The sequence below is a fragment of the Bemisia tabaci genome, chromosome 5 (genome assembly GCF_918797505.1).
Source record: "Bemisia tabaci chromosome 5, PGI_BMITA_v3".
NCBI classification, from domain to species: domain Eukaryota; kingdom Metazoa; phylum Arthropoda; class Insecta; order Hemiptera; family Aleyrodidae; genus Bemisia; species Bemisia tabaci.
Window position 1 is genome coordinate 34,269,052 of NC_092797.1, and position 144,179 is coordinate 34,413,230.

Genomic DNA, 144,179 nt, shown 5'->3' on the forward strand with positions numbered 1-144,179 from the left:
AAGATCATCCTTATCGGTCCGGTAGTTCGTCAGAAATAGTGCTTCCAAGATTTTGCTTGTAGCTGTGTAATATAGATATTTCGAATAATCACCTAATGTGAAAATTCAGATTTTTAGGGACCAATTTTTAGGGGCCACGTTGGCGCAGAGCCTTCATTTTTTAGGCGCCATGGTCGATTTTTCAGGCGCATTTGGCGCGTTGGCGCCTGTGAGTTTCGAGCACTGTCCGAGGCTCTCCTAAGTCCACCCTTTGTGCGTACGCATCTATCGGCAAGCCATGCGCGTGTGTTACGTATCTACCTCGAAAAGAGGAGTAGGTTGAGGTTAAGTTTGAGGACACTTGATAGTCTTCCTCGCGCATCGGTCTCCAGTTTCAATCCAGTTGGTTTTCTGTTCAGTTTCATCTTTTCTTCTAATGTTTACACCACCACTCATAAAAGCCACCTCCTTAGTGCCCTCGTGGATGCGGTCCCAGAGCCTGCTTTTAAGTGCTGAGGAGATCCTTTGAGATGGAAGGGAAAACTCAAGTTGCAGTAGTTGGCGGTGGACTAGTAAGTTACCATTCTAATCGTTCTTGTTTATACGAGTCAGATTTTCAAGATGATATATGTATTTATAGTCACATTCTGTCGTGCTAAGCAAGAACGCCGTAAACCTATCAAGATTTTTCCTCGTTTTTTGAAACTTAACACTTTATAAAATAAAAACCGTTTTAACCCATGCACCTCAAATTTTCAGGTTAAGTTCTTGATAGTTTTTGTGAGAGAATTCTGAAAAAAATATTTGCCCAAGGTACAAAAGTTTTTCTCCTATGATACATTGCTTTCAAAAAATTTGAAATGGCGTTTACGGCGTTTTCGCGTTGCACGCCAGCATTACGCGTAGCTCTGGTGCATCATACTGACGTGCTGACGAAAACCGTCGTATGTGGCTTTAGGCGTTGCCGAAGCTTTTTCGATACAACACGATTCTAGGAAACTAGAGGATATTTTCTCCTATGTTTTACAGATTTTAATTCGCAATTCGATCTGAAGTATCTGACAATTTAGAGAAAAAATATTCATAAAACTCCTGGAGGCTAAATATTTTACTGGGGATATTTGGGAACATTCAAATGTTCATTCGGTAATTTCTTTTATAGCGCAACGGTAAAGCCGTGCAATTGTACTTAGAGGCTTTTCTAGAAGTCCTTCATTGAGTGAGAGAGAAGGAGCAATTTGACCGAATATAGTTTCAATACTAGGAAACTCGAATGGTGAAGAATTCTTTGAAAATTGCGCAAAAGATAACTTTCCGATGGGTAAATTTCTGTAAAATGCTATATGGGTGTTTTAAAAAGACTTCTTTGCTCATATTTCTAAAAATGCATTATTTTGGAGGTCAACGTCTGATGATTAAACTACCGTGCACCTACAAATATTTTACATCCAAGTTATGTGAACTCAACACTAAAACATCATAGTACCTTTTTGGACGCTATTTTATACATTTTGGACGCCTAAGATATCGAGTTAACGTAGTATTGATTTCGATTTTGAGCCCCGGTAAAAAACTGCCTCAGGGCTTGCCTAGGATTTTAAGAGGGAAAAAGTATAAACTTGTATACCGGCAAGGGGAGGGGGGTTGCTTTCATTTCCTGAAACAACTAGTACTAGAAATTCCAGACGGGTTTCAGCATCAGAGGTGCGGGCCTAAGACTCTTAGATTACCGCAAAAAAAGAAGAAAATACTGTAATATTAAATTAAATTTTCCATTTTCAAAATTTAATGTTTATTTTCCTGTCGTGAGAATCCGCCCAAGGGCTTCAAGAACGTTTGAAACTTTCTAAAATACTGATGGCACCATTCGAATGAGAACAGATTTTTTTGAAATATTCCACAGAATGTTCAATGAGTTACTCGTTCAGCTTCTCCATCAAACGACGGTATTCTATAATATTCCTTTAAAACTGAGGCTTAAATCAAAATATATGCACTTATTTGCGGTGTCTTTATTAGAGCATACAGCGTTTTAAAGTGTGTACGACAGATCGGACGTTATTAACATCATAATCCAAAGATTCTATAGATTTCAGTGGTAGAAATATAAATAGTGAAGAGCAAAATCAATAATCGGTAATTACATAATGTAGATTGATATATTGGAGTTTCGACACTAATACTGTTACGAGGGTCGTCCAGAAAGTTAGTTGACCTATTCAATTATATCTCCTAAAATAAGGTAGATAAAGAAAATCTGTAAAAAGTGTTGACAAGCCCCTACTTTCAGCTTTTTAACGCGCTATGGATTTTTACATTTGGTTTAATAAAACTCCAGAAAAGTGGATTGTTTTGAACCCACCTCCTCTCCCCGTGGGTCCAAAATTTCACGGAGCGCCATCAGCAAATGAGTTGTTGTGTCCATCGCTTATCGCAAATAAGTGGCTTCGAGGTTGTTGAATTTGATGTAAAACACGAGGAAGCACATTTCTTCATCAGAAAATTGCAGGATTATTCGATAGTTAAAAAGTTGCAAAATTATGGAGGTCTTAAAGAATCAACGATGGGTAGTTTTCCATAATTATGAAACAAGGTATGGCAGGAGGTCTGCAACGCAACGTCGCAAACTGAGATGGGTGGTTCAGGAGCTTCACCGTCAGTATATTCATCCCTAAAAATTTGCGGCATCCTGCATAAACTGCCACAAATCGGATTTTTTGCACGATTCGGCAGCTCTAAGGAAAGCTTTCAAGACTTCAAACTTGAATTCAGCGTCGCATGAAAAACTTCCACGAGGGTTCTGTTTAAGTATGCACTGCAGCACTAATCAGACCACATTTTGCAGTAAGGAACCACTGCTTCTGGCTCATTTTAGAAACAACATATGTGCCATTGGTTTCCCTATGCAGAATGTTGCTTTTAGGGAGGAGCAAGAGATGTGGTTCCTTATGTGATCCAATTTTTCTTCGTCTAGATCGGATGCTGCCAGTGGCGTGGCGTGCTTTGCGATATATCGAGTGTTCTGCCTTTTAAACCTATGGTAAAGAATCGATTACTAAGGTGTTCGCTGCGAACACCCTGATTATCGATCCTTTACCATAGGTTTGAATGGCATAACAATCGATATATCGCAAAGCACGCCACGCCACAGGATGCTGCCAACCGGTCGCACGTACAAAATTCGCTTATATATCTATATCCTCTATACTGTTGTTTTAGGTTGGTTCCCTGTTTGCTAGTTACCTCGCCCACCATGACGTGAATGTTGATTTGTTTGATTTGCGGCCAGGTAAGCATACTTATTCAGATCCATCGCGCTTACAACGCAACAATATTCTTAATTAATCTACCATGCAATACGTAGTTGTAGCTGAAGCTTTGATAACGTGCAAAACACCGAGTCATGAGTTCATGACAGTGACATTCAATTGTCGCTGTGTGCATTTCCACTCTTTTTCTTCTTTTCTGACGTACCTATCTGCAATTTTTTTTGTTGAATTTGAAATATGAAATACAAAAAAAGATGATTGTGAAAAGATGATGATGATGTGTGTGTGCGGTGTGGTTCTAAGCGACTCCTAGCCAGAATCTAAAACTTTGCCTTAAAACTTCGCTTTGGTATTCTACATACTTAACACCCCCTTCCAATCGACAAAAAATACTGTGAAAAATTAGGGACTTATTTTAATGTTACACTCCCTTTCTTCAATGAAAATGGCGTTGAACTATGTATGCATTGTTATGTATACCATATTATTTTCTAATATACGTTTTCAGCATAAATGGACCAAAAGGTATCATTGCGTAAGAAAAAGAAAAGAAATAAAGTCGCCCAAGTTAAAAACTGCAGTACGAATGCAATGAAATGCACAAGAAGATCCGACTTTCAATACCTGCTAAATTGCATTGCTTTGTTTTTCTAGATTCGAGGCTTCAAGAGCATGTGAAAGGAAGATCCATCAATTTGGCTTTATCTTTCAGAGGCTTGAAGGCTCTTAAGATCACTGGGTCAGAAAATATTCTCGAAGAAATCAAAGGAATTCCGATGAGAGGCAGAATGATCCATAACAACGATGGATCAAAAAATATTATATTGTATGATCCAGTGCATGGTCAGGTCAGAATCCTTTTCATCCTATAAGTATTGTCCAGAATTTACACAGTAAACAGTATAGCTGATTTTCTTTTCTAGTAATACAAGTAGAATAATTGAGTAACTTCGTGAGCTTTGCGCATCCAATGTATATTTTACTTTTAACACTTAGATGCCCAAACTCAGTCAAATTGACCCAAGGCTTGCTAGAAACACTGAAAACACACGGGTTGTATGAAACCGGCACGTGCGAGGTTTAGATGTAGATTTACTCTACAAGTAAATCCTAAAAAATTAATTACACATACATCAAATTGAAAAAAGGGGGAAAAAGCTATTGCAAATGGCGGGAAATTATTTTTTGGCAAACACTCCTAGAAATTTAGAGCCGGGTCAAATTGACTTGATCATCTCTTCTGCAGGAGTTATGGGCCGGCTCCAAGTATAGATTAAATACATCCTAAAAAAAAAAGTCAGTCATCAAATTGGAAAAAAAATAGAGTGTCAACGTAGTCGAATGATTGGAGAAACGCATTCGGGCATCGTTTTTCAATTTTTCTCCCGGATCTCAGCGGCATCTAATCGGAACGGCCGGCAGGACACAGCAGAGTATTCCGAGTTCACGCCTCGCGCCACCGCGCCTTCAATTTTGCAGATACAACACGGACATCCATCAAGCACGAATAGTTGTATCTGCGCTGTCATTAACGCGCGTTGAGGTGTCTCTTAGTTTTGAGATGTGAGACGAGTTAGTCATAGGCTTTAAAAATATGCTTTTTTGTTCAAATCAGTAATCATTTTGGAGGGAAAAAATGTTTAGATGTCTCTAGGAGGGACACCCTAGAGGACGTCTCAGCACCCCTAGAGTTTTCGAACCGGACCGACGCTATGCCTTTGTGTATTGTGATTTTTGATTAAATTTCTTTCCACGTGTCAAGCAAAATACGTTGAACTCATTTCTCTGAAGATTGATATCAACATACGTATGGGTATTTTTGAGCCAACTGAACTTGAGAAAAAATTTAGTACATTATTTTATAGATGCGCCATTGGCTTTTAAGGTATCATAGTAATTAGATTATTTATTAACTTTTGAGATACGCTTAATTTCTCTCAATATTATCTCATTTCAGTGTATTTACTCAGTTGGAAGAAAAAGACTCAACGACTTTCTTTTGACCGGTAAGATATATTTACATTACTTTTTTTTGTTTCTCTATATTTCGTTTTAACCGTGCCGTACCATGATTCAACAGTAAAATACTTGAGAAAGAATAACCATTCTCGTGAGCTTGAATTGAAATGTGAATAAAAGATGCATCATATTGTTTGATTGTACATCATCTCTCTATAAATCTCTGACATACGTTTATTGTAGCGATGTAATACATAGTGACTTACAAAGATAATTTATCGGTAATTTTCAGCTGCTGAAAAGCATGACAAAGTGAACCTGCATTTCAATCATAAGCTGCGCTCTATCAATATTCATTCTGGAGAGTTAGAATTTTCAAGGTAAGTTTTGTGGTATTTTGTTGTGAAAAAAATAGTGTAGTTTCTTTGAAAAATACATCAAAAGGAGGGAAAAAGATGAGGAGGTTTGTGAGGATTTTTTTTTTTTTTTTTTTTTTTTTTTTTTTTAATTTTGACTTCTGAGGCAGCGCATTTTACCTTTTATTTGGCAAAATTCTATTCCAAATTTTGCGATACGCGATTTAAAATGAAAGAACCGGGATTAATGTTTTATTATTTATTTGTTTGTATGATTTGTTTGTAAAGATGAGCAAAGTTAACCACGTGACATACCATCTGACTCGGTTGTAATTATTCTCTCACACATCTAAGTGGCAACCGCCTTGGCAAGCAATGTTACCAAACCCTCCCTTTATGTTACTAACTTTATCTCGAAGTTTATTTCGTAAAAGATCAAACTTAATGTTGACTTTTTAAGACCCCTAAAATCCTGGAGGCGATCTCTCCACATGCCGGAAAAACGTCATATCTCGGTCAATTTTTGACCAAAACAGCTCAAAAACGCCGAGAATTTTTTTTCAGTGCATGTCAAGCATTTTGACGTATCAGAGAGCGTTCAGCTAGAAACGCCCTCGGAAAGGCGTATGCGACGCGACGCGACGCCCCTCACCCCCCTCTCCCTAATGCATGCCACCATTTTGCAAACACTGACAGGTTGCGGCATGCTATAATCAAGAAAATATTAAACTGCAAAAAAATGTTAAAACCGTTAAAAATGTAAATCAAAATTATAATTACACGTGGTGTGACAAAAAATTCGACGGCGTAAGTCTGCAATCACATATTTCGTTTGCGGTGTCTGAAAATCTCCGCCTCTGTGTTATTTGTTTAGAGGAGAACAAATTGACATCATTCCTTAAGGTTTTTGCAGAATTATCTTCGCACAAAGAAGAAAAATCACGGCAGTTTTAAAGAAAAACCTAAATCAGTTGTATGGAAAAAAATTAATAAATCTATGGTTGATTTCTTCCTTACCGATTGTATGTAAGTCGGCCAGACCCATCTCGGTGAGTCAACCCTTGGTTGAATCACATCGCGGACAATAGAAGCTGAAATTATAGCTCCTGGCCTTCCTAGTAGCTAGACGCCCAGTCACGAAAGGTGCGAGAAGGAGGGGGGGAGGGCATACCGGCTTTAGGATGAAACTGGTTGAGAATTCCTCTCAGCAGATAGCGCTAGTCTATGAAGCCAAATGATTTTTCTCCTCTCCCTCTCTCTTCCTCCCTCTCTCTCCCTCCCTAAAAAACGCAAGATATCAAAAATCTAAGTTCAGATTCGAATTCCTCGTGAAAAATCGGTGCGATTTCATATATCATACGTTATCATAACGTATCATACGTATGAGGTAAAGGATTCTAACATATCAGTCCAATCCAATATGGATTAGTAGGTCAGCTGAGGAAGAAGAAGAATTTATCATGAAGGAATTCGCCCCTTTTATCCACGCCGCCGCTAGCTTCCTGGAATCTGCCCAGACGCCGGCGCTTCGCAATCGGTTTCGTCCCGCAGAATTTCCGAGAAGATAAAATCTTCTTCTTCCTCATCAGCTGATCGACTCGCTCGGCAACACCCATGTTGCCAAGTTGCATTCATATGTTAGAATCTATATGCTTACATTACACATCATTCTATTATGCTAGCGTATAATACATGTATATATACTGATTTTTAACGAGGAATCCGAAATTGAGCATAGATTTTGGATAAAATTGAGTTAAATTTTTAAAAATCCAAAATCCAAGATGGAGGACGTGACCTGAAATGCTGCCGAGCCACGTGTTTATTCGATTTGTATGTGACTCAGTATCAGGCGGTATTACTAATTGTGAAACTGGAATTTTATGTCAAATTCTGAAAACTCATTAATCCAAGATGGTGGACGTGGCCTAAATTGCTATCGCGGCTCCAGTTCATTCATGAAACTCGAGATCAGACGGTATTTTTCAACGGGGGACTGGAATTTTAGTCCAAGTTTCATAATTCAAACTTTCAAATTTCAAATTTAATTTTTTTAACTTGCCGAAACTGCGCAACACCCACTTACCCACCCGGCGCGTCGCACACGCCTCTCCTAAGACATTTCTGCAGGGGTCGAGAGGGAATTGAAATTAATTTGATCGCCCTCCGAGTTCGCGAACGACCAAGCGTCGCTTTTCGATCGCGATACTCGATCAAGAGGCCGGAGCAGGTAAAAGAATTTGGGATACCAAATCCCGAACTCAGAGGCGAATGGGGCGATTATTGTTCTTGTTCGAAGAACGAGAGGCAGTAGCGCGGGCCAACTGTTCAGTTCCCGAGATGGGATATGATTTCTGGCCGCATTGGCATCCCCTCGTAAGACAGGAGGGAATTAAAACCCGATCTCGATTGCCCTCCTCGAAAGACGCACACGGGGCTTCCGATCGAATTTATCTGAATCGGCTGCGTTTTTGCCCGCAAAGGCTCTGGACTTTACCCACGGATTCTTTCCTACCCTGCTAGTCCGCACACGCTGGACCGCGACAGCCGGTCACTCCTCCCTTTCACTTTGGCATTGTACTCATGCGTCCTCGTCCTCCCCTCTTACTTTCGTCCTCTACCCTGGCTATTTTTCGCCTGTCATGTTTCGTGCGTAAACTGTGGGCCCATCCGTCTCTGACTTCTGCACGTCTGAAGAAACATCTATTCGTTATCGCTGATCAAATGCGCTGGTGTAGTTGGCGAGTATGTAACTGCTGTAACTAGCAATTTTTCCACCCATGCTATTGAAGCAACAAAATAATTTGTCTAGTACACATTATCATGATTCTTGTTTTTTACCTCACATACCCAGCTGGATCAGTCGTTGTTTAAACTCAAATTGTCCATTGCTTGAAGAACCCTACAATATTTTCATTCAAATTTCATAAGAATATGAATGCGCAATTTCACTCTCTAATTGCGCTGAACTTTCCGCGGAATCGGAGGCGAGATCAATGAATTTTTCGGTTAAAAAATTTTACCAGTTTCCCAACTAAAGTTCAATATGTGAGTAGGTTTACTTTTCCAGAACTACCCCTCATTTTTAGTAAGCTCTACAATAGCTTTAAATTTAGTTTTTTACAGAAAATAGACCATGGTACCATCGCGCATGAATTGGTTGCTAGTGAAAAGATAAAAAGTATGCGTGTCCGTAAATTGAAAATAAAAACATAGGTTCGGTTCTTGTGATCACATGTGCAAGAAGATACGTCATGTTCCTTCCCCTGGACAAGGCCTCTTACGTAGATTTATGCGTTTCCACTGAACCACAAGACTAGGTATACGAATTCGAGCATTCAGATTCAAGTTTCGTAGCCTAAATTTCACGTAGAATACGCTATTCGCATTGACAATTACTTGTATCGTGTTCTACGTGAAAGTTTCATTAAGAGACATTTATTCGAATGCTTAACCTCGTACCATGTGGGAATAAGTTTCCAAGTTGCAGACAAACACTTTGAAATCAAATTCAGAATAATCAATAACACTTCTCTTTTTAACTTAAAGAGTGATAAATCTCGATATTTCCCAAAAACGCAGCAATTGCGGTCACCAAAATTTTCTACCAAAAATCGCGATCGCGAAGTTTCTGGCAATGTCGCAAAATCTAACCGTGGCAGAAATATCTTCTGGCACACGCATGCTCCCAAAATTGCAGGGGAATAAATAAAGAAAAAGGGACACAGCGTGCGGCGTGCGGCTGTAGTCGGTAATTACTTCTGCCTTTCTCACTCGCGATCCCACATTTTTTCCACGCCTCAAATTAGAGATTAACTCCCGTGTGAGAAATTTTTCTTCACTTACGCGTCATTGTTTGAGGAAATGTTCGAATATTGAATTATTCCATTTTCAATTCTTCTGCTTCAAGTAAAAGTTTCCTTGTTGATAGTACTTTCAATAGTACAATGACTTAATTAAACGTGCAAAAATGCAGATCTTCAAGCTTTTTCAGGCAGGGTCGGACTCGCTCAAATCTGAGGACGTAGACCCTTGGGTGGGTAAGGGGGTGTAATATGATATTTTCCTAGAGAGCAGCCCATACGTGGAGGGAGGTACGGGAAATTTTGGCAAAGCAGCACAAGGCCACCCAATTTTCCGGTTCAAATTTGATTCATCATACAGAGTAAAAATTGTAAAATTGAACGTATTTAAGTTCATAAACTTCAACTTTTAGACTTGTAATATTAGCTTCTAGACGCATCCAAGCACCATTACTTTCCAAAGGAACCGAGCTAGAGCTGCGGTCTACACGAGCTTCAGATATGGGTCTGCAAATCCATCCTTTAAAGGAATCAGACATGAACCTGAGAAAAAAGAAGGAATCGAGTATCAAAAAGCCGGAAAAATGAGAAACGTATGTGTCCGAGCTTCTTCTTAAACTTTTCTCCCGAATCTGAGCAATTCCTCATTTACGTTTTAAGGCGGAGCACTGCTATTTGGATTACATTTTGCAATAAGGAACCACTATCTCTGACTCTTCCATAAAAGCATATTGTTGCACAGGGAAACCAATAACAAATATGTTGTCTCTAAAATGAGCCAGAAATAGTGGTTCCTTATTCCAAAATGTGGTCCAGTTTACGCTTCGCGTCATCGCGCCTTCAATTTTTCAGATGCAGCATAGACGTCCTAAAAGCACGAATAGTTGTATCTTAGCACTGTCGTCAAAGAGTATCCTTTCCCTTGCTCCATTTCCATATTGTGTTTGGCTTCGTTTGTCTTATTCGCACTGGTGCTTCGAGGGCTACGTAAGTAACACGGCCAAAGATATGTAAGCTGTACTTGGGCCTCGTTTTTTAACTTTTCTCTCAAAGCTGAGCGACACCTCATCGGCAAAATTGAGCAAATTCCTTAGCTCCTTCAATTTTGCAGATGCAGCACGGACATCCACCGAGAACAAATAGTTGTATCTCTGCACCGTCGTCAACGCGGACCCTTCCTTTGTTCGACTCGTGTACATCCAATTCGTTCTATATTGTGTTGGTTTCGTTTATTTCATTCATTGTGCTGCTTCATGGGATACGTGAGCAACACATCCGAGGATTGGAAATACGTAATCCGGCCTCGTTTTTTAACTTTTCTCCCGAATCTCACTAACGGCATGGAGCAAAGTATTGCGAGTTAACGGCTCACAACCCACGCCATCGCTCCTCATATTGACGGTGTAAGTCGGCAATCACATAACTCGGTTTGCAGACTTCCTGTCATTCTTTATTTATTAAACGAAAACTACTAAACGGGAATTCTTTGAAACTGCCGTGATTTTTCCTCGCGGCGCGAAGAAAATTCTGCAAAAACTTCAAGGAATGATGTCAATTTGTTCTCCTCTAAAAAAATAACATAGGTAGAGGCGGAGATTTTCAGACACCGCAAACGAGTTACGTGATTGGCGACTAACACCGTCGATATTCAATGTTTGCATATATCTTGCACGAATCGTTGCATCGCGTTCAGATTGCTCTTATTTTTGAATTTTGAAATAAGAAAACGTTAAGTTCAAAATATGCTATGGTGTGTCTAAATCAGCAGTAATTTTAAAAGGAACAAAATATATGTTTAAAGGTCTCTAATGCACCCTGTAAAGGGCGCACGTCTAAAAATTGAACCGACAGTAGGGGGGGGGGGGGGGATTTGAAGTGCCGAAAGAGGCTGAGTTAGCACAACGGTGACACTTTCACCAGACTTTCACAGGAAACGGTTAAGACGAAAGGGGCTCCTTCCTACAGCTTAAAAATTCGGAAATAGGTATTTGCGCAAGAAATCGATGAATTCTGTGCATATTTGTATCGGTTTCATTCAAAGTAGCCATGTAAAACAAGTCATCCGAATGTTTCCCATTTCATCTATTACATCCTCTTTTTACCCGTGTGGTTCATAACAGCTAGAATTCTTACTTTGTCTAATTTTAAAGATATGCATTTTTTTCTTCTGCATATATTCTCGGTTTCCCTCATGTTCAAATGTTTTGTATGATGCGTCAAATGTTTCATATATTAAAAAAAGAAAAAAGGGTGCAGCGGTCTATTCGAACTTTCATGTACTAACATCAGTTACGAGAATAAGGACGGCACGGCATATTTAATGAAGTTTGATATCCTCTTCAATTTTGCGGTGCGAGACCATGCTCTATGTCAAAAATACCTATCTGAAGGAGAGACAGGACTGTAGATAATTTCCGGATACCGATAATATTAAGTACAGAAAGATATTTTTTCATCAAAATACTCTAGAATTGCATTGGTAAAAAGATGTTACTTACGACTTTGAAGGAGGTTACGTATAAGAGTGGTCCCCAAATAAAAAATTCTCGGAATCTTTTGTACGTAAAGGAGTTTTTTTAGTGTTAAAATTATGAAATTTTGTTTAAATTGCATCAAGGCCTCCGAAAATACTTAAATGCAATTTGAAAAGAAGATTAAATTCATAAAAATTTAGCGCAATTTAAGCACTGTTTGGGGTTGCCACTAAAGATCTAAAACTCTTTAGTGTGGTTCAGCATGAGCAAATTTTTAAATGCGATAAGAAGGCATCCATGTGTCAAACAAGTCGCACTCTCCGGAACGCCAACTTTTCTAGGCTGCGTTAAAGTCTCTGAGGTGATCGCTGCATTTTGCCGCCTTGGCTACCTCTCGTGCGGCTCGGTTCGATCCAATTTCTAAGGCACGTAAACTTTGGAGCAACTTTCCGCAACTTTGGTTAACGGAAAATCCTACAACCGAATCTAGGGTGAGAAAACAGTTTTGGTGCTCGGCACTTAAAGCAGAGTTCGCGGATTTTTTCCGCTGCTACCTACTGCGAACGCTGCACCATGGGGGCATTAGTCAGGCAACATTTATTTTGGTTAAAAAAATTGCACTTTTCAGCAATACTTTCTTCTGCAATTGGCACTAAAATCATCGTTTCACGGCCATTTCCTTCTCTTTCCTTTCTTCCAAGAGCATTTCGACGGTTTGAGTCGGCAATCAAATAACTTTGTTTGCAACGTCGCAGACCTCCTGTCATACTTTATTTCTTAAACGTAATACTACTCGACTGCAGTTCTTTAAAACTGCTGTGACTTTTCTTCTCTGTGCGAAGAAAATTCTGCAAAAACTTCAAGGAATGATGAAAATTACTTCTCCCTTAAAAAAATTACAAATAGGCGGAGATTTCAGACAGAGTTATGTTCACAAACGAGTTATGTGATTGCCGACTTACACCGTCAATTTGTGAAAGTTTCAAAAACTCCATTACCCGCGTAAAAAGTAAAAATAGCATTGAAACAGAGCAATCGTGATTCATAACTCCTGAGCCCTGCGTTAAAGAGAGGTTTGAAGATGCAACATAGCAAAAATGTAATTAGTGACACTATGCTTTTGATACTACGGCAACTCAGAGGAAAAACCCATATTCCATAACCATTCACCCTCGCGCCTCGCCCCCTCGCTGGCGCCGCGGTCCAGCGCGATCACGGGCCTGACGTTGCCTCAGGCGGACACATGCACGCACTTTCCTCTGTAGTGATATTTCCTTCGATGAACCACGGACTATCGGGAAAATTCAACGATATTTTTCTACCGATTTTTCAGACTCTTACACGCAATTTGATCGAAAGTCTCTAAAAATTTCAAGGAAATAATTCAAAACTTTTTTCAAAACACGAATGTTTTCTGAGAGGAGATTTGGCAACATTTTAATGATTATGCGGCGTTCTTCATTGGCACGGAAGCACCAGCGATGCACTTTGATGTGAATGTTGAGAAGTGTAGGAGTGTACACTTCAACACGTCTATACACGAGTAGGAGTGTACGGAGCAAGTAATACTTATCATGTGTTAGCTTGTAACCGGGGGAATTCTCTCGAATTTGAATTTTTTTCAGCTCCTCGCTGATCGGCGTATTGTATTTCAATTGGAGAAAACATTTTTTGAGAGGAAATAATTCCTTAGGCACACTTCAGTACTACATACTGCCGCGATGAAGAGAAATGGACATTCCAAGGTTGCCAATTTTCAGGAATACTGTACTGTGAGAGTTTCAGGTGATTTAGATAAAGGCCTGGATACACACGGCGATTAATCGCCGTGAGTGAAAGACGAAAGCCAATGGAGAGCCTTGATTTCGATCCATTGAAGTCGATACATCGAAATCAAGGCTCTCCATTGGCTTTCGTCTTTCACTCGCGGCGATTAATCGCCGTGTGTATCTTGACCTTAAAAGAGAGCATTGAGTCCTCGGAAACATAGGAAAAACAATACCCACTGCCAAATTATTGTTTTTCAAGGTATATTTCGGCGGTGTGAGCCGGCAATCACATAAAATAAAAAAGAATAAATGAAATGCAAAAAATATTAAAAAATACTCAGTTGGATTAGCAGTGAATAAACGAATTAAAGATTAAGAGGAAAATAAATAGGTAATAAAAATGGAAAAAAATCAATGAAAAATATTAAAAACCGGTGGATAAAAAGTGTTTCGACATACAGCAAGGACGGAAATTTGAAGCAAGTCTGACTTATTCGAATTGCATAGTTGCGTTCAATTTTAAGAACATGAATATCATATTTCATAGCCCGATGCGTTTAATATTGGTATTGGGGGAAAGGGGTGGAGAATCAAGCAAAACCCTGAAGAGGGGGGAGGGGGCGAAGAAAAATTAATGGAAACGTGTGATAACAATATTTCAGAAGGAGAAATTGCCGCGGCTTAGGTGGACATTTAACTGAAATGATCGGTTACCGAGCGAAACATGTCAAGAAATTGACAAGACGAAAAAATTAACCGTCCGGGGTGTTTTCGTCGTTTTCACTCTCATCTTACTAGCGTGTCAATGAACTGTGCTCGGCTGGTAGTGCATTCAGACGACCTGGTGCAGCCCGCAGGAAGCGATGGAGCCGAGGGATGGACAAGGAGGATGACTCAACGGTCAACCATGGGTCAACGTGGACCGTATGCAGGATGAGCAGCCCAGCGCGGCGCGGCGCGCCCGACCAGGCGACCACTGAGCGATGAGAGGGAATAAGGAGGGAATAAACTGGCGTTCTTCATTCGCCTCTCAAGATGGGATATGAATACGAGTGTCATTGGCATCGCCTCTCTGAGGGCAATCGAATTAGCCCGCTAATCGATCGCGTTCTGGGATGGGTATCGCTTTCGCCGCAATATGCCTCAGGTATCGGGAACTAAGAGCCAGCGCCGGACAAAAAGGTTTTGGTTTGCGAACGGAGAGGGCATTCGAAACAAAAGGCCTCTCAACTCGCGAGCGAGGAGGCGATGCATATGAAATCCTGGAAATCGGCGTTCGCTCTTGAGAACCCTCTCGACCCCTGCATTTCTGGCTAAACGCTTGAAGACACGCCAAAATGCTTGAATTGTTTGGCTCTGAGAGGCAGTACCTTGTCAACCTCACATTACAGTGATAGGTGCCATTGCCGAAAAGTCGAAATTGTAACTTGCTCTTTTTTTGACGTTGCGCATCGGGTAATTTGTCAATTTGTCTTTCCTTCGGAGATAATATTTTCTTAACCCCATAGTACAAAAGCTTCCGGTTGACTCGAAAAATTCATTTTTAAAAATTAAGGTACACCATACCCAAAGGTGATTTCTTTCAGGCGCCGCATCTCGATGCCTTTTCATCTTCGTTTCCATTTTTACTTGCCAATTTTCGCCTCTTTTTTCTCTTTTCTCCTTTTTTCATTCTTTCCCCCTCCTCTCCTTTTTACTTTCTCTCGTATTTTCTGTTTTTCTTCCTCCCTTTTTCCTTTTTCTTTCATTTTAGCGCTTTCGGAAGTACGGTGCCTGGTTTCGTCGGTCCTATCGCTCCACCCTCGCGACATTACAAATCTCTTGATCTTGAAAACTTCTGTAATTTTTCTCATCTGTGTGAGGTATGTAGTGTACTATCTACATATGTTCCGAAGAATGATTTTTATACGCTCTCTACCGATCCCAGTTTGATCGATTCGAGTATTTTAAACCTGAGACTTTCTGTAATTGGATGGAATCAGGTATTGAAAGTCATACCTACAGCCATGAAGAGTTTTCAATAATCACTTATTTACGGTAAAACTCATAAACTACGTATTTCAGTTGGCAACCTTATGAACGTCCTATTATATTTTATTTTTTAAATGGAAAATTATTCAACGTCAATGCTTTAAAACTTTCGTAATTTTTCTTCTTTGTGCGAAAAATATGTCATGGAGACTCCAAGGAATAATGTTGACTAGCGTTCCTTCAATAAAATTAAATGGGAGTGGAGATTTTAAAGCACCGTAAACGAGATACATGGATTTGCAAAAGCTGAGGACCTTCTAGCATATGTCAGATGGGAACGCTTTAGAAATCAAAAAACGAAGTAGGAAACGAAAAGGAAAAAGACAAGAAAGAAGAGAAGGAAGGTAAAGGAGTGGAGGTAGATGAAGAGATAGAAGAAAAAGAGAAGGGAGAAAAAGATACAGGAGGAAAATTCTTCTCGCACATCTTTTTTAGTTTTCCTCAATCACACTTTTCCTTCTCAGCCTCTTCTTCACCCTTATTCTTTTTCACCTTCCTTTTTCTTCTCTCTTATATTTCTTTTATTCTCTTTCTCTCATATTCAACTTTAACACGTCCTCATCTGCCTATGTTACGAATATTACGATCTATGAATCTTCCAGATTTTATAATTTTAAAGCAAAATCCGTGAAAGGAGATTTTGAAACTCCTTAATAAAAATTGTGGACCGGAAAATGTATGTATTTGATAAAAGATAAGGTCGTTCCGATAGGCAGCGGCAGTATTTCGCACTAAAATCAATTTATTCTCAAATCCACGATGCAAGCAAGAGTCATTTTAGTCCATAAATAAACACATTATCCTCCTAGGTATCCCACGAGCTAGATCATACATTTAAATGACGCAGTGTATGCTCCTAACCTAGAACCCAGCACCCAGCGTTCAAGTGCACCTAGAAAGTGCATGCAAGGCAAGACCTCATGAGTGTCCTATTACGTCTCGGGTACAAATGCGGAGGTATAATCTGTGGTATTCACACAAATTGAAGGCATTTTTTTATTTTATGGCTGCAAGTGGGAAAAGATGAAGAGGGTTAATACCGTGTCGCATAATATGATGCGAATTTTTATAAACAAATTGTTTTCTGTTCAAAGAACCGCAGATGGAGACATCTTGAAAACAAAAGCTGATGTCATCATAGGAGCGGATGGGGCTTTCTCCACGGTGCGAAAAGAGTTTCTAAAACAGCCAATGTTTAATTATAGTCAACATTACATAGAACACGCCTATATTGAGCTGCACATTTCATCTGGATCTGATGGACAGGTTAGCATTTCTTTATTTTGCTTGCGGCTGATTTTATGATAACAAGATTAGTTGAAATATGCAAACCTCAAAAATTAAAGTTCACCGATTTTAACCAAATGTCATTATTTTATTCTAAAAATGTTAAAGTTCCTTTTTCCCCGCTTTGATAAACACAAGAAACTTGATTTAGAACCAAGTCAAAATGTTTAACAAACAAACCATTAAATTAGATCTCAGCTCCTTCCGCTGCCGATCCGCCGGAAATTTTACTTCTTTCATGTGGTAAATTTAGTTGTTTTTGGTGGAAAGCACGCCGATCTAACATTTTTCACATATTCGTGGGAGAGTTAACTAAAACCGTTTTATTCAGAGTTATCATTAAAATAAGAAAAAAAAATTACATATTGGATGTTACTCAGCTCCAAAATAATTGTTTCTCAAACTTGAAACACTAACCAAAGATAAAAGAAAATCCAAACTCGTTAAAACATTGGCACTTGCCTGTATTTGTGTGCTGATATAGGGTGTAAAGAGATAAGTATTTTCTGCCTAAAATGTTGCACCTATACGACGACATGACGTGACTCCTCTCTATTGACTTTGGAACGAGCAGCTTTTTTAACGATTTTTGAATTGCAAACTTCAAAGCGTCTTGGTGAAAGTTTGCTTTATTGAAGTGAGGGGAGTTGGGGCGGGTTGTGCTGAAATCCACGAGAATTCCTCCACGCAGCGGTATCTAAATTTTTGGCTTCAAGGCCCATATACCATTGGATGAGGGCGACATTTTAAAATCGATTTTTCCAATTAATTTCCTTGTTTATTTTTCCAGTTTCTAATGGATCCTAACTACTTGCATATTTGGCCTCGCCGGACGTTTATGATGATCGCGTTGCCAAACTGCGATGCTTCTTGGACTGTAACGCTGTTCATGCCCGTGAACGAGTTCGCAAAACTTGAAAGTCCAGATAAATTAATGAAATTTTTTGAAACATATTTCTTCGATGCAATTGACCTAATAGGCAAGGAGAAATTAATCATGGACTTCTTCGCGAGCAAACCCTCTCCTTTAATTTCAGTTAAGGTAAGTCGGAGAAGAAATTATCCTATTAATGTTATGTTGAACCTTCCGATTTGGGAAGAAGGAGACTCAGAACAGGTTATGACCCTCAAAAGCTTGATAAAAGGCATATCAATGGTTGAACTCAGATCTACTATGTAAAACGGACTCTGACGTTGGAGTATTTTTGTCACACTTCAACTGTATCGTTAGAAAACTGTCCGACTCAATTTCCGAAGAATCTCAAGAAACCCTCTTCTCTGTTTGAAGAATATCCTACGAACTTTTCATGTAATAAAGGTGGTCTTTCTTCCCCTCAAGTTGCCTTTTAAATATCATGTCCGAGGCTTAAGATTTGGAAATTCTAAATCAGGTTACAATCAGGATAAAAGTTTGATACATACGAGTAGTACATCAATGATCGAATTCGGTAACTACGTGTTTGGCTCATATGGCTGGAAGAACTTTTTGTCATAGGTACTTTAATTTTTCAACCGCAGAACTAACTATCTCAATTTCTTGAAAATTTTATTAATTTCGATCTTCATTTGAAAAATACCTTCCTTGTGTAGCTCGAGCAATAAACGTTTATATATAATACCCCCGAAAAATATGTAATAAAAGCAAACATCTCTATACACCACGAGCAAGGTACGCGGTTTCAAAATTTAGCCATTGATACCTACTCTAAATCAGATAAATTTGCTTTCAGTTAGAAAATAAAAGGAAAAATATTTCGCGAAACTTACTCTCAGACCGAAAAGATGTCTCTTTGCAGCTATTTTTAAAGAATATGACTATCTAACAATAATGTAAGCTGGTTCTTCGAAAAAGTAAATGTCACTTGGAAGTTTAAATGGCCAAGCCTTACTTAAGGGTGATGTATCCGCTAGTATTTCCGGGATTATGTTAAATTCACTAAAGGGCGGAATCGTCTGAAACCTCTCAGCGTATACTCAGTTTCTATTCCAACATCATCACCACTATCTCATCCTACAACCTATGTTTTAAGAAGGCTCAAAAAACATAAGTCTTTAACGCCTTTCAGCGTTTTTTGTACTTCCTGAATAAATTTCAGCGACCGATTTTGGTTGAGACTCACGTCTTCGGAGTCAAAGTAATAAGAGAACCTTTAAATTCAACACCAATTAATGACATGTGACAATTTCTTCTCGCATTGTTGCAGTGCAATCCCTATCACTCTGGAGGTAAGGTCGTCATGATTGGAGATGCTGCCCATGCAATAGTTCCTTTTTATGGCCAGGGAATGAACGCGGTGAGTCTTTGAAAGCTTTAAGTCGTTGTCTCCCCGGCGAAACAACGTAACTCCATTCTAAAGTTGCCAATTGACTCAAACAATTAACTTAATTTACAAGAATGTAACAGTACAATTTTTAGTCAAAATTTGTCTGTTTTTTTGCATGAAAGCCGAGGAAAAATCAGTGAAATTTTCAGTTAGGAATGGCCAAAATTCTCCTCGTTATTCTCCGCAATTTGCGAGGGAAAATTTGACAACATCGAAATTAAGTTACGTTCTCTCCTGAGGAAAACGATGAAGTGAATGAAAAAATCGAAAGGAAAAGAAATACACTTATGTAAAGATAATTTTAAAAACTCTCTATCTACATCGAAAAAAAAGTGAAGTCGATTCAACATTCTGGATGTAAAAAAGGTGTGCGAGAAGTTATGAAATGCTGAATTACCTGATGCAGCAGTTACTTTAGCAATGCAAAGATGTAAAACCAACTGCTGTGGCCGGTAATTCAGTATTTTATAAGTTCTCGCACACTTTTTTACATCCAGAATGTTAAATCAACTTCACTTTTTTCCAGCATAATGTAGCCCTTTAACATCAGGCAGGCGCAAAGTATACAGCAGGCTGATTATTGAAATTGAAAGACAAAGCTACAGACAAAGAAGACAAAGGGGGTGTGGAGCGATCCGATTGGTTGAAGTGGGTGGTTCCTATAGACTAAGGGAGAAAGCGATGGACTGATTCTAGGATACCTCGCGGGTTGCCGTTAGTTAGTATAATACCTAACTCCTTTGTTCATTGTAACCACCTGCTTCCACCAATAATGCCTCCATACCCCTTTTGTCTTCTTTGTCGATAGCTTTGTCTATCAATTTCAATAATCGGCCCGCTGAACTGCGTTATTGATTCGTCACGAGGTGAGGGAAAAAATTGAAAATCCGATTTCTTGAGCTACATATTTTGTGGACGACAACTAACTGTCAGCCTTTTTAATGTAGCAGGTATATCTATCAAAAACTTGATGCAAGTACGGTTTGTCACGGTTTTGATCATGACGGTTGCAATACTCTTCATAAATGATGGCTAACTATAATATATTTTGTTAACCTTCTCAGGGTTTGGAGGATTGCTTCATTTTAGATGAACTTTTGCGTATCACGGATTTCAATACGGAACAAGCATTCCTTCAATTTTCCAAATTACGATGCCTTGATGGTGAAGCAGTTTGTGATTTAGCCATGTACAACTACGTAGAAGTAAGTACTGAGTTAGTTTAAATATATATATTTTACAACCACTATCTCAGAGGTTATTGTGTGCATGAAGAATTTTTCATCCTACCCTTTACAGCAATTAAGACTAATTTTCGCTTCTTGAGAAAAAAAATTGTGAAATGCACGAATTGAATTTAAAGAAAAAAAATCCAGAATTCAGAGCAACAATTTTTAAAAGTAAATAATGTTTGTAAAAAGAGCCAGTATAATGGAAAAGGTCGTTAGGTCCTGAATGTGAGTATTTCCTCAATGAGAAAATTTATAGCGATTAACCATGGAGGGTAGACCTTTCCATAAGTTGCCGCGCAAATTACGAATATGCAATAAATCTGATTTTTATCACCTCTTTTATCGTATACGGAAGTAGTTGTGGTGACTATGCAATTTAGTTATTTTCACATAGGTAACTTTTTGACGCGTGGCATCATACATATCGACGGTGCAAGTCGGCAATCACATAACTCGTTTGCGGTGTCTGAAAATCTCCGCAACTATGCTATTTTTTTAAAGGAGAACAAATGGACATGATTCCTTGAAGTTTTTGCAGAATTTTCCTCGCACATAGAAGAAAAATCACGGCAGTTTTAAAGAATTACCGTTGAGTAGTTTTCCGTTTAAAAAATAAAGTATGACAGGAAGTCTGCGACGTCGCAAAACGAGTTATGTGATTGCCGACTTTCACCGTCGATATGTATATCAAACATTAGCGTCTAGTTGTTCTTCCCCCAAAACTCCAAACAATTAAATGAAAAATGCGAATACAACTTCAACAGTTTTAATCGAGGTTCGGGATGTTTTTCTTCATTTCCGTAGATGAGAGACCTTGTTTCTAGACGCTCATTCATTTGGCGGAAGCACATGGACGATTTACTCCACAGACTGTTCCCCAGTTTTTGGATTCCGCTGTACAGCTCTGTCACGTTTTCGGACATGAGGTACAGCAAGTGCATCGCTAATAAACAAGAACAGGATAGGGTGAGTATACTTCAAAACAGCGTGGTTCAAGTTATTTAGACCCCCCAAAAAATTATCCATACGGACCTGCCGCCTCCGATAGGCCCGATTTTTAGATTTGTTTATTCACGTTGTTTCTCATTCAGGAAAACGGAAGTAATTGGGTTGATGAATTGGTTCAAAAAGTCTGTTAAAAGAAAATCAACCCAATCGGAGGTGGCAAGTCCGTACTTTCCCCTTGTAAGAGAATAAAAATTTGTTTGAGCACCTGTGTCAACTGTCAACTAATAAGTCCTTATTGTGAAGAATATTTTACACTGCTGCCAGTTTACTGATCCTAAAAAAGGCATGCGCCAAGAATAAACAATAAGCAGTACCGCGTACCGCGCATCTCGGTTTGAGATGATGTCGCAGACCTCCTGTCATACTTCATTTTTTTAATGGTAACTACTCAACGTCAATTTTTTCAAACTTTTGTGATTTCTCCTCTCTGTGTGAGGAAAGGGTGATAGGACAAAATGTCCAAAAATAAATGTCCAGAGTAAGAAAATGGCCCATGTAAAAAAGTCCATGAGCAAAAAATGTCCAAGTGTCTGAAATGTCCAGTAGCGGTAAAATGGCCCGAATAAAAAATGCCCGGTGTTACTATAAGTCATAATTAATATTGTCATTTACCTGTTTTTATAACTTCCTCATCACTTTTGTCTTGCGGCTCGTTGCTAACTCGAACACAATACGCTGTTCCCCTAAGATATCGGAGAATATAGTCTTTATCTCTTCGTCTTTGAATTTTTGTCACCACTGGACGCGAGTGTACTTTCTACAGAAAGCCGAGTCTACTATGCCACTTTGTAAAATTATGTCACATTTGGGCATTTTTATTTTTAGCCATAATACTGCTACTAGACATTTTAGATAATTGGACATGCTTTAGATGTGGAATTTTTTGACTTAGGACATTTTTGTACTTTGGACTTTTATTTTTTGACATTTTGTCCTATTACAAAGGAAAGTTCTGTAAAAACTTACGAAAATGATGTTGATTTTTTCTCTTTCAAAAAATTAAGTTGAAAGCGAAGATTTTAAAACACCGCAAACGAGGCACGTGCTTTTGGAGTTTCGCCATTAGTACATCAATGTCCACTATCACGTAACCACGAAACCACATACCACCGTCTCGGACGCTGCAGACTTTCTGTCTTACTGGATTTTATTTTATTATTTTTTTTCTTTTGCAAAACTGTAGTCAACGTAATTTCTTTGAAACTTCTTTGATTTCTTCTTTCTTCTCTGTTAGCACAATATTCTGTTTAAAAATCAAGCTATCAAGGTGGCTTACTTCTCTTCGAAAAAATAAAATAGGTGCAGAATTTTGAAATACGCAGTGAAAATGCATGGTTTTGCACTTTGGCCATAGATATACCCAAAGGCGTAAATACACACGGCGATTAATCGCCGCGATTGAAAGACGAAAGCCAATGGAGAGCCTGGATTTCGATAGATCGACGTCAATGGATCGAAATCCAGGCTCTCCATTGGCTTCCGTCTTTCAATCGTGGCCATTAATCGCTTGCCTGTGTGTATTTACGCCTTAACAGTGCATAATGGATGTACTTACAGAACGATGCAAAACAAAAACTCCCAGAAATTATTCTTGATTTGAATTATCATACGAAAAAGGCAGCGGTGCATACCGCTTGCAAAACATCCACTATTTGGTAACGCTGTAAAGATGCTATGCTCCGTTTTACGGACAATGTTTAGGTCTCCATGACCGATGGAATGGGACACCGAATGAGAAAAAAATTCAACTACAATAACTAAAACAGGTGTCAAAAGAAAAGCAAAACTAGACTGCATTTTGCAATTAGAAACTATAATTTTTAGCTCAGTTTAGCAAAACGACGTATGGATCATCAGTTTTCCTAAGACAATAAGTGTTTCTACAGATGAACCAGAAATTATAGTTCCGTATCGCGAAGTGCCGTCTAACTTGCGTACCCTCCACCGCTGAAAATAATATACCTCAAGAGATGCAACTTGAAAGTAAGTCAACTTTTTTAGGTGCCCTTAGTACTTCCCTTCTCTCGCACAAACATGGGGATGTAGAAATGTATTGGGTCGACCTACACTTAAAAGTATCGAAACAGTAAAAATTGCAACATCTCCTAATACGGATTTTTTTTTTTTTTTTTTTTTATTTTATTTTTTTTTTTTTTCAGATGCTGAACGCCGGTCTCTTGGTCGTTTTAGTTCTCGCAGTTTCAATCTTGGCTGCTTATTTCTTTACATGAGCTTGCAAACTTACGAAACATTTATTATGAATGAACACAGCGAATGTATACTGTGCAGAAGTATAAAATAAAACTCAAAGCAGCAAATTATTTTGGAAGATTTTTATAATAAATTATCGATTCGAAATTTTTATGTACACTTCTTGTGATAAACTCGCCTCTTTGTGTAGCTCAAAGGAAACGATTTGATCGCATTTCAGATGATCTTTCAGATTTGAATCGGTATAATCATACGCGACCACCCTTAGTTCTGAAATCGAAAATACGAGTAAAATTCAAAATCTTGCTCTAATCGTAAGCGCAAATACAATGAGACCTGATTATATCAGATCTTGCTACACGTACACATATCCCATTATGTGAGCAGAGGAAGCATACGGGACGGCAGTCGCTAGTAGGAAATCAAAGTATGTTCTTCCCTTCAACTCATAAAAAAGCTACACAGTAAACCGCCGCCGAGATTCAACCGCTGAAGGGGGTTACTTAAAATTGGTTCAGCCTCACACAGGTAAATTTAAAAAAAAAAAAAAAAAAAAAAAAAAAAAAAAAAAAAAAAAACCGTTGCTTTTACAATGCTTATGCATAGTGTATTTTAGATACTGCCTACTTTTCTAGTCGTAGTTACAATATTTCGCTCATGTTAACAATGAGCTCGGTCCCCATTAAAATGCAACATTTTCATCGGGGGGGGGGGGGGGGGGTTAGAAGCATTGTTGAAGCGAAGGATTCATCAGATGAAAAAGCTGCTAGGGTCAAACAACTGAAGGAGCAGAGGGTCCATTTAAAAAAATAAATAAACAACGATATTTTCCATGAGAAATGTCAGAAGAAGTCCACTTGACCATTTGTAGAAACACATAAACCAGAACCAAAATAATAACGAACCCGTCATCAAAACAATCATCGAAACGCTTCTAAACTGGATCGGTTACGTCATAGGACTTTTCATCGGACTTCATCGGTTTCATCACTCGAAAACGGTCGCCTCACGCATAAACTGGGGCTCTCAAACTGGCACTAATTCCTCAATTTTTCAGCCATTTCTGCACAAAATTCCTTTAAAATCTCAAGATCTGATCAGCGACTTGTCCCAATCATATCGGGCACCTCCAAAGATCGACGGCCCGACGATCTTTGGAACGCAACAGTCAACAGTTCCATCGATGAGCCTCTATATCCTGCCGCACTGAGGAAGAACGCCGTATGAGCCTTTAGGCGTTGCCAAATTTCCTTTGATAAAACACGAATTTCTTGGTAAATTTATGAATATTTTCCTTCCAATTTTCAGTTGATTTGGTTCGCAATTTCACCTGAAGTCTCTAAAAATTTCATGGAAAAATATTCATATTTTTCTTCAAAAATAAAGATTTTATTCAAGGATTGCAACCCTCGAATGTTCATACGACGTTTTTCCTTAGCACGGCAGTATGGAGCCCCTATAGTCTGTGCGCGGGTGGACGTTTTATGCTCTGCTCCAAAAGAGATTAACGATGCATCGAAAAGTCGAGTCCTCCTCTGAAGCGCCACGCCGCACAGTGGATCGAGTCCATAGGAGAGGTCGGACAAAATTCGGAAACTTTAAACGCTTATAGCTCCGTTTATACAAATCTTTGAAGCTCTAAAAGTGGCTTTACTGGGTTTCCTCTGAAAATTTCCTGCTGAAAGCACACCTTGAAATTTAAAATGTGACGAAATAAACATCAAAATTTGCAGTTTTAGTAAAAAATTTCATGTCCAACCTCTCTAATCGACTCGATCCACTGTGCGCCGCACAGTGGTTTGAGTCAATAAGAGAGGTCGGACAAAAGTTTGAAACTTTAAACGCTCATAATTCCGTTTATACACAACTTTGAGGTTTTATAAGTGGTCCATATGTTTCCTCGTAAAATTTTCTTCTAAAAGCACCCCTTGAAATTGAAAATGTGACGAAATAAACATCAGAATCTGCAGTTTTAGTCAAAAATTTCATGTCCGACCTCTCTAATTGACTCGATCCAATGTGCGCCGCGCCGCGCGCCGGGTAAATTGTCAGCCGGGTTCTAACGAACTGCCTGCGTCTTTTCTCATGATGGTGCGGTGGAAGCGTGGCGTGGGTGTTAGAGTATACAAAAAAGCTTTCTCCGTTCGAAATGCTTTTCGTGCCGATTTCGTGAAAAAGTGCGTTCTCTGAACTATTCAAATCACGCGCATGATTTTGTTTCTTTTTTTTCTTTTTCTTGTCGTAAAATCCTGCGTTGTAAAGTGAATTTTTTTCTGTTTATGGCAAGATGAAAAATAAAAAAATTTAGAAGAAGGGTGCGCAGTAAAACTGTATGTTAAGTTTTTTATGTACATTTATGTTCTACCGCATGCTGTTTTGGAATACAGAACTAAGGTAAATTTTGTCACTACCTCAATTTCTTTAATTTTCATTCAATTCAATGATTTGTAGATGAGTGCCGGGTTGAGAAGCTCATTTGCCTCACTTTTGCTGGGCACCGAAAACGGGTATCTGCCTGCTCAGAGGCTTTGGTTTCAATTTTTCAGTCTCCTGATGGCATATGCTGACAATCAAACTAAAGAACCTAAATCACGATTTGGGAAAAATGAGATAGGTAGGAAAAATGACGAAAACGAAAACGTATTACGGAATGCGAAAAAAGACGTTCAACTTTACCTGTTATATTACGTCGCACAGGGAAATACATTTCAAAATAATTTTTCTCGGTTCGATTTTAATGCGTCAAACAAATGTGCCAACAATTTTTTGTCAAACTCGGTCCCATTGGGAGAAGTGCTAGAGTTAAATGATAAGTAAAAGAAATTGAGAGCTACAAAATTAACACAGAGTATGAGAAGCCGGAGGGAGAGGGTCGATAGCAATAATGTGCCACGTAAACCCCACAGGTCAAGTTTTTATCTGAGATAAGCTACAAAGTAAGTAGTCGAAAAATGATTAGTACCTAAGAAGTAACGATACCAAGTATCGTTATTTGAGCCTCTTTCCTGCACGTGCGAGAAATATTAGAGCTACACTGGAAAAAGACACATTGGATCTAGAGTCCAGACTCTTAAAAACATCGACAAGAAAAAATACTCTTGATTCAATCAGATATTTGCTTAAATCAAGAACCAAGCCTCTTAATTGGAGCGGATTTCCTTTTGATTTAAGCTTAAATCTGATTGAATCAAGAGTCCTTTTTCTTGTCAATGTTTTCAAGAGTCTGCACCCTAGAGTCTAGATCCAATGAGTTTCTTCTTTTTTTTTTTTTAGTGAAGAAGATAGAGGACGAGAAGCACGTGCCTACACGATCCTTCAATACAAACAGAGATTGAGTTAATATTTCCCAAATTCATAAAAAAACACCGAATTGACTGTTTTTTTTTGTTTGTTTACGATTAGAATCTTTTCTACAAATTTTTTGTATGCAGGGTGTCCCAGACCGCACCTGCACCAGACCTTTTTCTCGGTTGTTTTAGGTCACACGAAGTCGGGGATCGCAGGGTTGAATGGAGAATCGATCCCAAGGAATCCGAATTTCATGGACGCTCCCCCAGCCCCCCCTCGGGAGGTAAAGGGGGGATGACAATCCCAAAAGTCGTCGTTCCCGATAAAATTGCAATTCGACTGCATTGAAATTGAAAAGTACGAAAAATCACACCCCTTAATGACCCTTCTGAATCCCTCTTTGACCATGAAATTGACCCTTAAAAATCCAAATTCGGACCACTTTACCCCCAAAAATGATAACTCAAAGAGGGGACAGCGGCCCCCTCCATAATTTCTCTTTGGTCAAAAATTGACTTAGATTCTCCGGAAAAAGACGGTTTTCCAGGTAATCGACTACAAGGCATCTGAATATTATGGTCCCGAACCCCCCTAGCCTCCCTCGGGGGGGGGGGGGGGGGTAAACGGGGGAGGCACAATTTCAAAAGTTGAGGGAAATGAAAGAAAATTGAAAACAAGTCGTTGAGGGGGAAGGAAAGAACAACTCGGTGCGCGGATGATAAATTCGGTCATTTCCAAGTGCCTTGATAAATGTGAGAAATAAAAAACTAGTAAAGATACGGTATAGACTATGGACGTCATGATGTCTGTATTCAATGTGCCGCTTCGACATCTGCCCCGGCGGCTGGGCTTACATGCAGTGTTGCCAGATTCTGATCATGACATGCCTCTCCTATTCAATAGTTCATCAGAAGACACTCCAAGATGAACTGTCTGAAACATTAAAGTACCCCTCTCATCTGCTTGCGCATAATTAAGTGCGTTTCGGTCATGTTCTTCCTGAACTCATGACAAGTGAATACATATTCATACAAGTGGTGTGGTGTGGCGCGCTTTGCGATAAATCGATTGATATGCCATTTGAACCTATAAAAAGGATCGATCACAGAGTCTTCGCGAAGAGCACCTAAATAATCGATTCTTCACCACAGCTTCAAATGAGGAATTATCGATAATCGAACATTCGGCCATCATTGGTTACGGCTTAGTTTGTCCGCGTTTCGTAGGGCTCTTTATTGGTGGCACTGATTTCCTAACTAATTGATTTTTTAACTCCCAAGCCGGGTGTTTCTGAATTTTAGTTTCTGAGACGCCTGGGAACACGTTGGGGCCCTATCTCTCCTCTGCAGACTTTTAAGCCTGGCCTCTAGTTCAGCTTAAAGTACCTTCATAGGGATAGTATGGACAACTCGATTTATGTAGCTCTTAGGGCCCAAAAAGGCGACAACGTGAAAAACGGAAGTCACTAGAAAAGTGCCGCTGCCAACCTATGCATTTGAAAGATTAATCAATAGGGCCGACAGCGCATTGTAAACAAGCGTTTTTAGAGATTAAGACTTTGAAACTAAGAGAATGTATGCGAGGTCAAAATTTTATACGTTCTTTGGTAATTTTTGATCAGTTCACCTACTCTCGGAGTTTGAATTAGTATTGGATACACTGGTACACTGGTACACTGGTACACTGGTACACTGGTACACTGGATCGAGTTCATTGGTTGGCTGCCTTTTTCGGCCCTAAGAGCTACATGACCTGATCAAACCTTAGTTCCAAATTTTCGGGTTGTCCATGTACTCTCCCTGTAAAGATACTCTGTTCAGTTTCGAAAATATGCTAAAAGTTTCCCGGAAAAGTGGATTTCAACTGGGATTTCCCGGAAATGGGAGCGTTCCTCCTCAGATTACTACCCGTTTATCAAAAGCTACCGGGATAAAGGTGACCCGCGAAATCTCGGTAAAAATTCGCTCTCCGAATCGAAGCTTGTCTAGTCATTGTTAGAGTATCTATATTAAGAGAGAGTATGGCCACTGGAGTTACCACCTCTGATTGGCTCAGCCATCTTAGGCTGAATGGAGCCCTTAGGACCCAAAAATGGCGGACGCCATAAAGTTAATGTAATGCAAAATGATTCAAAATGTAGTTGTCTTTGCTTAACGTAACGAGAACTTTACCCAAATGCACTATTGCGACTTTTTTACATATGTATTTTTAAGGCTAATCGTGTGCAATTTTTGAGGAAAATGATCTTAGATGTAGTAAGGTTGGCAGCAAGTGCGGTTGGTGATAACCGTCAAAAGTTGGCAATGACCCCCCTCCCATCCACAAGAACCATAACAAAACACCGCCATTTTTGGGTCCTAAGCCTCTCCATGGGACCCAGTGGCCATACTCTCTCAATATAGGTACTCTAGTCATTGTCAGAAATCGGAACGAATGCTTTGACGTGACGTCTCATTCAACGATTCGTGGCCGCATTAACGCAGCTGAGAAATTACGCGGTAACCGAGATTCGCGGTTTGAATCCCGTAAGCAGCAGTCAGAAAGCTCAGCTCGACGCGGAAATGAACGATCTCGCCATCGAAAGCTCATCGAATTTTCATCTATACATATTTATGTCACACGCAGGTGCTACAGTGGATCGGTTTAGATTCCCTTTATATCCAGAGTAAGAACATCTCCATTATTAGCTGGCCCGGGCTGCGGGCTGGCCTTGGCTGGCCATGGTGTCACAAAAGTGTGCACCCAAACGAACGATATTGAGGGTTAGGATAAGGAATCCTGCGATGCCTGTCATCCAAAAACAACAACATCAACAAAACTGATCAAAACCTAACCAAAGAAATTACAATAAAATAAAATTAGATTGATTTGTGGATAATTTCTTTGTCTATTTTCATTTTGGTGCGATGAAAATAACAATTCACTCTTGACAAATCACAATTTGGTTACATTTTCATTATTTTTGTTCACATTCGAGCCACCACCATCTTGGTGCACTCCATAGAGTACATAGAGTCGTAATGTAAGTGGGAGAGCTGGCGCCACTTTTAAGCATTTTCCATGTCCCGAATTCCGAGACTCCTGTGTGACGCCGGGTCACTTTTTCGATACATAATCGATTGTTTGCGATGCACGGGTACCCGGCCATCCGATGACAACAACAACAACAACAACAACAACAACAAAGGAGATAGGAATTACCACGTATTCCACACCGCCATTTTGGATCGAAAATGCATCGAAAAAGCGACCCGAACTCGGCGCACACCGGGCTCGGAATTCGTCGAGCAGAACATGGCGCCAGCTCTCCCATTTACATTACGACTCTATGTACTCTATGGTGCACTCTTTTGTGACTCCATGAGCGAGAACCAATCAGAATTGGATTTCATGTTAGGCCATTTCCAGTTGTCTCTGAGCCCAACCAAGCCCGACCAGAATTGAGATGTCAGTAGTTATAAAATGCCGAAGCAGACTCAGTTTGGATCGTTTTTTTAGACTCGTTTTACATCTGAAATCTCACTCCCTAATTACGAGACCGAACTTTATAATTGTACTACAAACTAGAGAGAATCAGAGTGGCCAGCCACCTAAATAAACGCCCAGCTTCCATAACGTTTCCTGTCGTTTTCTTCCGCATTGATCTCCTCGCTCAGCACCCAAGTCAGTAAACTCAGTGACCAGTATTGATCAATGTTTTTTCCCGGCGGTTAATTTACATAATGCATCTGACTTAATTGTGTTGTAGGTACACGCCATCCGCTTTCCTTCAACCTTCCACGCAACAAGTTCAGGAACGAGGTGATTTACCCGAACCATGACCCTTCGCATAGTAAAACCCCGCCCGCCGATTATTATAAAACCGATTTTCTAAACGCCCTTACCCGCTCCCTTATTTTTCCCGGTCAATGTTTTCGCTCAAGCGCATTTTTCCGTTGTTTTCATTGGAAGAAGGTTGCGTCATTTTCGCGAGCATGGATTGGTCGAATATTGCGTCAGTCTACCGCATGTTTTGTTTTGGCTACAATACGTAGCAACGAACTTGCCGACTTTATTATATAAGCTCGACGGATCCCTACGAAAATTCTATTGTGTTTTTTCAAGTTCTGTGCTCACCCCTCTTCTGCTCCAACTGCCTCCCACCACCTTTACCAATCCTGCGACTTAGTTTTTTTTCCAGTTTCTCTTTTTTTGAGACTTAGTTTTTTCTTCCAATCGAGTTCTTTCTCAAGTGTTAGTTTTTCATCGCTTCAACCACGAGACTTTGGATTTTTCTCACTTCGAACACTTGTTTCTTCTTCTGCCACAACATATGAATGCCGACCCACCGATTCAGTTTTTTAAAGTAATTTATCTACCGGAAAAAAATGATAAGTTTTCTCTTCAAAGTTTAAGACCTGTTGTCCGTAAGTTGCATCCTCCCCAAAAATGCTATCTGTATTAACGCTCGCCTGAATAAATATATTCACAGATTGTGGAACGCCAATTATCGTAATCCTGTGCCCGAATTAATTTTAATACTGAAGAAGCACAGTAGAAAATACCCAGTTCGAACTTGATTTGTTAATAACGAAATTTTAAGAATTAACATTTGTATGGGGGCACGTTTTTTTCCACCATTTTCAATCTGTTTTTTCTTTCTATAGATTTATTTCACAATTTGAATGCTTAAGAGACTCGCATATTGTACACGAATTTGACCGTATAATATTTGGGTAATACTTTATTCCGGAAGAAAGAAGTTTCGTTCTGACTAGTGGTCCGCGAAGCGGCGTTTTTCAAAGCGAAGCGAAGCGGACAAAAAAAAACCCTTCAAATACGCTGGATGCAACCTGCGGAATTTCGTGGCGGTCATTCCAACGAGTCTTACGAGTCGCGACTTAGCGTGCGGCGGCGATAACTTTAATTGAAAATCGAGAAATACGTGAAGAATACATTAATTTAATTTTCCCCATTTTCCTCTAAATTTTAAGAATACATTTTTATTGGGTGCCAGCAGATCTAAGCTTTGTTTGTTTGTTTGTTAGTTAGTTTGTTTGTTTGTTTTTTTAATTTGTCATCGGGTTTGCTTTAATTATCACGGAATGTTAAAACATTAAAACGGTTTTTACTTTTTATTTTCCTTTTAATTTTTTTTAATTTATTTTAATTTAAAACATGGCAATACCGACAAAATACCTACAAATTACCTACGAATATACAAAAAAGAAAATCATCGATTTAAACTTTTCAAAAAAATTTATGATGATGGAATTGAGGATAGGAGAGAAGGCGCTAAATAACGCGGAGTAGAGTACCTGTATAGCGAGAGTATGGACAGATGTGAAACTCCGAAAATCCATCAGGCCTTCACCGATGCTTCTGCGAATAAAGTTAGGGCCCAGAAATGCAGCCAACCTATGAATTTCAATTATCCAGAACGATTTACGAATACTATTGTTACGAACCGTCGTTTATTAAGCACGTGTTTGACTCAGTTTTTGCATAAATTTACTCAATTTCGCGGAAGAACGCTCATTTCTGTATATTCTTTGCCATCATGGTTAGAATTGGAATCTGCAGACTGGCAGTGAAATTTTGTGCGTTAGAAGTTGGTTAGAAGGGTGGCTGCACTTTTGGGCCCTAAGCCCTCCATGAAGCGATCTGTCCATACTCTCGCTATACAGGTACTCTAACGCGGAGCGGCCGCAAGCGCATGCGCAAAGAACTGGTTTTCGCGGAGACTTATCCATCAATCATCGGTAATCGGTATCGATTCCGAAAGAGCGCGAAAATTTGAATTATCGCGAAATTTTCGCTTTGCTTCGCTTTTTCCGACCTCGCGCTTTGCAAGATACGAAGCAAATGCGAAGCTTCCCGGACCCCTAGTTCTGACCATTAGTTCTTTTTATTGTAATCTATTTCGTGAAATTATCAGCTATCATCAGTATTTAACATGTAATATTTTTAAATTTACAATGAATGCAGAAATTTTATCTTTAAAAGTCTCCATAATTTATAAATTATTAGGCCTTTGCGTTTTTTGCTTCTATGCTGCTCTTTTCTCTTAGTAATATTTTTCTTGACTAGTTTTTTTTTTTTTATTTTAAGTGAAACTCTCGAAAAAACCATTCTTTCATCGAACACTTTGGCTTGTACATTTACGTTTAGCGACCAACGAAGGAGTGCAACATCTTGATACATCGTCCCCATGCAGAGCGCGGGTCAAGTTTCTGCTTCGGACACTAATTGAAATGTATTTCAGATTGATTGGCTTCTTGTATAAATGAGATTGACACTCTATGTGTGTGTAACATTTTGGTACATCGTCCCCATGCAGAGCGCGGGTCAAGTTTCACTTCCGGAAGTCAATTAAAAACAAACCTACAAGTACCGAAAATATCCGATGGTCTCAGAGTGTGTATAGAAGCCCCAAAAGGTTCTGACCATCATTTTTTGAGTCGCTGTGCAGCCATTTCGGATAAGTTTATAAACACAATTTGATTGATAGGATCTGTGATGCGGTGCGGGGGCTGGCGGATTGGGGTATTTTATAAACGTTAGCTGTCAGGACCACGCTAACTATCAGGCGGACGTATTAAAGCTGTTGGAAAGATGTCACCCCGATAGAGGGCATCTGACTGCTTGGGAAATCGGTGTACGAGAAAATAGAATGGACAATGGTACATGCCAACTAAATGAGAAAATCAAACAGCGCTGCAAGTTTGAGGGAAACATGAATGCGAGTACCGAGTACCTCAAAATCCTCCTTGCTGATGCGGAAAGTTTGTGCAAGCAAAAAAAGTACACGGAGAGAGCGTCTGAAAAGTTGTGGAGTAAAGATAACAAAACATCGACTGTTATCATTCTAATCGCAAAAGAAAACAAGCAGGCGAGGAAAATCAAGAATGATGAAGAAACCCTGGGATTAGAATGTTTGTTACTAACTATTAAGGCGATTTTGTATATGTTGGTTGTGTTAATAATTGCAAGATCACTGCACAAAAGACATCTTCGGCTGCACGGCTCGACTATAAATGGAAGCGGTGAAGAGAGAAACGGTATCTTGATTGTTTAAAACAATTACGGGAGCGATTTCAAATCTGAAGAATTTGAAGGTTTGGACGTTTGCGTAATTATTTTAGTAGTTATAATATACGTTAGATTAAGGAAGCTTGTCAGTGATAGTTTATAAATGAAAAAATAAATAAATAAATAAATAAAATACAACAAATATCAACAAAAAAAGAGAAGTTAGGTGTTTATTTGGGTGGCTTGCCACTCTGATTCTCTCTAGTTTATAGCACAATTATAACTTTTGGTCTCGTAATTGGGGAGTGAGATTTCAGATGTAAATCGAGTCTAAAAAAAGATCTAAACTGAATCTGCTTCGGTATTTTATAACTACTGATGTCGTAACTCTGGGTATAAAGGGACTCTAGGTCAGTTTTAAACAGCGGGCCGATTATCGAAATTGATAGAAAAAGCTATAAACAAATAAGATATAGGGGGTATAAAGCAATCCTATTGGTTGAAATGGGTGGTTCTCATAGACTAAGGGGACAATGATAGACTAACTGTCGGGTCTCTCGTGGGTTGCCGTTAGTTAGTCTATTATATTACCTACCTCCTTTGTCCATTGCAACCACCCGCTTCTACCAATAGGATCCCTCCAAATCCTTTTTGTCTTCTTTGTCTATTGCTTTGTCTATCAATTTTAATAATCAGCACGCAGTAGCGTGGCGTGCTCTGAGATGGACCGATTGGTCTGCCATTTAAACGTATGGAAAAGGATCGATATACAGGGTGTTCGCAATAATCGATTCTTTACCATAGCTTCAAATGGGTAAATATCGATAATCGATCATTCACGCCTCGCCACTGATTCATACTTTTATCGCTTGAATAATTATCTTATAAAATGCAGGATCGGAAGTCGAGAGAGTTCAAATTTTCTCAGCCCAGATGGTTTCAATTATGCCATGGCACGCTCGGAATCTCAGGATCAATGTCTCTGTTTAGGAGTCTCACGAGAACGATCCTGAACTGACAACAAGCCTGGAAGTATTCCTCCTCAAAAATTTCGGATAGCTCAGTATTCTGTCGTGCTAAGAAAGGAGCATTCGAATTATGCCGAATTTCCTTTCAGAAAAAATTAAATATTAGCAAAAATTATGAACATTTTTACTTACGATTTTTAGATTTTTTAGAATGAATTACAGACGAAATCCTCTGTAAAGTTGGAAGAGAAATATTCACAAATTTTCCCGGAAAATCGCTCTAGTCCGTGCCACGTTGGAAATTTTGCTAATTAGTACCTAATTATGACTTCCACTCCAAAAGAACAACGATGGTCATAGCGCATGACTCTGGAGAATCACTTACATGAAAATTGTTACGAAATTCGAAGAAATAAATCCATCAGAAATTGGCTTCGCAATAAGCATCGCATTAGTCATAGTAATTCAGTCTTGTATCAAATTCTGTACTTTTTGTCAGCAAAATCCTGCTTTCGTTTCCCAAATTTTGCAATTTTTTTCATCACAAATGATTCCTCAGTTTTATGCGCGAGAGCTGTTGTCTTTTCTTGGCTTTATCGTCAAAATGTTCAAAAATTGTTGACGTATCGTCACAGCGCCACATCGTTATTGCACGCCAATAATTCAAACACAACCGGATTCTGAGACAAACTATGTTAAGCTCTGGTGGAGACATATTTCGGTCAAACGCCTTAACAGTCTGCTCTTACAGCCGTATTAAATCTTTTTTTTTCTTCTTCTTCTTTCTTTTTTTTTTGACAGCGCATTGAGCCAGTGATATTTCCAATTGACGCAAATTGGTAACACTATTTGTTTCCTCTGTTTAACTCTATCATTATTAATCGATCATTTTACATACATTCAAGTAGGCTGAGCCTTATCTTGCCATCTCAAGAATCGTTACTTCACTACTGTGACGAATTTGACCTTCCAGCCAACGTCATGATTTTTTTTTCTTCTTAAATAGATATAGTACAGTGAATAAATCTACATACATTCAAAAAAAGAATATGCAAGTATATAAACCAAGGAGTTAAGTGCGATATAGAATGTCACTTGTGCCATCGCTTGTTATCGTGAGACATGTACCAAAAATTCATGGCCCACGGGTCCCCATAGTTATAATCGTTGGCAAAAGTGTTGGTCGAAAACCTGACCCGCCCAACATCAGACCTATGACAGATACCATGACCACATAAAAAACTAATAAAAACAGTATATTGAAAAAGGGTATCCCGGGATAAGCATGTCAAAATGCCCTTGTGAACGGATTTTTATTTTAACCATTTTAAGTCATCAAGGGTGTCCTAAAACTTAGGTTTTGGGGAATTTTAGCCCCCCAACCCCCTCCGCCCCCCCTCAGATCCCCAAAAAACCGCTTTTTGGGGCTATTTTTGACTACGCTAACGTCTTTTCCTCATAACTTTCGTAATTTTCGATAGAATTGAACCAAAATTTGTCAGAATCTACATCAATTAGCTTAGTTTTTGTAGGAAAAAATTCATTATCATCGGATAATATTTTAGCTTCTAAAAAAATTCGTAAAATTTTAAAAAAATCATCATTTTTTTCCTTTTTTCGCGCTAGGTGACGTATGGAAACGAGGACACAAACAAAAATTGTCTCTCTTCTTAAGTTATACATCCAATAAGATACAGAAAAAATTTCGTGTTGATCGGAGTGGTGCGCCATACTTAAAAACGCAATTTTCTAACCTCAAAACGGCCAAAATGCCACCATAGCCTCCTTTGATGACTAGGCGTGGAGAAATATGTAGAGAGAAACATCCGGTTTTATCGTCTCACCTCTTAAGTGACCCACTTAAGTACCTTGAGCCAAAATTTCGAGATGATCAGAGTGGTGCGCAACACCCAAGCACGCAATTTTCTAACCTCAAAACGGGCAAATTGCCCATTTCGGCTGATTTCGGCACCCATTATCACTCCGTGTCAAAAAATAAGAAGAGGGACATCCGATATCATTGTCCTACCTCATTAATTAGACACTTAAGTACATTTAGTCGAAATTTTATGTCGATCAGAGTGGTGCGCAACACCCAAGCACGCGATTTTCTAACCTCAAAACGGGCAAATTGCCCATTTCAGTTGATTTCGGCACCCCATATCACTCCGTGTCAAAAAATAAGAAGAGGGACATCCGATATTATTGTCCTACCTCATAAATTAGACACTCGATTACATTTAGTCGAAATATCGGGTCGATCAGAGTGGTGCGCAACACCCGAACACGCCGTTTTCTTGTTCATTTATTTACTGTAATTTGCCAGTACTCAGTGCACTACTACGTATTATTGAAGTCTGGAGGAGGGAACGCTTCTACGTGAAGGATGAGCGAGCCTCCCTTTTGTCATATAATTCCTGGGAGTTCAGAGGTTTCGCTGAGTGATCGGGTTTGCTACGCGCTACGGTGCCAAAATGAAGTTTGAAATGTGCATCATGCACTTTTCAAGCGGGCTCGTCGCTGACATACAGTGATAAGGAATGCGAAAATGGGAATTTTGGGAGGTTTCAGGTTAGAAAACGGCGTGTTCCGGTGTCGCGCACCACTCTGATCGACACGAAATTTCGACTAAATGTACTTATGTGTCTAATTTATGAGGTAGGACAATAATATCGGATGTCCCTCTTCTTATTTTTTGACACGGAGTGATATGGGGTGCCGAAATCAACTGAAATGGGCAATTTGCCCGTTTTGAGGTTAGAAAATCGCGTGCTTGGGTGTTGCGCACCACTCTGATCGACATAAAATTTCGACTAAATGTACTTAAGTGTCTAATTAATGAGGTAGGACAATGATATCGGATGTCCCTCTTCTTATTTTTTGACACGGAGTGATAATGGGTGCCGAAATCAGCCGAAATGGGCAATTTGCCCGTTTTGAGGTTAGAAAATTGCGTACTTGGGTGTTGCGCACCACTCTGATCGACCCGAAATTTCGACTAAATGTACTTATGTGTCTAGTTTATGAGGTAGGACAATAATATCGGATGTTCCTTTTCTTATTTTTTGACACGGAGTGATATGGGGTGCCGAAATCAACCGAAATGGGCAATTTGGCCGTTTTAAGGTTAGAAAATCGCGTGCTTGGGTGTTGCGCACCACTCTGATCAACTCGAAATGTTGGCTCAAGGTACTTAAGTGAATCACTTAAGAGGTGAGACGATAAAACCGGATGTCCCTCTTCATATTTTTTGACACGGAGTGATAATGGGTGCCGAAATGGGCAATTTGACCGTTTTGAGGTTAGAAAATTGCGTCCTTGGGTGTTGCGCACCACTCTGATCATCTCGAAATTTTGGCTCAAGGTACTTAAGTGGGTCACTTAAGAGGTGAGACGATAAAACCGGATGTTTCTCTCTACATATTTCTCCACGCCTAGTCATCAAAGGAGGCTATGGTGGCATTTTGGCCGTTTTGAGGTTAGAAAATTGCGTTTTTAAGTATGGCGCACCACTCCGATCAACACGAAATTTTTTCTGTATCTTATTGGATGTATAACTTAAGAAGAGAGACAATTTTTGTTTGTGTCCTCGTTTCCATACGTCACCTAGCGCGAAAAAAGGAAAAAAATGATGATTTTTTTAAATTTTACGAATTTTTTTAGAAGCTAAAATATTATCCGATGATAATGAATTTTTTCCTACAAAAACTAAGCCACTTGATGTAGATTCTGACAAATTTTGGTTCAATTCTATCGAAAATTACGAAAGTTATGAGGAAAAGACGTTAGCGTAGTCAAAAATAGCCCCAAAAAGCGGTTTTTTGGGATCTGAGGGGGGGCGGAGGGGGTTGGGGGGCTAAAATCCCCCAAAACCTAAGTTTTAGGACACCCTTGATGACTTAAAATGGTTAAAATAAAAATCCGTTCACAAGGGCATTTTGACATGCTTATCCCGGGATACCCTTTTGACCTGTAATATTAATTTTAAAATAGTTGGAGATGTAAAATTGTATTTTAGTTGGCTGATTTACGACAGACGTACGCAGAATAATATATTGACCCATAATTGGACTACATTTTGCAATTCGGAACTATAATTTCTGGCTCAGTTTAGAAATAGTGCATGTACCATTCGTCTCCCTATGCACATAAGTGTTTTTACGGATGAACCAGAAATTATAGTTCCGAATTGCAAAATGTAGTCCACTTCATTAAATAGACCGAAATGAAACGTTCAACACACTTCGGGGCTACTCGTTTGAAGGCTATACTTAGATAGACAACTGGACCGTGTTTAAAAGTAAGTATATCTAAATAGTACATCTTTCTTTGTCAAAAATCACGCAGAATCGATAAAAGCATTCAAATGTTCTGGAGCCAACTATTACGCGATTATAGCGTTTCTTATGTATGTGTGTAAGTCAATTCGCTTTATCCAGTATAAGTATTCATCGTCCTTGAGTAGGCATGTCTTAAGACACACTTTTCATGGATGTCTGTTCTTATTGTTGGCAACTAGCGGCAAAATAATTATGATATTCCTATATGATTCATTATTTTTTACCGAAAAATACGTACTTATTATCCAAACGATCCTCGTGAAATCTTAGCTGTCGAAATCCACCGGGCTGACGGTATGCTGTTATAACATATCTGTGCCTTCCTAGAGCAAGAAATAGTACTAATTTTAAACCAGTATACTTCTTCTCAAATGAAACATTTTAAGTATAAAGTTAAAGCCATAGAGATCCCATAGGAAACAAAATTTCTTGACATTGCTAGCGCCGTTTAAATGAAGTTTCTCAGGTGATTATGTCCATTTTGTCTCTCATCGTGAGTAAATCACATCCACTGCCTGTGTAGGAATTATACTGCTCCCGTACAGAGAGGAGAAAAGATTAGCGATGGCAATTTTCTATCGTCAATGAGACAAGATTTTTAAAAACCTCAGTGAGAAATACCACCGTCAATTTACTTGTCCCAAGAATTGATTTTCATAGCATGAATTATTACCTACCAGTGAAGTTCTTGGTTACCGGCGCAATGTATTCGCCCAATGTCTCACCGGCTGTAATATTATCACGAGGGATATTTACAACTAACCAATGCAGCCATTCCCTTAGATATGGTTTACCAGGGGTGGGTGCGTCTAAATCTAAAACCACAAAAATTAAATGTAAAATTAGATATGTGGTTCAAACAGACTCACTTGAGCTTCTTTATGATAAGTTCACAGGTCAATCAATATTCATTCGTCCTAAAAGTCAGCCTTTCTTTTCTTTTTACAATTTTTCTCGTAGTTAAACACGTGATTCATCACACACACACTCATTACGATCCATACGATCCATCCTGTCATACTCCAGCTTGGTGTCCGCCTGAACATCCAAGATGGCATGGTAATGAAAAGCCGTCACGGAAACGACGATTATTTTTTGGGATAACGTCCTTATTTTGTCTGGAGAATAATTGTCCAACAACACAACGGCAAATGGAGCGAGGATCACATTCATGTGTTACATCCTCCGCGTGCCCTGTGCCATCTGCGACGTTCAGGATGCTACTCAGGATGCGTTCAGGGGGCTTTGACCAAGTATGACTGGCTGACATGTGCTCAAAAAAGAGCCGAACCGACGCACAGTGAATCGAGCTAGTCAGAGAGGTCGGACATGAAATTGTTGACTAAAACTGCAAATTGTAATGATAATTCCTTAAAAATTTAAATTTTAAGGGGTGAACCTTAAAGGAAATTTCATAAGGAAACCAATGGGGCCACTTTTAAAACCTAAAAGTTTTGGATAAACGGAGTTATGAGCTTTTAAAGTTTCCAAATTTTGTCCGACCTCTCCCTTTGACTCGATCCAACGTGCGACACCAGTCTTTTATTAGGACCTCAGCAAGGGATCTTCAATGAGCCTGTCTGAGCTAAACATCCTCCTACCTCAACTTTGCTCTTAAACTCATTACACACTGTTAAAAATTTTGGAGTTGAATTTTGTGCCGGAGCCTATCTTGTACCCATGAATCTGAACCGCGAGTGATATGAATGAGGAGTGAAACCTATACTCCTGATGGAGTGACTTACACTCTTACGGAGCGGCACCTTCTCTTTTTGCGGAATGCCATACGCTTTTATGGTGCTGATCTCACTTCGCAATCATATCGCTCGGGGCTTTTGGGCGCTATGTATATTGCCGTGCTAGGGAGAAACGCCGTATGAACCTTCAGGCGTTGCCAAATTTTCTTCGATAAAACACGAATTCCCTGGTAAACTTATGAATATTTTGCTTCCAATTTCTCAGAGAATATTGTTTGTATTTTGATCTAAAGTTCTTGAAAATTTCAAGGAAAAATATTCATAATTTTCCGCATAAATAAACATTTTATCAACAGAAATTTGGCAACTCTCGAATGTTCATACGGCGTTCTTCTTTAGCACGGCACAGTATATGCTTGGTGTTTCTGGCTTTGGTTTCCCTTCAGAACAGTGATAGTAGATAGAGGTAGTATGTTCTGTATTACAGATAGGATTTTTTATTCATAGTTTGCCTTCAGACTCTTGAATTACAGGACTGGAGCTCTCCTCGTACTCCAGTAGAGTATCGATGAAGCGAGAAGTCATCTGAGCGTGCCCGTGAGCTGTGAGCCGTAACAGGCAGCCTGAATTTAATCACACAAAAGCTATTTATTCTAAATTATGGTAGAGGTAGTTACTTCAAGTACTGAGTGGAGTCAATGCCGCAAGAGAGCTCCAGTACTGTAATTCAAGAGGCTGATGGCAAAATATGAATAAAAAATCCTATCTGTACACCAGAACATACTACCTCTATCTACTAGCGATAAGACTGCGCATTTTTATGACGTTTTGCCTCGTATTTCTCTACTAAGAGAAAGCACTTTGATATAGAGCTCTTGCATGGGTCAGGAATTTGTGATTTATTACTGTTGTCCATGTCCATGTAAAATTTCGCAAGAAATACGATGGCGCGACTGATTTTTTTCTGAAATTAACGCCAAAGCTCAAAAAAAGCTTTCAAAGTTGAGGCCGTAATTGAGGGGATGTCCCACGCTACCCTACGAGAGTCTACCTCTATATCAAGACAAACTCTCCGTGCAAAGATAGGGAGCAAATACATTAACAGGGTTGCCACTTCGTTGGGGGGATTCCAAAACTGGAAACACGGCAACCTTACTAATGTATTTACTCCCTATCTTTGTCTAGAGAGTTTGTCTTGATATAAAAGTGGATTCTCAGGGTAGCGTGGGCTATCTCCTCCATTACGGTCTCAACTTTGAGAGCTTTTTTGAGCTTTGAAGTTGATTTCACAAAAAACTAGAGGCATCGTGTTTTCGCGAAATTTTACAGAAGAATCAGTATTTAAATCGCAAATTCCATGACACATGTAAAAGCTCCATTATGGTTCTTAATTGCAAAATTAAGTCTGAACAGTCTCAATGTGCTCAAATTAAGTCTGAACAGCCTCAATGTGCTCATCACAGACTACAGTTATCGCCAGCAGTTTGCGAGCAAGGAATGAAAAAAGAAGGGCTTGAAATTCAGAGGTAAAGAATTACATAGAAAGAACTGTTTACCTTGTCTTTCAGCGAAGCAGACGTTCTTTTGTCTGGAATGCAAAGTAGCAACTGTCACACTTGCAAATATGGTGGCCAGACACTTTACCCAATGTTGTTTAGTACAACGTTCCTATGGTCCATTTATAAAGTTTGCCCAATGGGTTTTTTGTGCACTGCTTTTTGAACCATCAGTTTATTTAGTCAAGTTACAAGCAATGGTGAACGCGCTGAGATTTCGCCAAATTATGGAATTAACCCTTCATGCCCAAGTCGGGTCAAACTGACCCTAAGATCGCAGAAATACGCGCTCCGCGGGATTTATGGGGCCGCTACATACGAACTTTACATGTAGGTCTATAAATACATCTTAAAAAAACGAATGAGACATTAAATTGAAAAAAAAAGAAAAACATCAAATATCTACACAGCCGATGATAGGAGAGACCTTTTGGGTCTGGCTTCTTTAACTTTTCCTCAAACCACAGAACGACAATTCAGTGGCAGCCTAGAGCGGAGCATCGCGAGCTCACGCCTCACGCCATAGCGCCTTCAATTTTGCAGATGCAACACGGACATCCATCAAGCACGAATAGTTGTATCCTTGCGCCGTCATCAACGCGCACCCATCTCCTTGCTCTATTTCCATGTTGTGTTGGTTCCATCTCTCTTATTTGTAGTAGTGCTTCAAGAGATATGTGAGCAAAACAGCCGGAATAGGAGAGATGTAATCGGACCTTTTTTTTTTACCTTTTCTGTCGAATCCAAGTGCCACCTCATTGACCGCATAGAGCGGAGCATTGCAAGTTCATGTATCGCGCCTTCAATTCTGCAGATACAACACGGGCATCCATAAAGCACGAATAGTTGTGTCTCTGCGCCGTCATCAAAGCGAGTCCTTCCGAGTCCTTTCTCTTCTTGAGTTTCCATGTTGTGTTGGCTCCGTCTGTCTTATTTGGTGTAGTGCTTCAAGGGTTACGTGAGCAACACAGCGAAAGTATAACTTGGATTGAATTTGTTGGCTAAATTAGGTATATGGTAAAAAAATTGGGTAAAGTGTCTAGCCACCACGAATGTCTATAGTGAAATCTGTAACCAAAATACTGTTTAAGTCGAGAAGGAAACTATACAAACTGCATGGCGACGCGAGAAGTATTACGCGCAAATTAAGGCGCAACACGCCGACAGTCGTCCTTTAATAATGACAACTTCACTATGTCGATTCGGAACAATGAGATTTGCTGCTTGCAAATGGCTGACGATTAACAGTTGCCAGAGATATGCTCATTCTGCAAACTGAATTTTAAGAAATCTAAATTTTTTTTTATAAAAGTTGCGAAAAGAAATATGACTTATTCTTTGTTACTTCGTAGTTCACACTACTACCTGACATTATGATGGTATAGTAAGCATCATCGTCATGGCAATAACTGATGTGCGGAGGTTCTTGTGTGTCCTCTTTTGAGAGCTCGTTCCCCATTTGTGCGGACTTGCTCCCATTCATGAATTTGGTCTGTGTTGAAGAAAAATATTCAGTGAGAGCCTAGTCGCGTTGTTTCAGAGTTTTTAATGTTCAGAATTTCAATATTGAGACGATCGGAGTGAGAATCGTAAAGAAGCGTACATACTCTGAGGGAACAAGCTTTCGGATTCTGGCCAAAATTTTGAGTCAATTACCATGAGAAGAAGCTAGCAGTAACTTTTGGTACCAAATTTTTTCGGTCGAACACGACACTGGTTTGGTTCAAAGGAAAGGAGGAGAGGGATTCAAATTCAGATTGAAAGAATTATGAGTTTTATCTTGGAAAATGGCAAACCTTAAAAACCACTAGACTGTCATGGGGCGTGACGGGGATCAATTGGATTATTTCTGCCAAACGGAACTATGTGCATTAAGACATGAGCCCTGAGATCCAAAAGAATATATGTATAACGGGGCTCAATCCATGATACACATAATTCCGTTTGGCAGAAATACGTTCAATATACCTTCTAATAAAACCTATGGACAAGGGAAAAATCAGCAGGAAAAATCGCACAGAGCCTCTTATTGATCGAATTTTTACCAAATAGCTTCAAGTGGGAAAATATCGATCGTCGATTACGCATGTCTCGCCATTACACGATAGAGACTATAACGTATAGGATAGGAAGGTTCTTCTATAATTGTTGGGATGGGAACATTTATCGTTTTTCAAGCTACTTAAGCACGAGAGATTAGATAGGGCTTTACAAAATTGGCGCTGCGTTGCTTCGTTCAGGATAGCCGACATTTTAAGTACATTATTCCCACTGTCTCCGGGACATAAATGTTTGATGGTCTTTTTTGTCTCAGGATAACGCCTAGACCTAATCATCATAACTTAAGACTCTAGGAAACTGACTTACCTGAACCGTGTAAAACGTAAACAATTTATGAAGGTCCGGAATTATTTTGTGCTTTTCCATTGCTGCTTTGATGATTTTAAAGTGTGGATAGTCTTCCTCTGAGACGTACTCGTAGTCCCTATGTGGATATACTCCGATAATGAAGAGGCATAAAATAATAGCCGAAAGAATAAAAGTCAATACTTCCTGAAACAACATAATTCCTGTTATCATTCCATTATAAAATTTTGGGACATCGAGAGCTATTAAAAAAAGAAATTTCAACTTCGATGAGTCTTCTCGGGAGATTTTCATCAACTACATACCACACTGTGATGTGTCGAATAACCGCAACATAACTTACGCACAACGCGTAAACTGTTTAAGAACACCGACCTGAACATTTGTCTAATAACTTTTACTTTCATTCAAAGTATTGCTTGGTGTTCTGTGCGCACTACTCTATTATGTAATAGTCAAAATGAACGAGATAAATGAAAAAATTAAATTTCTGAGGAGACCTACCGCGCTCTAGCGGCTGAAATAGAGGAGAAATAGGAAGAGAGAGAAGGGATGAAAGGCGTAACGCGTTACGCAGTCGGCTATATTCCATATTCTGAGCTGATTCAAGATAAGCTGTTTGATAGACCGAGTTGAAAATTTCATATGCTTATTGATCTCAAACCCTGATTTTTTAAATGTATTTTTTGAAAAAACATAACTCCGAGCAAAAGTTTAGCTGTCAGAAATACATGTTAAAAAATACTGAAAATAAAGGTAAAAGATCGCATGACGTCAAAAAGTATCGATAATAGCAATTAATTTCTTAAAATTTAGCATGGATATTACAATAAAAATGATCTTGGTTAAACTCACCATTTCCCCTCAACTTAACTTTTGAGCCCAAACAGGTTAACATCAATTTTGGATTACTACCTACCTCTTAAATATTTCTTAGGTTAAAATTGCAATTTTCTTATCTATCTTAAAATCCCTCTGTCTTATCATATCTCTCTCATTTTACCTTTCATTTTTCAGGATGGAAAAAGCAGTAGGAATACATACAGCCTAAAATTCAGCGAATCTTTAAGAAGAACATTAACTGCCGAATATAGACCATGAGAAAAAAAATGAAAAAGGTAAATTTCCTCCAATGATTTTATCGGTTTAAGCGCAAAATTGACCATACAGAATTTAGCTGCAGTCAATATTTGATTCTTCGAAAAAAAAAAAAGAAAAAAAAAGAAAAAAAAAGTTTACAATATGCATATGCAAACGAATTCGTGTGTCAGCCAAAAAGTGTGCAAATTGATTTCAGCTGATAAATGAGGGGCGTGTAACCATTCGCGTTCCCCGGTAAGTATGTTTTTTGCCTAAACGGTGAAATGGGCCTGTTGCATGCAAGAGATACAGCCGTGCGAATAGACTTTTTAGAGGTTAAATGACACGAAAATTACGATGGTCACATTAAAAAAGTCTGAAATACACCCCTTACTGCGCAATTTGCGTTGTTAGGAACGCGCTTTTTCAAATTTCCCGCGTCTGGGGGCAGTTTTCTAATCACCGGAAACGAGCAAACGGCGGGCTCGGTGATTTCCGGAAGATGCCGAGTCGTTGTTGTTGTTGTTATTTTTTTCCTTCAGTTTGTTTACAAACCCAACGTGATCTCTTATAGTGGTCCATATACGCTTTATGCGGTAACAAAATCGATCAACTTTTAAATATCCAACGCAATCCTTCTACATTTCATTTCACGATATCACGAGCTCCGATTATTAGGTTATGTTGTCAGTTTTAGTTGACCGGAAATAGCCGCGAGTTGCCGTTAGAAAACTGCCCCCAGACGCGGGAAATTTGAAAAAGCGCGTTCCTAACAACGCAAATTGCGCAGTAAGGGGTGTATTTCAGACTTTTTTAATGTGACCATCGTAATTTTCGTGTCATTTAACCTCTAAAAAGTCTATTCGCACGGCTGTATCTCTTGCATGCAACAGGCCCATTGAAGGCGCACCTGAAATGGACAATATCTGCCAATATGGTTTTTCGCATTCTTCGCGCTGTATGGAGTAAGATAAATGTGTAGATTGAATAGATTGAAGAATGCCCATGTTTGATCCTACTCTGAGGAAATAATTTGGTGCAGGAGAAGGAGAAGGACTGGATGAGGGAAGGGAAGAAGGAGAAAGAGAGGAAGTTGGAGAAGAAAAAAATAGAAGTCGGAGGAGAATAAGAAGAAAACAACACGGAAATACTCCAAATATTTTATAAATGAAAGAGACGCGGGAATTATTGACGCCCTTAGGCTTCGGTTGGCATTTTACCACTGGAAACGCAGTCTTCCGGAACGTCACGTCAACCTCAATCATCAATGGCGATTTTGCACGTTGGCAACGCTGTTTTCGCTCCATTTAATTCCAGTAAAAATATCGATTTTAGGTGAGACAAGTTGCCTCCCCAGGAATCGATTGCTTTACATACATTTAAATGGAGGAAAAAAATTGCCGCCAACTTTCAAGAATCGCCAATGGGTGCAGCATCACGAAGACACGTTGGTATCGATCGAGTTCGTATTAGCTCGACTCAATACGCACCGTAAATTCAAGTGGATTATTGGAATGAGGTCGTGCGGTGCAGCGCAAACTACACTGCCGTGCTAAGGAAAAACGCCGTATGAACATTCGAGAATTGCAAGATTTCCTTCGAAAAATCGTTCATTTTTAAGGAAAGTTATGAACATTTTTCTTGAAATTTTCAGGCGCTTAAAATGAAATGGCTAACAAAATTATCTGAAAATGTGGAAGAAAAATACACATAGGTTTACCATGGAATTCGTGTTTTATCGATGGAAATTTGGCAACGCCTGAAGGTTCACACGGCGTTTTTCCTTAGCACGGCAATACAGCACCATCATGGTGTTGCCTGGTTTTAAGTTCACTATCAGTTTGATATTCAGGAAATGTCATCTTGATTTTCCTCCGCGAAATGGACGGCGTTCAATAACACAGGCAAGGGCTTGAACATGAAAGCTCTTATCTCCATGGAAACTTTAGGACGAGATCTGTTATTTTTAAAGAAAAAAAGTTCGTTCCTTCCCTAGAAACGAGCCAGTGTTCTTGCGACCAGGCAGCCGAAGTATAAGCTCCAGTAACTCTGATAAGACGGAGCCGGAGAATTATCTCTCACAAAAAAAAAGATATTTTTAGAATAATTGGTAGCGTTTTTTCGCGTTAACTTTTTTCCTTAGCTCGTTTTTTTCTTTGTAAAAGTAATGTGCGTTACAAAATCGAGCTACCTCTCGCCGAGAGGCTCTCGGTGCATGCAGTCCAGCAGAGGTGTAACCTACTCTGCCGTGCTAAGGAAGAACGCCGTATGAACATTCGAGAGTTGCCAAATTTCCTTCGATAAAATGTTTATTTTTGAGGAAAGTTATGAACATTTTTCCTTGAAATTTTCAGGAACTTTAGCTGACGCTGCAAGCAAAATTATCTGAAAAATTGGAAAGAAAATATTCATAAGTTTACCAGGAAATTCGTGTTTCATCAAAGGAAATTTGGCAATGGCTGGAGGTTCATATACGGCGTTTTTCCTTAGTGCGGCAGTACTGCTATACAGAAACGGCCAGGCATCAATGATGGGATAGAACCAACCATAAACCGGTTTGAGACGTTGTAAGTCTCTTCTCATTTACATCAATATACAAAAAATTGTCTGCGCCTGAATTTTATTATTGTATGCATTGTCTCGTGTCCAAATGTATCAAATCTTACAATCCAAGTGAAATAGATTGTTATTAATTGAAAAAAAAAAATGGTAAAATTATTGCAACTGTGTTGGAGTTACGCGCATGTGTTCTATTCTCTGGTCGAAAGGGCTCCTTTTATTGAAATGCACTACAATAAATTTGAAATAAGTTCCAAATTTGTTTACATTGCAAATTGTCTACCTTTCCAGCCCAAGTAATTAGTTTTGTGGATCCCTCAGTTCCGGTATTTAGAGACCATATGATCAAAATATTCCGATTTAATGGAAATAAATTACAATTTTATTCCATTGTAAATTGAGGCATCTGAATGTTTTTGCCTCAACGTCGGTGATGAGAGAATGTGTCGCTGCGCACGCACGAGAGTGCGATTCAAGCGGTAATCGTGATCTTTTGCCTTCAAGTCAAAACTATACTGTTGACAGGCGCTCTGAGCAACTATTCCGCCACAGAAGTACTGCACAGTATCATACGAAAATGAAGGCGCACTAACGTACGCTAATTAGCTGCAGACTCGTTTAACAAAGTGCAAGGCCCTACTGATTCTATGATATGCGGCTTCTGTTCGATCGATTTATTTGAAACTTGATACTAGGTGGCATTTTGACTGTGTCGTTTTTAGCGAAAATAATATTGACCAAGATTGGGAGAAACGAAATAGATTTTATTACCACAAAGGGACATCGTGCTCTTTCGCAAGAGACTAACAACGAACTAAACTATCATGGCCGGACGCCACTCGGACATGAGTCTCAATCCACTCGTCGAGAAGGTGAAGCTCCCGGTTCTGAGTCTCCAGCTGAAAAATACCTTTCCTTACTGATAAAAGGGTTTTATTTCATACATCTATCTTTATTCATCTTATTTAGTTCAACGTTGTTTTATTTCACTCGTGTAGGTATTTCTCAGCCAGAGCACAATTCCAGGGAGTTTCACCTTCTCTTCACATGGTTGCAAATTATTCTTAACAATTATTCTTTTTCTTATTTTTACTCTAAACAACAGACTGAAAACTTGAATTTCATCTCAAATTTCCGAAAATCCAAGATCATAAAATAATTTGATCCAGAATGCTACCTTCGCCTCTGTTCGATCGATTGGTGTGAAACTTATTTAAAGGGGGAATTTTTAACATGAAAGTCGAATTTTCATTCAAATTTTCCTAAATTTAAAAATCCAAAATGGCGGATTGGCCTAAAATGCTACCTTGGCGCCCTCGGAATTACCCAACTTTGCAATCGAGATTTATCTAATCCTCTTCGTTTTGGTTTCAAAATTGATGCACTCTAAACTCATTTTGACCGCAATATCGACGCGCCCACTCAACATTTTTGTGTTGAAACTGCTCGAATTTTTATTCATGTATTAATTTTTCTATTCCTCTCTTTTTAATTTTTTTCATTGGATCGTTCGGAGAAATATAATCAAAGTTCATAATCTTTACATCATAGACGCAAGAGCAAGCTGCATCGCTGATTGCCAGTCAGTTTGTTTTGGCTCTTTTTCAACTCTTCGGGCACGTCTACTTCGAGGGCTAAAAATATCAGAACCGTTTTTGTTCGTTCGAGGGTTCCTCCTCCTACTTTTCCCCTTTTAACGAAAGCATAAATATGTACACTTGGATAATCTTGGAAAAGTATCGGCAGATTTTAGAGTGTTCCTAGTGGTTTACCCACATTCAAAATAGTCACAGAAAAACTTGCAACGTGGCAAATGGAGGTAAGAGTATTTTTTCCCCTCAACGCCAGTAATGAGAAAATGTGTCGCTGCGCATGCGTGAGAGTGCAATACCAGCGGTAATCGTAATATTCTGCCATCAAGTCGAAACGATTCTGTTGACAGGCGCTCTGAGCAACTATTCCGCCACAGAAGTACTGCACAGTATCATACGAAAATGAAGGCGCACTGACATACGCTAATCGACTATCGTTTACCATTGAGTCCCAGTCCCACTAGTCTTGAGATACGCGGCTCTTATTCGTTCGATTTTTGAGATACTTATTGCAAGGCTTTCTTTTCTAAGTAGAATCAAATAATTGTAATTTGATCCATTTTTCGCTGAAAACAGCTAAAAATTGTCCCTGAGCTGACTATTCGGCAGAACTTTCTCGGGGTGGCCCCCGGATCTCCCTTTGGAGCTGGGAGAGTCCTACACTGCCGCGGAGCTAAGGGAGAAAGCCGTATGAACATTCGAGAGTTGCCAAATTTCCTTCGATAAAATACTTAATTTTGAGGCAAGTTATGAATATTTTTCCTTGAAATTTTCAGGGACTTTAGATGAAATTGCGGACAAAATTATCTGAAAAATTGGAGGAAAAATATTCATATGTATACCAAGAAATTTGTGTCTTAACTAAGGAAATTGGGCAACGCCTGAAGATTTATACGGCGTTTTTCCTTAGCACGGCAGTACAGACTTACTGAGGGGTGCATTTCAGTTCCCCTCGCCCCCTCGATGAGGTGCCCTTCTGGTCCTTTGCCCTTCCTGCACAGTATGTTCCTACTTAGATCAGTGAATTTTACTGCATAGTGCGAAGCAAATTCCTTACGATTTTCAAAGGAATCGGCACAAACGTTCTCTTGTAAAAAATTGAAGATCCCAGTTACTTTTGATAAAAGCTGATGTGGCTAAGTTCAGTGGCGTAGCTAGGTATTCTATATAGGGGGGGGGGGGGGGGTCCATTTTCCTATATGCCTACCCTCCAAAAGTAAAAAAAAAGGTACACTTAATGAGGCTAAGGAGGGAGAGGGGGTCCAGCCCCTCTGGACACTCCCCCCCCCCCCTGTCTACGCCACTGGCTTGGTGCCTTTCCGCTAAGTGCGGTCCTATTAGACTGCATATTGCAATATGCAACTACCAATTCCGGCTCATACAAAAAAAACAACTCTCTACACAGGAGAGCTATTGGTACATATGTTGTTTCTGGAATGAGCCACAAATTGCACTATGTCCAAATAGGAACTATTGAGACAAAGACAGACTAGTTTATTATATTTGTTATTTTAATGGACAAAGTGAACAATACTGCGGCCGTGGCAACTCATGACGTGTAATGTGTGATAAAAAATTTAAAATTGGCGGGAATGAGAAAGTAGTCCTGTAGATGGTAGGGCTATCTTGCGGCGAATTCCGCCATTTCTGAAGGCTCAGACGGGCCTTGATTGGCTTAGTTCTTAGGCATAATATTTGGCAAAAATGTCAAGGCCTCTCTCTATTGGTTGGTACAGCAAAGTGCAAGTTTATGACTTTTTGTTTTTTTTCAAATGACCTACTCATGGTTTCACTTTTCGTATTGTAATTTGTAGGTTAGTTTAGTTTCAAAGTTTCTTTCATTACTAACACAGAGATACGTGTTGATAACATTGATAATGTGACATTTTTGTGATTTCCGTGTTCGCCATCAATGCAGGACTGCAGGATCGAATAACCTAGTTGGACTCATGAAAATTGTTAGTTTTTAGATCATGGTCATTTTATCTTTATTTTGAAGTGATATTCGGAAACTGCAATCGCGGAAGACTCTTTCCGTTTTTGTCTACAACATGACGCTGAGGTAGTTCTTATCTCTAAATCTCTGAGAGGATAATAATGGCTCCGCCAAAGGATGAGGTACGATATTCCTTAGTTTATTGCATAAATTTTTGTTGACAACTTCACTTATGTTGAGGTATCTAGCATTCTAACGTAATTTGTTGAAACCACCAACGGATAAATCTGCAGGGAAACCCAAGACTTTACGGGCAGCGCAAGAAAAATTTGACCACTTGGTTTTAACTTGCTAGTTGGTAGAGTCTGCGCCAAATACTTGTGCACACTTCTAGACTGCCGCAGAAGATCATCTGATGCCAGTTTAGCATTGCAAGTAAATGCAAGAATCCAGTTGGCGAATCTTCTTTTGTAGTTTTAAAGTGTGCAAGCGTGTTGTATTCAAACTCAAATGTTTGGTGCAGTTAAACCTAACCTATCAGTTACTGTTTGGTTCCTCTGTTTACCAATGAAACGTAATCTAACACCAAGTCTGTAGACACTGCATGCATTGTAAGCATTGCTAATGCTGAAAACACAGTTCAAGCAGAGTTTTAGTTAGGCTCAATTTTGTAACCACACTTCCACTACTGAATGACCAAACGTAGCCACTGCTTGAGGTTATCTGGTGGAAGCTGCGGGGAACACACAGGATTGTCAAGGAAGGACTTCAAAAAATGGATTATTTTACTTTAGAAAGGGAATTTGTTCTGGCCATAGAATTTTCAGTTAAATTTCTGGGCAATTTTGACGGAATGAAATAAATTTTGACAACAGAATCACATTTTAATTGAAGGAAACAATGATTTAATCGCATAATGCATATCGACGGTGTAAGTCGGCAATCACATAACTCGTTTATGGTGTCTGAAATTCTCCGCCTCTATGTTACTTTGTTAAAGGAGAACAAATGGACATCATCCTATGAAGTCTACGCAGAATTTTTTTCTCACAGAGAAGAAAAATCATGGCAGTTTTAAAGAATTACTGTCGCGTAGTTTTCCTTTTAAAAAATAAAGCATGACAGGAAGTCTGCGTTGTCGCAAACCGAGTTATGTGATTGCCGACCTACACCGTCGATATGTAGGGAATCAAAGGATGATGATGGATGGAACCTGCGAAACGTATGTCTAAGGGAGAAGGATAGGGAAACCTAAGTTTCCAGTGGTAGTAACAGCTTTCCTTAAATATTTCTGTTTCTTCATGGGCAGAAATGTGATGTTTCAATCCTGTGGATTATGAAGTCTCATATTTTAGAGTTCATCGGGTTAAATTGTGAAAATTCGCACTTGCACAAGCTACTCGTAGCCCAGCCTGCAGCTTATTTAATTCTAAGACAAATGATTGGTGCAGCTAAGAGTGTGTTAGTAGATTCTGCGCATGGATACGTTTCCCTCTCCAGGACTTACTAACACACTCTCTTACAGTTTCTAATGTGGCCAGGAATTGGTATTTCCTCTCCGAAAACCAAGCATGATATTGTAATCATTAGAGTGACTCACAGCTGGATGTATTTTTGCCAAATAAAACCAGGGACAGGTGAGAAAGACGGGGTGCACTCGTTAGTCGAGGGCTGTAAGATTGAATGAGAATTATAAAGCGCCAGTGACGTCAGCAGCAACGTAGCTGCCGCCGCGGCTCCGCCTGGGAGTCTTTAGCTCATGAGCTGTGTCCACAAGGTGCTTGTCACATGCCCATGGCTCATGAGTGCTGCATTCAAATGGTACATAGTTCCGTTTGACAGTAAATAAAAATCCTGCTTTTCCTTTCCCTCCAAAGGGAATAACGCCTACTTTAACATTGTTTCTTATCTAGTTTTCTAGAGCACATTCCATCTTTCCCACTAGTCTATACTTTCGTTTGGCAGAAATACGTCCAACTCATAGAGTGATGGCTGTGTACTGCATTTCAAGTTGTTATGCAGTCATTGGAGCTCATGAAGCGTTGTGATTTTGGTGAACGTTGGTATTTGCTCTTATCCTATCTGTGCTCATAACTATTTTTTTCATTCTTATACACCAAACGAAGGTTACATTTTATATTGATTGTTATTGATCAAATGAGGATTCTATATATTTACTAGTTCTAAGATAGGTAATTCTCTATTTTTATTTTAATTCTTTGTTTAAATTTTTTCCATTGTTTTACGTTATTTTAGTTGTTTAATTTTTTTTTTTCTAGCCTGATCAATGTGATTCAACTGCTTTCTTTTTTGTTGATTGGATCTGCAATGTTGGCTTTCATATGGAAATTCTTATCAATCCCCCACTTATGCTGATGTGGATATTTACTAAGATTTAACTTGAAGATAAAGTTAAACCATCCATCCGTCCATCAAAATTTTTCCAATTCAGCTGCTCTGTAACAAGCATCGTCTTGATATTGCCACCTCCATAAATGTCAATTCAGCATGTCCTTAAACTTTTTCATGATTCAGGAAGTTTGAACCACGTTCATAAATCAAAAATTAAAGCTCCAAAAATGAGCTACCAGAAAAAAATTCCATCAGTTCGGAAAGATTCTATGACCGAACTTTTCGTTGAACCTTAAAAATCTGGAAAATAATTATATTTTACATCTTTTGTTCTAGTTTTTTCAGCAGGTTTTGCTTTAATTTTTTGTCAATATTACTTTAGCCAGTTCCTACATTAGTCACTAATCGTCTCTCTTCATTTTTTGCAGCCAAAAATCATCAAGTCACTTTCAAAGTTGGGGCTGTTTGCTCGAGTTGTAGTCAAGAAACTAACACCTGAAGAAATCGCTCAGTGGACGAAGAAAACTCTAGCAGATTCACCAAAAGAATGGAGACCCTCACCTGCAACATCTGTTTGCAATGACAGGTGTGTCCTCTATCATCTCTCTTTCTCTTTTCTAGTTTTACTTTTCACCTTTCAACAGCTTTCCCCATTTACTGCATCGAGCTTGGTGAAGTTGGTTAACCAACTTTGAGCTTAAACTGCCTAAATATGGTAAAATATTTGGTGCTTCATTCTTCTAAAAAGTTTTAGTTCGAGCCACCAAAGTGTTTGAAAAACTACTGCCTAAAAACAGAATGATTAGCTGATTTTTTTACATTTTGCATGAAAATATTGTTCCTTGCACAATAAATGTTTAGTGCCTTAGTAATTTGTTCTTCCAATTTCAGAAGAAAATTTTAAAATCTGTCAAGCCATTCTACAATCACAGTCAAAAACAGGGGCTCAATAGGTACCTGTTTTGTGAAAAAGATCAGAATTTTGTCAAATTTTATTCGAAATAATTGTGCTTTGCGGTAAATATTTAGTGCTTAATTCGACCTGTTGAAATAAGAAGAAAATTTCAAATTTCACCAATCCATTCTCTTGCAAGAGCCAAAAAACTATTGAAGAAAATAATGGTCTTGGCAGAAACCGTTTTATGGAGACTAAAGATTTTAAAAAAAAAATTGTAGTACCTAGCTTTGCAACGATAAAGATTATTAAATTTTGTTAAAAACTTCATTTTGCCAAATATAAAAAGAACTGTGCTGACTTGTTGTTTTTGTCAGCATTTAATTAATATAGTCATACGATTGTTCAGCAGAAGAATCTCTTTCATTACTTATATGCCGGTGAAGCTTGGAAATAAATTTCCTGTCTCTACTGCAATGCTCCTGATTTTATTCATCACTAGATGGTACAGCTACTGCTACAGCTAAAATCTTTCACTCCTTTATTCAATAATTCCATAATCAGAAATAGTCCATTTTCTTGTCAAAGCAGAATCCTTAAACGGCTTTGATTGTCAGTGTTTAAACTATCCCTTCCCCCCTCCCTTATATTTGGTGAAGCTCCATATTGCCTCACACTCATACGTCTGAATGAAATTTTTGCATAATCAATTTACTCAACTACATTCATTACTGATTTAAATCGATTCTACTGTCTCCCTCAAATCTCATAAGCAAGCACATTGCTTCTTCTTTCTCTTAAGAAAAATGAGCTTCAATCTTTTCAGTAGACTCATCCATACTAATATCTTCGTTTTCTTTTGCAGCTCAGGAGATGAAAAACAAATCATACGAAAACGTAGACGGGTGGCCTGCCTGCAGTTATCAGACTCATCATCTGAGGGCTCTAGCTCAGATTTTTTAGATTCTAACCACAAAAAATCTAAATCAAGGAGAAAAAAGACGAGCAATGAAAGGAGAATCCTGCCGGAGAGAAGTGCGAGACGGAGAGCGGCGATTATTTATTCTGATGATAGTGAGGAGGAGGATGTAGAATTAAAAATCCCTTATAAAAATTATCATCGAGGTCCTTCATTGAATGTCCCAATAGTTCATGACAGCAGTGAAACAGCAGTAGCCTCTGAAAAAATAAATGGTGTTGAAGCTTGTTTGAGTAGCAACAAGGTAACAGATGTGATCACAGTTTGCAGCTCCCCAGAAGATGGAACACCTAGAGTAAGCAGTTCAGATGATACTCCTCAGTGTACAGCAGCAAAACCTTTGAACGATGGCAACAGGAATTCAAGTAACCCAGTCAAAATAATTCTCAGATCAGATTCTGATAGTCTTGACAAAATAACTGATAGCCCCTCCATAGAAAGTGCCTTTATATTGGATGAGCACTCAGGTTTAAGATGTTTACCCAGTGAACAAACGAGTGCAGCTGATAAACCCTGTTCTGAAAGTGTCAGCAGAAATGAAAGGATATTATCTTCACCTAGTAAAAACATACCGGTGTCTCAAGCATCAGAAGGTATAAGTCACTTACCAGGCTCCAGTGAAGAAAATTTTGAAAATTTAGACAAACTAAAGAAAATAACAATTGTAAACACTGACGAAAAGAATGTTGGTAAAATTCGATTACGGAGTCTACAAAGCCTCGGCGCCTCTGATAGTTTTATCAGAGAGGCAAATCTCAAGACAAGTAATTCTGGTGTTGGGAAGATTGTCCATAACCTATACTCAGACCATGTGTCACAAATTATGGCAAAAAGCCTCTTGCTAAAAATAGCAACTTATCTAAGTGAAAAATTGTGCTCCACCGAAGAATTCAATCGAATATTAACTACAATTGAATTGCAAAAATCATCTAAGACTGAAATTCAGAATGAGCAATTGGAAAAAATAGTCCAGAAACGGCAAGAACTTGATGCTATCATTTCTAAATTATTCACTCAAGTTGTTGAATCTTTTCATATGAAATTAGAAAAACAAAACAAAGTTGAATATTTTCCAACACTATTGTACCTTGGATTTCTGTACATTCTAAATAATTTTATAGAAATTACCAATAACAGGTATAAGAAAAGCTCTCTATTTAAAAATATTGTTTTAGTTCTTACTGAAAGTCTGCGAAATGGGCATTTCAAGTATGAGCAAATAGTTAATTTCTTCTTAACCAGCAACTTTCACGCTCATTGTTACAAATTAATCGATTATATAGGGGTAATCAAATCCCAGAATACTTTAAATCAATTGAAGAACAATGGCAAATCTAGTCAGGATGAAGAAAATTCAGTACATGTACCTGTTAGAAAAATTTCCTATAGGATGGTTGATTCCCAAATGGTCATCGAATATTCAAAAACTTTGGAGGAGGTTGAAACAAGAAGAGAAGCTTTGAAGAATGCCGAAATACCTCAAGGTGATTCGACAATGACTCAACCCTCGATTCCAACAACATCAACTCCGAAATCTCAAACATTCACTCCATCCATTCCATTTAGCCATCAACCAAACCAACAAACTATGAACCAACCAAGTGTAATAGTATCGTCTTCCACAAATCCAATTAAACATTCTCCTGTGTCAGATGCTAAAGCCAGAAATCCACAAACTTCCAGCACTATTTCGGCTGGTGTTTCCAAACTTCCATTTGTCACAGTTGTTCCTCGTAAAACAAATGAAAATTTGACTCTTCATAACTTATTAGCCAGCAATAAGGTTCCAAGTGATATAAGTGTTCAATCTCTAGCCTCTCAAAACCAGCCAACATCTGTTATTCGAACACCCCAACAAGCTCAAGCCCCCGACATGCCTAGACTTGCACCTCCCTCCACAACCTCAAATGCTGCTACTATTGATGAAAGAGTGAAAAAATTGTCCAATATCACAATAACTGCCACCTCTGTACCTGAGAAGACTGCATTACCAAGACAACCTGGGTCAGCTGTCAAAACGACAATAGCATCCACACTCTCACCTGGAAATGCTACATTTCCGAAGCAACCTGGATCAATGGTCAAAACACCAATAACCCCCACATCTGTTTCTGGAAACGCTGCATTTGCAAAACAACTTGGATCAGCACCAATTCAAGTTGTACGTCCTATTCTGCAGACCAAGCCTGCACCGGCCAATACAATCAGGCCAGGTGATCGTGTTGGTAACAATAGTAAAACCCCAGAATTCACTCCCAGAAATAGTCCACCCATGAAAGCCAGTTTACCTAATCAGCCTATAGTTAGAACCAATACAGCCAATTCGTCCTTGGTTAGAGCCTTTAGTAAAAAACCAGTAGCCCAGAAAGTCAATAATCCAATTAGACCACCGCCGCCATATCCTGGAAATGCTACAAATGTTGGACCGGCATCGTATCAACCCACTGTCAGTTGTTTGGAACAAGCACTTTTAGCCGATTCATCCCTATTAAACTCTGGTGTTCCTTCAAATCAATTGCAAAACAACCTCCAAGTTAGTAAAAACACTAATAGTAATTTTCTTCCAAACAACATTGTCTCTGTCACAAAACCCTCTAGTGTTCCTCCAAATTGTCAGCCAACCAATTTTTATCAACCAGATTTTCAAAATCCATCACAATATTTAGCTCAAAATTCATCAGTACTCAATAATCAAACAATGAACAACAATTTTCAGTCATCCGCAAGTAATCAAAATATGCAACAGTACCAAGCACCGCAAACTCAAAGCTTCAGTGCTGACTTTGGCTCCAGCACAATTAACACCTCACTTCTACTGGACAATAATCAGATTTTATACAATGATATGCTGAATCAAAACAATTCAACAATGTACTACAATAATTATGTTCCACCCGTAGCAACAAATCAAATGCAAAATCAAATATCAGGGACTCAAGTTTACTCTCAAGTTACACAAAATCAGTCGCATAATCAGCTGCAGTCAGGAGCTATGAACCAGTTTCAACCTTCAGTCTTGTCACAACCCATCAACCAACCAATGCAAGAACCCAATCAATACTTCTCAGCACCCACACCGAATGGCACTGTTCATTGGCAAAACTCGGCTTTTTCAAATCTTCCCATGGTAGGTCCCCCAGCCTGTTGACGTTGATCAATGCAAATTTTCCTGCTCTACCTTTGTTTTTATTTGTATAGTGTTAAATTTCATTAATACCATTGCTATCACTTTAAGTGCTCTTAAAATATCTTGAAAAATTTAGGAATTTTTATTCCCCCACTTTTAAATATTCGTAAATTTATGATCCTCATACTAAGAAACTTCAATGATCTGTACCTGCATCGTATTATTCAGCCAAGATGTTTTCAAGCTCATAGAAAAAACTTTTTAATCTTTGATCAGTAATATAAAATCATGGATTTTTAAAGATTCTTACATAAATTTCCAGTGCAAAAGTTCCTCAAAAAAAAACTCAAATCGCAAGATTTTTTGGTTTTGTACAGTAAAGTTTAAAAATCCAAGCTGGAACAATACATTCGGAGGAGTCAGAAAAACCGCAACAAAACAAAACATGCTCAACACACTTAAAACCAGATCTATTGAAATTTTAAATTAATTCTTACGTCCATTCACAAACTTCACAATGATCTCTATCTTAAATACCTGCAGAACCGAACCCTGCACATGATTATCTATTTCTTCACTACTGTGCCCTCTTTACACTCCTCCCTGTATGTGGACTAGACTTACCTTTTTCTTGTAAGTGGGGGATCTTTTTTATGTATTGCCTGTAGCATTAGGATAAATTAGATATTATCTCAAGGTATTCATGTCTTTGACCAACTTTTTACAGCATATCTTGAATATCCTCCCAGAAGAATTTCTGACAGCACTAATTCGAATGACTTCTATAAGTCCAGTTAATTGAGTCTAGTAATCGTCACTCTTTTATTGAGTGTTCTGTATTTTGTGTTGAACTCTTGTAGTTGCTTTCGATTCCTTTTTTCTCCTTCTTTTTAATTTCAGTTCTTTTCAATTTTTCAGGTTCAGTCTTTTCAGAATCCGTTATCCTATCAAAATCCCTTTGGTCAGGGTCTGTGAAATAACTTGATCAAGCTTTCACGTACCAATCAATCTACTCGAAGCTTAATGGATTCATCCGTTAAACAGGTAGGAACTTCTCTGTCTCATTTTCAAGGTCAAGTCAATTTTAATGGTTGGAAACGAACAGTTTGATATTAAAAGAAATCTAGTAAAAGTGAAATTTTGCCAAGTGAAGTAATGCAGAAAAATTTAATGAATTGTTATGGACCATGGATGCACAGTTATCAGCAGAGCTATTTTTGTTGGGTTCGGTTGAAAAATCAGATTTTGACATTTCAGCGGACCACTCTCCAGTTTTATAAAGAATGAAGTGGGATCAGCGTAGTAGTGGCGCCAATATGCTCATGATCTTGCTGCGTAAATCCACGAGCTATGAGAGCGCATTTCGAACCTTGTTTTTGGCTACTCCAATTTTCTGTACTTTTGAGTGATTTTGCTCCCAGTTGCCATCATTTTAAAAAGTTAGAGAAAAAATTGTAAGCGTAGGTCACATACCACTTTAGAATGACACAATAAAGAAAATGACCTAATGGACCCAAGAAATTAAGTGCTCCTACTAAACATTACTGAGAAGTAAACTGCATCCAATCTTAAATTTTCATCTCAGTTTTTGAGCAGAAGGTCGAATGTTTCTTATTTCATTTTCAAACTTCTTGCACACTTTATTCCCTACTTTAATTGGTACCATGAAAAATTAATAGGATGACTCCAAGTTTTGAAAAAATTGACAGAGACCTCCATTAGGAAATAATGAAATTGAAACAGAACGACAGCTTGTGAGAGCCAGCTGAATCTGTTGATGCCAAAATCAGAGTATTTACAGTTCTGTCAGACACCCAGATTCTTTAAAATCACCTCCCACGAACTTGCTGCTTTGTTTGAGAAGTAAAAAATTTGTTTTTGTATCGTTTGAGTCTTAAAGAAAATTTTCCCAGATATTTTCTTTTCTTGTGTAAGTTTTAGTTTTACAAGCCTTGCTCAAAAGATAACCACTATGTTTATATCGGTACCCCCAAGCCAAAAGGTACCTAACTTACATTTTTGGAAAAATCAGTGTGTGTGGAAAATTTAGTAACCTGATCTTGCACTGATTATGAGAAATGGAGTTTTAAAAATTGAGATTACCATTGGAATCAATGGGGCTGACGTGCGGTCTCCCCCTGATATCTTGAATAGAGAGACTAAAATGGAGTTAGGTACCTCTTGACTCTGGGGTTCTGGTATATTCGTTGCCATGATGCTATGAAAGCGTTTATCAGGAGGACTTATCCTGCTCTTTTTATATCATAACATTATTTTAGTTACCTCATTTAATGGATTTTCTCCTGTTTCCCAGAATTTTAACTTCAAATTGATCTCATGGCTGTGAATGGTGTAATGGCTGCCCACAACATTGCCAACACAAAGTGAAAACTGCTCCAGAAATATTCTTTTTTATTTCACTTCCTCGTGATTTTTTTTTTTTTTTTTTTTTTTTTTTTTTTTAAATTCAATGTTACTGTTTTGTTTTGTTTATTTGTTTGCAGTCATCATTTCTGCTGTCTGTATTTTTCTCTGTTTAAAGGTTACTAAATTTTTAAGGCATAATTTTATGTAGTATTTTGTTTTTCAGTCCCTAATTCTAATACTGAAAAAGCTTTGCTAATTGTTATGATTCGGAGGGTCTTGCAAATGAAAGAGCAAAGTGATATTTTTGTGCTTTTGAGAAAATGTTTTGAAAGTAAAAAAAAAATCTAGAAGCCAGTGACAGAAATGAGCTTTCATCTTGAATAACGTATAACAAAAATAATATAAAAGTATGTAACTTTTGAATACTGACGTAAAAGAAAGGTTTCATTTTTTCATGAAGTATTTTAATTAACAAGTTTTATGCTGTAAATGACCATGAACTCCTTCATCTGCGACACCCTTCACTTGACTTCATTCATTTGCTTCAATTGCTGGTACTTAAAATTTTATTTCATAATAAAAATTATCTCTAGTATAAGATTCCTCTGGAAACAATACAATTTTTTAAGAATAATGGAGAAAACTTGATATCAGAAGGTTAATGTTTTATGTTGAGTGTTGCCTTTTTCGGGTGAACTGGTAAATCAGATTATCAGGATTAGTGAGTGTTTAATCACATTCTGAACAATATGTCGACCACTCCTCCATTGTAATCATTTTCTTTTCTTTCTCAATTTTTATTTAATGTTGTTAAATTATTTTTGGCTCAATAATAGTCTTTGACGGTTTAGCTTTCTAGGAAGCGGATCCTTGCACTGATCGTCTCTAACTGTGACAGTAATTGTTGCAAATCTCCACTACTGGTCCTCTTGAAAAAAGAGAAAAATTATCTTTTATCCCCCCCCCCCCCCCTAATCTACCTATTTTTGCCAATGTTCATTAATTGTTCCTAGGCTTAAGTGCAGCCAAACTTTCTTAAGAATTTCTTTTAGACATCAAACTTCAAAATTAAGTAATCAAATGAATGTACAAGTCTTCAAAATCGTGTATTGCACTCTACCTAGGCTCTAAAATTTCAGCCCTCTTGCATTAAAGAGCACGTTTATTTTTCCATTATAAGAAGTTCACAGAAATATTTTAGTATGTAAGCGCCCAGCAAATTTTCAAGATTGTTAAGTTTTCCGTTTCATCTCCTCCCTTTCTGAAGAAGGAGTAATGAAGTGATGAAAATTTTTGAGGTGTACACTCTGACTTACACAGTGAAACCACTTTTCAAAGTATCATTTAAGTGTTTTATGAGCCCATGCCCTCTATTCTCTGGAAGATCGTTTATTCACTTCTTTGATCAAGTTACCTGTGCAAACAATCATTATCTTATCGATGCATTTTCGCATCATATCTTTTCCTTAATTTTAATGAACAGTGAAAATTCCTTCTATTGGCAGCCAAAAACAGGTTAATTTTATCTCAGTAACTGTGCGCTCTGACCTTCCTGTGTTCAGAGCAGGGCTTTAATGGTGGTAGAAGCAAATTCTAACACTTTTCCTTTTGTTGGCAAGTAATGTTAATCTTACCTTTCTAGGACAACTATTAGCCGGGGGCTGAGTTTCTCAAAATATTGCAATACATATGTATTATATGCAAGTTAAGTATGTATTAAATGCAAAAGGCTAATTATATGCATTATACAAAGGGTATTCTGGAAGTTTCTAGGCTGACTTTTGCGAGATCAGCTAGTGAGGTACAGTTTGTACAGAGTTCATCACATATTCAACAAAACCAATCTGAACTGCTAAAAAATTTGGCATCATGACATTTTGCATAAGTCCTGTGAAATTTTTGGTTACAGAGAGAAAGTAATGTATATAAATTCTGTCTCTCGTTTTTCTTGTTTTTTCAATCTACAAAACAACCAAAAATTTCTCAGGGTCAAACTGTACTCAATACCTTCAAAATGACTTACTTACAAATTTTTGTCCAAATGTGCTTGGATTGGTTTTGTTGAGTAAATAGTGAGTTTATTATCCTGCACAAACCACATTTCATTAGCTTGTTCTGTTCGTCCCCATGAGGGTTTGTCTCAACTTTTGGGTGGCCCTTTGTGTATACTTTTTCAGTCCCATCCCTATGATCTTCTTTTATAACCACGCGCTTGACGAGCGTTGTGTAAATCGCAAACAATTCATTCCTAGAGACTGCCATATATTTAGTATTTAAGATGAATCGTTAGCTCTCATCATGCTCAGCTGCCTCTTGAATGAAATATGTAAGTTTTTTTAGCCATCCTGGTTTAAAATGTTAAGCTTTATTCATAGAAGGCATCCAGATAATATTAAAGAAGAACAAAAAAGAACTATGCTGTTAGTATTTGGAACAAGGGTTGGCATGGAAAGAGCATGCTCCAACTTGAAAAGTTACTCTGAAAGCTTGATCTAATAACTATCAATCAAAAGAATTTTCTCTTAAGTATTCTTTTAAAAAGAAAATAAGAGGAAGAAAAAAAATAAAAGGAAAGAAGCCTCGATGATTTGTAAGAGTCAAGATTAAGCATGGATTAGAAGCCCCCCCCCCGAAAATATTCGATCTTTTTTTTTATTAAGCTGTAATCTGATCCGAGAGTTTTTCTTCCTGGAGGCGAATGATTTGTATCCTAGCAAAAAGAAAATCAATTGTTTTTTCAAGTTTTATTTCAATTTTATCATACATATCCGTCAATTCAAAAAATTTCTCATTGTTAATATGGATACAGCCCAAGATAATGGTAACAGTAGAAAAACAAGGGGGAAACAAGGCTAAAATACACAACTAAAAAAAAAAAACGTTGCGACTCAAAGCTGAGTCATTTTCAGTCGGAAATGTTCCAATAAAAATTAAAAAACAACAATGAAAAACCTGATCCCTACATGGTGGTGGTCGGGATCTGAGAAAAATGTTTCGAGTTGAAACATCTCGTTTTTTTCTAACTGTGTATTTTAGCCTTGTTTCCCGTTTTTCCCCCTTGTTTTTCCATTGTTAATATGTATAGGTGGATAGCTTTCAGGGTCATTAAAACATACTTTCATATCAGCCGTATTTGGCTCCATTCGTTTTTCAGCCATGTTCTCTTCCTCTCTTAATCGAGTATCTCAGAAATAAGAGTTGACTTGCATTTTATTTATCTTGATCTGAAACGGTTCGAGAGTTCAGAGCATGTGTATTTTTCTCTTTTTATCTTTGTTACCAATTTTATCTTTTCTGATCACATTTTTTTGGTAAATATCTCTGAGAAAAACAAAAATTAATTCAACACATTCAACTGAAATCTATTTTTAAATTGTGTTTTCATCACACATCAAGTTATTCAGTAATTGCTTCCATGAATTATGTTTGTTACACTGATGGTGAATCTTAAAAAAAAGAGAGGAAGAAGCAAAAAAATAAGTCCTTCTCCCAATTTTAGTGCTTTGAAAGTCCTCCTCTTTCTTAAATTCTTATCAGAAGCTCAACCATAATTTATGTATGAAATTTCATTGCCTAAAATCATAGAAAACCGAGTACTTATTTCAGTATTTGGGGGCTATTTCTCGTCGAGCTCATTCAGAAAAGTCCAAAACCTTCATTTTTCATATGTTATGGCCGAATCACCAGTAATTACATACATTTATCTAACTACAGAACCTCTCATCGCGGCACGGCGTTGCCACATCATCGGGGAAAAATCGAGAAAAATCCACGTTTCCCTGGATTTGAGCCATTTTTTCGGATTATGCGGATGGAATAAAGTTGAAAGACTTAAATTGCAGTATTCAGAGATGCAAGTGGATCATACCTTGTGCCGGTATTCATTATTTTAATATATTGCGCTATAGACAACCCATATTCTTACGATTTCTAGGCACGATATTTGCGCAAGAGGATGCGACTTTCAAACATTGGCCGTGATCTGAAGTCCGAAAGAAAGTAAGCCATGTGTCAGAATCGCGAGTCCTCAATGCTGAAATTTTTACCCGCCCTGACAACCACCACCATTTGTAGACACCTAAAAAAAAATTTAGTAACATTACACGCAGTACAGTGGTTTGCTTACCTTAGTGAAAGGAAGTTAACATTGTCATAAACTTTGCTGTTTTTTTTTTTTTTTTTTTTTTTTTTTTTTTTTTTTTTTTTCAATTTTACTATCCATGTGTATTTATTTTTGACAAACGTAGTTTTCTAGTGCCTTTTCTATCTTCATGAATTCCCCTTTATCTACCACACGCACATTTTCAATACTTATCTATAAGTAAATTTCATTTTAAAAAAATAAAAAAAATTAAACCCACAGCATTTTGAAAGCCATATTATGGTACGTATAAAATCTTGAAAACCCATCATGTAAACTCTCTTCTCCTGATTTCAAAAGAGGAAAATGCTAAACCTAAAAAAGGTTTTTCTTGTCATTAAAACCTGATGTTCATGAAGAGCACACTGAAATTTTTTTGGTTCAGTACCTCCGATTCTTTCAAATTTTATAATCTCCAAAATTTTACCTTAAAACATTCTTGTACACTCAAGTCTTAATTATCTGCGTTGATTGGGACCGCAGGTACAGAATTAAATCACAAATTGAATGTCAAACCAGAAAAAAACTTTTCCTTTGAAAACTCTGTGAAGTATAACTTTCGTAATAAGTGTTAGTAAAACTATATTGTTAGGACAAGTTGGAGAGGAAATAGACACTTTCAGGAAATTTTGCTGATTCATCGACTGAATTTGACCTTCAAAGTATACAAGAAACGTCATTGGTTCGCCATGGATACTCAGAATTGCAATTAATCTTACCCTGTACAATCAAATTGCAGATAATTAAGACTATACTGTATTTGTAAATATTTTATTGATTATTTTTAACAACAAATTACTGAAGTCCATCCTTACCAGCAACGGCTGTCAAAATTTGTTTTTATAAAAACTCTTGAAAGAACCCCTAAAACTTATGAAAAAGGAAACTCACCTTGGGATTTTTTTACATACAGTTCACAAGAGGCAAAATTTACATTAAAAAAATGTTAAAACATGTCCATTACTTTTAAGAGTTATTTATTTTTAAACAATTATTACACTCAAATTTGACCTCTTGTAAGTTTTACCTAAAAAAAACCCAGAAAGGGTTTTCCCCCTTGTAAATTTTGACAGTTTTACTATGAGTTTTTTAATTAAAGTTTACAAGTTTTAAAGAGATTTTTTACAGTCCTTGCTGGTTAGGTACTTGAGTTTTGTTGCCTTTAGTTTAGCAAGTTATGTTTTTCATTTCATTTTTATTTTAAGCACTCTGTGCAACTGTCATCAATTCGTAATTTACGGAGTTTCTTTATTTTCCTTGTGTATATGTTAGGTAATTTTTCTACATATTTTTCTGACTGTTTAGTTGAATATTTTTGTGAATAAGAAATCAACCATTTTTTTCATTCTTTCACTTTTGTCATTTCTTTGAATTTTTTGCCCCAGCATTCCATGTCTGCTGAAAAAGACAGGTACCTAAATAGAGAGAGAGAGAGGCAAGGGTAAAGAGAAAGAGAGATGTCATAGTTATTTTGAAAGGAGCCCCTCTCAACCAGCATTTCGTAACTAATACATCGCAATATATTGGAATAATATTGTAAAATAATTACACTTTTTTTTGCAATATTTCTGCAGATAATTTTTTCTCAACATTTTACTATATTTTTACTACTGTAATTTCATGGGAAAGACAATTAAAATCTTTTAGGGCCTCAACATTCGGGACAGTTTTTGGAAAGAGGTTTAGTTTTGCTATGCAAGCTTCCTTTTAAAAAAAAATCGAACAATTTTTGGAACCATAAAATTCCAGTCCCAAAAGTTTGACCGAAGAAGAAGAAACAAGACAGCTGAATGCTTTCAAGCCAAGGGATGATTTCCCTCTTGAGTTTTGTTTTGTTTTTTTCGTTGGTTTTTTGTAACTTTTTTTTTTTTTTGTTTTTTTTTTGTTTTTTTTTTTTTTTTGTAAAAAAAATTAGCTTGTGTATTCACTCTATTTACTTTAAATGACTTACCTACATCCAAAGTCGCACATTCTTTGCAGCATTGCAGAGGTTGCTTAGGGGCAGTGTCAAAAGTAACGCCTAAATTCAAAATGACAATCTCGGGTCATTGCTATGTTCCTATACCTCGACATCTCAGCCTTTGAATGTCAACAAATTTTCTCTCAAAAAATATTTGTGTTTGAGAAAATGTATGAATACTTCACATACAATTTCACAGAGGTCCTAGATTATATTACAAGAAACATTTAGAGACTGCAAGCCCTCCAAAAAAGTTCGTACCGAAGAGAGTGGGAATCAGAGTAACTTCAATAAATCGCATTGTTGCAATATTTTTCACATTAAAGTGCGTGTATTTTCTTGAGAATGACTGGGAATCACACCGCATTTCAGGATAATAATCTCAAACTGACTGCGGTAGACGCACTAGTCGTATAGACAGTAAGTTGGAAATGTAGCCAACAAGGGCTTGGTGCTTGGATGAACTTTTTCTCTTTGTATTGAGATTTTATTGTAACGCACAGTGGCTACATTCCCAACTTTCTGTATAATGATGTAGGTAAAAATGAGGACGTTTCCACTAGAAGTAAGTTGCTCAAGATACCTACTTACGTAGAAACATTAGTCAGTTCGGTAGAGTTCATGTCAATCGGTGCATGTGACTTATTAACTTCGGTGTAGGGTTAGGTTGCATCTCCAAATCTGAAGGCGAACCAGCAGCGATGCCACACACCACTCCAACTGATGATGATTCCGCAGCGAGGAGGATCTGCAGTTTTTGGATGAAAACTAAACTGACAGGAAAAACGCGGAGTGGAACTTCGGTTGTTGGATAGTTTGGATTGATAAAATACAGATTATCTGGAAAATGTTTGAATATTCTCTTTCAAATTATCAGAGGAGTAGGAGTTTGTTCTCAATTTGAGCGAAATCATCTGAAACGTTCAAAGAATAATTCTCACAGCTTACCTTAAAAATACGTGTTTTATTTAGAGGCCTTTGGCAACATTCGAATGTTCATACGGCGTTTTTTCCCAGCAGGTTTCAGGACATTTTGTCAACGATTTTTTGTCCGCGCACCTTTTTTGTCCAGTAGTATACCTAAGCCCACGCGTAAAATAAGCAACGGTGACTTGGTTCAAGCGTTACCTATACTTTAGTCGGTTTGTAAAATTATATTGACAATATAGAAATGAGAAATTGAGAGAGAAGGAGATATTGTTTTGGTTGCTCATTTTCTAAATGAAATGTTAATATTTTTTCGTTTTGAATCATCTTATTAAATTGTCATTGGTGAATATTAGGTTTTATTTCTATCCTTAAAATATTCGATATACAATATACCTTATATCGACGGTGAAACTACCAGACCACGTCTCGTTTGCGGTGTTTAAAAATCTCCACTCACATTTTATTTTTTTGAAGGAGATCAAATCAATATCATTCCTCACAATTTTCACAGATTTTTCTCCGCTCAAAGAGGAAAAATCACGGAAGTTTTCACGAACTGACTTTGAGTAGTTTTCTATTTAAAAAATAAAGTATGACAGGAAGTCTGCGACGTCGCAAACCGAGATACGTGGTTTGGTAGTTTCACCGTCGATATGTGTATAGGTACTTTTTTTTATTTTTTTAATTTTTTCTTTACGAAATTATTACTTCATTTTGAAAACGTTTATATTTTCAAAACGTGACAAATATTTGTAAAACCGTTTCCAAGCGACATTAATCTCAATAAGCCGCAGTTGTGCCGACAGAAACTGCAAAAATTAATAAAAGAGGGAAAAAAACCAAGAAGCACGCAATCTTAAGTTTTAACCCATTTATACATCATCTTTTAGAGTCAAATACGTCAAATTTTAAGCGTTTGTTTGCGCGTACACCTCGCTGCAGTACAATAAAAGCACAAAATGTAAAAGAAAAACATTTAAGTGCTTTGGAAATCATTTTTGACACGGAATCACCAATATTTAAAAAACACACATTATATTATTATTCTCCTTTGATAAATTGATAAAAAAAATTATCCCATCAATTTAAATGAGAATAATCAATGCAGAGTGTGCAAACATTTCAAAATCCTGAGTTAAAAACGCTGACTATGCGAGTATAAATATTAAAGCCTAAGAGAGCGGAGCGGCGTGCTGCCAGCGCGAGAGGCTCACTGGCGCCTACAAACCTAAGTGGATACTTCACGCATTGCACAATGCTTGAAGTATCCACTTAGGTTTGTAGGCGCCAATGCGCGTTTCGTGCTGGCCGCTCGCCGGCCGTGCGGCGCACGCAACTATTTCATAACAGAAGTGTTGCATAGCATTATACAAAATTAAACGTATTAAGAATGACAGGCATCCTTTAAAAGTACGGATCTTTCCTCGCAAAATAAATCAAGATACTTATCGTACACTGGAAAAATCTAAGAGCCTTTAGCTGAGGCAAATATAGAGGTTTATCCGGTTCAGGTATAACAAGGTGGGAAAATCTTGAATGATAATTAAGTCCTGTTACATCAAAGAGGTGTAGAGAGTTTTAGTGAATTTTGTCTCATGGAATTGACGCTTCCCCATTTTTACCAAAACTCTCAACTATATGTATATTATTCTCCGTTGGACCAAACAGACAAAACAAGGAAACCCTCATTCTTCCAAGACATTTTACATTTTCATCCAAAAACGTCGTGAGCAATAGTCGTTTGTATTTACACGTGGGCCAATTAACTTTGGGTCTCAACTGGCACGTGGACCAAAACTCCCGTGCCGAAAAAACGCGTGGACGTAAGTTACTGGAAAAAACAGGTGCGCGTACAATAAATCGTTGACGAAATTTCATATAACCTCCCAGCATGGCTTGCGGGTGTTCAATTTATTGACAATTCCTCAAATGCCAGTAATAGGTGCTCACGTTGCGTTTCGACGTTCAGAATACAGAAACTTGGTGGATGCAACTTAATTTACTTCGATGTGAGGTTGGGTTGTATCGCTAAATTTGAAGGAGAACTAGCAGCGATTTCGTTCCCAAGCAATGCGGCGCGGCGCGCCGTTCCAACAGACACGCGCTGTATGTCATCGTCATTCTTATTCCGTGGTGAGGAGGATTTGTAGTTTAGGCGTAAAAACTATGCAGCCATGCCACGGAAAAACGCCGTATGGACCCACGGCTGTTGCCAAATTTCCTACGATGAAACACAGATTTTCTGAGAAATTTTTGATTATCTTCCTCTAATTTCTCAAAGAAGTTTGTTTGCAATTCGATCGAAATCATCTGAAACTCTTGGAGAAGAAAATTTATAACTTTCTTTAAAAATAGTGCTGTAGCGAGATACATTTATTAGGCAGTATTCAAATATTTACACGGAGCGCCGTTCATTTTGCTCTGTGTTTTTAATCATTCAAATAGTTAATTTTGACTTTGGATACTTTTACACTTATCTTCCTTAAAAAATTTTCCATCAGCTATTATGAATTTTATTTCATTTTCAAGTTTTTTGATGCCGCGGCGTCTCCCCTTAGCATGGCTGTGCGTGTTTGTCAATCAATATTAATAGTTCCTTAAATGCATAAGATAGTAGTGTGGGTATTAAATGCCCAGGATACCTAAAGACATTGAGAATACAGCCAATCGGTGGATGCAACTTAATTAACTTCGGTGTAGTGTTGGGTTGCCTCGCCAAATTTGAAGGCGGACTAGCAGCAATTTCGCATCAACGCGATGCGGCGCGCAGCGCTCCGCTTGCGAGGAGAGTGACCATGAAGTGTACCTGACCTCCCTGCATGTATTCGTTTTTCAATTTACTTATTTTTATCTATTCATTATTGTTACTCACTATTTAGAAGTAATTCTTCTGCATGGAATATTCACCAGTAAGCGCGTAAGGCACTATCACAAGGCCCCTTTTCGTATTTGAAAAAAAGAGAAAAGAGGAAGAAAAAACGTTGACCTAGGAGCATCCCCCAAATTTCAAATCTTTACCTCAATATGTAAGAAGTTAGAGGGGGTGGAGGAGAGTTTTGAGTGCAAGGTGATCCATAAATCCCACACCGCCACCACCAAGCATCACCCCTGTAACTTTTGAACAAAATGAGATAGGAGTTTAAAATTTCGTGAATACTCTCAAGTCCAAATAAACGACTATTGGGAAGCGCTAAAACTTTAAAGGGAACCATCCTGAAAAGGGGTTAGAATCTTAGGGAGCCTTCATAAAATACGTAACACATTTCTTCGGCATGTTAGACCCCCTCCCCCTTGTAACGCTTCGTGACGTAGGTCCCTATCCATTAACACTCAAAAACAAAATGGCGTAACGCTCTACTCGACCCCCTCCTTTCTGCTAGAGCGTTACGTAATTTATGGACGGCCCTTTAGGGCCTATAGGGGTAGTGCGGGACTTTTGGAGCACCCTGTATAAAAATTTAAAGGGAGTATGCGGCAACGCGAGCGGGGAAGTCAAGTTCAAGAACAGGGGGCCGCGATGACCCTGGCCGCGACCCACGGCCGTCGGCCGTCGGCGGGGACCCGGGACAGGGGGGCGGGGGGACGGAGGAGAGTAAATGCTTAGTGACGTTACAGGGACGGAAAAGGAACAGAATCGATCCCTCTCACAGTCAAGTGCATGGTGAAGGTCGGAGCGGCGAACCTGTGGCCGTGTAGGCAGCTCCACGCGCATGTTGCACCCAGTAGCGAGGCGTCAGATCGATCGTCGATACTTCCCCATTTGAAGCTGTGGTAAAGAATCGATTGTTAACAAACACCCTATAAATCGATCCTTTTCCATGGGTTTAAATGGCGAATCATTCGATACCTCGGAAAGCACGCCACGCCACTGGTTGCACTGGGATGAGCAACGACGGCGCAATTGCCGCCCCCTTTCACACACATTCCCCCGAGGATAAACTATCTTTCTCTTTCCCCACAATCTGCCTACACTTTTCCCCTCCGAATCTTCCCCCCACTCCGTTGCCCCCAAACCTCCCCCCATCCTCCTCTCGGGAGCCGAGTCTCCCCGTTTATTTTCCCCACCGGCGACCTTGCCCTTTAAGTTCGTATTTCAATTGGAAACTGCCCCGTCGTGTTTACGTCAATTTTCGCAACCGGCCAGCCTTCCATACGCCGACTGTCCTCTCCGACCCCCGAGGTTAGTCCCCTGCCCCCGCCGATCCCTCCCCTCCTCCTTTCATCGCTGACTATTTTAATTACGCTCTGCCACGACCTTACCTCATCCCATTAATTTGGGCCTCCGTAAACCTCTGTGCCCTTAAATAAAAGTTTTATCTCCGGGTTGAAATTTTCCAGAGAGGGGGACTATTATCTACTTCATAAAAATCCTCCTATGTTTCGATTCTGGCCTCGTCCAAATGGAGCACAGCCTGGAGGAAAGCTGCTACAATATGACATTCGTGAACTTTCCTGAGTCGCACCAACTTTTGTTAAATAGGTTGAGGTAATGAGGTAGTTAAAATTGATAATCATGATTTGTAATAAAATTCCACAAAATATGCCTTCGTGTCGAAATTCAAATAGTTCAGTGAAGCAAAACGTTCATTTCAGGTTAAAAACAACAATTTTCAGCTTTTAAATTTTACCTAACGCCTCTTCATTCTTTATTTTTTCAAGAACTATGGTTCAAAATTTTAATCTATAATTTTTACAAATGGACGTATTTATGTGAAAGGAACAATGTACAAAGGGTTTGCGTGCAACATAGTTCCTTTAAGCATCAATCCGTGCGATGATGATTCAATCAAATTGCGCAATCTGGATGCATGAGCATACTGACCTGTTGGGTTGCGCTGCCTCGCGGCCAATTGGAGATGACTTTAACCTCGGCACACGTAAAGTACCTTCACTTGGTAGGCAAAGCGATAGACAAAGAAGACATTCGGAGTATGGAGCGATCCTATGTTGGTTGAAATGGGTAGTTCCTATAGACTAAGGGAGAAAATGATGGACTAACCATAGGGTCTCTCATGGATTGCCGTTAGTCTATTGCCTACCTCGTTTGTCCATTGCAACCACCCGCCTCCATCAATTGGACTGCATTTTGCAATTTGGAGCTATAAATTCTAACTCATCTGAAAAAACACTAATGTGCATGGGGAAACCAATGGCACATACGCTGTTTTTAAACCGGGCCGGAATTTATACTTCCAAATTGCAAAATGTGGTCCAATTGGATTCCTTTATATCTCTTTTGTCCTCTTTGTCCATACCTTTGTCTATCAAAGTCAATAATCGGCCCGCAGAGTCGTCCATCCCCCCTCATCCAAAGCCGCCGCCATTTTTCTGGATTCAAAAGGTTCCTACAGGACCGCACATCAATACCTCCTCCTCGAGGGTGCTCTAAATATACGACGAGCGAGCTCTATCTAGCCTCATTTGAATGAGTGGCCATGCTCCATCTATAATCAAACTTGGAATATCTTTGGGTTCGGCGAGGCCTTGGAACCTTCAACACGGACTCTAGTGCGACGTTCGTTCGGGTGGCTCACGGTGACAACCCAGGGGAGGGGCGTGGGCCGCCCTTCATCTCCCGTTTGGCTGTCACTCAGCGTGAGCCCAGACGCCCGGCCTTGGTGCGAATTTAATTTTTGGCCGGAAAGTGCATTGCATCACCGGGCACGAATCAGTGTGCTTCAAGATGTATCGATCGATCTGCCATTAAACCCATGGAAAAAGATCGATAAACAAGGTGTTTGTTAATAATCGATTCTTTACCATAGCTACAAATGGGGAGGTATCGATAATCGATTATTCGTGGCTCGCCACTGGCATGAATGAATTTATCGGCCGGAAAAATTCGCGGGCAAAATGAAACACGCGGATCGCCGCCCTCCCTCCTCCGTGTGAACTCTCGCGTACATTTCTCCCCCGCCTCCCCCCTTCGGTGTGGGGTCAGAATGTTGGCGGAACACGGGAAGTTTGGCTCCGGCCAAGTTCAATTACGTAACATTGACACAGACATTGAAAATCCGATGGTCCCGCGGCGTGGCGGCCGAATCGCGATCATTGTTGCCACTTTCACCTCAAAAAGTAGCTTTTCTATGATAAAATTTTGAGTGAGGTGCGATGAAGACAGGTAAAATGGTTCTGAGGTGAAAAAAATATATGAATAAGGTGACCATATCATAGCTTAGATTATTCAATCCTGTAGCTGTTGGCTTGTTGAAGACCATAAACTTGACCCCTTACGAACTTCTCAAAGCCAAAGAACAATATATCGGGAATTTGGAAAAAAACGCAGTTAGAGTTTGCTGGCGCTACTGTCTCCTTCAGAGACGATTACAACAGCCGTTCATTATACCCAGATTAATAGAAATTGTGGCTCGAAATAATGGTCTGAGGTTTGAAAGTAATCGAAAGCGTTTCATACTACAAAGTGAAAATTTATGTCTATTTTGATCGAAAATTAATTTTTCGCTTTTGCAAAACCAATCAATCACAATAAATTAAAAAAAAAAAAAAATTGAAGATAATAATTTGAATTACCACCTTCGCAAGGGTGTACATTTTGTCTGACTCCACTACATTAAGATTGGAAATTCAAAACTAGGTAGGCGCCAACAGTTTTTGGACGTTTCGCTGCGATGGTCTTTCTAAACACGAAGATACAACGAATGTCACTCGTCCTTCACGCTAAAATGTGTGATACAACTGTTTCAACTCCTGAGCCGCACAAATTGCGTCCATCGAGTTGAAGGCGAACTTGATTTCTAATTCCAGTTTCCAGGTATCCAGGCGTGACCGCAAAAGCTGTGTTCAATTCTAACTTTTGCAACTTGCAACTTGATGAAAACGCTTGTAGGTAAAAAAAAAAAAAAAAAAAAAAAAAAAAAAAAAAAAAAACAAGTAAGTTAAGAAAGCTGTGGGTAAAGATTCGTGGGTTAAAAAGTCTCTGGTGAAAACTTTTAGGTGAGCAGTACCCTCCGCAAAAATACTGATTGTGAGTAGTTCTGGCACCGTGATAGCAACCTTGATCGTGATGAATTTTCTTGAGCACGGATTCAAACGAGAATGTTCGGAACCAATCTGACAAGAGTGGAAGTGGGTAATTAATCGTAGATATTCGTACATGTCACGGGTGGTGTGTTTACTTTTAAAAGGGCGCTCTCTTCTCAGGTTCCCGGCTCTCTTTTGCAGAGAGGGGCGCCGGTCACCACGACCGACGCAGCCTGGCGGCGCGGGCGTGAATAATTCATGTTATTTTTAGAAGTCATCGGACTAACTACAAATAGTTCGTTATTCATCGCTACCAATGCCTAGGTCTTCGAGTCCACCGAATGCCGTGACATTCGGCCAAAATTAGTGCTAATTGATTTCGCGGGCCTTCTCATGGGTTGACCCTCGTTTTTGAGACACCCTCTTTCTTCAGTGACGGGTATGGTAACCACAAAAAAAAAAATCACGGTTTAAGCCAGTGGCGTGGCGTGCTTTGCGATATATCGATTGCTCTGCCATTTAAACCTATGATAAAGAATCGATTGTTAAGGTGTTCGCTGCGGACACCCTGTTCATCGATCCTTTTCCGTAGGTTTAAATGGCAGAACAATCGATATATCGCAAAGCTCGCCACGCCACTGGTTTAAGCTCAGCAGTTGAAGCCGAGATTCTTGACCCCGGCTGCTGAAATTCGGTAAAATTTCCTATAGCTTGGAACACCGTGTCTATAGTTATCAGCAGTTTCTCCGAATTTCGACAGCTGGAATCATTGGTGAATCGAGCAAATTGGCAACGTTGTCTTTTCTTCATTTAAACCTATGGAAATGTATCGATTCTTGGTGGGGCAAGGTGCTCCGACATCGATTATTTAGCATAGAAGGGCGGGAAAAGGGAGGAAGGGAAAGGGATTGTACCGCAACTCGGTAGTATTAATTATGCATCATTTAATTTTGGCGCAAAGAACACCTCCAAAAATCCGAGTAATACCCCTGGGACATAATTTAAAGTTTGAGGAAGAGAAACGAGGGATTCGAGGAGAGTTTCTAAGAAATTTGCCGGCGCAGTTTCCATTTTTTAGAACGATTCAATTCAGAAGCATCTCATGTAGGTATAGCAAAATATAGTTTGGGATGTTGTCCATGAGTTATTCGGAGCATTAGACACCGTTTAGTATCGAAAACTGAAAATCTATGTTTCGATCTTAAATCGGTTTTTTTTCCAATGCACTGAACTATTTGAGTTTCCATCGGGGCATTGGGTACAATTCCATCACAAATATTTCCTAGAGGCCCCCATCCATTCCGGTAACTAGCCTGATAGACTGTTGTTCTAACTTCACCGACAATGATTATATTAATCATTTTTTGCAGCCTTGATTTCTATGGCGACCTTGCTCCTTGTGATCATGATCAATTGAGTAGGACAAATATTTACAGAGGGACAACTATTTTAATAAATCTATAAATATGAGCTATACCTACCTCCAAAAATTTCCGAAAAACATGCTCGTTATGATATACACATCTCCTCGGATGTTCAATATGCTCGTGGTCAAAACTGGCAATGGTCATTACCGATCTTAGCGACCATAAAACGTCCATCCCGAGTCTTTAACATATATCATTCCGTCATGAGCACCACACAGTTGTGAGAGCAACACAGGTGAACAGGCAAGTCGAGTAACGTGTATGAGCAGGAGGCCCTCACAGTGCCTTCACCAGCATGTTACGAGTTTTCTTGCCCCTTCGTTTACCTTCAACGCAACCGTTGTAACAGAACCATCGAGCTGAATCTTTCATCAGAAAACGTGGACTAATGAGCCAAGTTCTGTCTGAACTTGCTTTGCATTTCTTTGCAACCATGACTAACCATGACTTTACTACGAGGTACTCCAAGAATAACTACAAAAAGTTGTAATTTTTAATGTTTTTTTTTAATGTTCTCAATAGCTCATGTTCATTGTTCCCACTAAAATACGACCTTACGACCTTCCTAAATTATGTCTGGAAAATCATTCATTTTTAACGTAATAGTGGACATTTTTCTTCCACAACTAACACGTATAAAGCGATGGAGGCACGGGTATGAGCCAGAAAGGCTTTTAGTCACATTGTTTCACTTGATGATGTTTTTATTTACTCAGGCATGTATCCAAATTTTCCTCTGAAATGTGTAGTAAATTTTCTTCGCCTTTAGACGAAAACGCCCTGAAATTTGCAATGCATAACGTGCTCCCGTCAATGAATAAAATGGTAAGTTTTGAGGGGAAACTCCGCAACGGTGCAATACTAGCAAGCCTCTCTAGCTCTTAACCCTTCATATTTTCGCGACTTTCAGTGTCTCCTAGGTCGTGGTTTGCGCTCCCGTGTACGTCGTGTCGCGAGGGGAAAAAATGGAAAAGCAAAAACAATAGATCTTTTATCGACGAAGTTATGACAGCTTTGTCGTATTGTGCAAATACTGAATTCCTGCTTCCCATACCTACACACACACGCAGACAAGCGCCTGTAAATTGAGGCATGCCGATAGCAGTTTCGATAGCCGGCGTGGAGCAATACGGCCCATGACGCATTCAATAGGACCGTGGTCGCCCAGAGTGACGTCAATGGTCGTAAAAAAGTTTCTAATGGTTTGCAGTCTTATCAGTTCGTGTTTCCTTGGTTTTATTTTTCCCGGAAAACGGGTAGTTCAGAGAATAACGCTCGAGGTCGGAAGGGGGGTGGAAACTCCTGCAGAGATCAGTTTATTGGTAACTAGAAATATCACGAGAATTTTCAGCACGGTTATTATTCAAGAACTTGAAGGTATGGAGGAATTTGAACTTCATGCCCCCCCCCCCCAGACTGCTGTTAAAATTTTTATAACTTCAACACCAAGACATCCGAAATCGGCTCATTCAGGTCCGAAATACTAACCCGGGACCCCTAATGGTGGGGGATAGAGCCGAGCTCCACTTCAAAAAGTCCAAATTCGCTATATTGACGTACTCGTAGAGACCCAAATTAAAATATGTTGACATAGGTAATCGACCTAGAAGAGTCCGAATTTGAGGGTCTCGTTGTCCCCAGAGACTTCTCTGATGGGGTCCAGGGGGTCTCCTTCAGTATGACGTCCCCCTGTATCCCATCAGAGAAGCCTCTGCGGGAAAAAGGACCTACAGATTCGGATTCCGTGAGGTCAATTACCCCTGAAAACGTCTTCTTTTGAGTCTCCACGTCAATTTAGCAAACTTGAAATTTTCAAAGGGGGCCTCTGTCCCCCATCTTTAGGGGTTAGTACTTCGGACACGAATATGGACCGATTTTGAATATCTTGGAGTCGAATAAAATTAAAAATTTCCGTACTTTTTGATTCTGATAAAATAATGTAATTTTTTTTTGTAAACCTACACTCTTGAAGTTACGGATCCCTCTCCCCCCCCCCTCCCAAGGAAGTCCGGAGCTGATGTCGCTTTTTTTGTCCTCACGGTCCTGGACCTAAAATAACAGAGAAAAAGGCCTGGTACGGTAGATCCAGGCCACCCTGTATTTTTAATGTTTTGTTCTGAAGAAATAGACTGGACCGCATTATTAGCAGATAGGATTGAACCAAGTCACGTCAGCTTTTGCGCTTAACTGCGAATTTAATTTCTTTCAGAGAACGTTTGTGCAGATTCCTTTAAAAAGTTTAAGGAAACTTCGCACTGTGAGGAAAAATCTCTATTTGAGTAAAAATTCCCAAAACCGTTTTCACGTGAAAAATTAAAGTTTCCAATTTTTGGCAATAGCTGATGTGGCTTGATTCCCTTCTATTTAACGCGGTCTATTTGTGCGATTTTAAATTCTTCAATTTACACTACGTATGACACCGCAATGATCAACTTTCCACGGGGACCTGTTGATTCCCGATCACACGTCCCAGCTCCGCCGTCCCTTTTTCAAGCATTGTTTGGCTGTTGCTTGCTGCCAGTACAAACAACCATTCATCGATTCATCTCCTCAAATTACCACCGCTATTATTACAGGTGCAAGTGCTGCATGCAACTCAAGAACGGTAGGGCCCCGTTTTGCGACACCTCTCCGATGACTCACCCATCCAATATCCCGCGGAATGTCGCGATCAGTTGAGCTGAGAGAAAAAACTGCAATTATCACGCCTCTCAGTGGCTCAGCATGCACCAATCCGTCCCTCCTTTGATATAAAGGCGTATCTGTATCTTCACATGAGCCCCCAAAAGCATGATGTTATATGAACAACAGGGCTCACGTGGAATTCCAGGTACGCCCTTTGACGTCAGAGAAGCGACAAATTGCACCGAGTTTAAACTGGTAGCTCCTTCCGTGAAGTCAATGCATGAATTCACAGTACGGCACAGGAGATCATGGATACACTAAAAACAACTTCGGCCGTAGAAGCCGTACTTACGGGCTATACAGACATACCGTCCGCGTTCCGGGCTCAGAGACCGAAAGTTCCGGGCGTAGCACCCGGAGCAATTGAATTTATGGCTCCAGCACCTTGAAGTTTCGGCCTCTGAGCCCGCAACGGACGGTATGTCTATTTGGCCCAAAACTTTTTTTTCAGAGTGCTAAACGAGTAATCGTTCAAGACATTAAATCGAAAGAATTTATATGATACAATCATGTGTGGAGAATGGCAGATGATGGATTGCCGGAAAATGTCCATGGATTGAGTTTCGCCTTGAAAAAGGCACAATCAGAATTGGAATGAGCACCCAAGTAGGAGCCGAAATGCTCAAATCGTTGTTTCCTGGAGCCCGGACGAAGGAACGTAACACCATCTCAAGGTTGCAAATTGACTTGAACAAACAATTAAATTTTTCTCAAGAATGCACCTGCGCTATTTTTGTTCAAAATTTGTGTAACTCTTGCACGTGATCAGAAGAAAAATCAGTGAAATTTTTAGTTTGAAATCCCACACTGAGAAAAAAATATCGGTGTATTTACCAAGAAAAGGGTAAAATTACCAAGAATTCAGGGCTCTATTTGATCCCATTTTTTTCTGGGTAAAATTACTGAGAAATCTCTGTAAAATTATTGACTTTCTCGGTAATTTCACGGGAACCCGGTAAAAACGCCAATATTTTTTATCGACTGCGGTAGTATTACCGAGATAAAATGGCAAAGTTACCGGGAATTGATTACCAATAAAAATGGTATTCTTACCTGGAAAAAACAGTAAAAATACAGGTTTTTAGGTAAGCTTACCAGTCTGTCGTGGTAAAATTACCAATAATTGGTAAAAAAAGTGAGTTGGTAAAGGTACCAACGGACCTTCGTAAAAACGCCGATAATTTTTTTTCAGTGCAAGATTTTCTAGGTATTAAAAACATTGAAATACAGTTACGTTCTTTCGTGAGGGAGACAGCGAAGTGGGACTCCTGAAAAGGCTATATGGATTATGGTTACGTAGGAAACAGAAGCGGTTAAAGGGTTGCATCAGCCTAGGTTTTTTTCTCGGTTATTGCAGGTCAGGGGGAGTCGAGGAGTTCGAGGACTGTATGTCCGAATAGGGGATCGATCCCAAAGAATCCGAATTTTATCGCCCGCAGCCCCCCTCCCGGCGCCTTTTGAGAGGGGAAAAAGGGGGTCCTAATTTTAAAAGTAGAGGTTCCCGGCAGAGTTTTAAAATTTTCAAAAATTATCACGTAATCCTATTCGGATGAATTTAGTTCAATATTATATCTGTCTCCTAAGAGGAGGGTTCTTTTCGGTCCTTTTTCTGAGAACCCGAGAATTTCGTCGACTTGTGACTGGAATGAAAGCTGAATGGTACCTTGAGTGAAGTAACGTTACTTATTCCTACAAGAGGTCGTCTATGAATTACATCACCCATTTTCCTCAACTTTTTTACCCCTTCCTTGGCCTTTGGCACCTAGGTGTCATGCGCCTCCGGATACCCTCCCCCCCCCCCCCTCCCCGGTTAGGTGACGTTATTTATAGACGGCCCCCAAGAGTATTCCCACTTTTCTTACCAATAAATTTAAAATTTAAAAAACCGCCCTCTTGACTTTTCATCCTTTTACTGTTGAAAATATTTTCCAGAGACAATATAAGACAATATTGCGACGCAATAGTGCCCGCTTTTCTTGGACGGCGGGGGTGGGTTCCCACGGCCGAACAAGAGAGCGTTAAATAAACTGAACTTAAACTCATGACTGCGAGGGCAAAACTCCCGGGCAAGACTGCCGAATCAGAGAAAATAGACCGGTTTCAACGCACGAATGAACACAGATAAAAAAATTCACCCGGTAATGTGGCAACGTGGCATAGGTGGATAAGTGACAGCGGAAAAACGAGAGATTATTATAAATGCAACGGAGATTGGAGGAGGATGAGATAGAGGAGCCCCGACGATTGTTTGTTAAATCTGTTATCAGGTTCCTCTTTTCCTCTTTTTTTCCTTTTTTTTTTAGAGTTCATTTTACATAACCAACGCGATGATTTGGTCTGAAGGTCGGATGACCTTGGCATTGATAATGTAAATTACTGGCAAGGTCAACATACACTTGAGTCAGTTGAGTCTCCGTTGCACGTGCCACAGTGCGGAGCCGCGTCGCGTCGGTCGCGACGAAGCGTACTTGGCGTCCGATGAAGCGTCCGCGTCGCGACGCTCTCATTCCGTGCGTCGCGACGCCTAGCGCCTCCCGGCACGTTCGCGTCCACTGCTCCCGCCCAAAAAATTGTGAGCGACTAAGGGAAAAAAGACCTTAGTTCACCAAGGCTTTTTATCAAGGAGATTACAAGGAGCGGTCGTCGTACTCATAATCGTTCCTTAAGGTGATTCCTTAAGGTGAATTCCTTATAAGGATCTATTTCATCAGTTAAGGTACTGAATTTTACTCAAGTCCCATAAAAATTGTCTTTCTTATGACGTAACGTCGAAAACATCCCTTAACCACAGTATAAACCATATAGGGTCTCTGTGAAGGAAAGAGCTGTTTAAGGTGATTCGTCAAGCTCAATTGACGAGGCCGAACTGGCGTGCGATATATCGCAATGATTAGTTTAAAAATCTCGGCAGATTTTGAATTTTTAGCCAAGCAAAGGACAATAGCCCCTGCGCAAGAGCCTGAAGAATCATTCTAAGCCCAAAAATCGGCAAAATTCAGAGAAATTAAAGCAGAGTAGTGTTTGGGAAAAAACCTCGCATTCGATACAGAAATCGATAGCTGAATCGAATGCGAGGCTTTATCCCAAACACTATTCTGCTTCATTTATCTGAAATTTGTAAATTTTTGGGTTTAGAATGATTCTTCATGCTCATGCGCAGGGGCTATTGTCCTTTTTTTTTGCTAAAATTTCAAAATCTGCCGAGATTTTTGACCTAATCGATGCGATATATCGCATGCCAGCTCGAGCACGTCAATTGAGCTTGGTGAATCACCTTAAACAGCTCTTTCCTTCACAGAGACCATATATGGTTTATACTGTGGTTAAGGGATGTTTTCAACGTTACGTCATGAGAGGGACCATTTTTATGGGACTTGAGTAAAATTCAGTACCCCAACTGATGAAAAAGATCCTTACAAGGAATTTAGGTGATTTTCTTCCAAGGAAAAGAAAGAAGAAAAAAGAGAATACAAAGGCAAATATATTGAGGGCTTTGGAAATTTTAAGGTGGGCCAAGCCTCCAGGTTTAGGTCAGCGACCTCGAAGTTAGTCAAATTCACAGAATGTTTTCTTATTTATTTCGGATTTTTGACAAGGGCAATTCATTTCAATCTTTTGTAAGGATGCATTTCCATATTTAAAACTTCTGTATTTCATTCAAAATCTGCAATAATTGTCCTTTTTATGATGCTACGAGAAAATCGTCCTTAAAAATCTACAATGTAAACCCTACGGGCATCCCTGAGGAGAGTAAGTGTGATTCACATATGTATGTGTGATTCATTCCAGATGTGATTGATCTGGCGTGAAAAATAACATGTTGATTCAGTTCGGAATCTTGGTAAATTTTGATTTTTCAGCCAAAAAAACTCCTATATTCCCCGTCCGTACGTTTACAGGGAGAGGGAGACAAAATTTGCAAAATTTGGAGAGATGAAAACAGCATTTGAGAACGAGGAAAGGTGGCATTCGATACAGAAGTCTTTTGCTGTATTAGATTCGATACCTACTTGCCTCTCCGAACATCTCATTTTTTTGATAATTCTTTCTGCTCAAGCGCAGAGTGGGTGGTGAATTGGTTTTAATTATGGTTTACGTGCTCAGTCTCGGCCCAGTCCTAATTTTTGCTTACTTCCGTGATTAATGGGTATAGCTTTTTAACTGGATGATAAACCTCCTTTTTAATTTTGTTTACGAGAGAGGGTCGAGGGTGGGGGGTGGACAAAAGTGAGGGAGGGAAAAATACCACTTGCATTTTATAAAACTGCATACGGACATAAGAAGTTTTAATAAGAAGCTTTACTCTTGGGTAATATTACCCGTAAATTGAGGAATTATTTTTTTCTTCAGCGAATAACCTCGTATATGCTTTGCAAAATCTCACTTTTAACCTATCGTGGACGGACGTTGAGCAGATCAAATTCTTCTAGAAAACCCCATCTCTTTATTTCCTTTTCTTTAGTAGTTAAGTTTACTAAGGTCAAAAACATGTATTTTATCAAAACTCTGCTTTACATATATTTAATCCCAGATAGATTCTGTTCAAACAAAGCTATGTCTTAATTAACCTCTTCTCGAATCATAAAAAGCAGTATCAATGCCATTGACAGCGGTTCAGCGCAAGGCGATCGTTCTTTCAATACAGCAAGCTCGCAAAAACTTAAAGCTTTACTCTCTGAGGAGAAAAAGTCATTCGACTCGATAAAAAATTATGATGACGCTTCAAAGCGTTGCTACTTGAGGACAATGACCTGAGTACTGAGTAGCATACGCATACATACATTTGAGTAAAGACACATTTTCCAATGGTGTCCTGGTCCTCACTTCGAAACTCCGTCTTTGCTTTTCGGCACGGACGCAGAGGGGGCATTCCGTGAATCCTTCATCTCCTGTTTGTTACTAGTATAATCCCCTTGGTGGTTCAACTGTAGGTCTTCAATGATCCTCTCAATGCCATGGCAATTTTTAATCACGAATTCCATTTTTACTACTCTCCTAGTAGCATGCAAATTTGTGCTCACTGGATGCATAAATTTGCAAGAATTTCATATGAAACTTTACGGATGAGTTATCCTTTGTTTATGGCACAGTAGCTGTTCGTTTAACAATCAAATAAACGCCTCGTGTAATGACTTATAAGAGGTGCCAGCAAAGGCTATGGCATTTTCCTCTATATTCTCGAAAAAGGAAATGATACCTAGCGGCCGCTCTTACGCCATGCTCGCCTCACACTCTGCGTTCGGAAGGAGAGGTTTCATAGAGAAATCGTATTAAAAATCGACTCCGCGATATATTCATTCTCGGATTTATGGCAGTTCCAGATGACTTAGTGACAGTAAACTACTATTAACTATACAATCACTCACTGTTCAAGTTCATTGCTAACTAACTTAGTAAAAGTAGAACAAAGACATACGCAGGCAGCTAACTAACAAAGCATTTTAACTATAAGTAAATGTATGTGATCAAAAATAGCTAACTAACCAGATTATTACTTGAACAACTTTGGCGATAAATTGGTTCAAAGAGTATTTCATTGCAAAAGAAAAGTGCTTTGGACTTTTTTTAAATTAAAATCATAGCTAATATAAGAGAAATTTTTCTGGAACATGAGCTGTAATAACAAGTCTCGCCTAACAATTTTAAGTCGAACATTGGATTCCAATTTTGACCGCGGCTTTAACTGTCTGTGAGTAAAACTGCGATCAATGATCAGCGATGTGATACTAGAAATAAGACAATTATTGAAGGTATGGAAGAATGTGCTTGCAATCAAAAAGCTGCAATATTATTTGGTAAATTACCTGGTCCGTTCAAGGCTGTGGCCAGCGAATTAAAAAAGTTCAAAATGAATTTTTTTTTTTTTTTTTTTTTTTTTTTTTACCTTTAACACCCTTTTAATACTCTTATGGTAAACGTGAAAAAAACAAAATAACTATAGATGATGACTTTTTTAGTATTTTTAATTGCACTTTAGTTGGTATAAAAAATTTTATGTAATGTTTTGATTATGAAAAATTACTGTGCATTTTGTGCTCTTATTTCTCAATAAAAAAATGTATGAGAAAATTTTCTTCGGGTAATTAATTATCTGATTACGAATATCTATCGTTATTCTTTCATAATAACTTTTAAGTTAAATCAATTATTAGGGTTTTTTTTAAACAAAACAAAACAAAGATAGGAGTGGGGAGCTGTCAGGGCCTATAGCTCTTACAGGCTAAAAATTTCCTTACCTGGCAATATTTTTCAAACCAACGCATAATTGCAGCAAGGTTAGCTTATACTTGTCAAAAAATACGTGCAAAAAATACGATTTGATTGTTCTGTAATTGACAAGGGTGGATCCAATATTGATAGTAATTACTGTTTCGAGGCGTTCGTGAGCCGGCAGGTGGTTAAAAGGTCCGAGGGTGGCGGAAAAGCTAGGAAATGGACGGGCGCCCGTGATGGGAGGGGGGGGGGATAAAAGACAAGGCGCGGCGGATAAATGCAGTAGGTTAATTGAAAAGGTGAATTCTGCAGCGTGGGTACGCCAAAGCGGGGAATCCGTGACAGGTGGCAGGGCGGCGTCGGGACGGGGGCGAGGGGTTGAACAAGAATGTGGGTCACGGTTACTGGGTCACTGTCGTCTCCATGGCAACCACCAACCCCCTCATCCATCCGACCCGGTGCTGCCGTTTCGCCGCCAGGAGCCGCTGAGATGTGGCAGCCCGAGTTTATCTGCCTACTCGTTCTTCTGCGCGGCGCGGCACGGGTTCGCTGATTTCACCGCCACCACTCTCCGCGCAAGGTCTCCTCAAGGTCACTTTCAACCCCCGGCGTGGTGGTTCTCGCACGCCCGCCGCCCTTTGCCCGCGCCGCGTGTCGAGAGGGCGGCCGAAGAGAATGGACCGATAGACAGGCTGCGAAATTAAACGCCACAACATACGCAGTGACGGATCAAGGGTGGGGACATGCCCTATTCGAGCCAAAAAAGGGGGAAAAGAAGGGAAAATGAGGGACAAAGAAGGCAAAAAAGGGGAGGGGGAAGGTATTATTCGTCAACTTTCAAATAATGAACAAATTGTATGCTAAAACTGCTCAAAATTCAATCTAGAAGGGGCTATTTGTAACATTTTCTGGGGGAGGCCCCTCATTACCCCACCACTTGACATTAACAAATGCTCCCCCTCCCCTCCGACTCACTGTGGAGCTGTAACTGATTATACGAGGAGAGAAAATGGCAAACCTACCGAGCGATAGGGATGTAGAAAATTCTCGGCTACGCGACCCGGCAATGGATGGATCATGATCGGTCGTATCCGAAAAAAGTAAAGAAATTTGTTTTGAAAAATGCGATATTCTGCGTGTTTCATCGTTAAACTTGCGAATATCCGCATGGGGTAAAAATTGCGTGTTTTATACTGAACCGCAATAAAAATTGCGTATTGATCGGAAAATCGCGATCGGTTGAACAGAGAGACCGAAACGAAGTCATACTTTTGAAATTTTTGAGAAAAAAATGGGTCTAAAAATGGGAGGCACGAGAAATTTTTGTAGCCCTGGTGAGCGCCATTAGGTTTTGCGAAGATTACGCATTGCCTCCGTCGCTGCAAAATAATCCAAATCCACGGGGAAGTGCAGAAACGCGTAGCTTGGTTGTGACTTTTCAAACTCCCTGTCATATTTTATATTCTAGATGGGAAACTAGCTGCTATTTACTATTTCTTGAAAACCTTGACGACTCTTCCTCCCTTTATGAGGGATAGTCTGCGATAATTCCGAGCGATGATGTTATTCGGGCTCCATTTAAATAATAAAATAGGAGCGGAGATTTTGAAACACCTCAATCAAAATACCCGTTTTTACTACTGCGTTGCCTAATATTTTACCAGAAAGGTATCTCTTTGTGATTTCGAGGTTTGTGATGAAGGTAAATAAGATTATACATACCTGTATGAAATATAAGCATCCCACGAGCATACTACTTGGAACCAGGCATTGCGCTGCCGCTCGGGAAGCTGTAGCGCCTTCAAGTTTTGGTGCATGCAACATGGACATCCAATGAGCACGAATAGTTGCATCGCAGCCTTGTCGTAAGACAAACAGACGCGCCTTCAATTTGTTACGCTTGCATTGATGGAAAATGTCTAGCTATTGCATTGTCTTCCACAAAACGTGAGTTTAGTCTTTGACCAGAATAAGACACCATGAAAGCTTGTCTGCTTATCATTAAGCTGCATATAAAGGTTCATTCGTGGAAAAACGTTATTGATAGAAATTGTGTTCGTTAATAATATGCATGATGGACTGAAAGACATATTTTTACAAGAACAAATCAGTTTAAAGAAAACACAATAACGAGACGATCCAGGCCACCTCGTAATTTAATGAAATTACTTTAGTTTCTACCCTTGGCCCACCAATTTTTCCGGAAAAGCGAGATTTTTATTAAAAAGTGGACTTTCTCGAGGACTATTCAATTTTCTCAGATATTAACGCATGACAGAGAAAAACCAAGTTCATTTTCGGGGTTAGCAGCCCAAAATGCATGAGATACTATGTATCGCAAGCCTGAAAAATTTTCCCCGCAGTATCTGATAACGAGGTTTTTCCTGTGAAATAGCATAATCCACCTACATATACGCTCATGCAAAACTAGTCCGTTTGTTTTGCATCTAAGAGGACGGGAAAATTATTTAGTGCACGGGTTTGATTGGACTATACCCTTTAACTCTTGATTGCTGAAGCCAAAAATGACCGTACCTATGTTCCACCACTCACTCTTGTTCCGGAAAATTGAGTTTTTCAAACAATTTCCCATGTAAGGAACCAAAAACGCATGTTTTAGGGTAACTCGATGTCCGGAACACGAGCGATTGGTGGAATTTAATTACGGTGATTTTCCACTTTGCAATTTAGTATGATACGTAACTCCGTAGCTAAACTTCCAACCAGCTGCATGGCGGTCCAGGAATTTCCGAGCGTTCCAGGAAACCCCCCGCCGGTCGGAGGGAGCTCCCATTCATGGGCTAAATTTACCGGAGCCGCGTTATCGGAATTTTGAATCGATGCAGCTGAATTTCCCCGAAAGGAGCCGGCCACGCGCAGAGCCACGCCGGCCGCCGGGCGAAAACTCATCAGGAAAAGCGGGGGGCGGCGGCGGTGGGCGTTGCGTCGCGTCGCGTGGCAGGGGCGCGAGGGCACGCGGCACCTGCCGAATCGCGCGGCGGGAGGGGCGCTGGGGAGCGGGAGTGCGCCCGGATGAAAAATAAGCGTCGCATGGCAACCGTCGCGCCGCGGCGGACGGGGGCCGGGTGACGTCACCTCACCTTGGCATTGGCATTGGCATTGACACTCGAGAGTGCAGAGTTTAGAGTGCACGGTGCAGATTGCACTCGCTATCTGATGCGCCACAGCTACGGCGGCGGCCCGGCTCCCGCCGCCACCCCCACCCTCTCTCCCTCCCCCCGCCGCGCCCCCGCTCTCTTTCCGATTATTATTAGATACTTTATCGGCTCGCACAATTTTTTTAGGTCTCCCGGTCCGCCCACCCTTGACGCCCCTGCGCCCGAAATCGCGTCGCTCTCCGACTTCCAATCGTGCGATTCTCGTCGAATTCCTACTCGGGCGCCAAATTTTACGATAAAAGTCCTTCGTAAAACCATTCTTACCAAAGGAAGGATGTACTCTTTTTGATTGGACCGAGTTCATCAGAAAGGAACCAACCCATATTTTTGAAAAAATTGAGTTTAGAATGTTTTTGAGTTCCAATAGTAGTTTATTTTCTCCTGTCGAAATCTGAAAAAAAAAGAAGAAATTAGTTTGTGAAAAGAGAGCACTGGAAAAAAAGCACATTGGATCTAGAGTCCAGACTCTTAGAAACATCGACAGTAAAAAATGCTCTTGATTCAATCAGATTTGAGCTTAAATCAAGAACCAAGCCTCTTAATTTGAGCGGATTTCATTTTGATCTAAGCTTAAATCTGATTGAATCAAGAGTCCTTTTTCTTGTCAGTGTTTTCAAGAGTCTGGACTCTAGATCCAAAGTGTTTTTTTTTTTTTTTTTTTTTTTTTTTTTTTTTTTTTTTTTTTTTTTTTTCTTTTTTTTTCTTTTTTCTTTTTTCCAGTGAGGTTAAGGTTTATTTTTGCGTTGAGTCTAAAGCAGGAATGAAACTTCCAACCTCTTTTTCTCAGTTTCAACTTAATGTGGGTTGGTTCCTCTCTGATGAACTCGGTCCAATTCTTGTATACGAAAAAAGAATTGAATATTGCTAATACATGTCCAAGGGCGTAACAAGGAACCTTTTGCGCGGGGTAGAAGGGTACCTTTTTAAGAAAGTTTGAAGGGCATTAAAAGATTAGCCCAGCTTCGAAAAAGGGGTGATTTAGGGGATCTCCCTAGCATTAGAGGGGGGCCCGGGAGGCCACTGTTGGAGAATTTTGACAGATTGAATTGTCTTGTGAGCAATTTTGAGCTGCTTCCACAAAAGTCGATCCAATTACTTTTCATTAGGTAAACGATATGTCAAGCAATTACTTAGCTAAAGCCCTCGCCTTGCTTGAGAGGGGCCGAGTGAAACAAAAAAAAGGTCTCGAAACGTTGTTATTACTTCTTTCGAATAACGGAACTAAACCTTTGACATTTTCCTCACGATCATATACCTTCCTCTACCGAAGAAATGTCCGGACAATTGGAGCAATGCCAAAAAGTCGAGGACGTTCATGCATCATATGGACGTATTTCTGCCAAATGGAACTATGTGCATCATGACGTGAGCCCTGTTATGCATATATTCTTATGGGCCTCGAGGCTCATGTATTAATGCACTTAGTTCCATTTGGCAGAAATACGTCCATATGAAGGAATCGCATGTAAAATTTAACACGGTTTCTGGACCTTCCAGTGATGCACACTGCAGTCAAAACTCTAATGCCATGGTGGTGTGAGGGGCAAATTTGCGCTTGCATTTCACCATTTAAGGACATATTCATTCATTTTCATGTCTTTCTCCGGACCAAATCACATACGGAAGGATAACATGATGATTTGAACTGATTTATGGCAGATGATATTCAATTTTCTTAATACTTTTCTTGCTCCCACCCCATTAGTTCCAGAGAGGGGTCCGGGGTCCTCCGCGAACAAAGTTTGGAAAAATTGAATGATCTCAGGAGCAATTGAATCGGTCAATTACAAAAGGGTTCAAGCGCCAAAAATGAAAATTCGAGAAAAGCAGTAAAAAAAAGTATAATCAGACTCGCTATGAATGTATGAGTTCAGAAAAATTCTCACGTGTAAAAAAGGCAATAAGTTTGAGGTTTGAATAAATTTGTTTAAAAATTTTTCGTGTGATTTGAGCCGAGTAAAAAGAAAAAAAAAGTGGCGTTTGAGCCCTCTTGTAAATGACCGGCTCAATTTCGTGCTGCTCTAAGCGGGGAATTGATTGGCGTCTAATTTTCAAGATTAAAGAGATGTTGCGCCGCTATTCAGCAAAATCTTTCAAATTTTCTGGGTGGGTTAAGTCTTCCCCCTCCCCCCTTCCCCCTCTCACACCCCCTTCCCCCTTCCACCACCCCCTTTCCCCCTTCCCCCACCCCCTGGCCCATTGTAGATCCGCTCGTGGTCAGTAATGAACCACGAGGACAGAATCAGCGGCGATTGAGTTGCATTAACGAATGACATCTAAACTCGATTTGTGCACGGGGGACTGTGATAGCTGATAGCGGAGTGTGGTTCCATATGAGTGAGGATCAGTCCATGCCCGGCGCGGGGCTTATTAACACGTTGCCGTAGGCCAGTTGATGAGCGCGCAAACAAGAATGAATATTGGCCTTGAATCATAAACATTACTCAAGTATTTACAACTTCCTTCGACGCCGGGCTCTGCTACCGCCTCGAACATCAAACTTCAAGTGTAACCGTCGGTTCACGGATGTCACCGCTGGATAAGGCCTTTATTCAGCGATGTCACTCCTGAATGATCGTTCAATTGTTCGATCCCCATTAAAAGGCACTTTTGCTTCGTCTAAAGGCAATTTCGGAGATTAATTTTTTTTACTTCTCTATATTCTGGCAGACGGTTCCCGTCGATTCTAGTGATCGATCAAGACTAAAATTTTAAGTCCCAGACATATAGGGATTATTTTCGATTTTCCTACCTTTCTTTATTTTACTCCATTTTCCCCCTTTTCCCTTGTGAAAAAAATGACGCAAAGTACTGAATATTTTTGAAATGTCAAGTAAGAGATTCTAAATTTTTAAAAAATTTTGTAAGTCCTCCCTTTGATATTCCCTTAGCTTCAGAATGTCCTCCAAACCTCCCCTCAAGAGGCGCTTGAATCAATCTCGCACCACGTTAAAAAATTCATGAATACAATATTGAGTATAAATCTCAGATGTCGAGGGCTGTTTGTGTCGCTCAGTAATTTTTACCAGTAAACTCCGATTAATCGCAATTTTTTTCGGATTACCCCTCGCCCGTCTAGGCTCTCGTGTCATAGTTAAACCAGAGATAGGTAAGTTAACTAGGTTCAAGTTCAACAGTCCTCGTTCGTTTCCATAAATATCTTGGGCAGTTTTCGACAAAACAAGCATGATACAAATATAAATGTGGCTTACCTTCAACCGCACTAAAACTGAAACACTAAACACGTGCATGGCTGATCAAGTCGCTAGGAACTCACTCTGATAACAATATGAAAAAGTTCAGCTCTTTTTAGGGGCAGGGGAAGGTACACTTGCGCTGATGTAGTATCCATTTTTTAAGGACAGGGCATCTTAAATATATAATTTTACAGATTTTATTTTATTTTATACCAAAACGGGTTAGAGGGCCCGTCGAGATCTAGTTTTAGTCTTCTTCTTGGTGAATTTGTAATCCTCATAGCTATAGAAAGAAAGATTATTTCAATAATTTATAGAAAATGGGTCGTTATTACATATTACATTTCCCGTTCCGAGGTATCACGAAAGAACTATCCGGCGATCCCGTTAATTGGTAGGTACCCTGTAAGTCGTAACTTTTGAAGTTTTGCATCTCACGTCTGGCGATGAATGCAACTGTAGAATTTTTCACACAGACGGAGCCCTATCTAAGCTTGTCGAGACGAGAATGTGCATACCTTTGCCTCTCCGAAAAAAGTTTTTTTTTCTATTTTCATGCTCCGAGCTTCTAACTCAAGACTGACGGCACACAGTGAAACGATCCAATAGAAGAGGTCGTACATTAAAGTTTTGACTAACATTTCAAATTTTGATGCTATTTCGTCACAAACTCAATTTCAAGGGGTATTCCTTATAAAAAAAAAAAAAAAAAAAAAAAAAAAAAAAAAAAAAAAAAAATTACGAAAAAACCAATGGCGGTTCAAATTTATAACAAAATAATCCTATATTGCACTTTTCGCCATGAGTGATACAACGAAAAAGAAGGACGTCGTCCCTGTAATGATCGCGGTGGATTCCATTTTCACCTTACATTCCTTTCGTGGTGGCAATTTTGTCAGTTTCTACCAAATATTATGTTCCTACAGACTAACATTGTAAACACATCTAAAACAGTAGGTTAGTATCCATTTCGAGTACCGTAAGATCCATGATACTTTCTTCCGCCGTGTGAACTTTTAGTCGTTTTTTAAAGGAATCGAAGTCCCTAAACCCTGCCGGACTGCGACATCCTTCACGGGCCTCAGCTGAACACTTTTCTTGGTTTAGAGGTACTGAAAATAGACGTGACGGGCCTGACATGAATTCACCTTCAAACAGATGCAAAGGATAGCCGGCTCAGCTCGAGGCGGCTCTATCTTTGACCTCTCCTCCTACCTCCGAAAATAGAGGGGTCGATATGGGATAAACACGTTGATAGGGAACTTTAGGGAATCTTCCTGCCGACAGGAGGAGCAAGAGGGGAGAGGGCTCAATAAGGGGCCAATGAAAGGTGAGGCTACCGGGACAAGGGGAATGAAAGGTGTTGCCATAACGTCCGGGTTTTCCGTAGAAAATCCGTAGAGCGTACGGATTTTCCTTGCGGAGAGACAACAAAGGGAAGGAAGCAGATTAAGTGCTATTAGCAATACGGTAACGTGACGTTGATCGGTGAGCATCTCGGATCCTCATTCGTAATAGATAATAAAAAATACTGCGATGTTAGCGTCAAAATATCCTATCACTCCCACCTCGCAAGTCCAATAATGTTTTCAAGGAGCCGAGGTTACGCCGCAGTTTCACGGTCACGGCAACCGACGAGTGCGTACATTTCTATTCCTATTATGTCCACTGATATTCATGCAAATAATTTCGACTTCAGTTTTGTCTTGTCGATTACGAATCCTATCTTCCGTGCAGAAAAAACAATTCGCCGATAGATGCAATAAATACGTTGTAGCTAACCGCGCGCTCTTATCAGCTCTTGTTGCTAAGCACATCGCTGGAACGCAATGCTCACGTCATATTCAAATTTTGATTTCCTCAAATTTTCATTTAGTGTTACAAGTCTTAGACCTTTTGGACGAGAGTAAAATTGAACTCGAAAATATGATCACAAAATTCTAACTCCTGCGTGGTCTCCTACGGTCGCTCCTCTGACGTAAGAACGTATCTTAATTTCCACGTGAGCCCTGTGATTCATAAGACTTTGTGCTTTTCGGGGCTCATGTGGAGATAGAGTTACGCCCTCACGTCAGAGGAGCGACGTTACATCAAATCCTAGTTCTGGATTCTGGAGAGGGGTAAGACGGCTCAATTTATGGAAAAATAGTATACATAGGTCTTAATTCAGAGACCCAAAAAAACTAAAAATTAATTAAATTTTACCCCGTTCACTCTCTAACGAACCAACCACGCGCTGAAACTAAAGAGAGAGAGAGAGAAAGAAAGAAAAAATCAATCAATTTTTCACATCCCACTAATATTTTTTGAAAAATATAAAATTTTATGGCCTACAATGGTACCAACCCCCCGCTTCTCCTGTCGATTGAAAATATGAGAGATATACATGCAAGAGAAAATGGGGTAAACTATGAAAGTGCGGAAAAAGCAATTTTTGAGACATAAATGGAAAACTTTTTCCTCCCACGCATGAGGACATAATGTTGATCCAGTGTTGGAATATCCTGAAACTAAGGGTTTTAAATTGTGATATCGCCCGAACAGAGCTCAAGGTATGAGAGCTTTGAATTGTGACTACATGCCTTAATCTCCCTCATTATTCTTTTTTTCTTTTTTCCAATTCAAGTTTTATCTGCTTGACGTGCGTGTAAATACTGCTGCTATTATTGATCAAAAACTGCAACTCTGCAAATAAAAATTGGAAGTCATACTTGTTTTTTGAAGAAATTTGACAGTAAACTCAGCGCCAAATTACACTTTAATTTGTTTTTAAAAAGATTAAGGCCGGCGCGAATAACGCCGTCGTAGGTCAGTTCACGTGAGAACTGATTCCAGAGGAAGCACTGATCAGTGCTGAGGTCAATACTTATATGCGAACAGCTATAGCGCTCATCGGAGTTTTATTTGCCCTGGCTTCAGATATGTTCTGAAGGCAAGGGCTACATTGTCATTTTTACCAAGGTTTGTAAGAACACGACGAATTAATATTTTCATTCTTTTTGCAAATACAGGTATCACAGGTATCTTCCTGATGACTTCAATCAAAAAGGGGTCGGCCGTGAGTCCCTTCCCGCGAAATGCGACCCAATTATTTCACCTGGATACGAGACGGATAATTCTTGCTGCCTCCGCGTCAAGGTTTCGGCAGTGCATACAAATTGGGCGCGAGCAAGACGTAAAGGTTATCCGCGGAATAAAAATCTTCGGGTGGGTACTTTTCTTCGGCTGTGTGGACAGGTGTAACCTCGATGCTGCGCCAGTGTCTACGCCGAGGAGCCGAGCAACATTAATAATCTTCAACAACAGGTGTTAAATGGAGAGCGGTGCAGTATTTTGTGCCGAAACCATATCCATGTTTACCTTTGCATTCGCGCAGTCGCTGCATTAATATTCCGATCGTCCTTGGGGGTGGCAGACGAAGATTAGCACAGACGACAGACAGATGGATGTGGTTCCAGCTCCGCTCCTATATTCGCCGGCAAACGATGGGGTCTCCCTGTGGGATGAGGAGGACTCAGGGTCGTCTCCTTGCCTCCCCCCAGTCCCCCCCCTCCCCCGAACACAGAGCGCGTGGCTTTGGACTAGGGGTCTTACTTGCTGAGAGCTGACACAACCGCCGCCGCCAATTTTCGGATGCGGAGTGATTGTGGAGGACAAAACCACTCTCTGGAATATTTGTACAGAGGTTTTTTTTTTTTTTTTTTTTTTTTTTTTTTTTTTTTTTTTTTAAATCAAGAGCTGGAGCCATCTCTAGGCAGCGGACTGATTATTGAGATTGATAGACAAAGCAATAGACAAAGAAGGCATAGGGAGTTTGGAGCTATCCTATTGGTTAGAATGGGTGAGACCTATAGACTAAGGGAGAAAATTATGAACTAACTGTCGGGTCCCTCGTGGGTTGCCGTTAGTTAGTCTATTGCCTACCTCCTTTGTCCATTACAACCACCCGCTTCCACCAATAGGGTCGCTCCAAATCTCTTTTGTCTTCTTTGTCTATAGCTTTGTCAATCAATTTCAATAATCGGCCCGCTGGGTTAACTTTATTCTTAATCGCTAGACAAATAGCCACTGCACATGGTTAAAGCACATCCGTACCCCAGGATTTTCATATTTTCAGGGATTAAGGTATCAGGGAGTGGGATCTGTATCAGCAGATCTACTCGTCAGTGCCGAGAAAATTTGACATCACTACCGGGATTCGAACCCGGGACCCATTGACCTCAGACCGTTGATCTCCAGGCCTGCAAAGAGAAACGAATCGAATAAATGAAGTGCAATGCACTGGAGAAAAAATCTTTTGGATCCAGAGTCCAGACTCTTAGAAAATTCGACAGTGAATAGGCCTTTTGATTCAGTCAGATTTTTGCTTGGATTGAGAGCCGAGCCTCTAAATTTAAGCGGATTTTCTTTTCACTCAAGCAAAATTCCAATTTAATCAAGAGTATTTTTATCTTGTCAAGTTTTTTAAGAGTCTGGACTCTGGATCCGAAAGACTTTTTCTTTCAAGATGCTGTTGAAATTGTACAAATATACACCTAGAAAAAAAAATAAAAAACGGGGATTTTTGTCATCAGACTCTGTCCCCCCATATGAATAACCAGCTTAAATGTAAGTATAGCAATTAGTCAATACAATAATATGAAATACAGTGTCTAACAGCTCACATAAAATTCACTTCCTAGAATGTTAGATAAACTATACTTTTTCAACATCTAGGATGTTAAATTAGGATAGGTAACTTTTGTCTCCGTGTAGTAATTTTATGTTGCTCCTCAGTAATTTCACCAAATTTTCCTCGCATAGCTGCTGTAACTACAAGAGACGAAGCGTGAATGATTGACTATCGATACTTCCCCGTTTGAAGCTGCATGTGGTAAAAAATCGATTCTTAGGGTGTTCGTTGCGAACACTCTGTTTATCGATCATTTTCCCTTGGTTCGAATGGTAGATAAATCGATATATCGCAAATTAACCCTCGCCACTGGTAAATACACCGGAAACTACCCTGGTAAAAATTGGCGATAGGAGCTGCGTTTCAAAATACCATAGGAGTTCTTATAGCCGACTAAAGAAAGCTATTGAAAATCATATAGCTGGCTGTAGAAAGAGGAGCAAATCATATAGCCGGGCTATACGAAGCTATAAAAAAGTATACAGTCGGGCTATAGTTCCTGTCGCCAGGCTTTACAACTTATTGCCACTGGCTGTAAAAGGCTATAAGAAATTGTGTAGAAATTCGTGTGCTTTAGAAATCATTAAGTTTGATACAGAACTACCTTGATATTTACAAAACACACATTATATTTTCCTTTAAACATATTTTTTTTCATAAATTAAAATGAGAATTATCCATACAGAGTGTGCAAAAATTTCAAAATCATGAGTTTATAAACTCTGACTCCGCAAGATAAAACATTAGAGCGCAACACAAAGCGGAGCGGCGACGCACTGGCGCCTACAAACCTAACAGGGATACTTCACGCATTGCGCAATGCGTGAAGTATCTCGAGTTAGGCATTGCGCAATGCGTGAAGTATCCCTGTTAGGTTTGTAGGCGCTGATGCGCGTTTCGCGCGCTCTGCCCGCCCGCCTTGCCGCAGCATGCCACGGCGTCTGAAGCAACTATTTCACACCAGAGGTATTGCACAGTATCATAAGAAATTGAAGGCGCTCCAACATATTAGGAATGGCAGGCATCCTTCAAAAGTACGGAACATTCCTCGCAAAATAAATCACAGCACAAAAAGAGAGCGGTGGTCCAAAAACTAACTGAGTCCTAGTATCCCTATTTAGTAACGTTTAGTATAAACTTTATCGTCTGGCTGTTGCTTAGTCGCCATCGGCTATAAAAGGCTAAAAGAAATTGTACAGCCGGCTACAGAAGCTATTGGAAATCTTACAGCCGGCTTTAGGTCTATAGTATTTTGGAACACAGATTCTACTGCCAATTTTTACCAAGGTAAAAGAAATTGATGAAAACTGTCAAATGGAAACTTACGCTTCTGTACCTGCTTAAATGGAATGAGCAGTTAAAAACTAAGAGAAGTTGTTTTTTCAATGAATCCTCTAAATTAAATTAAATCTACAGAGATGTTTTTAAATAATGACAGAAAGATAAAGAAAAACTCCTGTTTACCTACATTGATTTGAACAATAACTTCAATGGAATTCAACCACGTAAAATTAGATGGAAAACAATTGCATCGATTTTCCAACTCTGCTAATGAATCTTATCTTTTTCAGCACGTACGGCCAAATAACTGGATCGTGTGCCCTCACAGATAATACCCTCTGTGTTAGAAATAAATTAATAAACATTTAACTCCAACTGATGTGGAGTAGTCAACATTTTTGATAACTCTCAAAAATAATGCGTCTGCATGATTTACAAAAGCAAGGCTTTAGTTAGAGACTGTGAGCAAATCATTTATTTTCTTTGCTTCATTACGTTTTTTAAGACTTAGGACTAATAGATTTGTTTTAAAACAAAAATAAGGCAATATTTAAGAAGTTTTATGATGAGAGATTGAGTACCTAAGCCTCGCGATGCTGCGAGGATATTACGCAACCTGTCGCGTCATATGCAACTGGGCTATTGAAAAAATACGCCACATTTTCTCTTCTTTTTTTGAATTTCAAATGAGAACCGTTTAAATGCAATTGCAGAGAAATTTGTATGGACGCGCAGCACTTATTCTAGGTATGCATGGGCTCATTGTTATCACAGTTCACTCTCTTTTTTATGGAATCATTCTTTAGAAGAATGAATTGAAGATAACTTACGTCAATACTTCCCTGTATAATTTCCTTCATAATTAATGCATAGAACAATCAAAGCATCCCGCTCATTCAATGGATACTAACTTATTACTTTCATAAAAAAAATTTAACACTCAGAACACAACCAATTGATTTGCAATGTCTTAGACCTGACCTTCTCAACATGCTGACTATTTTTCCTGATGATCACATGAGTTTGTTCCGGGGTTTAACAAGTGTTGCTATTCTTAGTATATGTACTATATTTTAATTGGATGCATTTTGCAAAAAATAACGACTAAATAACAAGATAACGCTGAGCTAAGAATTAGCACCTTCTTTTATTTTGCAAGAGAAACCTCAATACATTTTAACACCTCCCCTTTGCACCCAAAAAAACATGCTGATTATAAACAAAAAGCTTACCCTGTAAATTTTATTCATATACCTATGCTCACATTCAATTTTCCGCAAACGTAAAAGTTACAAAATCTTAGCGTGATTGCCGTGTTACAAAAATTCGCTGTTTTGTATATGCAAGTCTACTTTTGGACCATCGTTGAAAAAATGATAAGATCAATACTGGAACAGTAATGGTGATATGATAACGAGGTATCATTTGACCAGAAAATCGAATAGCCCAATAGTAACTTTCCGTAGTAAGTTAAGTGCTTCAGTTCTCAATCCTTCGAATGACGTAAACATGGATGAAATACGTGGGGTCATAACGTTCGACATATGTTCAAATATGCTTGTCGTGCCACACGACAGTAATTGACCCTGAACTTGAGATCGCACGCAATAATGATGAATGCGAAAAAAATGGGCAAGTGAAATTGAGTGAATGTTTGTCTCGTTGATATTTTGTAAAATATCCTTTAAATCCTCCAAGTGAAGGCATGATTCGGAAGAGGTGGAGGAAATACAGTTCACAGATATACTTATTGAATTATTTTTATTTTTACATTCAGTCAAATTTCAACGAGTTATCTCAGAATGTTTTGAATGTTTAATAAATTCAATATTTAATTTTTACTAACAGGAGTCTTTTCTTGGTCGGTCTTCGTCCCAACTCCACACTGAAAACAAATTTTCGGCGTTTTTACCAAGGTCCATCGGTACTTTTACCATCTCAATTTTTTTACCAATTATTGGTAACTTTACCAAGACAGACTGGTAAGTTTACCTAAAAACCGGTATTTTTACTGTTTTTTCAGATAAGAATACCACTTTTATTGGTAATCAATTCCCGGTAACTTTGCCGTTTTATCTCGGTAATTCTACCACAGTCGATAAAAAATATTGGCGTTTTTACCAAGGTCCAGTAAAATTACCAAGAAAGTTCAAAAGTTTTACCGGGATTTCTCGGTAAAATTACCAATTCCATAAATGGTAATTTTACCGAGAAAAAACTGGGATCAAATAGAACCCTGAATTCTTGGTAATTTTACCCTTTTCTTAGTAAATACACCGAGATTTTTTTTTCAGTGCAGGTGCGAGTGTCCCGCGTTCCAAGAGGGTTGCTTCTCAGCAATAAAAAATCTGATCATAACCTGAAAAGTTAGAAAAATAAATTTATTAATGGGTATATCCAGAAATTACTAATATCTGACAGCTTAAAAATCATGAAAATTTCAATCTCTGGGTATGATTCTATAGCAAAAAAGGAAATGTCAAATATGAAAAACTTAAGTGATTACATCATTGACGCGACAGGATAGTTAACTCAATTAATCTTTTTGAAGCAATATCGGTGAAACTCCTTTTCTCCTCATCCATGAAACTGTCCTCTGAGGATGAGTCCCGGCTAGCCCGGGTGGTACGTGGCAATCGCCACCCAAGTTCATAGAGCCAGATGATAAATATGAAAGAAATGTGAAAATGTAAAGAGAGTGACAAGTAAACATAGTCGAATTCTTATGAAACTCACCCTGAGTGAAAATTACTACTTGCACCATTGCACGAGGAGCCCAGGAAAAATTAGAGTCCGGCCCTGTTCACACACAAAAACTATTTTTACACGATTTCATTTGAATAATTTGTTTACATTTGAATTATTTGTGTTCATATATCAAGATTCAAATTGTTTCTGAATCGTACGAATACCTTGATACACAACTACAGCAATCATTTAAGAATATAACTTTTCCCACACAGCGATTTCAAAGTGATAAGGAGCGAAATATCTAGCAGACAAAAAATACGAAGTAGTCACTGCTCCACACAACCGTCTGCTTCCTTCTTCGAGCAGTCGAGACTTTTGAGAGTGATACCACTATTCGACCTCGTGGGAGCTCGGGTTGCCTACCCCGAAAACTGAAGGCGAACTGACAGTGAGGTATAGTCACTCAACATACGCTTAATGAGTTACTCCTGCTTCCTTGGCATCTGAGAGTGATACCACTATTCGGCCGCGAGAGAGCTCGGGTTGCCTAAACTGAAAACTGAAGGAAAACCGAGAGTGAGGTAATGTCACCGCTACAACATGCACAAGGTGAATCATTCCTGCTTCATTCCTCGAGCAATCGTGAAATCTAAAAGTGATACCACTATTCGGCCATGTGGTACCTTGTGTTACATACATCTTCCCTGATGCCAAAAAATTCCCTCATAATTCCCAATTTTTTCAAGTTGCTAGACGCCCTAGTGTTTCTCGTATTTTTTGACTCAGAATACGTCTCACGGTTGAAGATTTTGAAAAATTAGTCCCGGGAACAACTGGACTTTGTTTTCCGGGGAGTATTATATAAGTTTATACTTTCATGAAGTTTTGAGGAAAAGGTATGATAAGGACTGAATCTACCATTTTTCAGTCTCGAAACAACCTGCAATTTCATGTCCTTTAAAGCATGTCGTAAAATAAACTAGTCCACTCATATTTACTTTTTGGGGTTTCTTAAGAGCGTCTCCTCGGTTGACTCAAACTTAGGACGCTCGGTCCATCTCGACAAAAATAGCTCTCCTAAAAATTTCGCCTCTAGAAAGCAAGGCCCCTTTTTTCTATAGGCAGTCACATATTGACGGTGGGACTGCAGTAATGCGAATCTCGGTTTGCAACGTTGCAGAAAAGTATTTTATGACTATTTTAAAAAATTATAAAAAAATAAAAAATTTGAGCAATTTTGAGCGCAAATTTTGAAACACCGGAAACGAGGTACGCGTTATTGCAGTTTCACCGTCAACACGCTCATCTTAAGTGGACCAAGAGAAAACAACAAAAAACTAGAATTGAAAAATCCTAATTGGGGGTAAATCCCTTACTATACAGCCCTAAAAATATGGCGTTTTTAGTTTCATCGCAGCCCATTCGAAAATTGAATTGTTTCATTTCGAAGACATCTCGTACAATTAAGAATAAAGCCATGAACGCTGTCGCGTTGTGCGTAACGTGGGGCCGCTGTGTAGTGATCTGCAGGGCATCTCCGTCATTGACCATGATAATGACCGCTGATTGAGTTGGCCCTGTCGTGAACGGAGCAATATTGCACAGATTCAAGGTCAACCGCGCCTGCTTATCTTATCGCCTTCTACGTTATCAGCTCTTGGAACCATTCAAACATGTATAACCCCCGGCTTAATGCCTACTTTTTAATCGTAGTTTTTTGATCTAGGGAAAAATCTGTGGTCGACCAACGCCATTCATGGGAACGGATGTGGCTTTCTGTAATAAAGTTGTGATCAAAATTAAAGCACTTGATCACAAAATGTTTCATTAATGAATTTGACTCATGTTAATTTAGGTTTTCTTCGCAAGCGGGAATCTTTATATATGCGTAAATTAGATCCATGATAGGACAAGGAAAAATTCCAGAAAATTGCCGATCTGTTTTCGGTGTCCTTTGAACGAATAAAACACAAAATTTAAACGTTACAGATGGATATATTCACTTCAGTTATATCGATAAGCGTTTTCATAAGTTTACAGCAAAAAAGGTGGGAAAGGGCTACTATGTATGCCAAATTTAACAATATAATTTTCACAGGCTCTTTGACATTCAAAATTGTCATTTTTCGGTGTAAGTTATATGTATAGATCTACCTGACACATTTGCATGATTTCTCGAAAATTAGCACGTAATAATGTTCAGATAAACCGATTGTCATTAAATTTTAAAATCATGACTTCCTTTTTATATTGCCATTGCTGAACAACTTTCTGAGGGCGCAAATATTCATCAGGAGGGCCACATAGTATTTGGGGGAGAACCCTCTAATATACATTATTATACCGCGGTTATTTGTTGATGACAAGATATTTTAGAATTTGCAATCAATAGTGGCGACTTTCCACCCAATCTAAGGTAAGTATAATCCTCCTGAAATTAATGAGGAGAACAAAGTATCCTCTTGAGACGCAAAACACCTCAGCGTTCCTCGAGAAAAATATGTCAAGATCGTCGCAAAAGGCCCTTTCCATAGCCTCTTCCATAGCAGTCAGGTTTCCCTAGCTATGCGCAATGTACATCGCAAAATTGAATGTATAATTATCCGCGTATTATGGATCGCTTTTTGCTTACACGATTTTTTGAAGGCAATTTTTTAACCGCAGATTTTTTGACCCCTCAGATCAAGTTGATGGTTCGATCAAACTCGGGCTCTCTCCTTTTTAATTTACGGCAACGATGTTATGATGTATCTACCACCCGTGGTGGATTTAAAAGTGAATGGATCAGGGCCGGACTAAGGGGGTACATGGGCCGCGGCCCATGGCGGCAAATCTAAGGGGTGGCAAAAATTTGCAATTTTTTAAAGGGTAGGTATAAAAAAAATCGGATTTATAAAAACAAAATTACAAACGAGAAAAGGCGACAAAATCTCTCATCTCCTGAGAGTATAATAATTTCTAATTTTGCCGTCTTAGTGATACAAGAGACAGCACCCTCAATAAGTCGAGTTACGAGAGAAACCAAACACGCAATTTGGCCTAGAAGGCGCGATTTAGAGAGAAATGATAACGAGGACTTGAGATGAAAAGGAGAAGCCATCGGAGCGACGATCGGCATGTAACACATAGCGCCTACAAGACTGCACGAATACTTCACGCATTGCATCAAACACAGTGCGGACACTGCGGTCCGCGTGAAACGGATAGCGCCTACAAGACTGCGTGAATACTTCACGCATTGCGTCCAACACAGTGCGATCTGCGCGGCGCGGCGGCGGAAGTTGAGATCATTGAACCACATTTATGTTTGTTCTTTCATAATTGTTTCGTTCATTTCTTATGAATGGAAGGCCTTGTCCTCACAGAGATAGGTTTACGGAACTTAACTTTCGCGCAAAGTTTCGTGAACTTTTGCTAGGAGTGTTGACAGGGCTTTCCCACAAAATGTTTTCAACACGAGTAAAAGAGTCTTATGCACCCCTCCCCCACTGGCACGTTCATTTGATGGTTTTTATCGAGTTTCAAAAGGAATGAGAACTGAGAGGGGGGCGGCAAAATATAGGCGGTCCATGGGCGGCAAGTAGGTGAATCCGGCCCTGGAATGGATGCAAAGATTGACCAAATAGGTCATCAAATCGTAGAATTATAAGGTATTTCAGCGATTTACTTCACAGTATGAAAAAATCGAATTTCCGAAATCAAATATGGTAGACGATAGCAACACTGGTGTGATCCCTAAACGAAACTTGCGTTGGCAGTTTTTATTCAATCTGTTGACAGCTGCAGTTCACCTCATATTCCTGATTCTCGAATTGATCCCCGGAGAAGAATTCAAAACTAAATCGTTGCGATGGATGACCTGACCATACAGCAGCAAACAACTGTTAAATGTATCGACTCCTTGTGGCTGTTTCGTTTGATAAGTGATAGTGGTGGTAGAAGAATGTGTATATTTTATAAAGGTTCCTTCGCAATTTTGGCCATTCAAATACCTGCAATTGAAGTAAGTTACAGATTTTCTTGCGGAAAATAGGTACATTCGTCGTTCTCTTCACGAAAGAACGTAACTACATTTCAATGTTGCCAGATTTCTCCTCGCAAATTTCGTATTACTAGGAGAATCTCGGGCATTTCTAACAGAAAACTCCGCTAATCATTCTTCTGATTATTTTTCTGATCTTATGCAAAAATCAGAAAAAATTGGACGAAAATTGCTTTGGTATATTCTTGTAAAATTTGAATTATTTGGGTCAATTTTGCACCATGGTATATTACGTTCCATCGTCTGGGAGCCGACGAATTGTTACAAAAAAGGAGGAATAACAGATTTAATGAAGAGAGTGTGCTTTTTGATAGGTGAAAAATGAACAATCGTTGGATAGGAACCAAATGCGTATCATATTCGATCGCGAATATCCGCCTATTTAAATAGACTAAATCCAGCGTTGTCACATCACGAATCGACTCTGCTCGAGAGATGTGGCAGCCCTTAATGGAAGCTTCTAAAAATTCTCAGACGAATTTAAATCGAACGATCGACAAGGCTACGCTACAGTTCCGTTTAATTGCTCACTTCAAGTACCGTCCGTCGCCGGTGTGCTTGGCCTCGGTGCCAATGAACTTCGAATTTAAAAAAGAGCTTTCTTCCAAGAGGGCATTTTTAATTGGCTTATCGATCCCGATTAAACTGTTATGCATGTATTTTAATTCCCTCCAGATAGCTCATCCAAACATTGGAAAAAACTCCGCTTTCCTTTATCTTTTGTCTGCGGATATACGAGAGCGTTCACCTCGGATCGTTTCCTTTGGAAACTTTAGATAGCTTTTTTTTCAAGTTCGTTGCCTGTCGAGTTTTTCACTCATACCATATTCTATCTTGCCTCTGTATCGTTGAGTCTTGCTGAGGCGTTACTGTCGGATTTTTACCCTGAAAAAAGTGAAGAAAAAATGTCGACAAAAAATATTTGATATGACGACCGCACGTTCCAAACCGGGCGTTTTGTAGGCTGTCTTACCGATGATCATTCTTGTCATAAAATGATTGTCATTGTGTGATAAAGTTCCAGTGCGTAATTAAAACATTTTAATTTTATTACTGTTTCGGTAAGAGCAGCTCAAAATAGCGTCTGAGACAGCTCAATTCCTAAAACCTTTTCCGAGGACACCCCCCCCCCCCCCTCCGGACCAGAGCTACACTACCGTGCCAAGGAAGAATACCGTATGAACATTCGATAGTTGCAAAATTTTCTCCGATAAAATGTATATTTTTTTAGGAAAATTGTCGATATTTTTCCTTAAAATTTTCTCAGATCAAATTACAAGTAAAATTGTCCGAGAAATCGGAAGAAAAATATTCAAAAATTTTCTTGAAAATTGGTGATTGTTCAAAGGAAATTTGGCAAGGCCTGAAGGCTCATCCGGCGTTTTTCCTTATTAGGACGGCAGTCGGCAGTACAGAAGCCCCATAGAGAAAGAAAGGAGGTGTTTGCATTTTGAGCATCTTGGATTTTTTTGATGACGTAGGTCGGTACAGCGACTTTTATCATCGATTTACTTGGAAATGGTGTAGTTTATGGAAAAAAGTCATTCTATAAAAAGTGCTTGAAATTATATCATGAGTTGATTTAAGCAAAAAAATGGGACATTATGGTCCGTTTTTCATTCTTCGAATTCCGGATTTCGCTAGCTAGGTTGTGACGACCTACGTCACAGGGTAAACAAACCTCAAGATGCAAACGCCTCCTTTTTTTCTCTATGCAGAAGCCCCTCCGAACTACTTTGATGCTGGCGGAGTCCCTGTATTCCCTCTGTGAGATATCTCTCTGTGCCCCAAACCACTCTACCGAGGTGACCCTCTGCCCCCTCACATGATATTTCTACTTTAGCCCGTGGATCCGTGTTGTTTTTGATCTGCTGTATTATTTTCCTATTTTAGAAGTATTGTCGATAATTAAGGAGATTCTTTTAATTTTATCTTCAAAAAACCTTGAAAATATTATATAACTATGCATCTCTACCATCAAATCTCATGGGAAAAATATTGAAATTACCGAGTTGGAAGCAATAAGGTCACGAAAGTGCTCGGGGCAAACCCAGTAAACGAGTGACAGAACAGGCACAAGTTGAGTCTTTGTTCCTGGGTCAAGTAGCCTAGAAAGAACTGAAGAACACACGATGAGGACAATATATCGACTCGGACATCGGAGGCCTGATAGAGTGACCTTGGCTAATACCCTCCGAAGTATTTTGACTCATTACGGCCGAATTAGGACGGTTGATGGCTTCGGGGTTTAATTGTCAATCTTCTCAATTTTTACGTCGGTGAGCGAGGCGCTGGCACGAATAGCTGACCTGAACATTTGCGACAGTGTGGCGCCGCGCCGATATTGTTAATTACCGTTATTTCCGATTTTGGGATGTTCAAATCCGAGGATGTAATTCGCATTAGGCGGATTATATTGCCGTGCTAAGCAAAAACGCCGCACGAACATTTAGGGGTTGTTGAATCTCTGATGACAAAAACCGAATTTGCTAGAGACTTCATGCTTATTATGTTTCATTTTTCACTAGAATTTTATTCACAATTATTTCAACTAGAATGTCTGAATATTTCGATGGAAAGAATGAAAATTTGGAGAAAGTATAGGAATTCTTAACACCGAAATATTCAGACACTCTAGCTGAAATCGTGGATAAAATTCTAGTGAAAAATCAAACATAATGAGCATAAAATCTCAAGCAAATTCGGTTTTTGTCATCAGAGATTCAACAGCCCCTAAATGTTCTCACGGATTCAGTAATTTTTCCCCTTTTTTCTTTTAAACCTGGAGAAATTATTTTAAAAACTTACCAAAAAGAGACCTATTGAAATTCCTGTCTGGTTTGAATGGTCTTTCAGAACCTCTCTTTTATCGGCGGGATGGTAAAGTTTGACGGTCACAGTTCTTGGTATGGGACAATCTACAAATAAAAGGGCGCTAAATTATAAAACGTTCTCCCCACTCCCTCAGAGTTTTCTCAAAATTCCCGAGGAACGAGTTGAATTTGCTTAGTAGTTCAAAATTTCTGAAAGGGAATGGCGTCATTGAATAGTGTCATTGGGGCATTGGGGAATGGAAAATAAAGTAGAAAAAAATGTATGGTTTCATCGCCGAAAAATTAGTAAAATTACGTAACAAATTTGTTACATAACACTTTGCTGAACACTTCACCCCCCCTAATGTTCCGTAACTATGGCACGGACACTCCACCCTCCCCGCCAAGCCTTACGTAACTCATGGACAGCACCCCTCCCCCCCCCCCCCATTTCAGGGATTTTTGAATTTGTTTTCTCCATCCGATATTACCGTGGTAAGAGGCTAGGAGAAGATTTCTTAATTAGATCTTGTGTAACTCTCCAGATATTTCTCCACGTGTGAATGAGCAAAATGTAAAATATACTTGAGTGGCGTATAACTCCTCTTCCTAGAACTTACAACGTATACAGCAATACAGCTGAATGGCGAAATTTTCGCGAAGCACGGATGCTTGAGTCAGAATGAAAAAAAAAATCGTAAAGGTTCGATTTTTGCTCCGTTTTTGAGAGCATTCACGCGCGTGTCTTATCGGGTAACCTTGACTCTGTATTACTAAGTAAACTCTATTTGCACTGATAGCGTTCGGTATCAAGAACTCCTATGAAAAATTTCGCTCCCAGCTCATGCTGCGACGTCAGTAGCTTTTAAAGCCAACACCAGCAGACTCAGTCCTCAGCCGTGCTATGAAAAAACGTCGTATGAACATTCGAACGTTGTCATATTTATTTTTCTCGAAGAACTTGTGAATGGTTTTTTTGCTCTTTGAAATTTTCAAAGAATTACCTACATGTCAAATCCATTCCTTACGGAGTAAAAAACTTCGTTTGAGGTCGAAAATTTTCGCTCCTCTGCAATAAGGACGTAACTACACTTCCCGATGAGCCCTGTCTTCCATTTAACCCGATTCTTTCCCGTGCTCATCTCCAAGTGTAGATACGCCCATTTGTCAGCCAAGCGATGATACTTGGATGCATTTCTGCCAAACGGAACTATGTGCATTAAGACATGAGCCCTGAGACCCATACAAATACGTGCATAACAGGGCTCACGTCATAATGCACATAGTTCCGTTTGGCAGAAATACGTCCATTTGTGGAACTGAATCTCAATACGTACCGAATGCCGAAGTTTTCAGTCGTATAGGGGAGGCTGAACTTCGTTGTAGAGAACTGCGAACTGTGGTAAAAAATAAATCTCAGTATCGTTAGCAAAAACTTTGGCTATACCTGCACTGAAAAGCTGTTTCCAAAATCAAAAACTGTAGTTGGTAGAGTCTAAATACAGTGGCCGCTCGCTAATTCCAAACCCGTTAATTCGAAAATCTCGTTAATTCGAAGGCGAAGTCGATCCCCGTGAGAAAATCCCTTTATTCCGAATTTTCCTTGTTGCCGCTCTCTGTAATTCGAAATTTCGATATTTCGAAAACCCGTTAATACGAAAAAAACGCTCGGTCCCTTGAGTTTCGAATTAGCGAGCGGCCACTGTATTTGGTGTTCCGTGTGAACAGAAATTTCATTATTTTTAAATCCATATGATGAACAAAAATATTCATAGAAACAAATGCAAATGTTTTCCTTCAAAATGAATATTTTATTATGGAAATTTGGCAATATCCGGATGCTCTTATGGCGTTTTGACTTAACGCGGCAGTCTAGGACTAAGGATGTGATAAAGCTCCAGCCGCTCCTGAAAGCGTGATATTTCAGATATTTGTCTGGCGTCGTCACCTCTAAAAATATGCCCCTCCCCTCCCTGAAGTCGTGGCACGAACTTTTTGTTGCTTCCATAAAAATAGTTAGCTTATCGGTCATGAACGCTCAAGCACGGTCATGACCTTGCAGACTAATCTACTCGAACTTGAGATTGATGTTTTTGAATGATGCGTCGCTCAGCCAAGTAAAAATGGCGCTATTCGATTTTCGAGAGAGACTTGCGAGATAAGGAGGCGTACACTATCACGCTACAGGGCATAGGGGTGCAGTTGATTCGAGAATTTTGTTCTATTTAAATAATTGCTTAATTTTTAATTTTCTTTTCTTTTTAATTTTTTCTTTTGGTTTCCATTTTAATTTATTTGGTTTTTGGTTCTATTTGGTTCCATTTGGTTTAATTTTGGTTATTTTATTGGTTAATTCGGTTTGGAATTCGGTTGGTTTGCGATGAAATTTGACATATTTCTCTCGGACACGGCTTCTTTCGTCAATCCGTGAACAATCAATGAATTTACTAATTCGGAGTTAATTTACTCCCTCTGAATTTGTTCTTCTTTATTTTAAGGGGGCGAAAAAAAAATTGATTTCTCTGACTTTTCATTGCTCAGACTTGTAGTAATACTCATTAGGGCCTAAACTTTTTGACTCACTTTGAAAATTTTTGAACTTTATGGCCTTGTTTCCCCCTCAAAATAGCGTGGAACCAGCACTTTTTTACCAGCAGTATTACATAACTACGCCAAAAACACGTGTAATTCGAATTTATGCGCAACTTATCACCATACCTACACGTGCGGTAAAAAATTGCGGGTGCCTCTCCACACTCAGCACTATTATCATTTTAACACGTAAAATAGAAAAGTGAGGGGTTTTGACACGTGCTAAGACTAAGGCTTAAGTGCTTGAGAAGTTGGGAGACACCTAGAATCAGTAGTTCGCGCCTAAAGAAAAGGGTTTAGAAAGAACCTTGTCATGCCTTGAAAGCTGCGCATAACAGATGTTCTGCACGAATATTCCGTTGCTATAAAAAGGCGAGTAAAAGCTATAATTGAAATTTTTTGTCGATTCTACTGCAGATTTTGGATCATTAAAGAAATGAATACCGCACGTGCAGAGAACAGCAACTCCTATAAAAAAACAGTGTGACAGAAGCTCCCAGATCTTCCCATCGTATCCCCGTTAATGCGCGTTTGGGATAAAAAAATAGAGCTTACACACAAAAAACTAACCGTGAAACAGAATTTGATTAAAGTAAGTACCATGATAGATTCCGTGCTTTCGTGTTGCATGAGCGACGTAATTCATCAATTTTTAGCTACGTCATTGTTGTATGAGTGTACTTCGGCAACCGCAGAGAATTTTTATTTGTTTACCTATGCCCGTTATGCCATCTCATATGAAACCGAAACTCCTATTACCTCCTCTGGAAATTACTCTGAGGTGAAAACATCGTTACTATTAATCCGAATGACATTTTTTTATCTGGTAGAAAAGAGAGGGTACTAAAAAACACATAACCTTCGCTTCAAATCAGGGAAGTTTTGTCAGAGAAATAAAGGTCAGTCAAAAGCATAAAATTATAATTTTTCTTTGGTGCAGAAAGAATGAATAACACACGTAAATTCGTGGCTAAAACACAGGCGGGCTATGCTGGCAGCGGTCAGAAGTGAAATTTTGTTGTTTCAGCTATTGGCTTTAAAACATGATCTAGGAAGATTCCACATGCCAAATTTGATCGAAAGTATTGAATACCATTTAAATTTCTTCTTAAGCAATCGTTGATTCATTTAAAAACGACAATTTTCAGGCATCAACAGCGGGTTGTTTGAATTTGAAATCTTAGGATAAGGCATCGGTGAGCGTCTGGCGGATTGTCGGGGGCACATATCTGCCTAGACTTCTCTAATTTAAGTATACTTTGATTAAAAAGAAAAAAAAGAAAACCTGATTGGGGATTTGCAATGTAGTAATTTAACAAGCCCATTTTTCCATATTAGCCATCGACTAGTGCTACTTTTCTTGGAAGGGGACGATTTTTAAACCTCATAATGCTGCACGTGTTCCCCAGCTCGGACCGCATGTTGGTGCACTCGACATTTCCTAGTCACGTCTCCGCTGCTATGCTATGAAAAAGCGTTATATGAGCCTTCAGACATTGCAAAATTCTTTGTGATAAAACCTTGATTTTCTGAGGATTTTGAGCATTTTTCCATCAACTTGTGCAAAGGAATTCTTCCTTAATTTAATTTAGCGTTTTGGCCAATTCAAGGAAAACTTCGGGGTATCCTGACCGCTTCGCGATTCAACCCCTCGAAGCGCTTCGCGCCTTAGGTATCATGCGTTACGGGTTCCTCTCATGATTTCATACATAGGCTGTCCAAAAAGTACCGAGACTGGTTCTATAACTCCAGAACTAAGATAGCTAAAGGCTTGATCTTGGTTTTATTTGAAAGATTAACTTAATATCTATCGATTGAGACCAAAATCAAAACTTTCGGTCAAATATTTCAAAAGTTACAACACTGTTTGTAAAAAAAATATCTGGACCCCCTACCGTTTTTTAATGACTATTTTCTCTTGCCGGGAACACTCTCCAAATTATTAATGATCAGTACACGGTTGTTTTGCAACTAATCATGGCAAAACCTAATTGACTTGGAAACACTGTGAAGCCGTCGTCGTCCGACTACGGGTATAAGGGTTCAAAATCCACGGGGAAAGAATGAACCGTCGGTTAGCCACCCCCAAAAAACCCGGGAAATTTTCGGCAGTTGATGACAGTTCACAGTGCGTGCGTGGTCTACGCTGCAGATAGTGAGTGATTTTGTTTTTGTGTTCGAAATTTTTGATACCACTGCTTTATCTCTTTCCATGATGATATCAACAATTTCGAACGCAGAAACAAAATCACTCACTATCTGCAGCGTAGACCACGCACGCACTGTGAACTGTCATCAACCGCCGAAAATTTCCCGGGTTTTTTGGGGGTGGCTAACCGACGGTTCATTCTTTCCCCGTGGATTTTGAACCCTTATACCCGTAGTCGGACGACGACGGCTTCACAGTGTTTCCAAGTCAATTAGGTTTTGCCATGATTAGTTGCAAAACAACCGTGTACTGATCATTAATAATTTGGAGAGTGTTCCCGGCAAGAGAAAATAGTCATTAAAAAATGGTAGGGGGTCCAGATATTTTTTTTTACAAACAGTGTTGTAACTTTTGAAATATTTGACCGAAAGTTTTGATTTTGGTCTCAATCGATATATATTGAGTTAATCTTTCAAATAAAACCAAGATCAAGCCTCTAGCTATCTTGGTTTTGGAGTTATAGAACCAGTCTCGGTACTTTTTGGGCAGCCTATGTATTACAGAGTGAACTATTCATAACTATTCTCATGAGTATATTCTTACTTGAGAGAAATTTTGCCATCATCGAATGGTTCTCCGAAGTTTTTTCGCAGCACTGCAGTACTACCATGCTGAAGAAGAACTCCATATGGACATTTAGAGGGTAAAAAAGTTATTTTGATATAATATTCCTTTTTCAGGAATGTTATGTTTATTCGGACTAAATTCTGCAATTCGGAACTACAATTGCTAGCTGAGTTCAGAAACAACGTATGCATCATTAGTTTCCACTCTGTGCGTAACTGTTTTTACGGATGAGCCAGGAATCGTAATTCCTAATTACAAAATGCAGCCCATTTCTACTTGAAATATTCAGGTATGCTAAAACGGACTATGGGGAGTATTCTTCGAAGAGAATTACAAAAAAAAACAGTCTTCAAGAAAATTCGTGTTTTATTATAGGCAACGCATGAATGCGCATACGGGGGTTTCTCACACTGCCGTGCTAAGGAGGAACGACGTATGAACATTTGAGAGTTGCCACATTTTCCTTGATAAAATTTTCATTTTCGAGAAAAGTTATGAACATTTTCCCTTTAAATTTTCAGGACTTTTTTGTGAAATTGCGGGCAAAATTATCTGCAAAATTGGAAGACAAATATTCACAAGTTGATCAGGAAATTCGTGTTTTATCAAGGGAAATTTGGGAATATCAATCTAAAATATCTGAAAATGTCAAGGAAAAATATGCATGATTGTTGTCAAAAATACATGTTTTATCAAGGGAAATTTGGCAACGCTTAAAGGTTCATACGGCGTTCTTCCTTAGCACGGCAGCACAACATTCAAGTACGAGCGAAGTGTCGCCCTTGCGTAAGCTCCTGTAATCCAGAACATTCGACGGAAGCTCTGTCTCCTCGGCCCTGTCAAGCGGGGTAGAAATCGTGTCCACATGCAAGAAAGCACCGGGCGGTGGCGGTGCGGTATCTGGTAGCCGGACCGGGGCGCCTGTGGATCTCGATAGGTTTTGTAATGACGTTATCTAGTTCAGACCCGTGGCCGAGCCGAGTTCGAAGGTAAAAGTGAGGTAACTTTCACAAAATTGGAGGTTGTAGAAAGTGGCGGAGCAATACGATCCGAGCGCAGTGCGGTGCGGCGCGGCGCGGCGCGGCTGCGCGGTCTCTCGCGGGGCGGCGTGCGCAGGCGCAGGCCGCGTCGGGAAATTCGAGGTCGACCGCGCCGCCGCGTCCAGCGCGCACCCGCGCATTCCCCGAAATATCCGGTATGAAAACGTCCCTGAACTAGAAAACGCATCCTGGACTGCGTAAGGTGTGATCCTCGCTTCTCGAGGCGGGCCGAGGCTTGTCGGGTCCCGGGTGCTCCTCATCGCTCCGCACCCCGCATCCATCCTTGGTTCTGAAGTAGTCTGGAGAAGTACCTTTATAAAGAGAGTATGGGCACTGGATCCCATGGAGACCCTCAGGAACCATCAAAAAAGTGCTAATGACTCTGGTAGGGAGGAGGTTGTTGCCACTCTTTGACGCTTATCACCTGCTGCTATAATTACCAACCTTAGCCTTGCCTTATTAGAGGCTCAGGCTCAATTTTTTGTATTTTTTTTTTCCTTTTTATAATGCATTGCACAAATTTATTTACAAAAAGGAATAGATACGCTTGAACTGAAAAACTCGTGAATTCGGTCAAGTTCGAGGTGATACAAACAAGTTAAAACCTCATCTTTTCTCCTTTCGTATCCCGTGGCACAACGTCCGCCATGTCTATTACTCTGAGAGCTCCATGGGGTCAAAGATGGCGAAGCCAATCAGAAGTAAGATCCTTCAGTGTCCATATACTCTCTCCATCATCTACTCTAATAATTGGTCCTTCCAAAGTTACGTAAGAGATTGTCATAAATATTTGTAAATCTTTTTTATCTTTAAAATTTTAGATCGATCGATTTCTTGGCAAGAAAAGCTCAAAATTGCTCCTGAGACGACTCAATGTTTCAATGTTTATCTGGGATAGGCCTTTTGAGGCTGGGGAACTTCGCCGAACCCCTCTTTGGAGCCAGGAGAATCCCACAGATACACCTTGACTGGGCGATGGTCTCTTAGAGCCCATCTAAGGGCCCCTTTGGCCCCCTTTGAAAAAGTGCCCTTCCACCACCCCCCTCCCCCCACAAAAAAGTTCCCAGTTCCACGCTTGGGAACTCCTAATTGTATAAGTGTTAAAATTTACCAGAGTCCTAATTCGTCCCTGCTATAACAATTTACGGTGGCCACTGCAGTTGAAACCACATGTTGTTTCGGCAGGCCAGGTGAGGAGAAGAAAGTAATGGCAGGCGAATTCCAAACACCTGGACAGTCATGGTAGGTACTCATTAGACGTTTTGGGTTCGGAAAGAAGTTCGAATCGTGGAAGATAATGACCTCTCATAGTATCGGTGCCCACTTATTATCTTGTTGTTCCGCTCAAAACTGTGCTTGAAGGATCTCTGCTGGAGGCCTAATTTCAAGTGTCCCAATTCTTCGAGCGAACTTTCGCTAACTATCCATTGTAGCGGCCCTAAGTTACCGTGTAAGCAGGATGGCCTCTCCGGTGACCTCTCTTTGATGGGACGGTGGCACGCCTCCGCTTCAGCCGTTTCACCAACGACCAACAGTTCAAGCTGCATTCTGCATTCGGTTCAACAGTCGAAAGTTCCGTGTCCAACTCTCCTTTTACTAAATGCTTCGACAAGACATGAATTGGATGTTTTTTTTTGAAAGTCGAGATTTTAAGACCAATGAGGTCAGCACACGTAGAAATTTATTTTGAAAATATTCGCACCCAAGAAAGCTCGGTAAATAGAGCATAGATTCCTGGCCCTTGCCATCGAAATTTGGTAAATTTACCGAGAAATTTGTGCACATCATGCCATTTTATAACGATGACCTTGCCTTTCAGACCATTTTCATAGAATTTTCGATTTCAATGCGTTTTTTAACTAGAGCACAATCAAGTATCGGGAGTATTTTTTTCATCAAAAGGCCTCTCTTTCGATACATAACGTTTCAGCCTCAAAGTACCTCGTGGTTTGTTTAAAAAATGATTAAAATCCCAAGGAAATCATGACGAAAAAATTAAGGGAAAACGTTATTTTTGGTCTTTGGGCGCAATATAGTTATCTCACTAAGGGGAAACTAGTGATTTCAAAACACTAAACTACTTGATTTCTGATTAATTGTAAGGGAATGATCTCATAAGATTACAAAATAGATACCTTGACATTTAAGAAAGGAGAGGAAGAGAAAACTACTAAAACGAATTATTAATACTTGACCTAAAAGATAAAAAGGATATTCTACCTGATTCGCAACAATTCACAAAATTAAAAAAGAATAAAGCTCAAATGATGGTGAAATTTTAGAAATTCAAAAAGGGGGTCTGTTACATGCCCAGGGACGGTCAATAACGGACCTCGGCGATACCCCACCCTTAATAATGTTTCACCACTCCGTGAATGTACATGACCCACGACTACTGCAGCGGCAGATGATGAGTCATAAGATGCGGTACCACGCTGCCCGCTGCGGTGAACTAGTGAACCGGTGAAAGTAGACGACGAATCTGAAAGGAGAAGTTCGGTAGATCGTGAGCCATTTCACCTGGGCGTCGCGTCGCGGCGCTGCTTGGCGCGTCTGGGTCCCAACACAGCCTCTCGCGCCAGGCGCCGCCGCCGTGTCACATTTTGCCGCCTCTGATCCGCCTCCGAGCAGAGTGCAATGCGGTACCCCATCATTCACACGCTTGTAAAATCGAGCACAGAAACACTCACTTTCCCCAAATCAAACTGGATTATTATCGAATTTATCAAGCGAGTTTTATTTATACGGAATTGGGTTTATGTAGTAGATCTGATAGGCTTTGATGCAATGGGGTTATGGGCGGAACCGTAGGAACTTTTTTGAGCAGCTAGAAGAGCATCCTCATTACCGTGGTAAAAATTGGTAGTAGAATCAGTGTTCCAAAATACCGTAGACCTACGGCCGGCTGTAAGATTTCCAATAGCTTCTATAGCCGGCTACACAATTTTTTATAGCCTTTTATAGCCGATGGCGATCAAGCAACTCACAGCCAGGTGATAAAGTGTATGCTAAACGTCACTAATTACGGATGCTAGGACTTAGTGAGTTTTAGGACCACTGCTCTCTTTTTGGTCCGTAGTATCTTGATTTATTTTTCGAGGAAAGCTCCGTACTTTTGATGGATTCCTCCCATTCCTAATATATTAGAGCGCCTTCAGTTTCTTATGATACCGTGCAATACCTCTGGTGGTGAAATAGTTGCCTCAAGCGCCGTGGCACGCTGCGGTGCGGCAGGCGGGCAGCCGGCGTGTAACGCGCATTGGCGCCTACAAACCTAACAGGGATACTTCACGCGTTGCGCAATGCGTGAAGTATCTCTGTTAGGTTTGTAGGCGCCAATGCGTCGCCGCTCCGCTTTGTGTTAGGCTCTAATATTTAATCTGGTGGAGTCAGCGTCATTCAACTCATGATTTCGAAATGTTTGCACATCCTGTATGGATTATCCTCGTTTTAATTGATGAAAAAAAATAGGTATTAAAGGAAAATATAACGTGTGTTTAGTAAATATTAAGATGGTTCCGTATCAAACTTAATGATTTACAAAGCACACGAATTTCTACACAATTTCTTAGAGCCTTTTATAATCGATGGCGAAAAAGCAACAGCCAGACGATAAAGTGTGAAGCCCGGCTATAGGAACTATACCCCGGCTGCATAATTTTTTATCGCTTCGTATAGACCGGCCGTATGATTTTCTCCGCATTCTACAGCCAGCTATATGATTTTCTGTAGCCTTCCTTAGCCGGCTATAAGAATTCCTATGGTATTTTGAAACGCAGCTCTTATCGCCAATTTTTACCAGGGTAAGGTGGTCTTAGCCACAGAGAAGCGACATACCAAAAGGGGAATCTTCCAGCTTCATAAGCGCCAGGTTCTGGGAGGCGAGAGGGTTTCCTTAGCTCCAAAGGCGGTGTGGGAGCCTCGTCGGGAAAATGTTGAAAAATTGCATAAATTTTGAGTTGTTCTTGCCGGAGAGGGGATTGATGTACAATGTCAGTAGCATTAAGTTTGAGGTCGTTGTGTACTAAGATATTTGTATATTGAATTCTGAACATTTTTTCTCGGCCTTTTCTCTCAACACACCAACGTTGTGTAATCTTTTGCAGAGAATGACTAGATATTAACTTTAAAATTATTCAGGAATCTCTTACAAACGGATCAATCATATGAGAATACACCTAAATTATGTATAAATTTGATGGACTGGAGCAAAGTCATAGCATAGGTAATCGATTTCTTCTTAATTCTAATTCGAGTTTTACATCCGCTGGTCTCTAATGATGGAACATTTTAAAATTTGTAAGGACGCACATTTACTCTGTAGGCATATAAGCGCTTTTTAAGCGGCCTTCTGGTCCAAATCATACCGAATTATCAAATGGACGCATCACGAAAAGTTGGCATTGACTAGGCTTAATATTTCAGATAAAATTTGATATAATGAGACAAGCAAATCTTGATAAGGAGTTTGTGCGTGTTCATTATGTAAAGGTTTCATTGTTGCTGCTACTTTTATTGGTTTGGTCATCAAAATTTGATAATCTTTCAACGATTTTGAACTTTTCTCCTTGATTTTCAGGTTGAGTTGTTTACTCCACACCAAGTCACATTGACGCGCCAGACATTAGAAAAAGTATACCAACTTGGCTCAATTGGTACAATCGGTACAATTTCCAACTCGGAAATGCGGAAACTACTCACTTGCTTTCCCTGACGCTCGAAATAATATAATCCAACCGATACTTCTTCTTATTCTTTTTCTTTATCTTCGTCTCCTTCTTCTCTTTTTTCTTCTCACTATATGACCACAAGCTCTGTTTGTCTGGCCATAGCCCAAACAGGATTGTGTTAGTTGATAAAATAAAATCAAAATCAGTCCGCATCCTGACGGACAGTCGTCAAAATCACAGTAAACAAAAGGACCCATTTAATCATCTTCTGAGGCCGAGGGCCATACCTAGGACCCATAAACGGTCATCTAGGAACCTATTTTAACTCTGCTATGGTCATCGATATTTTTATATGAATTCATCAAAATTTTCCCTGTCATCCAGATCTCTCTTTGGAGCTGAAGAAGTTCCACCGAATTTCCCTTTGGGGCTAGAGGAGTACCCCGAATCCTCATCTATGGGGTGTCCCTCTGTGCTCTCTAGACCCTCTCCCACACACTGGGAAAAAAATACATTGGATCTAGAGTCCAGACTCTTGAAAACATCGACAAGAAAAAATATTCTTGATTCAATCAGATTTAAGCTTAAATCAAGAACCAAGCCTCTTAATTTGAGCGGATTTCCTTTTGATTTAAGCTTAAATCTGGTTGAATCAATAGTATTTTTTCTTGTCAATATTTTCAAGAGTCTGGACTCTAGATCCAATGTGTTTTTTTACCAGTGCAGGGTATTTTCTCCCGTTCATTCCCTTTTTTTAAGGTCCACAGAGGGGGCCTAACAACGTGACTCCTCCCCCGGATCTGCTGATGGACTCGAGGTAATCTGTAACTGTGTGTGGATCACCTAGGCAACCATGGCTGAAGCCCGATGCGCGGGTGAGGTGCAGCACGATGCGTGAGGCGTGAGGCGTGAGGCGTGAGGCATGGGGCGTGCGGGATTGCGGGAGCGAGTAGTACCGGGCCGCGGCTGCGGCTATCCATAATGTTTTTGTCAGTTTCGAGCGGGCAGGGGCTCCACTTTCTTCCTCTGTTGCTGCCTCAGCTCGCGAGTTCTGTGTCAGGGTGAACCACTATTTTATGGCTTTACGTGAAAGTGAAATTGTGCCGTACAGAATATCTGCCGCGCCGCAGCGCCACCGCCGCCGCACCGTCCGTGCCGTAACCCGCACCTCCGATCTTCACACGCCACCGCATCCACGGATCCCCCTCCGTTGCCATACCTCCCACCTAAATAAAACAAATATAAACTGGCTCGTTACGATTTCTTTAACCTCTTCCGATGCAAAGGTGTCGTTAAGGGCCTCCTGAAAAATAACTCCGGCCCTGCGGGTCGATTATTGAAATTTATAGACAAAGCTATAGACAAAAAAGACATAAGGAGTATAGAGCGATCCTATTGATTGAAATGGGTGGTTCTTATAGACTAAGGGGGTAAATGATGAACTAGCTATCGGGTCTCTCGTGGGTTGCCGTTAGTTAGTCTATTACCTTCGTCTTTTGTCCATCGCAACCACCCGCTTCCACCAAAAGGATCCTTCCGTATCCTTCTTGTCTTCTTTGTCTATTGCTTTGTCTACCAATTTCAATAATCAGCCCGCTGGAAGCCGTGCTGGATTAGAGGGATGGGAGAGTCTGTGGCGGCGTAGCGCAAGGGGCGGTAAGGAAAAGAGTACCGGGGACGCCATGTTTAATTTTTATTTTTAAGCTAAATTTATGATTAAAATGATGAATAAAGTAAATTTGAATTTTATACACATTGAAAAGAAAAACCACTGGCCCTGGAGACGTACTGCGGGCTATATAGACATACCGTCCGCGTTCCGGGCTCAGGGGCTGAAAGTTCCGAGTTTTTTTTTTAGCACCCGGAGCAATCAAAGCTACGGCTCCGGTACCCGGAACTTCCGGCCTCTGAGCCCGAAACGGACGTATGTCGATATAGCCCGTAACTTTTCTTTCAGTACCTTAATGAACTCGTTCGGTCATATTTGATTCTTACACCTCTGAGAAGTAGAAAATGCACTCAGTTGAAGGGAATTTTTCCGGATGTTTTTGAGCGATATTGACTCATAAAAAACGAGCTCAAAGTTGCGTACTTTGGGCTTCCATTTAAATGCGCATTGCCAGAAAAGTCAAAATGGCGTTCAAAATATCCGTCCCGCTCCTGCCCTGGGCCCATCGGCACCTCTGCTTCAATATTTGGTCCATGCAACCGTGCATTAATTACATCCGCATGGGTCGTGGAACGTGACAGTGACCGCGGTACGGATATTTTTGGACGTCTTTTTTACTTTCTTGACGATGCGCGTTAAAAGGGAAGCTCAAAATACACTACTCTGAACTCAGTTTTTGTGAGTTCATAACTTTCCAAAAAATCTGGGAAAATTACCAATATCTTAAAGATCATTCTCTGCAACGCCGCACTTTTTTCAGCAGGAAAACCAACTTAGGTGGATGGGTCGTAAGAATGGGATGAATGCCCGTGGGTCATTGACTCGAGGCAAGACGTGAAGTCTGAATTCTGATATTTTGGCACCTCATACCGAGCACACAACGAGGCTAAGAAAAGCAAACACAGACTTCGAAGCTCCTCGTTTTAAGATACCTGATTATTTTCATTGGCTTCACCATCCAATTTTTCTCTCTTTTTTGGAGGTCATAAAGCGCATACATTACATCCCTCCTCGGGACTATGCATTCTTTGGCTCACCTTTCCTCGTTATCGTCGGCTATTTTTGTTCCTCCACGGTCAAATTTTTAGCCGAAACATACTACTGATGATAAAACTAAAAACAACGTATCTTGAATGTGATTTTTCAAAATCCCTACACTGGGAAAAAAAACACATTGTATGTAGAATCCAGACTCTTAAAAACATCGACAAGAAAAAGTACTCTTGATTCAATCAGAATCTACAAGAACCAAGCCTCTTAATTTAAGCGGATTTCGTTTTGATTCCAGCAAAAATCCGATTGAATCAAGAGTATTTTTTCTTGTCAATGTTTTCAAGAGTCTGGACTCTGCGTACACTGGAAAAAAAACACATTAGATCTAGACTCTAGATCCAATGTGTTATTCTTCCAGTGTACGCATCTTTTACCTTTTTAAAAGATATTATTTACTGATATCAACTCAAGCGTAAAATTCTTGACATGTCGAAAGAATCAAATGCAATTTCATGCAATTTTAATGATCCGTCGTAGGCACATCTACGGGAGAACCTTCCCGAGAAAGTTATGGGAAATTCCCTGCCATATAATCTACTTTCCCAAAAAACGTTGAGAAAGGAACGCATATGCATGCACATGCACGCTTTAAGAAGTGAATGTAACGAATGAATCTAACCAATTTCATCTATTATTCAATCATGGGGCATACATGCATTCCTCGTGACACCGTGATGTGTTTTAATCTAAAAGTAGGTATGGTCGTAGGCTGGTGGTCAGGACGATTATTTAATACCATGTATTAATTTTACCGGTGTTATTCCGAGTGAAATCAATAATCCCGACCCCACTCGAAAGTTTATTATTTCGGTAGCTTAGCTTCATGTGACAGGCATGAAAATAAAAATGAAAACGAAACAACGAGACGACTTTCTTCCAGTCTTGTTCTCTTACTTCATTCTTTTACAGTAAAAGAGGACGGCCTGGTTAAATGCGTTTCATTCGACGCTGCTACCAACATCGTTCGTATTGTCTCCACGTCATTTGAATAATCATACCGCACTTCCAGCATGACGCACCGGTCAAGTCAGAACATCACGTTCTCGGTCACATCTCTATCCAGAACTTACATAAACTTTATACCCAAGGAACGTGTATCCGTACTTAATTTGGGCATTTCATATTGAAATTCAGCTTAAAAAAGATGTCAGTGCCAGGTTTCCATGAGACTACTCGTCTTTATGATGGGAACCACTGTGAAAAATAAAACCATTTTCCTACCTGCTCTCCCCCCCCTCCGACCCCTATAGGTTGAATTTGACATGAGTTACTTGAAGGGAACACTGGGGAAAAAACCACATAAGATCTAGAGTCCAGACTCTTGAAAACATTGACATAAAAAAATACTCTTGATTCAATCGGATTTTTACTTGAATCAAAAGGAAATCCGCTTATATTAAGAAGCTTGGTTCTTGATTTAAGCTTAAATCTGATTGAATCCAGAGTACTTTTTCTTGTCGATGTTTTGAAGAGTCTGGACTCTCGATCCAATGGTTTTTTTTTTTTTTTTTTTTTTTTTTTTTTTTCCAGTGAAGCTAACGACCTTAAGAAAACAATTTAAAAAGCGGGTAACAAGGCTAAAATTTCAACGAATAAAACCAAAACGTTTCGGCTGAAAACTCAGCCATCCTCAGTTGGATGAATAAAAAGGAAAATAGTAAAAATCTAAAATAGTACCTGGCTGTACCCTTCAAAGCGAGAATATTGTTAACTAACGTTGTGTTAACAACGAATGTTGTTTGCTAACGACACGTGGCACAAAATACTGTAATTGCTGCGAGGAGGAAGTTATCTGACCTAAAATATACCTTGACAATTGAATCGCATTATTCGTAACCTCCATAGGTACCTCAGTCGTGGCTTTTTTTTGGATAAATTTCTCAGAACTTTTTAGACAGAGAACACCTATGTAAAACAAATCCCAGTTCGTCAAATGGACTCGGTCAACCGCTATGCGCTAAAAATAAATGTAACTGCCAAAGACATTTTGTTTCCAAACTCAAAGGAAAGTCACGGAACAGCGAGTAAAAGGCGGTTTCACGTGGCTTTGCCACTCGTCCTGTCTTCTCAGAAGACTTTATTTGGACGCATTTCTGTCAAACAGAACTATGTGCATTATGACGTGAGCCCTGTTACACACGTATGCTTATGGGTCCCAGGGCTCACGTCTTAATGCACATAGTTCCGTTTGATAGAAATACGTCCATTTGAGCGGAGAAAGAAACTTTTCCAGCGCCGACCAACCACCTTTCTAAAACAAGCAGGCATGTCGCCCTTCGTCCAATCGAATCGGTTTGTCTCAAATCAAACGGTGAGTCAGCTAATTCCCAAGGATCATCGCAGGCAATGCGGAGCATATCGACGGTGAAACTACCAAACCACGTATCTCGTTTGCGGTGTTTAAAAATCTACGCTCACGTTTTATTTTTTTGAAGTAGACCAAATCAATATCATTTCTTGAAATTTTCACGGAATTTTCTCCGCACAAAGAGGAAAAATCACAGAAATTTTCAAGACTGGATGTTAAGTAGTTTTTCATTTAAAAAATAAAGTATGACAGGAAGTCTGCGACGTCGCAAACCGAGATACGTGGTTTGGTAGTTTCACCGTCGATATACTCCATCCGTTTAGCACTTGGATATTATACTGACGTACTCAGGAAGAACGACGTATAAACATTTAGACGTTGCCAAATTGCGACGAATAAAATGTTTATATATGAAAAAAGCTATGGATAATTTTCCTCGAAATTATTAAATTTACCAGCTTAGATTGCGAATAAAATTCTCTGAAAATCACAAACATAAATATCCATAAGTTTTCTCGGAAGGTCTTATGTTATTGGAAGAAATTTGGCAACGTCCAAATTTTCATATGACGTTTTTCCTCAGCGATCGGGTGCACTTCTCACATGAGTAAATGAAAGTCCAGTCTTTGAGAACATCGAATTCTTTTCTTCGGGCGGCCCGACTCCTCCTTTCGAAAGTTTTCGCTTTGTATCAGATATTCCGGAGGTCTCCTTGACTCCCACACGGGGCATTCAACGACTCAACGCCCGACCCGACGCGCTCTTTAAGTAGCGTGTAGGTAATAAGCACGAAAACGGTGCGGTGACGCGAGTGTTTTTTGAAAATGGTCTAATTTGCGCCACGCTCGGTTCGGGCCTCAATGGAGCCGTTTGTCAATTTCACTTTGACCAGCTTTCACGCCTCCCTCCTCGGTCTTTTGACTGATTTTTTGTCCTAAATGACAACTTTATGGATTCTGTAAAACGATGTCCGAAATGCATTGGGCTACAAACATTTTTTTTTTTTTTTGTTGTTGTAATAATCCGCCTAGGCCCAGAAATAGGTTATCCTGAGACTTACAATAACTGCCTGGTCAGATATAGATTTCATAGTCGCTCATCCAATCTTACTTGGGTTAAAGCTAAACGGACCTATTTCTGTCAAGCGGAACTAAGCGCCAAATTGAGTTCCTTTTCAAGATTTTAGAATCCCGGATAGCGCGTTCTATCAAATGTAACTAAGCGCCATGGAAAAGCATTGCGAGCATGGGATGGAACGAGCATCGCGTTCCGCAACACCCGCTAATCCAAGCACCCCTCCCCTTTCCTCCCCCTATGGCGCTTAGTTCCGTTTGATAGAAATACGTCCAAATTAAAAATGGATTTTTAAAAAATGCAATATGCGTTGCAATTGAACACTTCTCACTCACTTTTGGTCAAATCACCCATGAAAGTATGATTCTGAAATACATCCAGATTTTTACAATGAAATTGCGATCGCATACGAGGAAAAAGTGTACCAAATTGATCGAGCTTTTTGATTTATCGAAGTGAAATGTTGGTCCGTTGGATCAAACGTTCGATTCGTGCATTGAGAAAAAAGCATGAAATACAATACCAGAAGATAGGTAGGAGGGTGGTAAATTCTTGGGTAAAATAATTAGGGACGTATAGGAATTTACCTCACTGACGCGAAGTGCGACCATAGTTCTTGCGTATGTTCTCATCCAGTCTGGTGTAGATTACCATATTGATATCAGAATCGTTCAATCTAATTTTTATAAAATTTATTTCATGAGTTAGGTTTAATCGAAGATTCGATGTCACGAATCAAATGTTTGGTTTGACGAAGGACACTTAGTTTGACAAACCGAGTAGTTTAATCGATACAGAACACCAAATTTTCGGCCCATGCGATCGATTCTTTCTTCCAGTTATCCACGGACCAATCCCATTCACTTGCTGCAAGTCCTCTCATTTTCGGTGGAGCGAGCGAGTCGCGAGAGGTCTCGAGCAGCGAGTTCTAGGATCCAAAGCAGTGGCGTGGCGTGAATTGCGATATATCGCATGTTATGCCATTTAAATGTACGGTGAAGAATTGATTATTAAGGTGTTCGCTATGAACACTCTGTTTATCGATCATTTTCCATAAGTTTAAATGGCATAACAATCGATCCATCGCAATTCACGCCACGCCACTGATCCAAAGCATCGGCGATTGTGCACCAGATTCGCGACTCCAACGCAGAGCTGAAGTTGCGGAGCCTGAGGATCCGCCTCATGAAAGGGGCGCGTGAAAGTTCTTTGTGGGCCCTTCTCCATGCCATGCACCGAGCAATGAGCGCCGCTCGTGAATGGACTGGTTACCGCCACTCGGACGATGTCTCCTACAGCTCGCTCTGTGCTCTATGGAACTTCGGAAGCCGATCCTTGATCAGCGTCCTTGCCATATTGCTTCAAGAATTGAGTCACTCATGCAGAATAGATTACACTGAAAAAAAGTGTGCTGTGGAATCCGTACTTACGGGATATACAGACATACCGTCTGCGTTCCAGGTTCAGAGGCCGAATGTTCCGGGTGTAGCACCCGAAGCAATCGAAGCTACAGCTCCAGCACCCGGGAGTTTCGGCCTCTAAGCCCGAAACGGACGGTATGTCTATAAAGCCCGTACCTTTTATATTCAGTGTACCTTTGCAGGAAGAGTATGGCCACTGAGTCTCGTTGATACCGTTGAAACCCAAAAAATGGTGGCGGTTTATGGTGGGAGTAGGTGGGCAAGGGCGGTCTGGCCAGTGGTGCTATTTAAAGGGTGCTGCAGCACTCTCGAAAATTCTTACGGGTGGCTCAGAGACCCCTGCCAGTTTTCTTTTAGGGGCCCCAAGAATTTTAAAAATAGCATAAAAAAGGGCTTAAGGTCAGTTAGAGGAGACCCCACCCGAGAAGAGGGGCCCCCGAAAACGTATTAGCAACCGAAGAATTTTAGAGCCAGACCGACACTGGATGGGAGCAGGTGAGAGGGGTTGTTGCCAACCTTTGACTTTTATCACCTGCAAGGCCGCATACTAAAACAGTTCCAAATATATGATTTTATCAATATAGAGGTTCAAGTCAGCATTTTTCCTCTTAAAAGTAATGCACCCACTAGTTTTAAGACTGTGTAAAATGACTAAATATGTGTTTTGAGTGAATTCACGGTAGGACAAGCAAATGAAACTTCATTATTTGCACTTTTCAATCATCTGTGTGCATCATCATCAATCAGCCAGAAGTATACTTAGGACTGTGATAATTTGTCCCGTGTCATTTCCAGCGCTTTTCAGGTATATTTAGTTTTGGAGCCGCATGCAGAAAGGCGCCTAGTAGAACCGTAAATGCCCTCGTATTATAATATCTTTCTTTAATTTTTGTTTTGTTTTTTGTCGTTTTTAGTATTATTTTAGGGGTTCCTAGGCAACCTGGGTGCCGGAGTTGGATGACGTAGTGAGCGCCGAGTCCATTGATCGGGGGACAGTGCAGTTTTGACGGGAGAAACTCTGGCCGCGAGATGAAAGTCGGGTCCTGCCGCCGCCGCCGCGGCCGCGTTGGGCGTCGGGCGTCAACGATGGATTTCATCGACGACCGGTCCATTCGGAAATTGGACTCAATCTCGCAACGAGGATGGGTGGCGGTAGATGAGCGCGCCACGATGACTCGGTACTGGGCCCACACGAGATATTCTGTCGTCCTAGGATAAAACGACGTATGAACGTCAACGTACGAACTTTGATGACTTTCCCCGATATAATGCTCGTTTTGGAGGAAAGAGAGGTATACCTGGATTACATTTTGCAATAAGGAACCACTATCTTCGGCTCGCTCATAAAAGCGCATATCTGCATAGGGAAACCGACGGCACGGATGTTGTTTCTAAATTGGGCCAGAAATAGTGGTTCCTTATTGCAAAATGTAATCCATTTTGTCCTTTAAATGCTCGGATAGTTCAAACTAAATGATCATGATAATTACTGCAAAATTTATGGCAGAATATGCACAAGTTTCCATGAAAATTTGTATTTACGAAAGGAAAGGAGGCAAGGAAAGAGGCATCGAAAAGGACTAAACTTAGTCAGCCCGAGGAGGAATAGGGTTTTTTCATTTTGTATTTTTGCGCTGATCACAGAATTGTGTTATGATGCTTGATTCTTGTAGATTAGCTAAAAATAATAAGATCCGTCCGAACAGCAACTTTCTACGTTCAACGTTAACCGAGGAATCGACCTTTGAAAAGTCGGGTTTTTGACGCCATCCACCGCGATAGGGACACCCTTGGTTTCGTCCACACTGTTTTTATCAGTCAGTATGACGCACTGACGCACTGTATTTGTACTGATTACTCAACGTGATACTAGGATGAAAGCAAGGTAAAAGAAACCAAGATTGTCACCACCGCGGTGGATGACATAAAAAAACCGATTTCTAAGGGCGATAATGCGGTTAATATTGAACTTGGAAAGTTGTTGTTTAGACAGATCTCATTATTTGTAGCTTATCTTAAAGAATCAAGCATCAAAACACGATTCTGTGACCAACATAACTGACCCATTCCCAATTTTGGTCCTTGTCGACACCCCTCTTAGGGCAACATCTGAATGATCATATATGGTGTTCTTCCTCAAAACTGCAGTATAGGGGCTTGGGTCCCAGCCCGTGGTGTCAGCGCACTCGTGACTCAGGGATAAAAAGGAAAGTAATCGCGGGTCAACCAGCTCACCGACGCCAAAGCACGGCATCGCTATTTTTTCCTCTTAGTTGGGCACTTTTTGCTATCTCCCGTCTTATCAGACCAGACTCAACTTTCGACTCACCTCCCCCGCACGGCCCGGGCACCAACGCCTATCCGAGTCAAGACTCGAGAGGCGAAAGTCGCGCCTCCGATAGAAAGGTGTCGCTGAGAACGTTGTACAGGTTGGAATTCTAAAGAGAGAATATTTCAGATGGAAGAAAGTTCAAATTCGGAGAGCAATGAGATGGTGATTGGCTTTTGTGGCTCGTAGAGAGATCTACACATGACTAAATGCCGAAGTTGAAAGCTCGATTTCAAGAGAATTGAAGGAATTCAATTTTAAAGTTTTTGGTTTATGGAAAAAGATGAGTCTATTTTGGGGGTAAACGACAATCGAAAACACAGGAAAAAGCGGAAACAAGGCTAAAATACAAAATATAAAGGCAGGACGTTTCGGTACCTTACGGCACCATCAACAACTGCAAAAAGAATTAAAAATAAAAAAGAAATTAAAATAAATACCAGCAAACGGCGTTACATCGTGAAATTGGTAAATGAGACTGCAGTGATAACAGAATAAACAACAAACAAGGTACGATATGCAACAAACATCGTAAAACGAGAGAAAACGGGAGTAAGTGAGTTGCATGCGAAAAAACAGTCGAAGCTCATGGCAGAACCCTCTGTTCACAGGGCTCCCGCACTTTCTTTGTCATTCTTACAGAACTTTCCTGTTGTGAGAACAGAACTTCGGTCGTGAACACAGAGTGCTCTGTCCTCATAACGGTAACTCCTGCAACAAACAAGGAAAGTGCAGGAGCCCTGTGAACGGAACAATTGTTTCAGCGTGTAAATTGGTTTTTATACATAAAAAAGTTCCACAGATGACCAGTTTATCGCATAGTTGAAAGCTCGAGTTCTGGCAAATTGAGACAATTTTAAAAATGAGCATCTAGACAAGATATAAATGAAAGCACCACGCAAAAAGTTTAATCTTCAAAATTTTACGGAAAAAAGAATCACAGCGCGGGGAGTTTGAAAGTCAACTACTTAAAATGGTACGTGAGTTTTTACGATTAACGTTAGTTAAACAGCAAAAATACAGAAAACGCCATCTGTATTATCCAACTTTCGTTTGATTTATATTAAAAATACTTGTTGATTATTGTATTCAGGCGCCCCTGACACCTCACACAATAAATCTGTTACTACGGTGTACGGTATGGCATTTTAACCCTAAAGTAGTGGACTTAAAAACCGGCATGAAAGAAATATCACATTTTAATACCTGATGTCACCTGTCACCCCACTGCATTCATCTGGGCCCAGGCCGATGGCGATGAGAAACAGGAAAATGAGGTCTTATTCTTCATGAGATAAAATTTGCACATTATAATAATCCCTGGCATAATCTTTGTGCAAGGACATGGAAACAAAGACTGCGTTGTCAGTGGATTGCAGGTTTTGCGCCAATCATGGCTCAAATCTTCATGTTATCCATCCGGGTTAAACTGCGGTTTTCCTATTTTCCATTCACGCTGGACGCAGCAGGTCAAGTTTCTTGTCGCCTTCATGGGCACCCGTTTTCTCGGTATCGATGCCGACGGTTGCACTTGCGAAGACTAGACTCCAATGTTTTGAGAGAAAAATGCATTTTCCTATCATGTCACTTTTGCTCCACACTGGAAAAAAAACACATTGGATCTAGAGTCCAGACTCTTAAAAAACATCGACAAGAAAAAAATACTCTTGATTCAATCAGATTTAAGCTTAAATCAAGAACCAAGCCTCTTCATTTGAGCGGATTTCATTTTGATTTAAGCTTAAATCTGCTTGAATCAAGAGCCCTTTTTCTTGTTAATGTTTTCGAGAGTCTAGACTCTAGATCCAATGTGTGTTTTTTTTTTTTTTTTTTTTTTTTTTTTTTTTTTTTTTTTTTCCAGTGCACTCCTAAAGCACACCAGCTCGAAAAACCTGCTTAGTGTTTTCGACCGATGGATTCGATGTAATAAAGGTTTTGTTGCCACTTTTTGAGGGTAAGACGCATTAAGACGGCAGAAAATAATGAGTAGGAACAGGTAAAGTATTCTGCTGTTGTTCGTTGGATCTCCGTCGAGGTCAGTTGAGTATCTATACTACTGACATGCTGCTATGGCGCTTCTGTGCGCTCCGCGGCACCCAGCCGCCACTGATAGCGATCCTGCCAGAGCTCCTCCGGCAAATCGCATCTCCTCATTTACTGCTTTTTTCTATCAAGTTCCATCCTTCTCAGTGTCAATTTAGACTCTACAGGTGGGAGTTAAGGGTCTACTGGTACAAGAAGTATCTCTTTAATCGTTTTTGATCAAGTCATAAAAGTAGAGATCCATTCTATATCTGGACAGTCTTTGAATCTGGGATGTCTGATATTTTGGAGAGAAATCACCGCATCAAAAAAAGGTTGGACACAAACAGTAACTATTTTGATTTTTTACGTGCGACGGATGATGACTTCAGAATCGAAAGCAGTAATTTAGGAAAATGAAAAAAAATTGAGCTATTCGTACGCACTAAAAAAAAAAACAAACAAACAAACAAACTCCGCCGTGGAGGCCGTACTTACGGGCTTTACAGACATACCGTCCGCGTTCCGGGCTCAGAGGCAGAAAGTTCCGGGCGTAGCATCCGGAGCAATTCGCGACTTAGAGAACAAAATGCGCCAAAATGCTTCCAGGCCAAATTGCGTGTTTGGTTTCTCTCTTAACTCGACTAATTAAAGGTGCTATCTCCTGTATCACTGAAAGACGACATAATTAGAAATTACTTTATTCTCAGGAAATGAGAGATTTTGTCGCCTTTTCTCGTTTGTATTTTTGTCAAAATCCGATTTTTTTAAAAAGAAATGCAAAATTTGCCGCCCCCTTGATTTGCCGCTATGGGCCGCGGCCCATGTGACCAACCCCTTAATCCGGCCCTGGCTACGGCTTCAGCACCCGGAACTTTTGGTCTCTTGGCCAGGACGGACAGTATGGCTAGCCCGTAACGTTTTTTCAGTGCGGCTATATCTCTTGCGTGAAATAGACCCATTGTATTGTAAGACTTCAAGAGGGGATTTTGAGGACCCCCTGCCAGGAAATGAAATTCAGGGCTGATTTTGCAATGCACCACTCAGGAGTTTTGCGGAGCGGAGAAAGTGGCCGTCACTGTGGTGGCATGGGCTCGATGATTGAGTAACAAATCTGTAAGGACGCTAGCTGTGTGAATAGCGGTAGCAGTTGTGGTGGTGCAGTTGTAACGATGGTGTTACAAATCGAGTTCGGTGCGACGACGACACTGCTGCTGCAGCGTCAGTCGTGCAACCTGCAGCTCAGCGCCGCGGCGCAACGCGATTTGCGCTTCGCGTCCGTTACACGAGCAGACAGGAAAGTCATGCAGTTTCCGCTTCTTATGAAAAGGATTTCGTGTCGCAATCCATCCGGAAGCAGTGCTAAAAAAATGAACCAATTGGACACATTTACCTAAAAGAAGCTCATGTACATCGGGAAATCCAAGGGATAAACTCCACGTAGAAAAAAGAATTGTGACTATAATGATGTTTACAGTGAATTTCAGGCCCCATCTGCCTATCAATTTTATAGTAGTAACAATGTATATTAATAGTGATAGCCCAATGAGAGTTTGGAGGGATGGGATTAAAGCAGAAATGTTTTAGAACTCCCGAAAAATTTACCTTTCATTTTGAAGCTACTTTCACGCAAAACTCGGCCTATCAAACTTTAGGTTTATTCTTCTAATAATCCTCGGCAAAACATCTAAAACCTCTCCTCAACTCTAAAACGGCTCTTTTCTATCGAATAATACGATGAAGCTCGAAACATACCGATTCTGAGGCCATTTTCTGATGTACGGATTTTTTATGGGAGCCAGATATTACTTTTTAACTTTTATCATGGGACCAGGACCAGACCCGCTCTGGTCCCTTAAGAACTCGCCCATTGCAGAAGAGCTCAAGTTGAGACTCTGACTACCCTTAACTTTTATTGGAATTTAGATAAGCTGTTAAACGTGCAAGCTAGAGCGCCAAATGCTGAGTGCATGTAGAAGTTCAAACGCGCACAATTTGAGTGAAAATTCCCACTGTCTGGGGGGCTAGCATTTTCATGCAGCGGTAGCAAAGTTTTTACATAACAGTGTCTGCGCGACCAACCCCCTCCCATCCCTCCCTCTCTATCCAAGAGTAAATTATTCATGCAAATAGATAAAAAGGCTGAGCGAAATAATGTAAAAAAACGAGCGCCAATAAATTGAAGTGGTCTAGCGTCCGGCCTGGGTCGAAAAGTGCATGCAGGGCGTCCAGACTCATCCTGTGCGCGCATGCACGGTGCAGAATGCACCGAGTCATCCCGGGCGTAAAGTTGCATATTCCATTCTCATGGTGTCGTGTCGCCTAATATTTACCTATGTTGCATTTTCAAATGTCATGCTGAGAAAAACACCGTAAGGACATTCAGATACTGCCAAATTTCTTCCTATAAAACAGAGTTTTCTCGAAAATAAAATCATGTTTTTCTCTGATAATTGTTTCTTTTGAATATTGTTCACAATTAAATGTAAAGCGTTCGACAAATTTCAAAGAGAAACATTCAAAAATTAGATTGAAAATAAATATTTTCTTTGGAGAAATTTGGCAAGGTCTGAATGACTATACGGCGTTTATCCTTTGCGCGATGTATGGCCTTGGTTGGGGGTATCTGAATCGGATATCGAGCCTATAAGCGTTCGCGCTTTTGCAGAAACCTTGGGCCGCACCGGCTGCGCGCGTAGAAACTTTATTCCATTTCCGATGGCTTCATGTGTCGCATCGGCCTCGGTCGATCCTTCAAAGATCGATGTATCGATATTCATCGAGAGAATAACCGCAGTAGCTTCTCTCCCGAGTTCGCAAAACTGATTTCCCAGAAGTTGAATTCGTCATAAATAGGTACAGCGTTTACCGAGGATAGTAAACACCGAAAATTTCGACAAAAAACAATACAATTTTCGGAATGGGATTTTCCTCTTCAATCTAATTTAAAAATAAACCGAATAATTTCACAAAAACTGTAAAATTTGCTCGACTTGCTAGGTGCGATGTTGTCGGAGAGCAGTAAGTGCGCATAAATTGGTGTCATTTTCGATAAATGCACAGTATCGTATCCCGCGAAAGAGGTGTTCTAACGACGCTGTCTTGCTGAGGAAGACCGCAGGTGCCATATCAGTCTTCAGACGCCGCCAAATCTCCCTAGATAGAATATTCATTTTTGAGAAAACTTTTGCATCTTTTCCCTCAGAATTTTCAGATATTTTTGATGAAACTGCGTAAAAAATCGTCTGAAAAGGTTGAAGAAAAAGATTTACAATCTTCTTTGTAAATTGATTTTGTGTGCAGGAAATACGGCAACGTCTGAAGGTTTGTACGTCGTTCCACCTTAGAAAGGCATTATCCTGTCTTTGGCAAAATGGTGCCCTTTTCTAACGATATCGAAACTTAAAATTTTGTTGGTGTTAGTTGAAGACATGACCAAAAAGGCATGCTGTAAACTGCTGGCAGTCACCGTCACGCCTAACATGAAATAATAAGTCCTTTTTTTATAATCAATTTTAAGGTAAAGATGGCGCTCTTTTGCCTCTAGAACGATGACTAGAAGTCCCTTCGGATGATCACCGAAAACGAGAGGCCCATTCAACACAATTTTCCGCTCGAGCAAGGCTGGGACCCTTTTCTTAAAACTTCGTTTTTGGACTTACTGCTCTCTTTGGTAATGCGATAGAGCGGTAACATATTTCAGGTGATGCTGCAGTCAGTCTAAAAAAGTTCGATCGCTCTCCACACATTTAAATGGAAAATGGACGAGGCTCAAGCTAAGGTATCGATGATCCGTCTATCGCAATCGATGGCATGCCTTCGCACTATGGAAATTTCAAATGCATCGAGCGCATAGCTAATTAACTTCTAATGAGTCGCGCGGCGTCGTTTCGTATTCACAGAATGAGAATCGTCTGATTGTCCGCTTACTTTGTCACACGTCGACGTGGGTTCGACGCTGAAACTGCAGTTTACCCGCGCCTTTGAATGAACGCTGAGACTTGCAACGTCTTGGTTAGTGCGCAGTACAGGAGCTCAAATGATCCGAGTCAGGCCAGGGAAGAAACCGTTTTCACAACTCATGCTTCCCGTCGTCGTACGTTTTTCATCCTTGTCACACTCATAGAAACAATGGAATGCCTTGGAATATCTCCGTTAGTCATTCTCAGACGAATGGTCTTAACTAAATTTCAACATCGCAATTCATACGTTGTATTTTTACAAGGAAACTGCGTTGAACGTTCTGATTCTCATTGGAATTTTCAGTTAGAGACGCTCAGTTAGGGGTGTTCTGGTCCGGGGTGCTAGGGTGCTGCAGCACCCCAAAAATTCAGTTCAGGGGGCCCCAGCAGGACTCCTGTGGCAGCCCCCTAATTCGAAAATCCCTTATAAAGGAGAGCTTTTAATTGCTTATGGGTAGAGGAAGCCTCTTACGAGAGGAAGGGCCCCGAAAACGTATCAGCATCCCAGGAAATTTCAAACCGGACCGACACTGCCCTGATTATTCCTCAGGTTGCACGCAAAAATCAGCAAAATTCTGGATAGAAATTACGCAGTAGTAGTCTAGAAAGAAATTGAATTGCTTGGGTCAATTTTATAACCTTGAGGGAAAATTAGGTCTTTCGTTTGGAAAACGTCGAGTTGCCGTTGAGTTATATGTGAGCGTCATGACTATAAGGATTTGGGGGCAATTTTCCCCCTATCTTTTAAACTGTAAGAGTTTATGCATATTTGTGCCCACTTATTTGGTAGGAGTTCACGTCTGTTGGACGATTTAAGGGAAGACCTATCCATTTTAGGGATGAATCGGATCCCAGGATTGGAGTTTGAAAGTTGACTCATGGCTAATCTTCTGCCCAGGGGGTGCCATAAACGTAAAATGAAGCGATGATGAAACATGGCTTTGTTTAGGACAAATGGTCGGTTGTTTCCCAAGGTTCTCGTGTCGATAGACTTGTTTCAGGCAATGTTACTTCAAGTGAAAACCACACGACTTTGGAAAAGCTTATGTACAGGAAAGTATAAATACACAAATTTTGAAGAGTGAGATTAACCAACGCATTGATAAAAATCTCTTCGCCGATCCTTCCAACAGAGAAAGCAGGAGCTGCCTCTGAGGATAGTCAAATTAAAATGTTAGCTCTCTATATTTTGGATGAGAAGGTAAATTGATAAATTTTCAAGATACACTAGCGTCTAGTGCCAGAAAAGAGAAGACTTCCACGTCCTGCACGAGAAAAGTATCCACAGATCGAGATCTCTTTCTACTTCGACCCTGAAACAGAGAGAGATTCAAAATTGAAGACTCGAAAGGAACATTATAAATTTAAATATCCTATCTCCAAAGAGGACTAGCCTTGATTTTTCTTCACCGAGAGATTTGTAACGAATACATAATACATGTGTATATGCACTGCGTAGATGGTATCGAATCAGGGGCCAAGAGCCCCAAGCCAGTAGCCCGATAGCCTCTCGGCAGACAATGTAAAATAAAATAGTTCAAGGGAGGATGACATCTTTGACAAAGTGACAGTCTGACAGGTCACTTGCGTTGCCAAATCATGCCCAATGAAACTCGTTTTGGACTCAACATTCTGCCGTACGATAATGTGAATGTTACCAAAGTTTTTCTGATTCGAATATTTTTCTTGAGACCGGTTATGAATGTTTTCCCTTGAGAGCCATTGTTGATCCCCATGAAAATTTTTGGAATTTAGACCCTTTCTCTTCATAAAAAAATTCTTGGTGCACCCGTATAGTATTGTACTATACACTGTAAAAAAAATTCATTCAGATTCAGTATCAATATGGAAAATTTCTTTCGGTCACTCAGATTTTTGAAAGAATCACTCTGAGCACTTTTCAGCGGCGGAGAAATTACCTTACTCACGAATGAACGAGATAGATTCGTAAAGGTAGAAATCAGCGTCTGAGTGGAATTGTTAGTTCAGGAATGATCGACGTTGATTCCAAAAGAAACATAAGTCAACGTGTGACTGAAGTTACCATTTTTCACGGCAAACCTACCCGGTCCTAAAGGTTTGTTAGCTCAGAATCAGTTTCAATGTAGAACATTTCAAAATTCACTCAGAGTCAAAATTATTTTAAAAGTGAACGCTTTGTTTTTCAATGTTCAAGAAAACTTGGTTTTAATAGACCAAGAGGCAAGGTGTAAATGTTCATATTGAATTTTGTTCTTAAGCACACTCCACACGCACAAACGGAGGTGATCAACACATCGATGAATGATGCCGCCAAACTCCGCGAAATTTGCGCGGTCCACGCAATTTTCAGCAACCGATGAAAAGTCGGAACTCAACAGCTTTCAGATTTATATGAACTGTTCCGATACTTTGCAGGGTCAGATTAAGGGGGTGGCCACATGGGCCGCGGCCCATGGCGGCAAATCTTAGGGGCGGCAAAAATTTGCAATTTTTTAAAGTGTAGGTATAAAAAAAAATCGGATTTATAAAAATAAAATTACAAACGAGAAAAGGTGACAAAATCTCTCGATTCCTGAGAGTATAGTACTTTCTAATTTTGTCGTCTTTTAGTGATACAAGAGACAGCTTCTTCAATAAGTCGAGTTAAGAGAGAGACCAAACACGCAATTTGGCCTGGAACGGCGCGATAACGAGGACTTGAGATGGAAAGGAGAAGCCCTCTGCGCGGCGATCGGCATGTAACACATATTGGCGCCTACAAGACCGCACGAATACTTCACGCATTGCATCAAACACAGTGCGGTCATTGCGGTCAGCGTGAAACGGATAGCGCCTACAAGAATGCATGAATACTTCACGCATTGCGCCAAACACAGTGCGGTCAGCGAGAAACGCATAGCGCCTACAAGACTGCGTGAATACTTCACGCGTTGCGTCCAACTCAGTGCGTTCAGCAGCGGTCAGCGTGAAACGCATAGCGCCTACAAGACTGTCGGAATACTTCACGCATTGCCCCAAACACGGTGCGGTCTACACGGTGCGGTCTGCGCGGCGCGGTGGCGGAAGTCAAACTCATTGATCCACATTTATGTTTGTTCTTTCATAATGTTTTCGTTCATTTCTTATGAATGGAAGGCCCTGTCCACACAGAGATAGGTTTACGGAACTTGACTTTCGCGCAAAGTTTCGTGAACTTTTGCTAGTAGTGTTAACAGAGCTTTCCCAAAAAATGTATTCAACACGAGTAAATGCGTCTTATGCACCCCTCCCCCGCTGGCACGTGCATTTGATGGTTTTTATCGAATTTCAAAACGAATGAGAAGGGCCGGCAAAATAGGCGGCCCATGGGCGGCAAGTAGATGAATCCGGCCCTGATACTTTGATTGAAAATTCGGCTAAATTTGAGTTGAAATTTACGAAAAAACGACCATTGAGCAACGACCGAGAAAGCAACCTCACTTTCAACTCCCATTTTCGACGTGTGAAGTGCGCTTCAGCATGGGAGCATAAGGCTCCCAGCGCAGATTCGTCAACGACGAGTCTAGGTTTTGATTAGCATAATCGGTGTGTAGCTTGGCGCTCTCATTTCTGTTTATTGAAGTGGGATCCTCCCAGAACCCGAGTCCGACAGACACCTCTCGAGTCTCTAACCGATGACGGCCGTCGCTGTCTCCCGGCCTGGGCGGCACTCCACCCTCTCAATAAAACTTGAGCGGGCACGGCATGCGGCAGTCACAGACTTACAGACTCTCTAGACTGATGCGGCGATATTGAGGTCATTTCGACGGTGATCCATTGTGACAGGCTTGGGTGGCTCTTACGGTGGAACGGATCAGGGTGCGGTTCAGTTTGATCCCAACCGTAACCTGCTTCCGGATCTATGCCTCATTGACGAAGTTTCGGGAATATTTCGGTGAGCAGAGGTGCAGCCAGAGGAGGGGTCGTTGTGGCATGGATGGCCCCTTTCTCGAATTAGAAGCAGAAAAAATAGGTACAATACAACATACAGTACAGCACAGTAAACAATAAGTTCACAGTATTTATAGCCACCTTGAAAAACCAAGTACATACTGCAACACTCCTATGATAAGATCGGTCGGTGTAATAGCATGATCACCAAATTTCAGTTATGATGTTTTTGTCAACAACACTGCTGAATCAATCACTATTGTCTCTCCATAGCTTTTGTGCCTTTTCCGCTGCTGCACCTTGCTGAAACAACGGTCTTGAAACATTAAAAGTACCTACTCAAATTAAAATAAACTATATTCATTATGACATGAGCCCTATTATGGATGTATTCTTTATGTCAGAATAGATATAGTTCGTTTTGTTTTAAGTACGTCCAAATCTAGAGGCAAAATCCGTCAAATCTCACGACAAAATTGTAGGCTTAAAACCAACATTTCCAACAGTTGCATCTGAAAGGGGAGTTCCGTCCAAACCCTTCCACTGCAAAAGAACTTGTCCTAGATTGCCCCCTCCTTGGTTTCTCCCTGGGTCCGCCACTGGACGCAACCAGTGGATCCTGAAGGCACCCTCCTCCAAAAGATTGGTGCCCATCTTTAGAAAATGTGTGATTGGCGCCACTGAGCTACGGATGGTATAAATCCCTCGGGCCAAATCCCTCTGCCTCTCCTACTCTCAAATTTTTCCTAGCTACGCTCACGGTACTGAGTCAAAGTAACTCCGGAAAAAAGTTGATTTCTCTCTTACTAGGTGAAGTTCACTCCGCAAAAAGAGTAGAGCTTGCTCTTGAGGCATATCACTCAGATCTTCTGGGAGATCCGAGAAAGAGGATCCGGAGTGAAATGCACTCCAAACTTTCCTCCGATATTTCCATCAGTGCGGCCCGAATGTACAACAGCGCGGTCAATGAGTCCTGGAGTAACGTGGGTGGTGACGGAGGGCGGGGAGCGGGGGGCGACCAAGTGAAACGGTAACTGCGGCAGAGCATGAAAGAGTGACAGTGACCTATAAGAAGCGTGACCGAACGACAACTACAACGACAGCGAGCAATGGCACATGGCTTAGTCCTCCTCGCAGAAAGGAGAAAGTGATTCCAGCGCCAAATTTAATTACTCTTGCCCCCCCCCCTTCCCAGCGCCCCCCCCCCCGCTCATCTTTGTTTCGCATCTTACATGCACTCCCACCCTCTCCATGAATGGCATTATACTGCCCAACATCCTCGTATCCCTCGCGTCTTTAAAGTTCAGATCTCACCGACCTTTTCTTCGATGCCCCGCGTGGCCGATCGCTGACCCGGAGGTCCCGTGTTCGAGACCCACCTGAGATTGGTTGTTCTCCGATTTTGTCATGTGGGAACCGGCATGGTAATGTTTTCTCCAATATTTGAGACATATCGACAGCGTAAGTCCGCAATCACATATCTCTTTTGCGGTGTCTGAAAATCTCCGCCTATATGTTATTTTTTTAAAGGAGAACAAATTGACATCATCCAGGCTTCCAAAATTAATTTGAAGAGACATTAGAAGAAGGAACCTGACTTTTCATTACACCGCTCGTCGATAGAAACAAGCTCATCCTTACAGGCAGCTCGTGCTTTCAGTCAGTGGCGAGGCGTGAATGGTCGATTATCGATACATTCCCATTTGAATCTGTGGTAAAGAATCGATTATTAAGGTGTTCGTAGTGAACACCATGTTCATCGATCCTTTTCCATAGGTTTAAATGACAGATAAATCGATTTATCGCTAAGCACGCCACGCCACTGCTTTCAGTGGACACCTCGCATCCCTGGACTGGGCAACCGACCACCATCTCAGACTCATAGAAGCTTTTTCTGAACTCCAAGAATAAGTACTTTACTCTCACAACATGTATCTGATGATGTTTTACAATGATCTGTATGTTTACATCACTAATCCCGGACTGAAGTATGTACTGTCTAGCCAAGCCAAGACCTCGGATTAAAAATTGTGTAATCTATGAACGGCCTCTGATGCTACATCGAAACTCCTCCGGGCGTCAATTCTTTGGTCTAAATTTAGTAGAAATTAACTTGAAAAGATGAAATTAAAACTGATTCAATCCAAAAATAATAGTTTTCAATAGAATTCATTCGTTCTTCAACTGCCTCTGTTTTCTACGGTTAAATAGTAGACATGAAATACAGAAAAAAATCCTGCATTGTGACAATCCGTGATTCATACGTCCCTCATTTTGTAAAAATAAACAGAGTCCAGTAAAAGGTTGGCGAGAGGGAGTGGAGGGGGAGATCAGACGGTGTAATCTGCCCGATGATTTGTGGGAGGATCGATTCCGATGGCGATTTGGAGTCGCAGAGCGCTCTAGTGCGCTGAGTTAGCGGCTTGATATGTATGTATGAAGAAGGATAACTAGGGATCCTGATAAAAAAATTTCCCATGCTATTAATATGCTAGTGGTGTCAATTCTCAATGGCATTTCCTACTATAGATTTTAAGAGTTAATGGTAGGTAAACAATTAACCGCCCATGAAGTGTTGAATGCAAGCATGGACGTATCTAACAATTTCGTTAAAAGATTTCCTTTCTTTTAATACTAATAAGAAAATTAAAATGTACAGCACGTTAGAATAAAGATAAATAGTGTCCTTTACTGTTTGTCCAAGCACCCAAATCGTATTAACACGATTCTTCTCAATTCGGGTGGGGCTGCTGTCCTGTCGGCCCCATTCCAATTTTTAAAAAAACAAATAAAATATGTTACCAAAAAAATGAAGGAAGAAAGAAAGAAAAAATCTAGTCAAAACGTGCGTTTTTAAAGTTAAAATCCAATAGTTTATCAGATGGCATGGGTTAAGCAGTAATTTGTGAGAACCAGGTAAGAGGACACTAATACTGAACAGATTTAATCTAATACAATCACTATTCAATGCCTATCACTGGGAAAAAAATATATTGGATCTAGAGTCCAGACTTTTGAAAACATTGACAAGAAGAAGGTCTCTTCATTCAGTCAGATTTAAGCTTAAATCAAAAGGAATCCGCTCAAATTAAGAGGCTTGGTTCTTTATTTAAGCTTAAATCTAATTGAATCAAGAGTATTTTTTCTTATCGATGTTTTTAAGAGTCTGGACTCCAGATCCAATGTGTTTTTTTCCAGTGCACGGAAAGCGACTTTTTCATTTTGCATTGTTTACGACCAAGAAAAATTTATAATTCTGAGGGGGAAAAATTAATCCGCTTAAGGATGTTGTCCATTTTCCTCGGGGGGAACGATGTGGAGCCAATTTTTATTACCAGGAAAATATCATATTATGAGGTCAACTTTAACCTTTTCACCTGCGGTCTCCTTCCCACAACCTGAGCTTGTCTGAATTAATTTTTTCACATAAATCGGTCTTTAAGTCTCCAAAAAATCCAAGTTCAAAGTGTGAGAAAGAGGTTGCGGCGGGCGTCAAGTCGAAGGGAAATCGGCCGAAGTGTCACCGAGAAAAGCACTTTCCCTCAAATATGCTAATTTACTTTTAAATGATATTTTAAACGGCGCGGAGTGACAGGTGATTTAATCTGCAACGAAAAATTTTAATCATAATGAGATCGCGAGAAGGAAACTCGGTCGACGAAAGGAACCAAGACGAGAAAGAGAGAGTGAAAGAGCGAGACAATGCCAATGTAATCGGAGCGATGAAGAGAGAAAGAGAGCGCCACGCGATGAAATGAGGGGGGGGGGGCGATTGTACTCAACTGGAATAAGTAGTCAATCTGCACGTTCGTTTTTATGCTCAACTGTCACTTTCATCTCGCAAATATGATAAAGCGCCGCCGCCGACATTGCCGGACGCTTCGCGTTACCGCTCCAGCGACTCTCGTTAATGGACCACTGGCCAAGATTTAAGTGTTACATTTCGACTGCGATTCAAAAAAGAAATTTGTTGCAACGAAAGGAAACTTGTTGTAGCTCAAAAAATTATTTTTATTCTGGGAGAATTTTTGTCCTTTCCCTTCAACACAGATCATTTAATTTTTTTCGAGCATAGTACCTTCTCTTGTTTCTTATTAACTTGTGGTTAAGAGTTGGCGTGGTAAAATAGTGCTGGATCCAAACTGTTTTTCGGCGAAAACAAGGCCAAAAAGTTCACTCACCCAAAGAAACCGTAGCCACCCTCCGGAAGCAGAGCAGTTGAAATTATGGCGCGGAAATATGGGCGGGAAAATTATGGCGGTAATTTAAAATATTGCTTGAAAGATGTTTTGAGACCACGATTGTTCTTTTTTCTTCTTTTTTTTTAACTTTTTTAGACTACTCAATAATTATCCCGTAAATATTTCAAAACAGCATGTTTACTTGTTCTACTCCTAAAAAGTAAACTAGGCCCAAAACTTTGAGAAAAATTGCGATTAAGATACTTGGTTTCAAAATTTTGCCATCGAAAGGTATAAAAAGATTATTCCTTCAGCAAATGGTAAAGCGCTTTCAGTACAAGGGCCTGAATAAGCTCATCAGTTCAATAAGTGGAACAGAAGTTTTAATGTACTACCGCGTCCTCTCTTAAATGTTGGATAATGACTTAATACGATGAAAAGTTGCGTAAAAAATCAAAAGAACTGTTTTAAGGGCCCAAACAGTTTGTGCAAAAAGCCCGTCAAATTGAATTTGGCGGGAATATTTTAAATTCCCGCCATAATTTTCCCGCCCATATTTCCGCGCCATAATTTCAACTGCCCTGCTTCCGGAGGGTGGCGTTTCCGGTCACTACGGTTTATTTAAGTGAGTGGACTTTTCAGCCTTGTATTCCCCGAAAAATAGTTTGGATCCAACACTATTTTACCATGTCAACTCTCAACTACAAGTCAATGAGAAACAAGAGAAAGTACTATGGTCGACAAAGAGTTGAGGGGAAAGGACAAAAACTGAGGCGCGCCCTGGGCGTGCGCCTAGTGCGTCCATACTTGGTAAATCCAGCCCTGCTTGTTTTAGTTCTGCATTTTCATCGAGATTTCCTTACAATGAACAACAAGGAATCTTTCAAAATAATAACTCAAGAAATAATGACTTATTAAAATTTAATTTTATATAATAATTGCATATCTTTACATGAAATTCTGCATTCGTACATATTAACAGAATATTTTAAAAAACAATTAACTTAGGTGCCACCTATAAATTTTCTGTTAATACCTATGTATGAATGAGTGTGAAAATCACAGAAAATTTATGAAGGTGACGCTTAAGATGAATTTTTGTAAACACTGGAAAAAAAGTCTCTTTGATCCAGAGTCCAGACTTATAAAAAATTGAAAATTTA

At 39.9% G+C, this 144,179-nt stretch overlaps 3 protein-coding genes across 10 annotated transcripts; 2 read left to right on the plus strand and 1 right to left on the minus strand.

The window, feature by feature from the left end:
• Positions 1-269: 269 nt before the first annotated feature.
• cn (Kynurenine 3-monooxygenase cn) lies at positions 270-23,849 on the plus strand. Of its 2 annotated transcripts, XM_019052228.2 has the most exons (11): positions 275-551; positions 3,199-3,268; positions 3,903-4,096; positions 5,206-5,254; positions 5,500-5,587; positions 16,735-16,906; positions 17,718-17,969; positions 19,132-19,221; positions 20,316-20,456; positions 21,288-21,449; positions 23,651-23,849. In XM_019052228.2, exons 1-11 carry the CDS (start codon positions 510-512, stop codon positions 23,720-23,722), a joined length of 1,332 nt encoding a protein of 443 aa, XP_018907773.2. In that variant the 5' UTR covers positions 275-509; the 3' UTR covers positions 23,723-23,849. The 2 variants fall into 2 exon arrangements, with proteins under 2 accessions (XP_072156704.1, XP_018907773.2); XM_072300603.1 differs by lacking the exon at positions 19,132-19,221 and having other exon boundaries at positions 270-551.
• LOC109037514 (protein D3) lies at positions 23,810-45,396 on the minus strand. 6 transcript variants are annotated; one of them, XM_072300606.1, is made up of 6 exons: positions 44,930-45,393; positions 43,928-44,054; positions 39,987-40,124; positions 39,548-39,632; positions 36,035-36,181; positions 23,810-23,972 (listed from the first exon to the last, which is right to left on the minus strand). In XM_072300606.1, the coding sequence occupies exons 1-5, from the start codon at positions 45,221-45,223 to the stop codon at positions 36,061-36,063; spliced, it is 765 nt and encodes a 254-aa protein (XP_072156707.1). In that variant the 5' UTR covers positions 45,224-45,393; the 3' UTR covers positions 23,810-23,972; positions 36,035-36,060. The 6 variants fall into 6 exon arrangements, with proteins under 6 accessions (XP_072156707.1, XP_072156706.1, XP_072156709.1 ...); XM_072300605.1 differs by lacking the exon at positions 23,810-23,972 and adding an exon at positions 27,768-27,923; XM_072300608.1 differs by lacking the exon at positions 23,810-23,972 and having other exon boundaries at positions 35,749-36,181; positions 44,930-45,115; positions 45,235-45,391.
• A 6,524-nt stretch (positions 45,397-51,920) lies between these two features.
• LOC109037479 (uncharacterized) lies at positions 51,921-64,655 on the plus strand. 2 transcript variants are annotated; one of them, XM_019052179.2, is made up of 5 exons: positions 51,921-52,278; positions 54,877-55,034; positions 56,209-59,449; positions 60,368-60,493; positions 61,764-64,655. In XM_019052179.2, exons 1-4 carry the CDS (start codon positions 52,258-52,260, stop codon positions 60,422-60,424), a joined length of 3,477 nt encoding a protein of 1,158 aa, XP_018907724.2. In that variant the 5' UTR covers positions 51,921-52,257; the 3' UTR covers positions 60,425-60,493; positions 61,764-64,655. The 2 variants fall into 2 exon arrangements, with proteins under 2 accessions (XP_018907724.2, XP_018907725.2); XM_019052180.2 differs by having other exon boundaries at positions 60,374-60,493.
• Positions 64,656-144,179: the final 79,524 nt, after the last annotated feature.

What these genes read in the sequence shown, in the direction of transcription:
- cn (XM_019052228.2), top strand. Translation starts at nt 510, where the DNA reads ATGGAAGGGAAAACTCAAGTTGCAGTAGTTGGCGGTGGACTA. An exon ending in CATCTGGATCTGATGGACAG is followed by an intron (nt 16,907 to 17,717) that starts GTTAGCATTTCT and finishes TTATTTTTCCAG; the next exon opens with TTTCTAATGGATCCTAACTA. An exon ending in ATGGCCAGGGAATGAACGCG is followed by an intron (nt 19,222 to 20,315) that starts GTGAGTCTTTGA and finishes TAACCTTCTCAG; the next exon opens with GGTTTGGAGGATTGCTTCAT.
- LOC109037514 (XM_072300606.1), bottom strand. Translation starts at nt 45,223, where the DNA reads ATGAAAATCTCCCGAGAAGACTCATCGAAGTTGAAATTTCTTTTTTTA. An exon ending in TTACGTTTTACACGGTTCAG is followed by an intron (nt 44,055 to 44,929) that starts GTAAGTCAGTTT and finishes TCTTCAACACAG; the next exon opens with ACCAAATTCATGAATGGGAG. An exon ending in GGTAACCAAGAACTTCACTG is followed by an intron (nt 39,633 to 39,986) that starts GTAGGTAATAAT and finishes TTCTTGCTCTAG; the next exon opens with GAAGGCACAGATATGTTATA.
- LOC109037479 (XM_019052179.2), top strand. Translation starts at nt 52,258, where the DNA reads ATGGCTCCGCCAAAGGATGAG. An exon ending in TGGCTCCGCCAAAGGATGAG is followed by an intron (nt 52,279 to 54,876) that starts GTACGATATTCC and finishes CATTTTTTGCAG; the next exon opens with CCAAAAATCATCAAGTCACT. An exon ending in ACATCTGTTTGCAATGACAG is followed by an intron (nt 55,035 to 56,208) that starts GTGTGTCCTCTA and finishes TTTCTTTTGCAG; the next exon opens with CTCAGGAGATGAAAAACAAA.